This window comes from Thalassophryne amazonica, chromosome 19 (assembly GCF_902500255.1).
Source record: "Thalassophryne amazonica chromosome 19, fThaAma1.1, whole genome shotgun sequence".
Taxonomy (NCBI): domain Eukaryota; kingdom Metazoa; phylum Chordata; class Actinopteri; order Batrachoidiformes; family Batrachoididae; genus Thalassophryne; species Thalassophryne amazonica.
The window spans coordinates 60,049,318-60,180,041 of record NC_047121.1 but is presented as its reverse complement, the minus strand read 5'-3'; the positions used below and the strand labels follow the sequence as shown (position 1 = coordinate 60,180,041).

The window sequence follows — 130,724 nt, the reverse complement described above, 5'->3', positions numbered from 1 at the left end:
CACTGTCAACTTAAAGTTTCAGATTTACCTAGCCTGTATGTCTTTGGATGTGGGAGGAACCTGGAACACCCGGAGGGAACCCACGCAGTCTACACACAGAAAGTGTGGGAGGCGACTCCATGACCTTCTTGTTGTGAGGCATCAGTGCTAACCACTAAGCCACCATGCCGTCCAATAAACCTCAACAATTCCACTTATTGCAACTCTGTGGTAGCAAAACTGGGACTCTATTGTATGCAAAAACATCTTTAAATGAAGACCTTTACTCCCAGTGTGTGTTTGTGTGTGTGTGTGGGGGGGGGGGGGGCGCTTGTAATCTCTTGCCCCTCTGGCTACGTGCCTGTACAGTGGCTGTGAGCAAGAGGAAAACAGCCACAAATATGAGAAAAAAAATGTTTTGTGTGTGTGTGTGTGTGTGTGTGTGTGTGTGTGTGTGTGTGTGTGTGTGTGTGTGTGTGTGTGTGTGTGTGTATGTTGCTACCCGATTGGCTGAGAAAAGGGTATATTACATGCACCGTCCATCAGAAACAGCATTGACCGAGTGCTGCTTCTGCCTGGTATAGACCACTGAGAATCTAGGGATCAGGTCATGGTATTATCGACACACCACTATAAGATGTTTGGTTCACGTACTGGTATTCCCGTGCCCATATTTTCAGTACATCAACACTGGATGTAGTGAACCATTAGTCCACTGTTTTTGGCAGCACCTCTGTGTTGAAAAAAGTTTTTGTCATGTCATTGTGTCTCCCAGCGTGGTGGCGAGGCAACAACAAGTGAGTTTTAAAAATGTATTTACACTTGGTTTTCTTCCAAAGTCTGAGCACGTTCTCTGGCTGTGTTAACGCAAAGCCGACGGCACCACACCTGTGGTGAATTTAAAAAGAACCAACACTTTCTGCTTTTTTCTCTTTCTGAGGATGGCACAAGATAACATCACAGCTAAAACCTTCTTTGGGTATTGCTTTTCACATAAATACATGAGTTATTTGTTCTTCCTGCTCACTGTGCAGGGCAGGGACGTATCCAGAGGTGAAGAGAACTGGATGCCACCCCCGCCCCCAACCAACACAAGTAAAAATCCACTTTTGAAGATTTTTTTTCACCTACTACTAAGAATAATAATAATAATATTTTTGACAACTAAAACATTTAATTGGTATTACTACAATTCTGTACTAAGTGGAACTGATGAGCCATATAAAAACATGTTTGCTTAATTTAACTATTCTGAATAACAAAAGTGAGATGAGAAGGGTTTTTTTTGTTTGTTTGTTTGTTTGTTTTTTAAGCAATCTCTAGGTTTGACCATAACTGGGTCTGCTTTGGGGTTCAAGCTTTAAAATCAGGTCAGTTAAGGTTCATGAAACCATGAATAAGAAAATGATAAAGTCTCTTGGGGTGAGTAATCTTATCAAAAAAACATGTAGGTTGTGATACCAATTTGGGGTAAAGGCAAAGAAAAGGTGAAAAAAAGGTGCAAAAGAAAATAATTGAATAAGTATTGAAAAGCTGGGTTACACACCAACACCACTCATTACACTTTGTGAATGCATCTAAGTAAACATCAAGCACATAAATATATTGATATCATGATACGTTTCAAGTAGCGGCCATCCAGTGATACGTATTTTATTGAGTTTTGAGAAACAATGCAGAGCCCTACAGAAAACGGGGCCAGACTGACGTGAACTGTTGAAGTTTAATGTTTTATCAACTTCCAATTCCAAAAATGTTGACTCGTTTTACTCAGGGTCCATTTGTCTCCGGGGGCGTGAGGGTCCATTTCAGAATGTATTAACACACATCAGACGAACGACGAGCACGATCGAAGCGGCGCTTTGCCTACTTTGTGACCCATGTGGATTACATTCAAAGCCAGGACACAAAGCGATGTGGTACACAAAGTACACAACCATGCAGTGTAGCAAACGGCGTCATCATCATCAAACACTGTGGGTTTCCAGTATCGACTGTAAGTGTCCGTCTTCGCCGGTACATGAAGCTGGTCTCCTGACAGAGGAAACAGCATTTTATTCCCGTGTGAGCTTCACTGCGCTCGCTTTCAAGATTGATTGCAACACTTTATTGATCACCATTAAGACACATTCTGGACTAGTCCCAACTTATTTTTCTTCTTAGACTTCTGGAAAATCCTGCAGCTGGGACAACTTTCAGGGTTTTACAGTAACTTTTCACCATCTCCTCTATGGGATTAGAGATTGTCCCGTGAATTAAAATGTGTCCTGTATTGAGTAACAAAGTATATTGTTTGGTAAAAGCTCCTCGTTAGATTGCAGCATGCGTTAACTTTTTCCGATCTGTTTTTCTTTGCTTTAAGTTCTTTTATTTGGAGTACTGGTTCTTTTGCATTTTTTTTTTGTTTGTTTGGTTTTTTTTTTTGTGAATCAGGACTCAGGTAGGTTTTCCTTGTTTTGCAACCATACTGATCAATAAGTTTTGATTAACTATATTTAAGTGATATTACTCATCTTAGTCTCCTGTTGTTGTTGTTGTTGTCCATTCAGCTTCTCCTGTTTGTTCGGGGTCACCATAGCGGACTCACCCAGATCCGTATTGGTATTTGGCACAAGTTTTACGCCGGAGGCCCTTTCTGACACAATTCCAGTTTTACCCGGAAAAACACACACAGCCGCTGGGGTTCCAAAGAGGTCTCCCATCCAAGTACTAACTAGGCCCCACACTGCTTAGCTTCTGAGACCTGAGGGGATCCGGCTGACACAGAACAGACCGGCTGCAACTTAGTTTCCTTAAGTACACTCAAAAAAACTGATGCATTGGATGAACTCAATTGAATTATGACCAAAATTTCAATCTAATAAATATATATAGCCCCAACTCAAATAACGTGCATCCATGCAAGATAATTTAATTGAATTTAGTTGGGACTACACAATAAATTTTGCAGAGTAAATTTTACTCTGCTGGGATAACATTTGGTACCAGTCCAAATAGAGTTAAATATACTCTGTCACAGTGGTAAATCAACTCTATCACAGTGTAAAACCAACTCTTATTAGAGTAGAAACACTTGATTTGACAAGACTGGAGAGCTGATTTCACTCTATAATAGTGTATTTTACTCTATTTAGACTGGGACCAAATGTTTTCCAGGCAGAGGGTTGCCCCTTTGAGTCTGGTCTGCTTGAGGTTTCTTCCTGAAATCATCAAAGGGAGTTTTTCCTTACCACTGTCGCCCGTGTTCTTGCTCTTGAGGTTGATAGGTTTGGAGCTTACTTGTGTGAAACACCTTGAGGCAACTTTGTTGTGATTTGGCGTTATATAAATGAAAATAAATTGAAATTGAACTGGTAGAGTATATTTTACTCAGCAAAATTTACTGTGTACATATATTTATTAGATGGAAATCCTGCACATAATTCAATTGAGTTCATCCAAGGAGTCATTTGTTTGAGTGATCCACTCAGAAAAACTGACTCACTGGATTGGATTCCACCTAATAAATATATGTAGTCCCAACTAAATTAAATTATATTATCTTGCATGGATGTGTTTTATTTGAGTTGGAGCTACACATTTTATTAGATGGAAATCCTGCACATAATTGAATTGAGTTCATCCAATGAGTCATTTGTTTGAGTGATCCACTCAGAAAACTGACTCACTGGATTGGATTCCACCTAATAAATAAATGTAGTCCCAACTAAATTAAATTACATAATCTTGCATGGATGTGTTTTATTTGAGGTGAAGCTACATATATTTATTATATGGAAATCCTGCACATAACTGAATTGAGTTCATCCAATGAGTCATTTGTTTGAGTGATCCACTCAGAAAAACTGACTCACTGGATTGGATTCCACCTAATAAATATAGGTAGTCCCAACTAAATTAAATTACATTATCTTGCATGGATGTGTTTTATTTGAGTTGGAGCTACACATTTTTATTAGATGGAAATCCTGCACATAATTGAATTGAGTTCATCCAATGAGTCATTTGTTTGAGTGATCCACTCAGAAAACTGACTCACTGGATTGGATTCCACCTAATAAATAAATGTAGTCCCAACTAAATTAAATTACATAATCTTGCATGGATGTGTTTTATTTGAGTTGAAGCTACATATATTTATTAGATGGAAATCCTGCACATAATTGAATTGAGTTCATCCAATGAGTCATTTGTTTGAGTGATCCACTCAGAAAACTGACTCACTGGATCGGATTCCACCTAATAAATAAATGTAGTCCCAACTAAATTAAATTACATAATCTTGCATGGATGTGTTTTATTTGAGTTGAAGCTACATATATTTATTATATGGAAATCCTGCACATAATTGAATTGAGTTCATCCAATGAGTCATTTGTTTGAGTGATCCACTCAGAAAAACTGACTCACTGGATTGGATTCCACCTAATAAATATATGTAGTCCTAACTAAATTAAATTACAGTATCTTGCATGGATGTGTTTTATTTGAGTTGGAGCTACATATTAGATTGTTATTATTAGATGGAAATCCTGCACATAATTGAATTGAGTTCATCCAAAGAGCCATTTTTGGAGTGAAACCCTTCTGTTTAGAGTAATTGCTTAAACTTGAGGCTTTTTTAATGACAAATGAGTTTTTTATAATCTTGGTGATAATGTAATCCCATAGTCATGGTTCAACAGATTAACTAATCTGAGCTGTGTAAGTAGCACACACAGTCAATTATGAAAGCACCTGTGAAGCTGTTGTTAAATTCTTCCTTATTTCTTTAATGTGTGATCGGTTTGTGATAAGAAACTTTAAGAATGACGTTTTGGTCAATTTAATCTTTACTACAAGCCACGTTGCCCTTTTCTTCACTCCTTTACTAATTAGCAAATTGACATTTTAGTACGCTTTGTGTTAATTGAGTGAGTGGTTTCTTTCTCAAGTACTGCGACTCTCAATATCGCCGCAATCAGAGCGTTGCTGGTTATCGATCATACCAGCTGTTTAATCGCAGTTAATGAGTGGCTTTAACAATCGAGCAGGGCTGTGAAAGCTTGTGTTTAAACGGTTATTTCCCCTAAAATCATTCAATGAGTGGCTCCGTCAGAGACTTTGATGTAGAAACCTGGTGTGCGGGTAATGAATCTGTCATATTTACCGTTAGGCTGAGCTGCTCGTTTGTGGGCGGACATAAAGTGCAGGTAATTAGAGTGTCTTTTTGTGAAGTTTACTTCTTCTTTAGTGCTAAATTGGCTGGTTGGCTGGTAATAATATTTCCCGCCAGATTACTTCAAAGCCGCCTACAATCTCTTTTTTTTTTTTTTTGGTTTTCATAACGGGTGACTTAGGTGCAGGTATGAAAAACTATGAAAAACTTATGATAAATTATGACAATCTCACCAAACTCTTATATATATATATATATATATATATATATATATATATATATATGTATATATATATATATATATATATATATATATATATATATATATATATATATATATATATATATATATATATATATATATATATATATATATATATATATATATATATCGTGATGAAATTCAATTCAGGGGAAATACTGGTGCACTGACGTCTTCGATGGTCTGTTATTTTTCTTACATATTTGTAATAACTAAGGACAACTAGCACTAGAAAACAATGAAAATCAATGGTTTTGTTGTATTTGATCAAAAAGGTTCACCCATGACCAACTCTGAAGTGTTTACACTCGGTTGCATTTGAGTGGATTTCAAAAAAATAAACAATAAAGGGGAAAAGATCCTAAATGTTTGGGATCTTTTTTGTTTATTATTCAACCAGGATTCTAGTTTTTTGGAAATCTAACGAAATACAATTAAAAATGTTGTTAGTCATTGGTGAACTTTTTGGACTTAAAACAAAATAAAAAATCATTGTTTTCTGGCTAAAGCTCATCAGCATATCACACAGGACTATGGGGTTACAAAAAATTGTATCCCTAGTGGACACAATTTTAGTGATTCATAACTTTATGGATCAAAATAGCTTAAACTGTTGAGTTATTTAAAAAAAAAAAATCTCCCTTGTACACTTGTCACGAATGGGGAAACTAAGTATAGATACCAAAACTGTTTTTTGTTTTGTACCAGGCTGTAAACATATTTATTTATGCTGTAAAGTTGGGGATTTTCGCAACCCTTAATTGGAGTAAAAGGTTGAAGATGAGTGAGTGAGTGAGTTGAGAATTTTAACATGGGTGTCTATAGAAAATGACTTGCTTTTGTAGCCAGCCTCAAGTGGCCATTCAAGGAACTGCAAAATTTGGGGATTTGGCACTTCCACTTTGGCTTCATTTCTAAGCACCACAGATTGTAACTTGACTAGTTTTGTCTCTGAACGTCACCACAACGGAACTGAAATGAAACAAGATAGCTTTCTGTTTTCGCTTTAATTCAAGGGGTTTAACAATTATCTTACCTCTGTGACACATCAAACATTATATAACATTATAAACCTGAGCAGGTTGTCAGAAGTCAAAAGGAAAATAAATAAATAAATAAATAAATAAAAACCTACTAAGTTATTACAATTTAAATATTTGACATCAGTGCAATCATTTATTTTGATTTCTACCAGCTTGTTTAGACTTAATATTTCTTCCATTTTTCTGTTGAGGTCTAAATCTTTGACTTGTGCATATTCATTGTGGTAAAATAATTTTATTTACATTCCAATAAGAAGTGGGGTTTTTTTTGGGAATCTTTCGGATGCTCCTTCAAATTTGATGGCATTTGTCTAAGAAGATGTGTGAGTCCATCACGTTTTATTACCATTACTTGTAATCCTTCTCCCTGTAGTACTTTGCGGTCTTCGTGCACTTGGCTTGCGTTTGCCACCTGGTGCAGCCTCCTGGTTTCTCACAGCCGCTTTTCACTATTTCATGGGTGTTTGTTCTCACTAAAAACCAAACCAATGCCAGATTGTGAAAGGAATGGGATGTGGGAGGTTTATGTGCTCAATATATATATATATATATATTTTTTTTTAACTGCGGAATTGCCCCTGAGATGCAGAGCAGAATTTTTATTTGAACTTTTAGTATTATTGCCACCAGAATTATTCAGTGAAGATAACGCCGACAATAATTAACACTGTTAATAAATGCTGCAGTAGAAGTTGGTGCCAAATTATTTTACATTTATGATCATTTTAATACCTTATTTTTCTGTGAAGTCATTCACTCAGTGGGAGTTGGACACCAGGGGGCGATGTGGCACTACCCTTCCTGGGAAGAGGCAAGTGGCAACCACCGGTGCTGAAAAATGAAGTCAAAGCAGAAGTGCCAAAGCCTGTATTTCCCTGAATGGCCACTTGAGGCTGAGCAAGTCTCAGTCTGTTTTGGGGATTGAGCAGGTCAATCCCCAAAATGTCCAGCTTTACATGAGAAATAAATATGTTTGCAGCCTGGTACAAAAAAAAAAAAAACAGCTGTGGTCCCTATCATTAGTTTCCCTATTCAAGACAATTGTATTTTTGTAGAACTCAGTTATATTTATATTTGATGGCATTTTTATTATTATTTTGGGGCTTGGACACTTTGAGTGACAACTAGAGCTGGATCTGGGGCTCGCTAGCAGTGGTCGCTAGCTACGGTGGACTTGACTGATCTTGTTATTTCTGAGCATTATATTGCAAATATCTGAGATAATATGGCATACTGTCATTAATTATACCTAAGAACCATCTATGAAGTTCAGTATTTCCACTGAGTGAAAGTTTTGTATTTAATTTGAATGTTAGCACCATTAGCACTACTTAGCAGGTCTCGATATAATGGTGGAATTAGCTACACTGATAGTGCCATGGTTGTAAAGCAATATGCTGATTAAAGTTTTTAATACCTGCACCCAAGCTACCCGTTAGAAGAACCACCACCTTGTCAGTAACAATATGTGTTAAACTCCCATACCCAGGCTATTTAGCCTTAGCTAGCTTGGTAACACTGAGCTGGTTGGGCATTTTTTGTGCATCATTCGTACCACCCAGGTCAAGCTGATCTTGCCCACATGCCACCTTTTTACCCATTTATTTATGTAATGCTCCCACAAAAAAACTGAGAAGAGGTGGAGCATGCACATAGAATTTATGCACTGTACACAAAGACAGAAGAAGACATCACCATTTCACAAAAATTGCATATTGGCATCATTTTGAGATTTATCCACTCCACCGTTTTCAAAAAGTAGCATTTTCAAGTTCCAAATACAGCGGTTTTGTGTGGATGAAATGCCGATATGATACAAAACTTTTGCAGATACGCCTTAACTCATCTCCATGTGGGCGGGGCCTTAACGTTTGAGCATCCAGGGTTGTCATGTATCCCATAATCCCTTGCGCGCCAGAGAGTCGCTGGAGTCAAAACAACATAGAGAATCCACATGATGACAATTGTAAATGAATATTATCCTACAAAAATGTAATTTTTTTATACTATTCGCCACGTTAATAAGAGACTGCTGCATCATACCCTGAAAACTTGCTAAAACAATTATAACAAATAATCCGTGTCTGCTACGTTTAATCTGCATGGAATTTAATAAATGCAAACCAAATTTCAGACATATTATATATATTAGTCTGGAACAAAGAGGACAAACAGTGTTGTAAAGAACAATAATCAAGACGTTAAAGAGCAAACTTCACTTTCCCCCAGAACAACATGATCAGGAAGTGAGTGTAGCTCACAGCAGCTCCCACTGAAAATAAATGCAATAACAACGTCTATGAACCCAGAGAATATATTCATGAGTTTTAGGCACAATATAAAAATACACAACAAAAATATAAACGCAACACTTTTGGTTTTGCTCCCATTTTGTATGAGATGAACTCAAAGATCTAAAACTTTTTCCACATACACAATATCACCATTTCCCTCAAATATTGTTCACAAACCAGTCGAAATCTGTGATAGTGAGCACTTCTCCTTTGCTGAGATAATCCATCCCACCTCACAGGTGTGCCATATCAAGATGCTGATTAGACACCATGATTAGTGCACAGGTGTGCCTTAGACTGCCCACAATAAAAGGCCACTCTGAAAGGTGCAGTTTTATCACACAGCACAATGCCACAGATATCACAAGATTTGAGGGAGCGTGCAATTGGCATGCTGACAGTAGGAATGTCAACCAGAGCTGTTGCTCGTGTATTGAATGTTCATTTCTCTACCATAAGCCGTCTCCAAAGGTGTTTCAGAGAATTTGGCAGTACATCCAACCAGCCTCACAACCGCAGACCACGTGTAACCACACCAGCCCAGGACCTCCACATCCAGCATGTTCACCTCCAACATCGTCTGAGACCAGCCACTCGGACAGCTGCTGAAACAGTCGGTTTGCATAACCAAAGAATTTCTGCACAAACTGTCAGAAACCGTCTCAGGGAAGCTCATCTGCATGCTTGTCGTCCTCATCGGGGTCTCGACCTGACTCGTTTGTCGTCGTAACCGACTTGAGTGGGCAAATACTCACATTCGCTGGCGTTTGGCACGTTGGAGAGGTGTTCTCTTCACGGATGAATCACGGTTCACACTGTTCAGGGCAGATGGCAGACAGTGTGTGTGGCGTCGTGTGGGTGAGCGGTTTTCTGATGTCAATGTTGTGGATTGGGTGGCCCATGGTGGCGGTGGGGTTATGGTATGGGCAGGCATCTGTTCTGGACAAAGAACACAGGTGCATTTTATTGATGGCATTTTGAATGCACAGAGATACCGTGACGAGATCCTGAGGCCCATTGTTGTGCCATACATCCAAGAACATCACCTCATGTTGCAGCAGGATAATGCACGACCCCATGTTGCAAGGATCTGTACACAATTCTTGGAAGCTGAAAATGTCCCAGTTCTTGCATGGCCGGCATACTCACCTTACATGTCACCCATTGAGCATGTTTGGGATGCTCTGGACCGGCGTATACGACAGCGTGTACCAGTTCCTGCCAATATCCAGCAACTTCGCACAGCCATTGAAGAGGAGTGGACCAACATTCCACAGGCCACAATTGACAACCTGATCAACTCTATGCAAAGGAGATGTGTTGCACTGCATGAGGCAAATGGTGGTCACACCAGATACTGACTGATATCCCCCCCAATAAAACAAAACTGCACCTTTCAGAGTGGCCTTTTATTGTGGGCAGTCTAAGGCACACCTGTGCACTAATCATGGTGTCTAATCAGCATCTTGATATGGCACACCTGTGAGGTGGGATGGATTATCTCAGCAAAGGAGAAGTGCTCACTATCACAGATTTAGACTGGTTTGTGAACAATATTTGAGGGAAATGGTGATATTGTGTATGTGGAAAAAGTTTTAGATCTTTGAGTTCATCTCATACAAAATGGGAGCAAAACCAAAAGGGTTGCGTTTATATGTAGTTTTATGGTGCGATGTTAATGCTGTTGTCCGTGTGCAGCGGTTAAAGTGCAGCCTGATCAGAGTGTCTCAATGCAGTTCTCAATGTTACTGAGATCTCGCAGCGCAGTGACCTCTCCGAAGTTTTGCGGGATTTGAAACCTGAAAAGGGCAGATGGGTTCCTGGGAGAGGAATTTCAAATCAAATCAAATCAATTTTATTTATATAGCGCCAAATCACAACAAACAGTTGCCCCAAGGCACTTTTTGGCGAATTTCTTGAAAGCAGTGACTCTCTCGCGTCTTGAATGCTCCGTGGGCGGTCATGACTGTCCGTTTGAGTGTGAGGAGGTGCAATGGTGCAGCTGGTCCAGCTGTGCAACCTTAGTTTACAACACGCACATAGGGAGTGTTTATATACAGCGAAAACAGCTGCTGGCTGCTGTGTTAATGATTAAAATGTCATTCATAGGCTCTATAATTTACTGAGGTGTGATTGTTGTGTAAAACCTCAGTGGTGATTTGATGGATTATAAAATCTCACGCTCTGGTCCCAGTTCTGTTAAATTTGATAACAAATGTACTGTTCCCTCAGCGCAAATTAAAAGATGTCACAGAAGGTTTCATGGCCACAGAAAGCTGCTGCTGGTGTGTGTGTGTGTGTGTGTGTGTGTGTTTTCTTTAAATAACAATCCTGCTGAGGGCAAAGCCGGTGAAGCAAACAGATCGGTATTAATTCAGGGCAAATTAGACGATTGTAAAAGTGACTTTTACTTCATAAGTTCCAATTACTGTCACACAGATCCGCCGGCATGCATTTGATTTATGAAAGCGGCGATCACTCTCAAATTAGGTTAGCTGTCGCCACATGTGACCTTTTGAGTAATGTGTAAAAATAAAAGGACAATTAATGTGTCATGGTTTCAGGTGGTGATGGTTGGTGTTCCTGTCAATCCAAAATGTCAAAGAACTCACAAAGCATCCACCTTTGTTTTCTCCGTTCCTTTATAAATAATTTGGCTGTAGTGTTAGTAGGTGAAGATAAAAACAATAAAGATGCCACAGTCCACCAAAACATTTAAACGTGCATTTCTCAACCTCTAATTAGCATTGCGGTGAATATTTCCTCTGCAATTCCGTCGCTGCAGAACATCTGCTCTGTCCTTGTTGGGGATTAATGCTTATTTGTGCAGGTGTTGCTTTTTACACCACACCCTCATCAGAAAATTAACATTCCCAATACAAAATCCTTTATTTTCAGTGCTTCAAAACACTTCTTTTTATCTTGCCAAAACAAACTTTTGCAAGATATGTATTTTTTGTTTGTTTTTTGTAATCATTGTAATTTTTCACCTTTAACTCACTGTGCAGCACACAGTTTAAATCACAGACTCTTGCAACTTCACACATAGCAGCCCTGGCAAGACACCTTACAGAACCCAAAAGGATCAAGGTCAAAGGTCAAGATCACAGCAAGGTCAAACACAAAATTCAATCAAACAACTTTCCTGGTCGCAATTTTTGAAATTTTGCCTCCAAATTTGGCATGGACATAGTGATAGGCCTTGCCCATAAGCCATTACCTGGGATAAGTGACTGACCTTGAACTTCAGGATTTTGCTTAAGGTCAAAGGTCACCTAAATAAGGTCAAAGTTCAGATTACAGCAAAACGTGTCATGTAATACATCAAATTAAAGGGTTTGATGAGGAGATCCAGAAGATAATGTTGTAAGTTATATCATTTGATGATGTCATCACAAAAATTTGCAATTCAGTACATGACCAGCTGTTCCAAATCAGATGTTTCCAACTATTCCGTTTGACTTGCCCCCAGTTGCTTTTAGGTTTCATATTATTTATTTATTTATTTTTGGGGGTCTCATATTTAAGAGTCAGTGTACAGCCTGTACTTGCACTGGCCACATATGTTGCTTGTAATTTAAAATGCATTTTTTGCTGCGCTTTGGTGCTGCATTCATCACACCACAGAGCCGCCTTGGGTCCTCAATTGCAACCACCCAGGAAGACAGCCATCCATTCCCACCACCTGAAACTAAACATTTTTGGTGCCACCATGTGAAACATGGGGTGTTTTCTTGGCCACCTCCTGCTTGGGGTTCTCTGGATTCTCCCCGATGGGGCACCTATGTGCTGGATCATGCATGAAGAAACGCACCATGTGGCCAAAATGTCACAGCTGAGATACTCCTCTTCTTAGCCTCTTGAAGTAAGTGTTCATTTTACAGAAAATCCTTCCTGTAGTACCCAAAGATCGTCAGAAGAATCCTTGTACCAAAAATGAGTAGTCATCGCCTTAGGACGGACACAGTTTAACTTCCAAGTCTCACATACACACAGTAAGACAGGAAGCACCAGGACACTAAACACCTGGACATTCCTTCTGCTGCAAAGATCACCAAACACCTCTGTGCAGCGACCTCCAAGGTGTTTGATGATGCTGAGCAAGGATCTTTGATCTTCCACTGCTGTTGAGGGAGCTTGGGGAGAAAAAGAAGAAGAAGAAAAAAACCCTCTTGAACCAGTACCAAAGACTTTAAGAATGAACTGGACCTACACCGACACACACTGTGCATGTTTTCTGTCATTTCACTTTCAAAATACGTGTATATAAAATCAAAATGTACTTTTCATAAACCTTAAAACAGCTGACAGCGGGGGTCCATCTAATGGGAAGTGAATAAAATCAAATCTTCAGACAGAATGTAGCTATTCATCGAAGAGGAAACTTAAAATAAGGAATCGTCGGCGTATGAACTGTACTTCAGGTCAGAACTTTTGCTTGGTGGAGTTGTTATGGATGCCGGAGGTGTGTGCCTGGTTCTCTTTGGTCCTGGGTTCTGTCTTCATGGTTTCTATTTTTGGTCTCACCCTCAGTCTAAAGTGTCAGTCGGCACAGGAGGGGAGCGGCAGCTAGTCCTTCACCACGGGAGACGCCGAGCATTCGCTCATCTCGCCTAAACCCTGTAGAGACAATCGCCCCACAGGTACATGTTAATACAGACAGCCCCATCAATATTCCTGACATCCTCTGAATGCCCACCCGGCACGTGTGCACACACACACACACACAATTACTTTTCTTCCAACGACGCAGATCAGTCATTAGAGTGCATACTTCTTTCCTGTCTTATTACTGCCTCTATTTACATACTGTAGTCCTACTGATGTATATATATATATATATATATATATATATATATATATATATATATATATATATATATATATATATATATATATATATATATATATATATATATATATATATAAAGAGCAAAGTGGCCTCTGTGTACATGTGTGCATGCATGTGTTTACTTCAATCACGGAGAAACTGGGGACAGCTGCCATTTGCCGTTTGGTATGTTTATGTATTTTGGGTGAAGGATGAATGTTGCGAAAACAGAAAGTTGATAAGACAAACATTTTTGGAGACATTAGGGATACTAGCTAACAACAGTGAACAATGGATGTTGATATCACCATTAATAGGTCCCTGGTAACCAGTAAACTTTGCAGAGTAAAATATATCTGCCAGGACTACATTTCAAATAGAGTTAAATACACTCTATCAAAGTGTAAAATCACTTCTATCATGCTGAGAATGACTGTGATTGAAGTTGGAAAACTTGATTTGACAACATGGTAGATGTTGGGAAGGTGTCGTAGCACGGACCCACAACAGGGGGCGCAAATGAACGGACAATGAGTAAGCCAAAAGGTAACAATTTAATGTTGTGATATTACACAACGAAACGTGTCTTAATGTTCACAGTCAATAAACACCAGGTGACGTGTGGGCAGGCTCGAAGATAGAAGACGCCCGACGAGAGAGAAGCCGCGTCCCACACGGCCTCCACCACCAACGGCCTGAAGAACACCGGAGCCGCCAAGTCCCGAGTCCCCAGGTGGCCTCTGTCTTCGGCTGTCGACCCTGGTACTGCTGGCAGAAAACAGAAAGATGATGTGTGAGTGTGAGTCCGCACACTCAGTAATTAACAGTCCAGACACCGTTAGGAGGGAGCACCTCCACCTCCAAATCACACACACTCGTGCAGCTCCTGATCAACCACTTATCTGGGACGGGGTGCGAGGTGAAGCCGTCACTGTCACACCGAACGCCAATCCTCCAGACAAGGAAAACGGCTGCAACAGAAGTTCAGATTACTATTCAACGTATAAGTCAGCAGAGAAAATTACCTTAGTACTGGTAGTCGATTTCTCGGCGGGGAGGTGGAGTTGCAGTCCGGCTTATATGGTGGTGTAGATGAGTGACAGCTGGAGTAATGAGTGACAGCTGTCACCTCCTCTGGGTCTGGCGCCCTCTCGTGCTTGGAGCCCGCACTCCAAGCAGGGCGCCCTCTGGTGGTAGTGGGCCAGCAGTACCTCCTCTTCAGCGGCCCACACAACAGGACCCCCCCCCTCAACGGGCGCCTCCTGGCGCCCGACCAGGCTTGTCCGGGTGTCGTCTGTAGAAATCGGCCAGGAGGGCCGGGTCCAGGATGAAGCTCCTCTTCACCCAGGAGCGTTCCTCAGGTCCATACCCCTCCCAGTCCACCAGATATTGGAACCCCCGGCCCTTACGACGGACGTCCAGGAGCCTGCGGACCGTCCAAGCAGGCTCCCCGTCGATGAGCCGGGCAGGAGGCGGCGTAGGGCCAGGTGCACAGAGGGACGAGGTGTGGTGTGGCTTGATACGGGACACATGGAAAACAGGGTGGACCCGCAGTGAAGCTCCGACTCCCAGCTTCACTGCGGGTCCACCCTGTTTTCCACGTGGGGTTGATGATCTTGAGGATGGGGAATGGGCCGATGTATCTGTCCTTTAATTTGGGTGAGTCCACACAGAGGGGGATGTCCTTTGTTGACAGCCACACCTCCTGCCCGGGCTGGTATGTGGGGGCCGGGGAACGTCGGCGGTCCGCAAGGGTTTTGGCCCTCGTCCGGGCCTTTAATAGGGCAGAGCGGGCGGTCCGCCACACCCGGCGGCACCTCCTGAGGTGGGCCTGGACCGAGGGCACACCGACCTCTCCCTCCACCAGCGGGAACAATGGGGGCTGGAACCCCAAACATGCCTCAAAAGGGGAGAGGCCGGTAGCAGACGAGATTTGGCTGTTATGGGCATACTCGATCCAGGCCAGATGGTGACTCCAGGCCGCCGGGTGCGCGGAGGTGACGCAGCGAAGGGCCTGTTCCAACTCCTGGTTAGCCCGCTCTGCCTGGCCGTTGGTCTGGGGGTGGTACCCGGACGAGAGACTCACAGTGGCCCCCAGCTCCTTACAGAAACTCTTCCACACCTGTGAAGAGAACTGGGGACCACGATCTGAAACGATGTCCGATGGTATCCCATGCAGCCGCATGACGTGGTGGACCAGGAGGTCTGCCGTCTCCTGGGCCGTCGGGAGCTTCGGGAGGGCCACGAAGTGGGCCGCCTTGGAGAACCGGTCCACTATCGTGAGAATAATGGTGTTGCCCTGGGACGGCGGGAGGCCCGTGATGAAGTCCAGGCCGATGTGAGACCAGGGGCGATGAGGCACTGGCAGGGGTTGGAGGAGTCCCGTCGTCCTCCGATGGTCTGCCTTGCCCCTGGCGCAGATGGTACAGGCCTGGACGTAGTCCCGGACGTCGGTTTCCAGGGACGCCCACCAGAAGCGCTGCTGGACTACTGCCACGGTCCTACGCACTCCGGGATGACAGGAGAGCTTGGACCCGTGACAGAAGTCCAATACGGCAGCTCTTGCCTCTGGTGGGACGTACAGTCTGTTCTTGGGGCCAGTCCCCGGGTCCGGGCTCCTTGTCAGGGCCTCCCGGACGGTCTTCTCCACGTCCCAGGTGAGGGTGGCCACGACAGTGGACTCGGGGATGATGGTCTCGGTGGGGTTCGACAGCCCCGCTTTGGCTTCTTCTTTGTGCACCCGGGACAATGCATCTGGTTTTTGGTTCTTGGTCCCGGGGCGATACGTGATCTGGAAGTCAAAGCGCCCGAAGAACAGAGACCAGCGGGCTTGCCTGGGGTTCAGCCGCTTGGCGGTCCGGATGTACTCCAGGTTCCGATGGTCTGTGAAAACCGTGAAGGGCAACGATGCCCCCTCCAGCAGGTGTCTCCACTCTTCAAGAGCCTCCTTCACCGCAAGAAGTTCCCGATTGCCGACGTCATAGTTCCGTTCAGCTGGGGTCAACCTGCGGGAATAAAAGGCACAAGGATGGAGGACTTTATCAGCCTCCACGCTCTGGGACAGCACGGCTCCTATCCCTGAGTCAGAGGCGTCCACTTCTACTATGTACTGGCGATCAGGATCAGGCTGCACCAGAACTGGTGCAGTCGAGAACCGGCGTTTCAACTCCTGGAACGCGGCTTCGCACCGATCCGACCAGGCGAAGGGGACCTTGGTGGAGGTCAGGGCAGTCAGGGGGCTAACTACCTGACTGTAACCTTTAATGAACCTCCTGTAGAAATTTGCAAAGCCTAGGAACTGCTGTAGTTTCCTGCGGCTTATCGGTTGGGGCCAATCTCTCACCGCCGCAACCTTAGCCGGATCAGGGGCGACGGAGTTGGAGGAGATGATGAACCCCAGGAAGGACAAAGAAGTGCGGTGGAACTCGCACTTCTCGCCCTTCACAAACAGCCGGTTCTCCAACAACCGCTGTAGGACCTGACGTACATGCTGGACATGGGTCTCAGGGTCCGGGGAAAAGATGAGTATATCGTCCAGATATACGAAGACAAACCGATGCAGGAAGTCCCGCAAGACGTCATTTACCAAAGCTTGGAACGTCGCGGGGGCGTTAGTGAGGCCGAACGGCATGACCAGGTACTCAAAATGACCTAACGGGGTGTTGAATGCCGTCTTCCATTCGTCTCCCTTCCGGACCCAAACCAGGTGGTACGCGTTTCTAAGATCCAATTTTGTGAAAATTTGGGCTCCATGCAGGGGCGTGAACACTGAATCCAACAGAGGTAACGGGTATCGGTTGCGAACCGTGATCTCGTTCAGCCCTCTGTAATCACTGCATGGACGGAGTCCGCCGTCTTTCTTGCCCACAAAAAAGAAACCAGCACCCATCGGGGAGGTGGAGTTCCGGATCAGCCCGGCAGCTAAGGAGTCCCGGATGTAGGACTCCATTGATTCGCGTTCCGGACGTGAGAGGTTGTACAACCTACTGGACGGGTACTCAGCGCCCGGGACCAAATCGATGGCACAATCATACGGTCGGTGCGGGGGAAGCTTGGCCGTTCAAGCTGGAGTTGACGCCCCTCGGAGTCCATGACGATGGCCGAGAAATCCTGTTGGGAAGGTGTCGTAGAACGGACCCACAACAGGGGGCGCAAATGAACGGACAATGAGTAAGCCAAAAGGTAACAATTTAATGTTGTGATATTACACAACGAAACGTGTCTTAATGTTCACAGTCAATAAACACCAGGTGACGTGTGGGCAGGCTCGAAGATAGAAGACGCCCGACGAGAGAGAAGCCGCGTCCCACACGGCCTCCACCACCAACGGCCTGAAGAACACCGGAGCCGCCAAGTCCCGAGTCCCCAGGTGGCCTCTGTCTTCGGCTGTCGACCCTGGTACTACTGGCAGAAAACAGAAAGATGATGTGTGAGTGTGAGTCCGCACACTCAGTAATTAACAGTCCAGACACCGTTAGGAGGGAGCACCTCCACCTCCAAATCACACACACTCGTGCAGCTCCTGATCAACCACTTATCTGGGACGGGGTGCGAGGTGAAGCCGTCACTGTCACACCGAACGCCAATCCTCCAGACAAGGAAAGCACCAGGAAAACGGCTGCAACAGAAGTTCAGATTACTATTCAATGTATAAGTCAGCAGAGAAAATTACCTTAGTACTGGTAGTCGATTTCTCGGCGGGGAGGTGGAGTTGCAGTCCGGCTTATATGGTGGTGTAGATGAGTGACAGCTGGAGTAATGAGTGACAGCTGTCACCTCCTCTGGGTCTGGCGCCCTCTCGTGCTTGGAGCCCGCACTCCAAGCAGGGCGCCCTCTGGTGGTAGTGGGCCAGCAGTACCTCCTCTTCAGCGGCCCACACAACAGTAGAGCTCATTTTACTCTATAAATGGGTGTATTTATACCCAGGTTGGTACCCATTTCAAGCTGGGTGGACTGGATAAATGCAGATGAAGAGTCTTGTCCAGTAACACAGGTCAATTGACCAGGACTCGATCCCACAAGTTATCATTGTTTTCTGTGAAAGATGAAAGAATGTTCTATCAATGACATTTTCTGGCTTTGCCTGTTTTTAAAGATTTAAGATCTTAGTTTCAAGTTTTGGAATTGACCCGAAACAGACTAATCTTAAACCGGAAAACCTGACAGGAACCTGATTATCTAAGATGACAGAGGGGTCGCGGGAGTCGTCTTGGGTATTGGACATCGAGTCACACAGAACAAACACGGAAACCAAAGGAACGGAACAGTACTCAAATCCGGCACGACCAGACTAAATCAAGACTGAACCCAGATCAGCTGTCAGTCTACAAGACTAAAATCAACCAGTGAAGACTTCGAATCCAGAGTCTCTGCAAGCTTTAACTATTCCTCAAGGAATTGCTCAACGGGTTTTCAGAAAATAATTTCATGAGATTAGAACTACAAGCCATGTGTGTATTTTAGGTCAGTGTTTGTCCTGAAATGTGATTTTGAAAAATAGAACCAATATCCATCATTGCCAGTTTTCTTTTTCTTTTATAATTGGATGAAAATGTCATTTCAGGTTTTTCAGCCCAGTCTGAATGTACGGATGTCAAAACCAGAGTCTTGTCTCACCTGAGCAGCTTTTTCTCAGTCCTGACTGTAATTATAAGGACACTCAGTCCTCATATGTATAGAAATGTACGAGCACACTGACACCTCATATCTTCGTTACGCCACATGAGAGACCGGTGTCCTCTGGGATTTAGCTGCAGGAAGAGAACATGTCACTGAAGATTAGAAAAAGAGAATGATAAGAGGAGGTGGCAGGTGTCAGTAAGAAAGATAAAGGGCAAAAATGGATAAAAATGATCTCGGATGAAAAGATAGAAGGACTACAATAAGAAGGGAGAGAAAGAAACAAAACATTTCCCATGGCACTCCTCTCTGGCTGCACCATGCTGCAAACAGACTGATTAACTTGGGAGACTGGATCCTCATCAAGACCGCCAGAATGTGAGCATGAGTTCCTGTGAAAACATTCAAAATAAGAGCTGCAAGTTGCAGAATTATTATGATCGCCCTTTGACAAATTTGAACTTTTGATGCTGTATGCATCGAACCCATGGCTCAGAATTCTTCTGCAAGTCTCACTGTGCACTGCATCCGATCGTGGAGGAGATGTAGGAAAATGTGCTTTCATGTGATAATGGATGCACAGTTTTATAAGAAACAGGTTTGTTGTCACATCCTCACAGCAGCCTGCTCTCAAGGTTCTTCAAATGGAGCAATATCTCCACCTGGTGGACCCTTACAATTAATATGGGTACAATAGAATTTCAGCAAGACCTCTAATACCTTATACCCTGCCATCACGTGCACCTAACTGGAGATGTTGTGCGTCAAACAAGAAAAACCGCTGCTTCAAGCAGTGGATTCACAATACAGTGGTTGTACAGATGGTACGTGTGACGAATCGGGATTAATATGGAGGTGATTCACGAAATGCAAACCATCACAGAATTTGTCAAAAATGTATGAAAAAATGTTGAAATTTGCCAGAATTGTAGCTGTGAGATTTCTCCCTCTACTGTAAATATCAACATGGTGGGACACCCAGTTTTCCATATCTACAATTTCCCATGAGGTTTTGTGTATTTTTATTTATTTGTCTAGTAACAGAAAGGTGGTGCATTGTATTGTGAAACCGGTCGATTGTTCCTGCAATCTGCTTCATGCAGTCATTAGTTTATTAGTTAACAAATTCCTCATAAAGTAAAAAGCTGAAGCTAAAAGTTTCAGTCATGAATATCCCATGAGAGAAAGAAAATATGTCAAAGAAGTTGCAGTGTCGGAAGTTGCAGGTCCCCAGGTACCACTGGATTGGACAGATGATTACTTTTAAGAGGTGGGGATGGCCCAGTTGTCTGCCTGAGTGGTTTCCATCCAGGACCCACGGCAGGTCTGTTGATCATCTCAGTGCAAAATTCCAACATCTGTCATCTTTGGCTCAGGCTTGCACGTGTGATGCAGGCCAGCAGGAGTCGCTGTGCATGTGGTAGTCTGTAAACCTCACTCCTCAATAGCTAATAGGAATCTCTGGCTACGGGAGCAGTGATACAGGTTTTTGGCCTTCTGGTTGAAGTGTCCGTCTCACATGTTGGAGATTGTGAGTTCGCATCCCAATGGGGAGCAAGAGGAAGGAGTCAACGCAAGGCTCTTTTTTTCCATGCTTTTACTCTGAAAGGAAACCTGCTTGTATCAATATAGCTGTGGCTGGGTATGTTGACACACCTCTCTCTCTTTCTCTCTCTCTCTGCCACCATCCACAGCTTTGCCTGTTAAACCTGCTGCCTCAGTGAGGGAGGATGAGCCGCCTGGTAACCGGAGAGAGAAGAAGACAAAAAAACAAACCAAAACACTTAAACCAAAGAGAAATAAGGATTTATTTTTTATTATTATTTTTTTAAATGAATAATGTAGTTTTTTTGCCCCCTCGTGGAAAGCATGAGCTGGTAGAGAGGACTGAAGTGAGCGTGCAGGTGTGTGTATGTGTGTGTGTGTGTGTGTGTGTCAGAGTGCTCAGACTCCCACTCAGTGATGTAAAGCGTGAAGGTGGATTTTGGAGGGGGGGCATGTGGATGATCAGGTGAAAGGTAAGACTCACCACACTTCATCCTATAAGCACTGAAGAGCTTTAACATTGCAATTTTTTGAAGAAATTATTTCTGTAGTTCACATCTGAACCCCTGTTGGTTACCATGGCGATCATCAGGCTCACATTTCTTTTAACTGGCAGGGGGAAAAAAGTGATTGACACTTGGTTTCATCAGCAGACTATAGGAGTAGCCTCCTGTCACGGTGAGGATTTTGGGAGGAAGCATGTAATTAAATAAATAAAGAAATAATAATCAGCTGTGATGAGGTCCGCGTGACGTCTGCGGTGCTGAATGGAGATGATCGGCGTCGCCTCAGTTTGGGAGTGATGCTTCAACAAAAGCTGGTGTGTTCACTGTATGAATGGATGAACGACGGTTTTAAGCACAGCCACGGAGACGTCGGGATTAAAAAAAATCAGTGAAACCGTCTGAAATGGCCAAAAATACAAGATTTTCAAGAAATCAGCTTCACCTTTGGAGCACGTCAGTTGTAGTTGCATGGGTGCATTTTATGATTTTGGGAGTTAAGTTTATTCTGATCTGTTGAGTTTGTTGCATTTTGAGTTACAGGTGAAAATATTTTTAAAAAGTAACTTATTCTTATTTTGCAGCAACTTCATTCCTATATTGGGTTATGCAAGGTTGGGTAGGATTACTTTGAAATGTAATCCAAAAGTAATCAGATTACAAGTAATCCAAATGTATGTACATACATACATGTAATCCACATGTATTCTTTCAAAGTAATCCTACCCATCCTTGGGGTTACGTATGTAAAAAAAAACAATGGGTGGCTGTAATAAATCACGTTGCAGAAAAGCAGTTGGGAATTTACAATGAGCCAAAATGTTGCTTTTAATTATGCGACAGTGATGCACCTGCACAATGTTCTTTGTGCAGGTGACAGCTACAAGCTGCACTACCTGTGCCAACCACAGGGGGAGCATAACTGTTGGAGCAGTGCAGAGAAGAAAAATAAATGAATCTACGAGCACGTAAAGGTTGGGTGAGGAGCTGTGTGGGTTTGACCACATAAATATTAACACACGCCTTTGCAAAGGTGCTTTATTCCTTTTTTTATATTAAAAAAATATATCTTCATGTCCCATTGTATAAAACCCAACTGTTTGCTATTTTGTCAGTCGTAGTGGTTCATGGAAGAAGCAGCGGGATTGTGTTTGTTTTACTTCTGTTTCGTAATTTAAAACGTTTTGGTTTGATCACGCTGAGATGAATGAATTCTGATACAGACGCCAACGCGAGTCCACGGGTTGGAACGGAGATGTTTGCAGAATGCTGTACTTTCTAAACCACACCCACTTCCAATTTGAATAGACGGCATGATGGAAAATCAGACACGCACCGATTCTTGTTTCAAACCCTCTTGCTTAAAAATTGTTTGTGGCCCCGCCCCTCTACAAAAGGGAGGAGCAATGTCTTCCACACACCATGTGGGCATGTCACACACAGCTCAGACCCTCTCAGTGGGTGTGTCTCACACAGACAAGGGTTCAAATATGGTCATTATACACAAAAAAAAATTACTCATTGGATGAATTCAGTTCAGTTATGTGCAGGATTTCTATCTAATGTAGCCCCAACTCATAAAAGCACATCCATGCAAGATAATTTAATTTAGTTAGGACTACATATATTTATAAGATGGAAATCCAATCCATTGAGTTAGTTTTTTGAGTGATGTGCCCTTTTATCTTCTTCAATTATAACATGACAATTACTGTTTTCGAGTTCCCATCATGCACTGCACTTTACAAGGCATACGCCTAGGCCTTTCCAAAGCCTGGGAATAACCCATTTTGTACATGAGCCCTTTTTAAAAAGTGATAATTAACATCTGAATTGTAACCAGAATGATCGTGTTGTAAGAAACAGCATCAACCTTTGTAAAGCTGACGTGAGTCCGACTGTGCAGTAGTTCCGCCCGATGACGGATAAGAGACGATGCGCCGGCTGAGACGGTGACACGTACAGGCTGGGATGAAATCCTCGCCGAGCCGCACAGCAGGATGACACATGGGCGCTATGAAGTTGGCGGCTGGTGTTCTGCTGTGAGTCAAAGTGTCCCTGCAGCAGAGGAACACAGCCGGCTTTTGTACCTCCAGTTGGAACAGCATCTCTAAAAGTCTGAGGGAGTGAGATATCATGTGGATATCTCCTTTCATGCAAATGACTGCCCCCCCCCCCCACCCCCCTGTGCCAAAAAGGCTTTCTTTCTCTCTGCACTTCTGTTGTAACCGTATGGGATGTAGGAGTGAGTTGTGGGATTCAGCTGCTGTCTCGCTCTGTGTTCTGTGGTCATGGAAGAAAATGGCTTTGTGGTGTGGTTGCTGTAATCATGTCCACATTAAATCTGGTCTGCATATTTATGATGGAGACTGTTTGTTGAAAATTGCTCGAAAACCATTTGCAAGACATATTTAAAAGCTAAAGCAGCCATCAGTCCGAGTGCAAACCTCCACTATCACCCACCAAACCTGGATCTCTACATGGATCTGGATCAACATGCATTTGTGTAGCCATGAAATGTTGGAGAAAGTGACATTTTGCTCTTTCAGAGAGGTAGTATGAGAGGTAATAGAGGGAGTTCAACTATTTTGTGTCGACAAGTGGCTCTTGGGTTGGGAATGAGTTGATGAGAGCAATAATCCTGGAGATTTTCTGTGAAAATAGAAGGGCAAGTATAGGCATAATGGAGTCAGTCAGTCAGGGGGTCCACAAAATTTCCACCAGTAACTGTTAAAAAAAAAAAAAAAAAAAACATCAAGATGAAGTTTTGGATTCTGATGGATAAAGGTGAGGATCAATTAATCTCCTATTTTGCACCATGATGGCGTCTTTTAACACACTGTATTGTTAGGAATCCTCGATGGTGTGTTTTCTTGAAAATGTATCTGGAAAACATGGGATTGTCTTACATTCAGCATCTAGACTTTTCCATTGTCAGTATATCTGCAACAGTAAGTGGCACCAAACACCTGTTAATTGAGTGTGCCCACAGGACGGAAGCCCCCACCACCACCACACCACACCGCGAACTGTCTGGAGAAGAAACTGTATGGATTGTCAGCGTTCCTTGGGAGCAGGGTTCTTAAATCGTCGCCTGCACACATGATCTTACAGTGCTTTGTTACTCAAAGGATGGAATCAAATGCTCCAGTGCCATAATGGATTTCCATATTGCAGATTGTTACAGTGCAATCTTTAAGCTTATGGCAACAAATGCAACAGAGTCATCAAACTACTCTCAAGTAGCTCAGAAATAGTGTGCGACAGAGAGTAATGTTAGAAGATGGTGAGCAAAAAAAAAAAAAAGAAAAAGAAAAAAAAAGACAACTGTTAAAATGCTCACAGTCAGAAAAGCTAACCATGGTCTTAAAAGAGGCCACTTCAAACAGTAAAGGACATTTGGTCTTCAGAAAGTCTTTCTTTTTTGTTTTAAAATATGTCTTGAAGGCGGGGGTGGGGCTTTTAAGTTTATATCATATTTCGAACAATATGGTAATAATTTGCATTCATTCGTTCATTTTCCATACCGCTTACTCCAAACAAGGGTCACGGGGGGAAGGGGTAGGGGGCTGGAGTCAACCCCAGTAGTCATAGGGTGTGAGGTGGGGTACACCCTGGACAGGACACCAGTCTGTTGTCGATAATAATTTGCAATTATTCTCATATATTTGCCCTGCATATCTGTTTCAAATGTTCTTGCAGCATGCGATCACCATGAACTGCAATACCTGTGCTGTCCACAGGGGGAGTATAACCACAGAGGCAGTTGAAAGAAGAACTATGCCATTTGGGGAGTAATTTTTGGTAAAGGACCAAAGGACAGTCTTGTGATGTCGTAAGGAAAGAATATTAAATTCATTTTTGAGCTCACTAGAATGCATTCAATTCATCCCTGATCCAAAGACCATCTCTCAAAAATGGAATGTGATTCATGGACGGAATGAAAAGTAGTTTTAACTTCATTGTTCCTATTATATAGTTTGGAAAATGAATGTCATTAATATAACAAGCAGGCTAATTGCATTTACTGGACTCCAGCATCAAAATCCAATTTATTTTTTGAGTTATTGACAGAAAATAATTAAAAAAAACTTCCATCACGTTCAAAAAAAAAAAAAAAAAAAAATCCATTCAGTAGTCTTTCAGTAGCCGAACAGCTGGATGCAAAATCTAAACCTGGTTGGCAGAGCTAGAATTAAAGTCTTATCTTTCATCTCAGCTTTCAGGACCAGTATTTCATTTAAGATGGTCATTCAGAGGCCAGAGTCTGACATCCTGCAGAAAGAAATCCAGTGCTTTAAAGCAGATTTAACAAAAAATAAAATAATAAGATTACTTTGAAAATAATCAAATCGGTTGCAGGGATTTTACCTCCAAGCAAGAGGGATGCTAATGGAGGAGAGGGAGGATAAGAGCCACAAAGACAGAGAGCAAGCGAGCGTGTCTGACACAGTGTGTGAGGCGTTTCCATGGCAACCTGTCAGGGGTGTGTTTGGTCCCCGGAGACGGGGAGGAGGGAGATGAGAAGCGAGGAGAAAACTATCCCTCGTTAAGGGTGAGAGGGGGATGGGAATGAAATAATGGAGGGAAGACACGAAGGTGGGAATGTTTTTCCCTCCCACTCTTTGTTTTCTCCGTTCCGATACAGCGTTCTCCTCTCCGGCGTTCTCCTCTCCGGCATTCTCCTCTCCGGCATTCTCCTCCCCGGTGTCCTTCTTGTTCTCCTGCACGCAGCCTCCTGTCTTCAAGTAACTCACGGGCGTTCTGACATCTTAATGTGTGTCACACAGAAGGATTTCGCAATTAACATTCAAGAGTTCACATTTGTGGAATTGTTTGGGGATATTACGGAGCGATATGTGGTCGATCACAGTTTTCCTTTGGCTTTACATTGTTTGAGCAGCAACCAATGTGTGTCACGTTGCCTTTCGACGGATTGGTGGTCTCCATGTTTTGTCACTCAGTATTTGTTTAAATTAGACTTCCTGTCTGTTTTGGCCACGCCTAGCTGTGTGTTGGCTCTGTGGAACGCCCACTCTGATTGAACATGAATGACAGCTCGTCACTTTGCCTCTGTCTCTTGAAGCTAATACGACCAAGGAAAACTGAAATAAATCTGCAGTCAGGTCCATATTTGCAAAATGATTTACCAGAATGAAGATGAATGAAAATCGTTCTGGTATTTTTTTTTCTGCCATGAAGCTGTGACTGCATTTCTACTAAACATTGTGAACACATGAAATTAATCAAGAATCATATAAACTGGTGCTGCATGTTTGCTTTAACTTTTGTGTCCTGTCATTTCCAAAATATTGGTCTCATCACAGAATGTTTGATTTTCATTGATTTCTTACGTCATAACGTAAACGTCATAGACTCAAAAAACAAAAAAAAACAAAACTGATGCATTGGATAAACTTAATTGAATTATGAGCAGGATTACCATCTAATAAATATATGTAACCCCAACTCAAAAAAGTGCATCCATGCAAGATCATTTAATTTAATTTAGTTGGGGCTGCATATATTTATTAGATGGAAATCCTGTGCATAATTAATTTGAGTTCATCCAAAGAGCCATTTTTGAGTGTATAGAACTGAATCATAATGTGGAGGACCAGAAGAAAACTCATCCTGTCAATCAAGTTGTTCAGTTCCCCCAAATTTTTGGCCGCCTCATGCTTCAGGGACACGCCCAGTTCTCAGTGAACCAGAAGTTTGCGCTTCTCTTGCGTCTGTCTTTGTGTCGTCGAGCAGCATTTTCCTGTGAGGTGTAACGGTCGACAGTGATTTGATCACTTCGAAAGTGGGTGTAAATTAACGAGCAGAGTTTGTGCAGAACCGGAGCTGAACTACATGTTCAGCTCTGGAGGATTTGGCCTGGTTTGCGTTTTGCATGGAGGAGGATAGAACGAGATCACAGGCTCGATTGGCCAAACAAAAAAGGAGGCGGTGAAAGTGGGTGTCAGGGTTGACTTGCCAGAGCCAAAAACGTCTTTTGTGTTTATGTTTGAGGGCGAGCTGCTCCGAGAGACGCAAGTGAAGAACTTTCAAACTGTGTGGCACTTTGATTAACAACTGAGCAAAAGTAGCAGGCGCTATGGAAGTTACAACGGCTTTCATTTCGCCACCAACTATTGCAACAATGATGAGCATTCTGGCATATGGACAAGTGGGGAAGGGGGCTTGTGACTTGGGATGTGCCCCCTACGTGGGGGATCTGGGGACATGCCTCCCCACAGAAAACTGTTAAAAAAATAAAATTCTATAGCATTTTTCCTGCAATCTGGGAAGCTAAATCGAGATTTTTTGGTCATCGTTTTTAATGCACAGTTTTTTATTTTAAACACATGAAATCTTTTAATTCCGCATGCGGCAAGGTTTATCAATCGACCTTTGTTTATGCAAGACCTATCCTGTATTTTATCGCACCTTTGGTCAGTGGCTTGGGGTGGGGGTGGTGGGTGCAAACCCCTTAATCTGTCCTCTAGATCCACCACTGCACACGACTTTGATGTTGGATCGATTTTCTTAACAAGAGTAATCCGAGATTTCTGACGTCCGTCAATCCAGATCTGGATCACCTCCAAAATTCCATGCAGTCTTCCATGGACTAACATCTATCTGTGGTGCAAATTTGGTGAGAATCTATGATGTAGTTTTGACATAACCCTTCAAAGCCTATATAAAGTGAAATCTTGATCCAGAATCCAGATCCAGATCACCTCCAAAATTCCATACAGTCTTCCATGGCCTAACATCTATCTGTGGTGCAAATTTGGTGAAAATCCATGATGTAGTTTTGACATAATCCTTCAAAGCCTATGTAAAGTGAAATCTTGATCCAGAATCTGGATCCAGATCACCTACAGAATTCAGTGAACTCTTCCATGGCCTAATAGCTATCTGTGGAGAAAATTTAAACAAAATCAGTGCATCAGTTTTAACATAATCCTCCTAACAGCAAACAAGAGCAATCAGAGATTTCTGACGTCCACCAATGCAGATCACCTCCAAAGTTCAGTGGAGTCCTCTCTGCCCTCATAACTATCTGTGGTGCAAATTTCGTCAAAATCCATGCAGTAGTTTTAACGTAATCCTGCTAAAAGTCAGACAGACAAATAAATAAATGCAGATGATTTTATTATGTCCTTGGCAGATGTAAAAATTTCAGAGGTGGGACAAAGTCACTGTCAAGTCATCAATCTGCAAGTCTCAAGTCATCTTGTAAACAATTGGTGGTCATTATGACTTGAGACTTGACTTGGGACTTGCTGATTCATGACTTGAGAGTGACTTGATGATGACTTTGTCCCACCTCTGTTAAATTCCATGCAATTATGACCAGTACTGCTACAAAGAAGTATTACACGCATATGACAATTATGTAAAACTGACAAAACAATGTTCGTTTGGGTTTTTAGGAAATTTGTTGTTTGTTCTCAAACTGATGATGCAAAGTTGTTCTGTTTTTTTTTCTCACTGATCCATCATTGAGTTGTTTTTGCGCTGTATACCATGAGGCATTTCATCACAGTGGTTTATTACGGTGCTTTCTGAATTATTCACATGGTATGAGACTTTTTACCACCTGAAAGCTGACAGAAATAATATCTCCTAGATGCATTCAGCGGCTGAGACACAAACAGTGTTGTTGTCAAATAGGGAGTTTGTATATGCTCTCTTTCCATGTGATGGGAATGCCGAATACATTCACAAAAAGCTAAAGTAGTTTTAAAAAAAAAAGGCGAAACACTGCAATGGTGCTGTGCTGAGGATTTGTTGAAAAACTCGACTGAGTTCACGTACTGTTGCTGTACAACAACCACAGTAATAGTTCAAGTTCAACTCTTAATCATCCTGTTAATTCAGCATCATCCAGTAAATCGAGTAAGGGACCCGTTTCTGCGATCTAGCGCGCACTGTCTAAAGTGCATAGCGCACGTGCATTTGGGGTGTGTCCAACTCCATGTGCTATAAACAGAGTGCGTAATTTGAGCACAAAGTAGCGTGCAGAGTGCAAAGAAGTTGTATTTAGGCAATTAGTCAACGGGTGTGTTTTGGTCGTAGCCTGATCAATCAGATTATAATCTGTCCTTCCCTCAACCGCACCCGCATCTGCCGCACTGCTGTTTAGGTGGCACACTGAGAAGCGAGAGGTTTTCTGGCAAGGACACAATGTGAGTTATTAGCATGACATCACAACAATAACAGACATTAACATATAAAACAAGTATTCAACAAATTTGACAAATGGCTGCCAAAACATTGGCGAAAGTTAGGAATGTGCCATGGTTTTGTTGTGCATAAAAGTAGCATAGTGACACCATATCTACCATCAAACATTCAGGCAACCACCAAAAATCAGTTCAGATGTCTAAGAAACAAGTATTTTGCCCGTTTAATGAATTATTAGCAACAGCTGTAATAAAATACTTTCAACACCTGTGTAGTTTGGAAGATGTTCTGCTGGTGATTTGTACCACAGATTTCAACTGGATTAGTCTTAATTGCATGATAAATTAGGGCATATTCACTGAAGCATGTCTTTTGCCTCCTGATACTGTATTTGGAAGTTTAAAAAAACAGCTGTGTTGACTGAACCACGCTGTCACATTGGGACTCAGGCTAATAGAATATTAGCAGTCATTTAAAAAATTAAAGATGGAAGGTTTGTGATTATGGAAGCCAATTTATTTTTATTTGCTTGTTTATTTCTGTGGATGATTGGTTAGGGTGGGGATATGAAAAAGACCCAGGAGATACTGACCAAAAAAACAACAAAAACCCAACTCAACAGAGAACAATAAACCAACAGCTGCCAGATAACAAATTCCAGTACAAAACAAAGTATGCGGTCTACAACTACCTCATCGGAGATACTCTAATTTGGGATATTCCATATAAATTTGGTGAAAGGTAAATAAATTTTGTTGAAGTTATCATGTGCACAAGAAAACATGACTTTACTACACATATACACAATGTACAATCCTACACCCTATTTCATCTTAATAAAGCTGATCTTGTTTGGAAAGCGCTATTTGAATACAGTGCGTTATTTGCTGGTGGATTGTATTCAGCTTCATAAACATTCTTTGGCACCGGGTCTCATTAATCTCAGACCAGCACGGCTGGATTCTACACCACTAACTGAAACTCGAAGAGGATAAGGAGCAAATGTGTAAAAATACATCAATTCTGCATTGGTTTGGCCACCTTGCATGACAGATTATGCAAAAAACTATGAAATTGTTCTCATGAAAATAATGGAATATTGATGTTTACAATGCATGTAAGAGTTTGCACATATTAAATTTCTGATGCTTTAATAACAAAGGTGAAACAACAGAAAGGATCCTAATCGGGGCTCTGTAACCACCCATTTGTTACTGATGCTGTTTCTCATGCCGAAGTGTCAGTGGGTGGTGCCAGTGGGTGCACCGATTCAAACTACAAATAACTTGGAGCCAAATTGGAGTTATTTATATCATCATCCTATATTTACTGTGCACAAAAGATCACAAATCTAAAAATCTCTATCTCAAATCCCACATCTAATCTGCTGTTCCCACAACCAAAGTCGAGCTTTGCAGTAAATTTTTCCAAAATCCATTTGTTTGTTTTATTTATTTATTATGTTGTCTGCAGACAGGACACAGATGAAGAAGTCAGATTGAACACACTACCGTTATAGTGTTGTCAACTATATAGTTAATGACAGGCAACCCCATGCCCCTATACTGTCACTTTTTAGGAGGGGTGCACCAATCTGAAATTTTAGATCGGTATCTGTCTAATATTGGCCACTCATTCATTCATTCATTCATTCATACATCATTCATTTACTATACCTGCTTACTCCAATTAGTGGGGTAGCATAGCAAAACAGTTGTGCATTCTTGGATAAAAGCATCAAATTTGGCACACATATTCTAAATTAACTAATGTTTATTTTCAGATATAGGGCCATTCTGAAGTTGACCTCTAATGAGCTGCAGAGGTTAATAAAGAATTACACAGGGGTCAAAATCTTAAAATGCTCCAATCATGTTGAAAACTATACCACATTATTTGTCTGATCATAATGATTCCAAAAAGGTGTAGTTTGGACTATCTATGACTGAATGTTCTGGAGTTATGGGGTAAAAACAGCAAAAATTGTGACAAAGGTCAGTTTCAGTTTGTACAGGGGTCAAAAGTTAAAATTGCTCAAATTGTGGTAAAAAAAAACATGATGCAAATTATTGGTTGAAATAGAAGGATTAATAAATGGACTAGTTTTGACTGTGTTGAATGCTTTGTCTTCAAAGTAAAGGTCAAACAAGTTCGACGTCCATTAGATTCTATGACATGTGACATATGTTACCCCGTAACATGATATCTAAGCATGACAGATTCTTCTCTTCATTCTTCTCTACAAGAGTCAAGACAGAAGTCAGACCACCAGAGCAAGAATTTTAGCTGAGGAAGCTTCTGCGATTTGAAGCGAAACGTCCTCGCGTCAAGCAAGCCAGTCCAGTCGAAGATTCAAGCTTCTCTACTATGGAAACCACCTGGACAACTGAGAGCCTACACAGAAATATTCCTTTTTAAAACCGGATTAACTCAACAAATAATATGCATCATATTTTTTTTTTGATCAAAATTGGAGCAACTTTAAGTTTTGACCCCTGTACAAACTAAAACTGACCTTTGGCACCATTTTTGCTTTTTTTTTACCTCATAAATCCAGAACATTCAGTCATAGATAGTCCAAACTATACCTTTTTGGAATCATTATGATCAGACAAATAATGTAGTATAGTTTTCAACCTGATTGGTGCTTTTTAAAATTTTGACCCCTGTTTAAATCTTTATTGACCCCTGTAGCTCATTAGAGGTCAGCTCCAGGATGGCCCCATATCTGACACTAAACATTCATTAATTTAGAATATGTGTGCCAAATTGGATGCTTTTATCACAAAATGCACAATTGTTATGGAAATTTTAGTTTAGCTGCTCCACTAAATCAAGTGTCACAGGGGCTGAAGCTTACGCCAGTAGTCATAGGGTGAGAGGTGGAGTACTCCCTGGACAAGACGGCAGTGTATTGCAGGGCACAATATCGGCCAAAATTACTTAACTGGATATCGGAAATAAATAAATACATCATCCAGTCCAATCAGTCTTTTATCACATATCCGAGTCATGCTGTGGGTGAGCCAGATTAATGGATTTAGATTTAGATTAGTTGTTTTAAGGTTGGGGGAGGGGTTGGAGGTATCAGATTGGTATCGGTACTACCAGAGGGTTTTAGTATCGATATCATATCAGTCATGAAAATGTGGTATTGTGCCATGCCTACTGTTTAGCATTTATTTGATCATCAATGCTACAGTTTTTGACACCAATGGTAAAATTAATATTAACCTATGCAAGGATAAAAGTGAAGCCGTACAGCCCCCCGCCCCCCACCACAGTGGATTTCTTCTGAATATGACTTTGTCGACAGGAAGCGCACAGTGAAGGCCCAGGAAGCCCTGCTTCACATCAGTGACACAGCGAGCTACGGAGCGCTCGGCTGTTATTGGAGATGGATTTTTATTTTGACAGGGACGACGAGGCGAGTCTGTGGGGTCCTTTAGCGAGTGCGATTAGCATTGCAGATGCTGGTTTCAGTAGGCGTCAGATCCAACAAACTCAAGGTTCCCCCTGCATCCAGTGCATGATTAAAATGTAACAGTGGTGCATGAGAAACTCACCAGAGCTGCGTTACGCATCAGCATTCAAAGAGTTTTGGTTTTTTCAGGTGTGCCGCACGCCTTCTGCACAAATGATTTCTCGTGCTCATAAATCTGCCACGAGAGCTCGGTCAATGTGCTCCAGCTGTCAGAATCCATTATTTTCCACAGATATTCAAGATGAAAAATTGATGTGTGAATGTGGAGGATGACACTGATGGAAGTGAACGTCGCTCCAAAAAAAAGGATCAAGCTGAAGCTTAGTGTGTTGGTTTTGAATGTCGCCATTTTGGCGATGCCTGATTCTGCCCGACTCCCGGCCAACCAATAAATGGGTAAAGGGGTGGACCCTGGGAAAGACCAGCATGACCTGAGCAGACAAGAAGGCCAAATACGGTTATGTAGCTCAAAGTTCACAAGCTAGTTTCTGTGAAGGCTCTCAGTTGAAAAGATTCTTCTCTACAAGAGTCAAGACAGAAGTCAGACTATCAGACCAAGAATTTTATCTGAGGAAGCTTCTGCGATTAGAAGCGAAACGTCCTCGTGTCAAGCAACCCAGTCTAGTCGAAGATTCAAGCTTCTCTGCTTCCCAAGCTAGCTAAGTCCAACACGCCTTAAACTGGGATGGAACCGTCACTGTAGCTCACATTACCCAGCTATCGATACCTGCTAACCAGAGTTAACGGTGATCCGCTTATTCCAGTTAAGGGTGCGAATGGCGTTAACACACAAATTAAATACTAACACTTAAATTAAATACTAATGTCAAGTGGCACAGTATTGAGCTTGGCAGCAGAATCATATCACGAATAAACTAGCTTAGGATGTTGAAGGCACCATCTAGAAATGCCTCAAGTACAAATGTCACTTTAGCAAAAAAAAAAAAAGAAAGAAAAAAAGGTGGTGTGTTGTAGCACCCCCTATAGGCAGCGCCCTCAACTGCCGACTGACATTTTGCAGTCTTCTGGAACTCTTTCCATCACAGATTGACATCAATCAAAATGAAACTAGACAGCCATTGTTGCACTGAGATATTTCAACTTTAAAAGCTACTTTTATAAGACATCAAATTTTGGCCCTTGAGACACTGACCCTTCTCAAGGCTCCAGGGAAAAGAAGAGAAGAATAAAACCCAGTTTGGTTTAGGGACCTTGAATTTTAGGATTTTTCTATCTGCCCATAGACCTTCCAATTCTTAAAAGGTCTCATATCACACACCACCTGATTCTTAATAAATAAATAAACAAACAAACAAAAAATCCAATTGCGCCTGAAAGGTGTAGTCGCACTGTGATGGACTGAAAAGTGATCAGTAACAGAATAATTTGTCCGTTGGCAAAAATCACCTAATATGTCTGTCTCCGGGAGATTTGGGGCTCTGATGGAATGAATGGACAACCACTGAATACAGGCGCACGCCGCTTCCGAGAGTTAATAGAAAATGAACACATAACGATGAGCCAAAACTAACATCTACTGGACATCCACTGGCAAGCTAACAAACAAGTCCAGGACAAAATGCCAAACCACCGGGGAAGCTCTCCACCTGTTGTCCACTCAAAGTTTTGAGCATGCACAAAACTTCCCAACAGACTCACTGAACATTGCTTGCTGGAAATGACAGACTCACTGGATTTGTACAGAACAAAAACAGCCATGAACAGATATCAAACTTTCATAGCCATTACCCATGTATTTCAGCAATCCATCACAATGTGACTTAGACGTAATCATTCACATTTTGGTTGATTGTTGTCAATCTCAAACAAGCAACTTGTGATTTGCAAGAAAGCTTCACGTGCAACTTAACAGACCTGTGCTAAGTCCATGTTATAGTCATCATGCATGATAAAAGATGCCAAATGACCCAACATTGGAGGATCAGGAGGTTCACTGGTCCTTACTGGTACATATCAGAACCCAAAATGTTCAAGCTTACTTGTAGAAATCCTTCAAGGGGAACTTCCGGTCTAAAGGAGTGATCCTTGCATCCCAAATGGAAAGATTGCTTGTAACATCAGGAGACCAGCATCTTCTCCAGCCTGAAGAAGTTCAGCTCCGATATCATAGATCCCTGTAGCTCCAGCAGAGTCACCAGGTGGTTCAGGTACCAGCCAGGTGGCACCAGTGATGTCCAGCTTCCTGACAGGGAACAGCTTTATAAACAGCTCGACAGAACAGTACAGCGGAGGCAGCTGTCAGGGCCGCACCATCACATTCCATGACTGTGGCGGAATGAGGTGTAGGTGACTCGTAAAGTTATTTGCTGCCTGAAAGTAAAGATCAGACTCTTTTGTTGTGCTGCAGCGCCCAACAGACACAAGTGGAAAGTGCTCGCGTTTGATCTGACAGCTGAAAACACCTTTGAGTTGTTCAAATCCAACATGTCTACATGTAGCTGTCACTCCGGCTGCCTTATGTAAGCGGTTTCTGCAATGTCAAGCACACATAATAGTACACCCTTCCTTCCCAATGAGTAATGAGGAAGCAAAGCAACAGGCAGCTCTCTCGAGGATGCCCCCCTGCCCCACTCCCACCGCCGCCGCCTGTAAGAAGCAACCGGTAAAACACATGAAGCTTTTCTACCCGAGTGTTGGCTTTTCTTTCTCTGACATCATGCATCCGGTGGGGGGGGGGGGCTGACACTTGGTGCTCTTTTTTTTCTCCCCCATTTTTAAAGCACCTGTAAAAGAAACAAGACTTCTGCATTTCATTTTCATCGCCTTCATGACGGTGTCAGTTTGCTAATTGGGAGTTACCGCGGGTTTATTCAAAATTTCACCTTTTCACAATGTAACAGCAGGAACACGGCATCTTCATCGCTCTGAAGTGAGACACTGCTGAGGGCATTTCGCACTACAGCGTGGCCTCCCCATATCTGACTCCGGCGCCAAAAGTAGATTCTCATCCATCTGCATCTTTGTCAGAGGTCGATCAAACCCCATCTGTGGACTTGTAAACACCTCATCTTAGCTTCCATGTATGACAAAAAGAACTTCACTCAGCTAACTCGTGTAGGAGCAACAGCAGCATGTCATTTAGCGGCTGGTTTCTGATCATCGTCGCTCCCCTCCCAATGTTTGCTTGAGTTATTAGACCCCACCCCCCACTGGAGCCATCAGGTGGATGCTGGGCTGGAGGTGGGACTTAGCAGGAGGAAGCTAATATATGATTACTTTGCTAGCTAACTAGCCAACTGAGTAGCTATTTAGTCTCAGGGGTAGTGAATGGTTGTGTGTGTTTGGTGTTTTATCATTACCAACAATGCAACGTTTCACTGCGCAGTAGTACCTGCTTGCAAATTTCACATATTCCGAGTTCCAGTTTGGTGCCGTTCTCTTTACTCCAAGTTATTTGTTCTTTACTTGGGTACACAAGCAAAAATTCACTGAACAAAACTTATTGACAGTTGCAATTTGTGTTACTGACAATCACCTAAACTTTTGCGATTATAGGATCACCATATTCAAGAATGATCTCGCCTGTGGTGTGATGCTATTCTTGTTTTTCAATTTCCTGTTTCTTCAGCTTGGTAAAAACTTTGTAAGAACCTTGCAACTATTAGAATGGCCTAAGCATTGGGTCACCCATCTGAGTCTGGTCTGCTTGAGGTTTCTTCCTCATCATCAGAGGGAGTTTTTCCTTACCAGTAAGGGGAGGTGATGGTCTAGTGGTTAAGCAGTGGGCTTCAGACCAGCGGATCCTCGGTTCAAACCCCAGTCTGGCCGGACAGTCACTATGGACCCTTGGGGCAAGGTCCTAAATGAAGTAGATTGAAATTGAATTCAAATTGTGAACTCTTTCAATCACTCTTCCATGCATTATGCAAAGTACTGTGCCCCATTGCATTATTGGTAAATGAGGAGAAACGCATAATCGAGGGAAAGAATTCACAAATGTAAATCTATTTGTGTACAACTGCACATTCAAATGATCAAAGCATCCCGAAATCGGTAATATTGCGCTTTTCCAGGAAATTAGTCCCTTCACAAAACCTAAAAGTGCTGTAACTTCTGTTTGCTGCTGCCTTTATGACATCATAAAAGTACCAGACCTACCAAGGTTTGCAGACTTGCATTTGTAAATTCATTTCCTTTAATTAGCCTCTTAATAATGCCAGAATAAAAATGTGAAAGTGTTCTTTATGATATTTAAGCCTCCCTGGCATCAATAAAACACACAGGAGGGAGGAAAGAAATCAAATGTGGTCTCAGCCCAGAGCCACACGTTAAATCTGGATGTCAGAGTACCTGCTCGCCCTCCTACCTTCAGCCTCATCTCTTTCCATTTTTCTATTTACTTCATCAGTGGGTCCTGTTTCCTCGCTCTCCGGGAGTTCTGCTGGCATCTGGCCCATATTCTATCATTAGCGCCTTCAGCCGCTCTCCCACTGCCGCACTCCCCCTCAGTGCGCTGCGGCAAATACATTTTAGTCACACATACAATATAATGATAGAAACGCATAAGAGAAAAATGGATTACAGATCACGTGTGTGATGAAAATGAAAGCCCCACTGGCTTTAGGAAATGAAAATGAAGCCGGACAGAGCAGAGCCGCAAAGGTTATAAAGACCTTTCCCAAATGGAATAACTGTGTGGAAATTATGCCAAAAGTCAACAGGGAGGCCGTTTGGAATGTCATTTAAATGGCACAAATGGCAATACATAGAACAAAATAAACTCAGTGCAGCTAATAAAAGAGAGCTGTGGAAGGTGGGAGATTTTCAAGCCCCCTGTCAGTCATCCAGCAGTTCCTGGCCTGTTGGATCACTTTATGTTGATAAATCAGTCACATGTTACAGAGCGGACGGGGATCAATTCGGGCGTCATTACACATTTTCAGGGTCTTATCTCCACACCCTCTGATGAACAAATTCTCAGATTTACACTGTTAGCCAAGTCAGAGTTTGACTGGTAGGGACCCTTGCCAAAGACCAGATCCACATTAGGCTAACTTTAGCTACAAGAGATGGAGTCAAAGCGATGTCTTCCCATTTATTTTCAATGACAGCAGGCTTTTTCCAGCGACAAGAGACAACGGTCGCTATGCCACCAGCTCTAGAGGCCAAAACAGTCTGTTTTATGGGAATGTTGAGCGACGTGACACATCGACTGCCAACGACAGGATGACATCATCTTGAAGAAAATAATCCAAGATGGCGGAAAACTCTCGTAAACAACACATTTCTCTATAAAGTTAATATTTTGCTTTTTTTTTTCGTTATATAAGTTAATGAGCAATATCAGTTGTTTCCACCAGAGCAAAATGATTTGGTCGTATACCGGACGCGGAGCTTTTGTATGGGAGTGGCCATATTGCTGACTTACCACTTCCAGCCTGCCGCCATCTTGGATTAACATCATTTCCACCAATTGGCAAATATTTCTCGCGTTTAACACAGTAAAATTGCCAGTGTTAAATTAACGCCGACAGCGAACATATGGTCCCAGCCTGACCAGAGTAGGACCATATGTACACTGGCAGTGTTAATTTAACACTGTCAGTGTTAGTTTTGCACTGGTGAGTTTACTGTGTATGTCACCAGTAGAGGTACCTCACTTCTCTGCACTGAATGCTAAGAAATCCATCAACATCCTTCACACAATAAGGCCATTCATACTCCACTCGTCATTTTCCTTGTCAACCTGATAAGCCAGTTTAGGTATTTTAAGTATTGTCACATCAGACTGGAGTCAACGATTAATGATCGTGATAGTATAATATCGGCGATTATGGCAAAGATCTAATTCCTTGTATGAATGACTTTCTTTTGCCATGTGAATGATAAAACATCCTTTGAACATGTGACAACACGAGGTGCCGTCTTGTATATGAACATATGGAGAAGATCGGACTACATCATGCTCATTTTATTTTGTAACCATGTACACTGCAAAAAAGAGGTAAAAAAAGATAAAACACAATCTGACGGAAATTATCTAGCTGCGTGGACAGATCAATTCACTTGACAAAATGTCTTGAATTAAAATTGTAAATCTAGAAATAAGCACGTCGAAACAAGAAATTAACCCTTAAAATAAGATAAATTATCTAACACTTCTAAATCTAAAGTTTTGTTTTATCTTGGTACAAATTATTTAAAAAAAAAAAATAGATTGGTGGTACAACAAAAGCACTTCTAATTCTAAAGTTTTTTTTATCTTGGTACACTGCAAATTATAAAAAAAAAACCTTTAGATTGGTTGTACGACAAAAGCACTTCTAATTCTAAAGTTTTTAAAAATCTTTATACACTGCAAATTATTAAAAACCTTTCGATTGGTTGTACAACAAATGCACTTCTAAATCTAAAAAGGCCGTTTTTAAACACAAAACACCTCTGACGTGATTTACAATACATCTTATGGCGATGTTAGCGTGCTAGCTAGTGATACATGAATATCACTGTGTAAGACGTTGGATGGAACCAAATCAAGCGAACTTTGCTTCTGTTAAGCAGTCAAGCATGGAGGAAAAATTCATTTTTTTCCATCCTTTATAACCTATCATTAAACACGGTGCCCATTAACACCAAGTAACCGTGAGTTGACCACGCCCGAGGAATGTCCATCAAGCGACAAATGCCAACTGCTTGTCACCCTCATTTGTAGCTAATGTAACTGTTGGATCAGAGTTAAGAGTTGTTCTTGCATTCTTTGCGTTCATTGTTCGTAATTTACTCCAAAAAGACTTTTGGTGGCACAATACTTAGCTGATGAGCTACTACCTCTATAGTGCATAAACGGACTACACTATGGTATTCCATGAGGTATAACTGGAGCCTAATAGCAGAAGAACTTCCCAGGACAGTTGGATAGAGGATATACATGCAAACAGCAACTGGATCCAAGAGGCTGTGACATTGTACAAATATACATCAGAAACCACCTTTTTAAAAAAGAACAGTCTGCTGTTGCAGAATAGACATTTTTGCGACCTACATGGGTATGCATATATATGCATCATCTCTGTTAAAGAACAGATAAAATGGTTGTAGAGTAGTGTGTCTGAATTGTGTCCCAACCACTCGCTTACTTCTAGTGTGTACTACAATCGCAGTTGGGTTGAAGGTTCTTAACTACCATTGGTATATAGTGAGTACTGGGTTGCAGGGAGAGACTTTAATCTATGGTATCCAGGGATACCTTGGTTCAGAATCAGTATCTCATTGTTGAACAGTTATTTTTCACTGCTTCTCCATGCATGTTTGAAATAACCTACCGGGCTCCAGCCTTGTAGATGTGAAGCTGCTGAATAATAACTTCTGATGTCTTGAATTATAAATATCACCGTCATTCAGCGCAAGCTGAAAATTATTAACGGTGTAAAACTGTTTCTGATGTGTGAGGTTCATAATGTTTTTCCCTGTAACGTATGCCTTTATTTGTTATGGTGCATTCTCGTGGGTCTGCAGATGCTATAAAAATAAATTAAACATCAGTAGGCATGTACTTTTAGCGTTTTATTGCTTTGTGACTGGAGAATAAGGTAACACCAGCATGACGGCTGGCGGAATACAACCCTGAATTTTTATTAGTGAGAATATAAATATGAGTGTGCACGGGCACGACATGTGCTCTGCCCAGGCCCGACTAAAGTGGAGCCTGATGAATGACACTGACTGATAGACCACACATTAGTCAGCGGCTGATTTGCTGATATGAAATGTGTGGTAATAAAAAAGAGCTTCTGATTGCTTGCTGTGCACAACAGAAGGTTTTAGTCTCATGACTTTAAATGAATTTGTTCTCTGTGCTGTTTGGTGTATTGTAAGCAGGATACTTTCTGGCATTGGCATAGTAATGGCTTTCTTCTGGCGACTTGACCATGCAACCCATTTTTCTTCAAGTGCCTCCTTATTGTGCATCTTGAAACAACCACACCACTGTTTTCAGAGAGTCCTGTATTTCAGCTGAAGTTATTTGTGGGTTTTTCTTTGCATCCCAACTATTTTTCTGGCAGTTGTTGCTGAAATTTTTGGTCTACCTGACCATGGTTTGGTTCCAACAGAATGCCTCATTTTCCACTTCTTAATTAGAGTTTGAACACTGCTGATTGGCATTCTCAGTCCCTTGGGTATCTTTTTATATCGCTTTCCTGTTTTATACAGTTCAATTAACTTTTCTTTGACAATTCATTTGCTTTCCCTATGACTCAGAAACCAGAAACATCAGTGCAGCACTGGATGAAAGCTGCAAGGGTCTGTCAGGAGCCCAGAAACTCACTGACCTTTTGTACACACACACTGATTACAAGAAAACAGATCACAGGTGAGGTTGGCTACCTTTTCTCGCCATTCAAACCCATTTGTGTCAACTTGTGTGCATGTAATCAGACCAAAATCATCAGGGTATGTAAACGTTTGCTCATGATCATTTGGGTAGTTTCTGTTGTCATTATCATTTAAAAAGAGTAAACACAGTTGTTATTTAAAAATCATACAATGTGTTTTTCTGAAGAAAAAAAAATCAGAAAAATCAACAGTGGATCAAATACTTATTTTCTTCACTGTGTGGTACTGTCAACATGACCCAACCAAACTATTTAAAAAAAATTGCATATTCAGATGGAGGCGTGAACAGGGAGGAGTTTGGTCTGTCTGCACTTGCACTCATTTCCATGTTGGCTGGGATGTACAAACAGAATGTGCTTGGATCCATGCTTACGCACACTTTGATACCTTTCTCCTCTCTATAATGTCAGCCAGCTCTCTCCATTTACCAGTCATTCTGCCAACATTCAAAGTCCTGACTCTCACTTCCACCCTTCTAGTTTTCCTCTTTTCCCGCTGTCTGTGGACACGTTCTCCTCCTCTTCTTCTTCAGGTTGAGTCTAGCCTAGAAAGGTGGAGATATGCTCTGGAGAGCAGGGGAATGAAGGACAGTAGGAGCAAGGCTGAGCACATGTGTGCGAATGAGAGAGAGCCCAGTAGAACAGCGGAGTTCAAGGAGTGCAAATAGTGGAAGTGGTGAAAGACTTTAAATACTTGTGATCAACTGTCCAAAGTAATGGAGAGTGTGGTAGAGAGGTGAAGAAGAGAGTGCAGGCAGGGTGGAGTGGGTGGAGAAAGGTGGCAGGAGTGATTTGTGACCGAAGAATATCTGCCAGAGTGAAGGGGAAAGTCTAGAAGACAGTAGTGAGACCAGGGTTGTACGGCTTAGAGACGGTGGCACTAACAAAAAGACAGGAGGCAGAGCTGAAGATGTTGTGATTCTCTTTGGGAGTGATGAGAATGGACAGGATTAGGAATGAACATATCAGAGGGACAGCTCAGGTGGAACTGTTTGGAGATAATGTCAGAGAGGTGAGATTGAGATGTTTTTGACATGTGCCGAGGAGGGACTCAAGGTATATAAGGGAGAAGGATGGAGCCACCAGGCAGGAGGAGAAGAGGGAGGCCAAAGAGAAGGTTTATGGATGTGGTCAGGGAGGACATATAGATGGTTGGTGGGAGGGAGTTACAGAAGACAGGGTGAGATGGAAAAGATTGATCTGCTGTGGTGACCCCTAGTGAAAGCATCCGAAAGAAGAAGAACTGATACACTGCCACTTTTAGGGCCATAGTAAGTTTCTTGACTGTTTCTATTTGAGCTTACCATCTTTTAACATTACAGTCTCACTCAATATTTCTAGGCTGCTTGAGAGTTTTTTGATGGCTCTACTCCATTTATCACCATGAACGTAAATTCTGTCACAACTTCTCCTCAGACAGATCTACAACGTTTGAGGTTATACTTTGTAACAACATGGCAGATAATGCCATTGTGGTAGTTTTACATCTGTGCAGGTGCTGTGGATGCCAGTGCAAGAAGAAGTAGTGTAATCACTGGAGCACATGCCTCCCAGATTAGTGCTCCTGCATTTGAGTAATTTTGCTAATAAACCAGCATGCAGGTTAGAGCAGCACCTGAATGGTAGAGGCAATAATCTAGGGAGGGCAGATTGCTGGTTCATGGAGGGAACAGCTCCATACTGTAGTAACTATGTCAACATGATTGGTGGAACAGCTGCTGTCTTAACGTGCTCACCTCCTCGTCATCATTAAGAAGCACTTGGCAGAACACAAAGGCCATTAAATTGACAGCGGAGCATCGTGGCTGCGTGCTTCCAGTTTTGGAGCCCGTGGCCTCTCAGCTGTACCGCTGCGCCGATGCCAGCGCTTGGGATGAGCTTCTGTTTGAGAGCACACTCCTTGCCGTGGGGTCATGTGGCTGCCTGACAACCAAAGCCAAAGCTTCAAAGGCACCGCCGCCGCACGCATGCTGTTTACAGCATTTCAGCATCTTATGCTTGGCAGTATGCCCAATCCTGGAAAAAATAAAAATAAAGACAAGGCCATTTTCAAGACTTTGAGCTGGAGAACTGACATACAAGCCGACGTAGACGGCATAGTCTAATATGATTTGAGCCTTTGTGATTTTCTAAATCTCAGAGCTGCAAGACTTTGTGAAGAGGGGTGAAACTAAATAACACATCTCAATGAAAACATGCAATAATTTACATGCACTGTACCGTGAGCTGTGTGCCGTTTAAAAAAAAAATAAAGTGAGGGCGACTGTCATATTCAGATCTTTGTTTTTGATGTGATTATGCATAATTTAACCTTAAAAACATCAGGTATTTGACCTGAACTGTGACCTTGAAACTGTGATTCCTACTGAACCACGGGGGGTACCATCAAACCCCAACCAGATCCAGCAGATCTGGCAGGTTAGGTTGAAGGTTTGGGAATGTGTTAGATAGTATTCAACACATTAATGGTATTTTTCTAAGTATTCAATCATATGAAGTAGTTACACCATTGCATCAAAGTTTAGACCTTTGGCAGAACTATGTCCATTAATTAGTGCTGATTAATTGATTGGTTCATCAGCACTGTTTGGTTCTTTTATTACGGTGAGTGATCTCCAAAAGAAACGGACTTCCAAGTTTAGATGTATTGTAAAAGTTCAAACACTGATCCAGAAAGTCATCTCAGCGCTGGGATCTTTTGAACAGATCACATGCAACCACCTGGACAAAGAGCCCAGATTTCCTCTCTATGCTACCCTTTGTTCCTCCAGCCTAAGCCACCCCCATATGGGTGCTCCTCAGCCTGTCTTGAATCAGTGGCTATTTGATTGGCTGCAAAGTAAAGTAAAGTAGGCAGGTGTCTGCCCGTGTTGCGTTCAAGGTTGTTATGTAAAAATCTTATACTGTGTGTGTGTACGAGGTCTGTTAGAAAAGTATCGGACCTTTTTATTTTTTGCAAAAACCTGATGGATTTGAATCACATGTGCTTGTATGAGCAAACCTTGAACCTTCGTGCCCATGCGTGAACTTTTTCACGTCTGTCGATTGCATCATTTTCTGGTAAGCAGCCTTTGTGTGAGGATATGTGTTGTGCACTTGGTGGATTTTCATTTCAAGGAAAAAGATGGAACTACTGGAGCAGCGCTGCATCAAATTTTGCCAGAAACTGGGCGACAGCCAGGTAGAAACCATTCGGAAGATTCAGACGGCTTTTGGTGACGATCCTATGGGCATCACACAGATTAAGGAGCGGTACAACCGGTTTAAAGACATCCACACAACAGTGGAGAGCGAGCCGCGCTCCGGTCGGCCATCAACATGCTGAAATGACCAGATCATTCCAAAGTGAACGCTGTGGTGATGTGGGACCGTCGTGTGACTGTCCGAGAAATTGCGGAAGAGGTGGACATCAGCACTTTTTCGGTACATTCCACTGTGACAGAAGATTTGGCCATGAAAAGAGTGGCGGTGAAATTCATGCTGCTGCTGACGGCGCAGCAAAAGCGCCTCCATGTTGAAGTCTCACAGGACATGTTGTGACATGCCCACCTCTTCCACCATTTCTCGGATAGTCACACGACTGAAAAGTCACCGAAAGCCATCTGAATCATCCGAATGGTTTCCACCTGGCTGTCGCCCAGTTTCTGGCAAAATTTGATGCGGTGCTGCTCCAGTCGTTCCGTCTTTTCCTTGAAATGAAAATCCGCCAAGCGCACAGCACACGTCCCACACAAAGGCTGCTTACCAGAAAATGATGCAATCGACAGACGTGAAAAAGTTCACGCATGCGCACGAAGGTTCAAGGTTTGTTCATGCAAGCACATGTGATTCAAATCCATCAGGTTTTTGCAAAAAATAAAAAGGTCTGATACTTTTCTAACAGACCTCGTATGTCTGTAATATCGTGTAGTGTCATGCAATGAAACAGTGTTCCATCACGCTCATTGGTTTTGATCAATTAAACATCTATAAAAAGGTCAGATGGTTTTAACAATTACACAGCTGTAAAAAGATCAGATAGTTTTACCAATACAACGAAATTTTGGATGTGCGTCAGCCATTATGTGTTATGCATCATGGAACACTCTTACAAGCACCAACTAATATTAATTATTGCCAAATTAACTGGCATTTCCATTTGCATTAGTGTTGGGATGACTAGTCGTAATAGTCAGCTTTGACTAGCACGTTGCCATTAGCACTATCCGTTAGGCAGTTTAATGTAATCCTCAAAATCTGACAAAGTGAAGCATTCAAATTGAAATCCTGATCCAGACTCCATATCCGGATCACCTCCAAAATTCAGTGGAGTCTTCCATGACCTAATATGTATCTGTGGTGCAAATTTGGTGAGAATCCGTGAAGTAATTTTGAAGTAATCCTTCAAAGCCTATATAATGTGAAATCTTGATCCAGATCTGGATCACCTCCAGAATTTAATCAAGTCTTCCATGTCCTAATATCTATCTGAGGTGAAAATTTCTTAGAAATCCAAGCAGTACTTTTGAGGGAATCCTGCAAAAAGACAGACAAATAAATAAATAAACGCTGATGATTTTATCGATTTAATGATTTTCATGAAACTGTTTGTCTCCATGAACTTACTTTATGAGAGGAGATGACATAAAAGGGTTTTGTTTTGTTTTTTCACTATGAGTTTCTCCAAACATTTTCATTTGATCATATATGAAAGATTTCAGAACAATCAACAATGAATAAGAACCCATTTGATTTGGTGATTCTCTGCATCTGAATGAGTTGATTTTCCAACATTTACGTCGGCTTCTCCAAATCTATCTAATCTGGTCATGCATCACGTCAGATTTTTTTTTAATCTTTGTAATTTAGCCTAATAATAATGTTATTAATCCTGATGGACACGTCCAGGATTCTCCGGCTTTGGCGGATGCATGAATGTAAAAGTGTTCCACAGAGAAATGTGAGCGGGAGCGCTTTGAGATGTGCACGTGAGGATGGAATTTTCACTCAGTGTTCCGCAAATACTTTTGTTTAGCATTCCGTGAGGTTCTCCCAATCCAGCTGGTAAAACCCCAGAAGAAAACAAACATGTTTTGAATGCAGAGTTGTGGAATAAGAATTCAGACACCCTCGTGAGATACAGTGCAGCCTGATGAGAAGAAAACTTTAAAAAGCTCACTGGAGCTGCTGGGATGCTGACGGAGTGATGAGGGAACATCTTAAATCTGTTGCATTTCCCTAATATTGCGAGATGAGCAGGCATTAGCTGATCGCCATGCTGGAAACGAATTAGCGCAGCAGAGGCGGATGTGGTTGAACAGCGGATGTTTCATTTTAAACAATTAGAGTGTGAGAAGCTTCAACACAATATAGATTTTCGATCTAAAGGGTCTGAAATGTAAAACCTGCCACAGGGAATCAGTACGAATGCACAAGCGAATGCATTAAATCTTGCGTTTGAGACTTACTTTTCAAAGCAGGTCTCAGCTCATGAATACTGATACCAACAGCTTCATAAATAGAGATTATTTTGGATTTTCTTTCCTTACTTTCTGGATCACAGAGTTCATTCTTTACCGTTTGGAGATTCAGCGTCCTCAGCAGATCGTCTAAGGAATCATGAGAGGAAAAATTACTCCTTGACGTATTTTAGATACTTAAGTGGAATCGTACGGCTAATTCAAATTTTCCCAGAGTAAACCTTTGCAGAACAGAACTGCTCATCGTTCCACCTTCCAACACCCGTGCTCCTGAGCATGTCATCAATCTGGTTTTTATTGTATTAAGGGATTTCTAATGAGTTTATTTTCATCTACAATATCTGAGTAAAACCTGTTGACTCTGTGATTCATAGGGATGTATAATCTGTCTTTTCCCAGAATACCTTTTGGGCATAATTTGGGCTCATCAGGTTGTGTGCTATCACCTGTTTTAATTTATGTGCTACAGGTGGGTGATATGACCTCTAATTAATATCACAGTATTCTTCACTTTGTGGAGGGTGATGCTCATCTTATTTAAGCAAGAGTTATCCTGAATTATGTTCATATCTACACCTTCAAAAATTTTTACAATTTTATGTTTACATCTGTGGTTGTGTTTATTTAACAACTGTTTGGGCCATGGGTCCCAATTTTCTGTCTTCAATGCAGGCCAACGTAGCCCAGCAGAGGGCGACATTTGGTGACAGTCCACTGACTGGATGTAGTTCAACTTTCAGCATCGGACGGCGGACGCATCGGTAGCACACTCTGCGGAGCAGTAGCGTAGCTTGGCAGAGCTGATTGTTGCCACAACGTTTGCGACGTCATGTGCCGTAGCTTATATAAATTCGACGTAACTGCTATTTCCTCACTTGCAACTTGCGCATCATCAAGAGAGGTTCTACATATTCCTTTGCATTTGTTCACATTTCTTCTTGCCCAAGGGATCTAAAGGAGGTGGTACATCCAGCCTAAGACGTTGACCGGCGAAGGCGAACAGCGCAGTAACGGGGTACTAGCAGAGATGAAGTAGTAGCGGTAGTGGAGCTCAACACTTGCTGTCATTTTAGCATGATGGTTGAAGATTTTAAGCATGCTGACAATATTTCTGGGACCATGACGAACTTCAGAGTTTCCCGACTGACATCCACTTACCGCTTGCAAAGTCTGGCAGACCTCGGCGCTCATGCACGGTAATCAAATCTTCAATCTCCGTCAGCAAACACCAGGCTAACCATCACAGTGTGAATAGGCCATTAAACCCTCAATGAGCCTGCAGCGCAAAAGTTCACTGTTTCACACAACAGAATCACAGTTTAACTATTTCCATGAGTGTTATGTCTTTGTGTGAAAATGACTTTATAGCCAGTTACATCTACAAGAAAAGTATTTAATAGGTGCTGAGACTCATGTGGAGCTCAGCATGTTCCAGAAATCGTCCTGTGCACCGGCAACATTTCCTGTATGTTCGTTTTGTGAATTGTTTTGTAATTTATGTCTGTAGCATGGCCCAAGCAGAGTGTCACCCCTTTGAGTCTGGTCTGCTTGAGGTTTCTTCCTCAGAGGGAGTTTTTCCTTACCACTGTTGCTCTGGGGGTTGGTAAGATTAGAACTTACTTGTGTGAAGGGGCTTGAGGCAACTCTGTTGTGATTTGGCACTATATAAATAAATGGAAATGAAAATGAAATGAAATGAAATAAAAGGAAAAAATGGAACTTTGATCATTGCAGCCTCGTGTGTAAGCAGTATTTTTCAGTCCATGATGTGGTACACTATCAAACAGGTGATAACTGTGACACCGCCGTACTGCCCATCCCAATTATGTACGTACTTCTTAAGTTGTGTTGTTTCTGCTTGTTCAGCTGTCTTCCTTATAATTTAAAGAGTTTATATCTGTAATTTGTGATGTTAAAACACTTTGAAATGTATAATTTTGTACTAGAAAGTGCTATTTTGCCCTGCGGTAGACTGGCAGCCTGTCCAGGGTGTACCACGCCTCTTTCCCAATGACTGCTGGGATAGGCTCCAGCTCCCCGTGGAATAAGCAGGTATAGAAAACGGATGGATGCAGTGGTGTAGTCTACTCACCTAAAATGACCGGGAATTTCCGTCTACCCACTTCAAATTGCCCCGGGGAACGTGACGGTGTAAATATAAATAAGCGCTTATTGACTGTAATTTTATTTTCTCCCTTTAAAAGACAGCCATCAGGCGTCCATCACTGCAGAGTGCACCGTATGTCCCACCCCCGCTCGCTCTGCTAGATAAGAGTTTTAATTGGCTCATAGAGAGATGGGGCGGGCTATCAGCTAATCAGCGCGAAAGCCGCACACAAACAGAAGAATGCTGGAAGTATCGATGGTGATTATTACCCAAAAAAAATGAAAAGAAAACAGGCCTCGGTTTTAGATTTTTTTTTTCCTAAAACGTCCACCTGCTGCTTCAGGGCCGTTGATGAAGTATGCACCCTGAGTGGAGGAAATAAACCTGGCGCTGTCTGCATTTCTGGTAAGTGGCTAGCGTACGACAGCTAGTTTTTTATTTGGTTCACTAGCAATGGGCCTTTCACACTGAATACGTCAGACGCGTCAAAAAAAAACGGTCTAAAAAGCATTATTTTCAATGAGACGCGATGCTTTTTAGATGATGACGGGAGCGCGCATTGCCGCTTGTCGGCAGGCTGACGTAGACAAAGTTCAAGCCAATCCAACTTTCTGAGCTGTGTCGTACCTTTGCGTTGTCCAATAGGAACGACGCGTCGGGCCAAAACACGGAAGACTAGTGGCAGAAACAGAAACCACTGATCTGTACAAAATGGATCGGTGTAGAAATAAACCACTGATCTGTACAAAACAAACGTGTCACAGGACTGCTCATTTATGGAGCAGTTTATGAAGAAAAATCCTTGGAAATGTTTTTTGTTGTTGTGTTGTTACCTCAGAATTTCTGATTACTGTTAAAAAAAAGTTTAAAACACTTGTAATTAAAATAGCTAAATAAATCAATAAATGGTTCTTTAGAAATCTGTAAATTAAAACCACCTGTTATTTCAGATTAGATAATTTCTTGTTTAACATAAGGAACCTCGGACATTTATTTTTAGACAAAATAACATGGAAATTTGTCCATTTTTTTAAAGTCTGGTAGATTATTTATATCTCATTTCAACCAGAAAAATAGACACTGTAAATAAATACAAATGTTTATTATAAATGCAACAGGAAATAATTTAACAATGACTGCAGTGATTGTAAAGTAGGATTTCTGTGACATAAACCTTGATGAATTTTTTTTTAATGCTCATTTCAACTTGTAATTTTGACAAAATATGTAATTGCCTTTAATGTTGTTATCAGGACAGTCATTTCTAAAATATGAATTTGAGCACAATAAGGGGAGAGCTTCTACTTGTGCAAATGTCTTTTGACTTTGATTCGTGGACATTTTTAATGATCCGTTCATTTATTGTTAAAATATAAAATGAAACAGCTTTTTAAAAAATAATAGAGTTTTGCCGGTAATCTACATATGTCTCTTGAGCTTGAGTCCCGTTGGCTGTTGGATAGTGTAGTTTTAAAATGACTGGAATTGGTAAGTGGCAGTAGTTGCATGGTTGTCTTAGTTAGTTAGTTGGTTGTCTTCATACTATACTTTTGTGCCACTGATTTGGCCTACAATGTTTTTGTCATGGGTTGAAAAGGTTTCTGCAAAGTAAAGCATCTACCATATTTTCATTGTATGTGAATTTTCTGGGAGCTAGCTTCTGTCCTTCAGCCTAGTTGCTGTTTTTAATGGAACTTAACATATACTAATACTAGCTTGTTTATACTGGGTAGGTTTCCTTATGGACCACAAAGCCTACAGGTTCCAGTCCCCCATCTGGACCTGATGATGGACTGTCAATTTCAACAGAGATTGTGGTAGGAGGCGTGAGGCTCTGCAGCCAGTGCATGCTCATGTAGACCGGTGTGTTCTGTTTTGTTTTTGTTTATGCGTCTAAACTGTCCACAGACAACATGGGGCCATGCGGATTATATGAAGGGTGAATCTTGCTGCTGCTGAATTTGACAGTACAGGCTCATATCCGATACTAAATAGAGGGAGGAAAGTGAACTCTTGCAATATGCAACCCCTGGCAATAATTATGGAATCACCAGCCTCGGAGGATGTTCATTCAGTTGTTTAATTTTGGAGAAAAAAAGCAGATCACAGACATGACACAAAACTAAAGTCATTCAAATGGCAACTTTCTGGCTTTAAGAAACACTATAAGAAATCAGGAAAAAAATAATTGTGGCAGTCAGTAACGGTTACTTTTTTAGACCAAGCAGAGGGAAAAAAATATGGACTCACTCAATTCTGAGGAATAAATTATGGAATCACCCTGTAAATTTTCATCCCCAAAACTAACACCTGCATCAAATCAGATCTGCTCATTAGTCTGCATCTAAAAAGGAGTGATCACACCTTGGAGAGCTGTTGCACCAAGTGGACTGACATGAATCATGGCTCCAACACGAGAGATGTCAATTGAAACAAGGGAGAGGATTATCAAACTCTTAAAAGAGGGTAAATCATCACGCAATGTTGCAAAAGATGTTGGTTGTTCACAGTCAGCTGTGTCTAAACTCTGGACCAAATACAAACAACATGGGAAGGTTGTTAAAGGCAAACATACTGGTAGACCAAGGAAGACATCAAAGCGTCAAGACAGAAAACTTAAAGCAATATGTCTCAAAAATCGAAAATGCACAACAAAACAAATGAGGAATGAATGGGAGGAAACTGGAGTCAACGTCTGTGACCGAACTGTAAGAAACCGCCTAAAGGAAATGGGATTTACATACAGAAAAGCTAAACGAAAGCCATCATTAACACCTAAACAGAAAAAAAAACAAGGTTACAATGGGCTAAGGAAAAGCAATCGTGGACTGTGGATGACTGGATGAAAGTCATATTCAGTGATGAATCTCAAATCTGCATTGGGCAAGGTGATGATGCTGGAACTTTTGTTTGGTGCCGTTCCAATGAGATTTATAAAGATGACTGCCTGAAGAGAACATGTAAATTTCCACAGTCATTGATGATATGGGGCTGCATGTCAGGTAAAGGCACTGGGGAGATGGCTGTCATTACATCATCAATAAATGCACAAGTTTACGTTGATATTTTGGACACTTTTCTTATCCCATCAATTGAAAGGATGTTTGGGGATGATGAAATAATTTTTCAAGATGATAATGCATCTTGCTATAGAGCAAAAACTGTGAAAACATTCCTTGCAAAAAGACACATAGGGTCAATGTCATGGCCTGCAAATTGTCCGGATCTTAATCCAATTGAAAGTCTTTGGTGGAAGTTGAAGAAAAAGGTCCATGACAAGGCTCCAACCTGCAAAGCTGATCTGGCAACAGCAATCAGAGAAAGTTGGAGCCAGATTGATGAAGAGTACTGTTTGTCACTCATTAAGTCCATGCCTCAGAGACTGCAAGCTGTTATAAAAGCCAGAGGTGGTGCAACAAAATACTAGTGATGTGTTGGAGCGTTCTTTTGTTTTTCATGGTTCCATAATTTTTTCCTCAGAATTGAGTGATTCCATATTTTTTTCCCTCTGCTTGGTCTAAAAAAGTAACTGTTACTGACTGCTACAATTTTTTTTTCCTGATTTCTTATAGTGTTTCTTAAAGCCAGAAAGTTGCCATTTGAAATGACTTTAGTTTTGTGTCATGTCTGTAATCTGCTTTGTTTCTACAAAATTAAACAACTGAATGAACATCCTCCGAGGCCAGTGATTCCATAATTTTTGCCAGGGGTTGTACTTATTTGGGAGGCAATAATCTGCTCCTTATTATTGTTAAGAGAACTTTTCTTTCTTAATAACAAGGAGCCACAGTCACTTTTTTTTTTTGAGTGACTGTGACTTAAAGTTGTCTTATTTACTGTTAAACAATGCACAGTAGCTTGCATATGATACTTTTGGCTGGATTTAAACATTGTTTATACCTGGTTTATGACCTGATTAAATTTCTTTGTTAAATTAGGTTTTCAGATGCCAAAAAATAAATGTATTTGATCTTTGTATTTTTTTTAATCACTCTTTTAGATTTACTGTTGTATACTGTATTTTGCAATTGGTGCAAATTACTTACTTACATTCTGACACACTTCTCACATTTATAGTGGCAAATATAGAATATAAATGATCAGATGGAAGGTATAGATCTATTTGTTGTTATGGTGTTAAAAATGTTAATAACCGGGGCACAATGCACGGGTTTGATGACGGGCAAACAGTCTACCCACTTCAAAAATGTAGACTACACCACTGGATGGATGGATAGATGGATGGAATTGATGCAGTAGTAGTAGTAGTAGTAGTAATACAACCCAGTCTCGCAAGTTTTTCTCATGCTTCTATCACGAAATGAGTCAAATTTTCATGACGAGGATTTTTTTATTTTTATCTTACTATTACTAACCCTATCCCTTCCCCTAACCCTAACCCCCGGCCCCCTACATCAATTTTAATTTTGTGTACCCGTCATGGTATGTATTAGAATAAGTTTGTGCTCCCATTCCGAAAATTTTCCACTTTTCATGATAATATCATGAACCAGCAGATTAGTGTATATTTCGTGATGCTGAATCCCGACATGCCGTGAGATAAGGTAGCAGTAACAACAGCGGTTCAGAGGAAGCTGTGCTTCTTTCTCCTGATGTTTATATGATTACAGAGCCTACTTGTGTCTTTTGTTACACAAAAACATTAGATGATGGTCAAGAAGGTAAAGCGGTGGGCTTGTGAACAGAAGATCCTCCATTCAAATCCCAGTCAGACTGGAAAGTCATAAGGGTTGGGCCAGGGCTTTAATCCCCAAGGTGCTCCGGGTGTCCAGTGGAGCACTTTGTAAAGCAGCACTCCTGACATAGGTGTGTGTGCATGTGAGGCATCTCAAAGCACTTTGAGCATGAAAGTGCTACATAGGTCCATTTATCATAATTCTAACAGTTCACTTGAACAGTCCCATTTTGCACATCACAGTATTGTCTAATATTACATACATTCAAGGATATATTTTACAATTCTCACATCTCCAGTGTCAGAGAACATCATCCAAACCGATCCGACTCACTTTTCCTCCTCATATCACCATGTTTACGTGCAACTGTAATGTTATGAGATGAAACGAAATGTGGGATCATGTGGGCCAAATATGTCAGGAAGTCATCCAAAACAAGAAGGAAAGAAAATCACCCTATATATGAAAATCAGAATGTTGGCAGGCGACCCTATATGGGCATGGCGTCCTTTTTGCATTCTTTAAGTAAAGGTCTGATGCTGTTGTCTTTACTTTTCTTCATGACTGATTTAACTGAACGCCATAGTATAATCAGTGACTTGGAAACGTTCTTGCCACCATCCTCTGTCTTAGCTGAAGCCAGCTGGATGTAAAAGTTTTATTTGTGTACTATTCATCTCAGTCTATCCACTCTAGCCTGTTTATCTACTGAGTCGTAAACAAAATAATGAGGGGAAACCACACACAGCTGACCATCACACAGCTCAGCAGCTTTTTGTCCCTTTAAAATGTAAATGTGCAGTAATTCACCTAATTACGATGAAACCACCGTAATATTTAAAGTGACTGGACTATGAGATGATTCAAACCTGATGTGTGACGGCTAAAGAAACAAATACTTCGCCAATGTCCAAATATTTATGGACGTATCAAACTGCAGTTGATAGTTTGTGTGGTTGAATTTGTTAGTATGAAGGAGGCTAGTCCAATGACGGGAGTGATGGTGGTGCAGGTGGAGGAGAGTGAAACGAATCCTTCATGTGGTGGTTCGTGTCCACTTTTGAATCCACTCATTTTCAATAAGCCCCTCCCACTTTCATGTGGTAGATATATAACTCCACTATATAAGCCACAAAGGGCGGTGAACACAACACCTTACGTTTTTAATGTCTAACAAGCAACAGATTTGCTTGTGTATGTGCGGCCCATAATTTTATATGGATGCACATTCCTGGAGAATCCAACAGGTGGCAGCACTGTACCCGATGTTTTCCTTTTCATGTGGGTGCTGGGACAAGGTTCAAAACATGAGTGTTTTGAAAGTTTTGTAATGTTCCAGAGCAGTGTTTTGAGTTTGCCATCAGTAATTTGCAGACAAAAAAAGTGTTGGTGTCATTCTAGCCACTGTTATAGGTTTCATCCCATATTGTTTCACGCTGCAGTTTCTAGCTAGCACTAAAGGACGGAGTGCACTAACAAGCACTTAGCGTGTGCAGTGTTTTAGCGTGTAGCAGAAAAGCTGCATTTAAATTGGTGTTTGTAATTTGTGATAATCCAACCAGCAGGGGGCAGATGTGCGGGCTATTAGAACATACGCAAAACAAAGTTGATGTTTCACTCAATCTGGTGCATCAAAGTTCACCACCATCTAATCGGTTCATCCTCATTTTGTGCTTCTTTTGATTTGGTGAGTGACAAGATGACAGCTTGAGGGATTAAACTGCGCACTCACTCATCTACGTTTGCTATCCAAATCTTACGCCGTTTACCCAGCAGCAGGAAAAAAAAAGCCAAGATAAAAAGACAAAGATAAAACATTCATTCTGTTGACATAAACAGCACCAAATATCTACAAGCAAATTTGACAAATTTGCCACAGCTTTTTGTTTGGTCCTCCCTTTGCTCATGCTAATGTTAGCCTGCTAGTAACATTTTGCACCGTAGCACCAGTAGAAATTATTGTGCCTTCCTGAAAGTTCAACTTTGACAAAGTTCTCTTTTGGGACTGCAAACAAAGAACTCCAGAAGAGGCTGAAGTATGTACTTCTTTAGAAAGCTTGTGGTAGTTCCAACAGCTTGTGGTGTTTGTTGTCCGCGGGCCTTGCTGATAGAAAATAGATGAGTTGCTAATGGATTTGTGCCACACACGGTTCTCCATCCTCTGTGAGTTATGAGCTTTGTCGCACAGCCCATTTCTCCACAGTTTCTCTGTATTGATTTTCTAGTATACACTTTGATTTCTTGGATGGTACAATTTGTAGGATTCATAATGTCGACATGGTTTAGCTACTTCATGTGCAGACAGAATGAAAGTGCACAGCTTCAGTGCGTTAAACGGCAAGCTAAATGGTCCATCAACATCATTAAAAAAAGACACTTTACAGCGACTTTCTATGAAGCTGATTCCACAAACTGCAGCCAAACAGAAACCCAAGTAAGTCCAACACAAAATCACATTGTTATAGACGCCTTTACGGTGTCAAATCTCACGCATAATCACGTTCTCGCTGGGGAGGCCGAGATTTCGTTGTCAGTGTAAACAAGCGTTTGCGGCAACTTGTTTGCAACATTGCGTCGTTATGGAGGTGAGTTCAACCAAAATATGTATTTAGGTGTTTAACTAAGATAATCATGTCTTTAATGTGAGTTTTATGTTAGGGTTGCATGTCGGGAACCGGTTCTTTTCGGATATCCTTAAGAAATGATTCGATCCATCGACATCAGTAGCCTTTTTTCTTAACGATTCCCTTATCGGTCCTTCAGAGTGGCTGTTGTTTTGGGGGTGTTTGTCAGGAAAATGATAATTTCTCTACATTGATTATACAGACCCTGCAGCGGCTCTGTACGATCAACCGCTTCTGCAGCACTGCTTTGCTTTGAACCTTGAACCAATGAAGCAGTGCTTCAAACTTCAATCTGCTGCTTCATTGGTTCTTTGTTTTATTTCACTTTATCTTAATTTTTCCCAGCAAAAACCCCAAAGAGCATATGTCTGTGAGTAATAGTTACCTTTTTTTGTTAAACCGACCTGTTATGGTCTTCTGAAACAGTTGATAGATGTATTTTATAACTTAAAAATGGGACTGATGCTAACGTGTTAGCATGTCTATGGTATTTTCAATGTTAAAGTTAGCATTAAGCTGAGCCATTATCAAGCCGCCCTCCCCAGCACGCAAAGGATTCTGGGATACTCTAAAACTGTGAATACTTCAAATAGTTAAGAGCTTAATTGCATTCATTAGAGTGCATGCCTTTGCCAAGATCTAAAGAAAAGAGGAGGATTTTCTTTCACCAAAATATCAAATCTAGGCTTGCATCTCAGATGTACCTTCTGGCAAATTGTAGCTGAACTTTCAGGTCTTCTTTTTAAGAAACTCCTCCTCTGTACCACTTCATCATGAAGCTCTATAACTGGTTATGCAAAATACAAAAAAGCACTATGCACAATTTCTCCAGTCACAGCCACAGAAGCCTGGAACTTCTTCTGGGTTGTCTGGGTGTCTTGGTGGCTTTCCTCACTCTTCTCCTTCTTGCACAGTCACTCAGTTTTTGAGAACTATCTACTCCACACAGATTTACCATAGAGTGTCATACTGTTTGAATGTAAATCCAAGACATATTCAGTGACATGGAAATGTTCATGTATCCATCCCCTGACTAATCTGAAGAAAACTGGCAATAAAACCGATTATTTACAAGTATTATACCAAAGTGGCCCATTACTTATGCAACATTATATTTTTATTTCATTTATATCACAGTGTAGCGATTTGCTTTTCGATTTGCGATTTCCCCGGGCGCCTAATGGCGACTTCTGCTCCTAACTGGCAATTAGGATGGGTTAAATGCAGTAGACACATTTCATTGTGCAGGGAACATGTTCTTTTGTGCATATGACAATAAAATTCTTTTGAATCCTTGAATCCTTTGAGTTTGAGTTTAAGGAAGATAATTTCAGATTTTTTTATTTTAAGAATACTGATTTACTTTTTGTATTTGAAATGGCATAAACAAATTAAAATGTGTGAAATATGAAGCAGTGGAATACTTTTGGTGGCCACTGTATATTAAAATTAGCCTGTTTTAAGCCTTAGATATGCACTGTTGGATATTTGCCGGGTTATCTTTCACATTGAAATAACGTCGTGGTGAACATAAGGCACACGGTTATTCACAGAGTGTCTGAGCTGTTTTGTGGTAAATTGCCAAATGCTGCAGGTAATGGAGACGATTCCAGCTGTGTCTTTGAAATGTTGGGAAGGACACTGGCTGTGGTCTGTCCTGGTGCGTTTCAGATAATCCCAAAACATATGGACCACAGCAGCTGAAGCCAGTTTGGAACAGGTTATGTTTACTCCAGTGGAATCTATTCAAATTGCATAATGGCGTGTTGCATACGTGTAGACAATATATTACTTATATCAAGTGGCTTTGGCAAACGTTTCATTCACGTTGTTTTACATAAATTTGTGGTGCTTTGATCCTGTACCTTTTTAGCAAGTGGGACAGAAAATGCGTAATGCATGGTGGAGGTAGATTTGAGCCGTGTCCAGGTGCTTTTTGCAATCAAGAGGGCACATAAGATGAATGTAAAGCTGTCTGCTCAATGCAAAAGGCTGTTTTAGTAGCCACTTAATTAGTGGCAGGCACATGCAATATATATATATATATATATATATATATATATATAATATAAAACATATATAGATTTGTGCCTCGAGAAAATCCTGAGTGCTCTGACATGCTCTGTCAACTGTGGGACCTTATATGTAGACAGGTGTGTGTCTTTCCAAATCATGTCCAGTCAACTGAATTTACCTCAGGTGGACTCCAATTAAGCTGTAAAAACATCTCAAGTGTTCAGTGGAAACAGGATGCACCTGAGCTCAATTTTGACCTTCATGGCAAAGGCTGTTAATACTTATGTACATGTGAGTCCTTATTTTATTTTTAATAAATTAGCAAAAATCAAACGTTTTTGCAAAAAAAAAAAAGCCTTTTCACATTGTCATTATGGGGTACTGTGTGTATAATCTCGAGTAAAAAAATAATTTCATCCATGTGTGAATAAGGCTGTAACATATCAAAACGTGGAAAAAGTGAAGCGCTGTGAATACTTTCAGGATGCACAGTGAGTGTGTGTGTGTTTATATTTTTGTTGAGTATATATATATATATATTGTGTTTATGTTGATGGAGGGAAAAAATGCAATTTTATTGAAACTGTAGGGTGTGTAACCCTTTTGAAGTTTCTTAACATAATGCACGCCCTGGGAAATGCTTTGCATATATAACTCCAGATTGAATTTATATATCTCCACCAAATCATCTGAAAACACTGAAGTATGTTAAAGTTTTGCTGCAAACTCAAAAAGAAAATGTGATTTTAACCATGTGGTAATATAAAGACATGTGATGAATACATCAATCGTATAAATACATCAATGAATACATAAATCATTAAACATGCAATTCTTCAGTGTGTATGCCACTTTAAGGGTGAAACTGTTATGAGAGTTAAGTGTAGTCTGATACAATCTTTTAAATTGTGCATCAGTCTTTAAGGAGATGATTAATTATTGGATTAGTGTTTTAAAGTGCAGCCTGAGTGTCACGCTTCTGTCCAAGCTGCACAATCCCTTCCTTCAAGAAATCTGGAAATATTTATGCCTGCATGTGAGTGCGGGTCAACCAGGGATTTCAGTGCATTTAGTGAACGTTTAACTTCCTCCATCCCTAAAGAGCTCATGTGTGCCATCCTCTGGCTTTCCCTGCCAATTATGCAGCGGGTCTAAAAGTAAATTGTAAAATCTTCTGGAAGCATCCAGTTAAGCTCATACTAATTTGATGCAGCTACACCAAGTCTGCAATTGTTTTTTAGGGGGTGGTTTTCGGGAATAAATAGACCCTGTTCGAAACACATCTGTCGGGGAGCCTCGGGCTCGTGTTTGCAGCTCAGAATGTACTTATAGTGCAGCCAGTTGATTTTATTGTTGAATAGCGTCACGTAAAGCGGAGATAAATTAGCAGATTAAATAATCTGACCTTTGCTGTTGCCTACTATGAGGCACACAAGCAATTAAAGAACAGAAACCTAGTTCCCAAAAGTGTCCTCAGGCCAAGATAATTGTAAAATTAAACTTACTTTACAAACATTGCAAGGTTGCTCTACTGGGTTTGAACGTTATTTGATTTAATGAATCTGCTCTTGTTGCTAAAATTTGGTTTGGGTTTGGCCATGTGGCCCGTTTGTGCGTGATCCACCGTGCAGGTACCTGAGAGTTAAGGATGCCAGAAGCTGGAGATTAAACAACAGGACGCCAACGTTTGACCTGGCTGTGGTAGTGGGAATGAGCAAGTTGTTTGCAAGGATGGCAAAACGCAGCACCATCACATGCTCCCAGACCTGACCTGACTTAGTGTTGTTGCGCTGTTCGGTTTGATTAAACCGGCCTTGTTGCTCTGCTCTGTTCGGGTTGATTAAACCGGCCTTGTTGCTCTGCTCTGTTCGAGTTGATTAAACCGGCCTTGTTGCGTTCTTCGGCCTTGTTGCTCTGTTCGGTTTGATTAAACCGGCCTTGTTGCTCTGCTCTGTTCGGGTTGATTAAACCGGCCTTGTTGCGCTCTTCGGCCTTGTTGCTCTGTTCGGTTTGATTAAACCGGCCTTGTTGCTTGGTTCAGTATTTTCTATGGGTTTGAGACAGCTGAGTGCTACATTTGGTGTATCTGGTGTGAAAACGAGCACCGGTTCATCTGAACTGCTTGAACTAACTTGAATGTTAGCAGTTACGGTCTGCATGGTTTGGAACTTGAATTACTGTTTGTATTTTTGGGGAAGTTGTTCTCCATGTCTGTTCACTCACTTAACTCTAAATCTGTTGATCCTTTTGCACAGATCCCATGAAGAGTTTTTACTCATTGGTTTATCGGCCTGTTGTGTACATCTATGGACATGTGGTGTGTATTCCCAAGTCCTGAGGACCCCAATGAGACATCCAGCTGACATCATTGTGTAGCACATAGGTGGTTACTTGTAGGAGACTAGGATGGACCACTGGTTTTTGTGAGGGTGGTTATAGACGTTTTCTTGCATTGATATAAATAGTGGTTGGCACTTGTGATGTAGGGCCTGCATTTCTGTTTTTTTTTTTTTTATTATTATTCATGATCTTTACCTCCATTAATATGCCTAATCCTCATATTTGAATGAAGTGTGGCCATCTCCTCTTTGATGCCTGCCAGGCTGGATGGGATGATCCGGATCAAAAGATTTGAGTCGCTCATGTGCACGAAAACATGGTTCCACAGGTTTCATCTCAACTGACATCTTCTGACTGTCCAAATTCAACTACATAAAAGCCGTCTTCTGACGGCGACAGTACTGGTGGCCTTTTTTATTACGATAGATTTGTGCATACATATGGTTTGCAGTCAACGCTTGGATTTGCTTTCCATGAAAGGATTGCTAATGCATTTCCTGGTTATTATAAATTCCCAGAGCTCCCCAACTGAATTATGCAGGTTCATTCGAAAATTGCAAACAATCAAACCAATTTGTGTTTGATGAATCCGACACCGTGTTTTCTAATGTGTCCTGTTCTGTTTTATGGGCACATTTAGAAAAAATAAAACCAAGCATGTGTGAACGAGGCCCGACGTGCACGCCGAGTGTCATGCCAGACTCTGTAAGGGAGGTTGACAAAAATGACTTATGGTCTTTGGCGCCAATGTCACCTTGTCTGTCACACTAACTGGAATTCTTTTAGAGGCCGAGTGAATTCCCCAGAGTGACAGCAGAGACTGTTAATCCAACAGAATGATTTGGCGACAGGGAGAAGTGCTAATCCTCCTGTGTTATTCAGTGCCAGTGAGGACTGCCTAATCCCTCGCCAAGGGTCTGATAGAAAGAGAGGTGATGCTAACTAACCAGCTCTGTGGGAAAATGGCAGGAGAGTAGTACGTGAGGTTACAACATCCACTCTGGTCAGCTGTGCACAGCTATGTACAAGGATTTATTTCATTTCGATTCTCATGAAAAATGTATTGTTATAAAATGGTTTTTGTGCTGATTGATAGATGATCAAAGAAACGTTTTGACCCTGAAGCAGGTGTAGCTCATGGCTGCTTTAGGATATCTTGGGCTTCTGTGGGATTTAAGAAGAGATTTTCAAAGTCACATTAATCTATAAAATATATAGACACTGAGAGAATGTGCACTTCCACCAATCCTAGGGTATAACTTTGGAATTAACAGCAATATTGAAAACATTTTTGCAAGATCTCCATCCATAGGCTGAAATCCATCAAAGGTAAATTCTTTTTCTGTCACAATCTGTTTATTTTTACCATTTGTCAAGTGAGGGCACAAACTAGAGACTACGGGATTATGGGCAGTCATCAGGCTATCGCGGAGTGTACAGTATATATGGTGTTGCATCGTGATTTTGCTGTTGCGTCTCAGTCCGTCTTAGTTGTCTCCCTGTTCCAACACACCTGAATCCAATGAAAGGCTCATTAAAAGTCTGCTAAAGAGGCTTTCATTGGATTCAGGTGTGTTGGAACAGGGTGACAACTAAGACTGTCAGGAAGGTAGATCTCAAGGACCGAACTTGGGCACCCCTGGTCTAAACTCCTAGTTTACATATACAAAAAGCAGGTCAGGTCTAGGAGCATGAGGTAATCCTGTGTATCCCCTTATCCATCACACCATGGAACTGCCCCAGGTCCTGCATAGCAGACACCCAGGCAGACAGCCGTAATTCCATTTATCTGCTGCAGCCTGGTGAAAAATGGGAGATCCTCGGCATTTTCCAGTTGCTGTGGTCCTTGACACTGAGACACATGATCATGTAGTCATCTATATGGCCAAAAGGTCATCACTGGAAAGCCCTCACAACAGACATGATAGTCCTCATCTTGGTCTCCCTAAGTCACCATTCGTTTCTCATAAAGTCATTCCAGCTGTACTCAAATCCGAGTACCAGAGACATCCAGTTGCTACTTTAGGTCACTGCTAAGTATCCAAGTCTCACATCCATACAGAAAGACAGGAAATACCAGGACTCAAAAACGTGGATCTTCGTTTTCCCGCAAAAGTAGTGTTATCGCCCAACACCTCTATCCATTGAGCTTAGCGTCTTCGCAGGCATCTCTTTACATCAAAAGCTGAGGACCCACAGATGGCCATCATCACAAAAAGGCCTCCACTGAAAATAACTTGTACTGATACTGCGACTACTTGTACATGGTGTTAGAAGTGGTACAACTTGGTCATGAGTCACGGAAAAGTGTGGCCCTCCAGGAAACCTTACCTTTACCTGACTGGAGTGGAAATGGTGGTTTAAGGGGTACCATACACAAAACTCAACACATTTTTGTGTTTGGGGATGAAGAAGATGAAGATTACCAAGACCATGTTGGGAAATTTAAAGAACTTTGTACCGAAAGTGAACGTTGTTCACCAAAGAGCTTGTTTTTCAAACCAGCAAAGGAATACACTTAATTATTTTAGAAAACACCATTTTCCACCATAAAATTTTGGAAAACCATGAAAGAATATGTATTTTCCAATGTAATATTTTTGAATGATGCAGAGTGTGAAGTGTGAGTGTATGAATGATAATCAGTGTGCAGGCAGTCTTACACCCACGTTTAATAGGTTCATATCGAAGTCATGATATTTTAAATATGTATTTGCAATAGATTATACAGCTTCTCTTTGAATTTGTCATAAAAATATTACTACAGTTGTTTTACTTTTCATTAGCAGGGACAGTATTGCATTCGCTCTGCTGTACCATTGTGACGAGAAGGGAGTTGAGCCCAAAGGAGAAGCTCTCAATCTACTGGTCAATCTTCATTCCTCCTCTCACCTATGGACATGAGTGTTGGGTCATGACCGAAAGAAGTAGATTGAGGGTACAAGTGGCTGAAATGGGCTTCCTTAGGAGGGTGGCTGGTGTCTCCCATAGAGATAGGATGAGAAGTTCGGTCATTCATGGGGGGCCGCTGCTCCTTCGCGTTGAAAGGAGCCAGCTGAGGTGGTTCGGGCATCTGGTAAGGATGCCTCCTGGGCATGCCTAGGGAGGTCTTCCAGGTTTGTCCAGGTGGGACAAGACCACAGGGAAGACTCAGGACTAGGTGCAGAGATTATATCTCCACACTGGCCTGGAAACACCTCGGGATCCCCAGTCAGAGGTGGTCAATGTGTCCTGGGAAAGGGAAGTTTGGGGTCCCCTACTGGAGCTGCTACCCCTGCAACCTGATCCTGGATAAGTTGAAGATGAGTGAGAGTGAGTGAAATAGTGGATAATATTCCGTAAAAGTCGTGCATCAGTTTTATTAAATGCCCCAAGAGCCAGGTTTCCTTTCATCTGGAATTTTTCAGTGTAAATGGTCCAATTCACACTTTTCATTGATACGTTGGTGCCTGTCTTCAGTACGACGGCATTTTAGGGCCACATTGATTTCTTTTCCTTTTTTTTAGACTTCGAGAATAAAGTCTTAATAAAGTCATAATTTTAAAGCTTCAAGAATATAGTTGTAATTTTACGAGAATAAAGTCTTAATTTTATTAGAAAAAAATCGTAATATTACGAGAATTAAGTCATAATTTTAGGAGAATAAAGACATAATTTTATGAGAGGAAAAACTCTGCAGAGAGGAGAATTGTCACGGACTCTGTTTTGTGTGCTGTCAATGTTTCATTTCCTGAATCAAGCTTTTTTTATTTTTTTCTCGTAAAATTACGACTTTATTCTCGAAGTCTTAAAATTACGACTTTATTCTTGTAATATTATGACTTTATTCCCAAAGTCTTAAAACAAACAAACAAACAAAAAAACTCAATGTGGCCTTAAAATGCCATCATACTTCAGGTATAAAAACTGACAAAGATGAACAGAATTTTCTGTTGGAGCACAGACGATATTTCCAACATTAAAACATTTTCAATAAAAAAAAAAATCTTTCACTGTAACAGATGTAGATACAGAACTTGCATAACATACTGTCCCAAAATGTCAGATCTTTCCATTTAAAGTAAACAACAGTTTTTAGTATGACAAATACTTTTTTAAACATTTTAGATACATTTAACTGATCCAAGATCAGTTTCAGGCTATCCTGGGGTCTGATTTCACAGACTTTAGGTACACTGTAATACAACTGATTACCTTCAAATTGTCTGGGGACTTTGATCTGGCTCAGGCGCATGCCTCACGTACAAGTTCTAAAATTAAAAGGGCATCTAAATTAGTCTGGCACAACCACTGAAGATGAGGGTTTTCTTAAAAAGAAGACCTGTAAGTTCAGCTACAATTTGCCAGAAGGTACATCTGAGAAGCAAGCCTAGATTTAATGTTTTGGTGAAAGAAAATCCTCCTCTGTACCACTTCATCATGAAGCTGTATAACTGGTGATACAAAATGCAAAATGTGCACTGTGCACAATTTCTTCAATCAGAGCCAGGGAAGCCTGTAACTTCTTCTGGGTGTCTTGGTGGCTTTCCTCACTCTTCTCCTTCTTGCACAGTCATTCAGTTTTTGAGAACTGTCTACTCCACACAGATTTACCATAGAGTGCCTGTTTGTATTTCTTCATAACTGATGTAAATAAAGTCCAAGACATATTCAGTGACTTGGAAATGTTTATGTATCCATCCCCTGACTTATCTGAAGAAAACTGGCAATTAAACTGATTTACAGTTATTATACCAAAGGGGCTGATTACTTATGCAACCCATCATCTTGGCTTTTATATTTTTAATTAATTTTTATTTATTTATTTTTATTTTTTATCCTTTGGCTTGGTATGACATGTTTTTAGACTTTTTAATCTATTGATGTTTGAACTCATCTTGCTTTTTATTTTATCTTGGGGTCATCGTTGTTGTTCATCACTTTGTCTTGTTCTGTGTTTCTGTGTCTTCACTGTAAACCAAATTTACTCAAGCATATAATCAGAAATTGAATCTGAATCTAATTTGTATCAAACTGTAGAGATTTACTTTGAGTTTGACTTTAAGAAAGATAATTTTAGAATGTTTTATACATTTTGTATTTGAAATGGCCTAAATTAAAATGTGTGAAATACCAATGGACCGAATACTTTTGCAAGGTACTGTACATGGACAAAGAATAAACTTGGGGATGACCTCAATGATTTACAAATCAAACAGATGTCAAAAATAGTGCAATTTTTTTTTCCCTTCTGTACTCGCAAAATGTTTAGTTTATGTTGTTTAGAAATTTCATTTGAGAAGCCTGCTGCAGCTTTTTTTTTTTTTTTAGTCCAAACCAATCTGCTGGAAACAAGAACAACTTTGGCACAAAACGTCCATATGCGTTCAAACATCTGTCTGCAAAATCAGCAGCTCCAGAGACGCAGCAAAGCTCAAGCTTTCATCAAATGCTTGTTATTAATAAATGCTATCAGGCAAAACTACTTCCTCGAAATGTGGCGCTGAACAGAAAGAAAACATGAGGTGTCACGCTGACACAGTTTGTAAGTGCAGAAGACTTTCCGGGGAGCGAGTAGAGTGTAAGCTTTGAGGCAAAATACTCAAAATGAGAGCGGACCATTTAAAAAAAAAAAAAAAAAAAAAACTTTTCCAGCCATTATGATTATTTGAAAGAAGCGGTTGAATCTTATTTCCAGTACCTAAGGATGGCATTAGATAGGCTGATTCAACGAGGAAATGATGGGATCCAGACAACTTGGATGGTTTAGTAACATTCCAAAGGATTGACCTCAAACGCTAACTAGAAGTGTACTCAGAGAGAACATGATACTGTTAACCGATAGAGGAGAACTCTGACTTTTACCTCATTGTAAGCTCCATTCATTCAATGTATTGCTGTGAAAGGTACCAAGATAGTAATGTATCTCGGTACCCATTTAAAAACCACATGGGACCCACATAGGTATACCCCTGGAACCCACATATGTGGTTTCTTTAATGGATTGGTGCGTGGACCATATATCAATTATTTCATCACATTAAAAACTTCTAACTGACTTGTTTGTTAGAACTTCCTTCCATTATGTATACTTGTGCAATGCTACAGCCCCTCAGATGCCATGACTGTTTTAATGTATGTCTGCTATCGTCTATGAGTTTTCCTGGGAACTACTTCTTCTTCAGTTACCAGGCTCCAGCTGCGTCAGGGATACCGTAGCGTTGTTGGTTTGCACATTATGGCGGTAGTAGTTGGATACCCTACGGATCGTGCACACTGCTTTTGTCCTAGTATAGTAAACTGGGATAAAGCCAAAATGTTTTCTAAAAAGTTAAAAGGCTACACAACTGTCTTGCAAGATAGTTAACTGTCTATCTACCCTATCTGTTCTATGTTAGCCAGCTAGTTGTCTGTCTATCTACAGTATCTGTTGTATGTTAGCCAGCTAGTTGTCTGTCTATTTACAGTATCTGTTGTATGTTAGCCAGCTAGTTGTCTGTCTATTTACAGTATCTGTTGTATGTTAGCCAGCTAGTTGTCTGTCTATCTACAGTATCTGTTGTATGTTAGCCAGCTAGTTGTCTGTCTATTTACAGTATCTGTTGTATGTTAGCCAGCTAGTTGTCTGTCTATCTACAGTATCTGTTGTATGTTAGCCAGCTAGTTGTCTGTCTATCTACAGTATCTGTTGTATGTTAGCCAGCTAGTTGTCTGTCTATTTACAGTATCTGTTGTATGTTAGCCAGCTAGCTAACATACAACAGGATGAATGACGAGCCTGGATCTGAGAGTATTAGTTGAAGAAAAAAATGAAAGCCTGAATCCACTGATTTTCATTGCTGTGATTTATTTATGTACATTCTTCTTCTTTTGTCATTGCCATGAATTCTGAAACTTCATGCACAGAAAGCAGGCTGTGTTACTTTCTGTATTAATGCACAATGGCTTAAACATAGTTGTTTCAATATATCATTACTCTATTAAAGCAATATTCCTGTGGCCTCAGGGTTATTTTTCTGTATTGTTAAATAGAGCTGTAACTCTTCTGAACGCAACATAAAGACAAGAAGCAGTCAGTCATTTTTGTTTAGCTTCCAAAAGTAAATTAAAAATGACTGATTTATGAGGTGTTTGAACTCATTTCCATTGTTTGTTCGTTCCCCCCTCGAACTCCAAAGAAGTGCCTGCCAAATCTAAAAATCAAGGGCCGGTGTTAATCAATAATTCGGATCAATATAGACACCATAATATTCCAACGGACCCCTCGTACGACAGTACAAGTGGTTCCCAAGAGCGTTGTGACCAATGTAGCAATTTGGCAACAAGAGCCCATTGAAGATCGAGGGGCTCTATTTTCCATTTATTTTTAGAGGTAAAGAGTAGATGTAAGTTAACACTTGACCTTTAAAAGTGGCCATGCGCCTTTGCCATGTTGAGTCATCTGAAATTGAAACAGGAACAATGTTTCGAAGGCAAACGTGGCAGCGCCTTCACTTTTAGAAAGAAGAAACTCGTGTATTACATTGTGCAAACCAAGACACAGAAAGGTCACGGTGAGACTTTTTCCTTTCTTTCTGTCTTTCTTTCTTTGTTCCTGGGCTGTGGTGTGGCGGGGGGCTTGTTGATACCCACAGTGCTTTTCATTCATATCTTCTGATTGCACTTTCAGGATCCCTTAACAACAGTGATTCTCACGATGGAGATGAGGACCAAGATGTTTTCTTTGATGGCTTCTTGAATTCCATTTTCTTCCAAAAGCCCACTTTCCCTCTGATCTTCTGTTTGTTGCATAATTCTTGTTCTTGTGTGCTTCTCATTTGGTTTCTGTGTCTGATTTTTTGTTTAGTCTGAAATTTATTCATTGTTGGCAAATCCTTTGTTGGTCCATTCACTTGAAGATGTTTCCCAGTTGGATGGTTTCATGTCAGATTTCTGGAGAGTAGCACTGAATGGATCCTTGTACCATTTTTTTTTTTAATCCCAAACTGTCCTCTTGTTGCTTCTCTGCATTTAGAATACAGAATTTGCTTTGGTAGTCTTTCTTTCTTCATCCAAAGAACATGGACTATCTGTTGAGGTTGGTGATGCTTGATTTTAGCTACTGGATTTGATTGGTGGTGAGTCTGTCTTTCCATTTGATATCTGGGCTTTATAACAACTTTGACAAAGAGCAACTTCACGCACACACACACACACCGCCCCAAAGCGCGACCTCTCCCTTAAAGCTGCCTCACCATTGGATGCAGTTTAATGTCATACCTGAAACCAGGACCTACAGTTCTGTAGAAAAAGAAGGGTCTTTTTTGTCATACAGCAAAATTTGTCATTTGCGTCCGACCCGTCCTAATTACAGTTAGACACAATCTAGCCACTAGGGGCTGTGGGCAACCACACTCCGGCAACCAGGGGCCAACTGTCCATCTCGAGACACTGCCTTTGTCAAGCATAGAGAACGGCGCGTGACCCTAATCTGACATGTAACGTCAGTCACTCGGTTCAGAAAATGGTGAAAAATGTCAATCGGTGTTTTCCAAAACCCAATAATATGTCTTGTTTTGTCCACAAACTATGGGACACCGCAATCTTGTTGAAACCCTGCATGATATTGTGGGATTTGACCATTTCCAGGGACAGCCTGCCAGTGCGCAGCACAAACACAGCATCGCTTCACATGGAAAAATGTTTTGTTTTCAGCTGCAGTCACCGAAGCAGTCGCGAAAAGTGCAATTTTTTTTCGGTTCCCAGTGGAAAAACAAAGACGAGGCAAATAGGAGAGGTTGTGTCAGTACGTTTTAACAAGATTTAATGGGAATAATGAATATGGGGTTGTCCCCGTAAGAACACTTTTTGTGTCACATGCTCTTTGATTTAACCCCTTTATCGCCCACCCTCAAACAAGACCACGGTGCCCAGTTCAGTTTATTTTCAGAGAACAGGAATGAAACTAGTCAGTAAAACAAAAAAATATTCACATTTATGATGACAAAGCTATGATCAAAATTTGGGCTTTTCAAAAATAAAAATAACTCAATGTGCAGCTGATTATGAAAATAGCTGTGATCAATTTTACTAATTGATTATTCACTGCAGGTCTAATTCGTTGTAAATGATCTGAAACTATTCCAAACTACTGCAAAAAGTATTCTAGGAAAAACAACATTCATCATTTGTATCATGCCCTTCAGTTTGGTTTTGTTTTTTAATGAAAACCAAGTAGGCCTACGATATATATTTTTTTGTCTTTACCTAATTTTAATATATATATTTTCTTCCCTTCCTGAGAACCAACAATTTCTTAATTTGCCATAAAAAGGTAGTCAGTTATTTTTGGCATAATAGTACTGACAGTCACTAAATCAAGCAAAATTATCACATTAATGTTATGAACAAAGACTATAACTCCAACAATTTTCACAATACGTTTTTCATTGGTGAAGTAAAATGCTGTAGATTTCTTGTTTGGAAAACCAATGTAATATATGACTATTCTCATTTTGGTGGATGAGAAGGAGGCTTGTAAATCAGCGGCTGTACACGTGAAATCCATGAAAAATGGATGAGTTCTACCTCCCGAAACTAAAATTAGAGAGAAACCTAATATGGTGAGTGTCCTTCAAGTAACACTGATTTATAAGCAACAACAAGAGAGAGGGTGAGAATAATGTGTTACACTATGAGACACTCGTCGAGATAAGCAGCGAAACACAATGCCGCTCGACACTCCACGAAAAATCTGATTTTTCTTTTTGCTGCCATTGAAAGGAAGCAATAACATCTTTGCAAGCAATCATTTCACACAGTGTGATTAGTGTATGAGTGCCCTTCAGCAGCAGTAACAGTGCTGAGACAGAATGTCGCATGAAAAGAATGACATGGGATAAAGCGCGATATCCACGGAACCCAATCTGGATACACTTTTGGACAGGGCTGCCTAGGAAATAACTAAATTAGTTTTGCCTACCTAGTTTTAGATTTTATCAAAATTTTCTACAAGGTCAGTAAATATAGTTAACTATACACATAAACACACACACATATATACATTTTACATATAAACCAGTCAAAGGTTTAGATGCACTTTCCCAAATGGGAACTCAGTGTATTTAGGCAACTTTCTGAAGCTCAAAACTAGCATTAGAATGGGTAAGAAAGGGGGATTTAAGTGACTTTGGACGTTACCTGGTTGTTGGTGCCAGGTGGTCTGGTCTGAGTATGTCAGAAATTGCTGATCTATTGGGATTTTCATGCACAACCATCTCTAGGGCTTACAGAGAGTGGTCTGAAAAAGAGACGATATCCAGTGGGGGCAGTTGTGTGGACAAAAATGCCCCGTTGATGTCAGCGGTCAGAGGAGAATGGACAGACTGGTTGAATGGGTGACTGCATGATGCCATCATGTCAATAAGGACCTGTTGTGTGGGCCGCTGAAGAGGAGGTACTGCTGGCCCACCACCACCAGAGGGCGCCCTGTCTGGAGTGCGGGCTCCAGGCACCAGAGGGTGCTGCCGCCTCACAGGAGCAGCCGGGGTGACAGCTGTCACTTATCGCCTACAACAGCTGTCACCAATCATCTGATCAACAGTGGTATATCAGCAGGACGACATCTCCACCTCTTTGCCGAGATATCGCTCTACCTAGAAGGTACCGTACTCAGCTGACTGTGTTGTCTTTTTTGACAGTAACCCTTTATTACTTCTGTGCGTTAAATAGCAGACATTCTTCCAACGAGAGGTGGAGGTGGTTTTCCCACCATACGGGTTGCTGGGTGCAAACGCACCCACATTTAACTGTTTTTGTTCCTCGCCAGCAGTACCAGATCCGACAAGCGGAGGCAGTGGCCACCTGGGAGTTCGGGACTTGGCGGCTCCAGTATTCCCGGGGTTCGGTGGCGGAGGAAATCGTGTGGTTCCGGTTCTGCTTTGGACAGACGTCTCTTATCTTCGAGCCTGCCCACGTGACACATTTTTGTGAATTGACTTCTTTGTCTATTGTTGTAATCCGTTGTGTTTGTTGTGCTTATTCACAACAGTAAAGTGTTGTTATTTGACTTCCTCCATTGTCCGTTCATTTGTGCCCCCTGTTGTGGGTCCGTGTTCCTACACTTTCACAACAGGACCAACATCTCTGAGGACTGTTTCCAACACCTTGTTGAATCTATGCCATGAAAAATTAAGGCAGGTCTGAAGGCAAAAGGGGGTCCAACCCAGTAAAACAAAGGTGTACCTCAGCGGCTGAGGAGTGTGTGTGTGTGTGTGTGTGTGTGTGTGTGTGTGTGTGTGTGTGTGTGTGTGTGTGTGTGTGTGTGTGTGTGTGTGTGTGTGTGTGTGTGTGTGTGTGTGTGTATATGTATATAGTCTTCTTCCATATCTCCTGTCAGGTTTGCAGCTATATTAACTACTTTTTCTGTGTTGTGCGAAACACAGTGGGCCATCTCCTATAAAACATGCTGCTTCTTGTTCTTCTTGATTCATAGAGAAACATAATCAACTGCTTCTCGTCTCATGGAGTCCACATACAGTCAGATACATAAGTAGTACTGACCCAGTTTTTTGTAATTTTGTCTCTGAGCATGATTCCAGTGAGTTAAAGTGAAACTATAAGGATGTGCTTGTAGTGCCGACTTTCAGCTTTAATTTAAGGAGTTGAACATAAATATCTCATGAACTGCGTAGGAAATTCAGCCACTTTTATACACAGTCCTTCAATTTTTAGGGGGAGTACCTAATTAGACAAGCTAAATACAAGGATTTTTTTATATAGAAATCATCACATTTACAACCAATTACCCTCAGACAAGTTGAGATGGATATATGAACATTATCAAGTCATCTTGGGCTTCATTTACATGTCTGGAGGATACATACACACATACACCTGCTATAACCAACAGGTTCATCATGTCCCATAGCAGCCTGTACTCATAGTTTTAGAAATGGAGCAATATCGCTACCTGATGGACATTTTTCATTGATGCACATTCAGTCAGATTTTACCAAGAGCTTGTCAAGGGCATGTTGACACGAAATCAGTTCCATCAAAAGTGAGTATGTGAGCTATATATATTTTTTTAATTCTGAAATAATAACAATAATGACAGTAGTAGTAATAATAATAATATTTTAAGTATACTGGCCAGTAGAATACCACACAAACACAGTTGCAAGTGATCATGCAATATTAAAATGATTACAAAACACAATTACTCATACTTTAAGTTGCATTATCCTTCAAATAGTTTTGAGGTCCTGTGACCTATACTGGTGAGATTTATATACCAAACAATCACACATAAATCAAACTGAGTTGTCATGTCAATTATTGTCAAAGTTGAAATTCATCACATGTCATTTATTTGAGTATCAGTTTTTCAAACTTTTTAATGCTTTTATGATGCATGACATGTGCCTAAAACTTTCACAGTACTGTATGTACACGACTATAAGCAACAGGTTTGTCATCATGTCCTACAGCAGCCTGTACTCAAGGTTCTTGAAATGGAGCAATATCTCCTCCTGGTGGACATTTATAATAATAATAATAATAACCTTTATTTAACCAGATAAAAGCCGATTGAGATCAAAACCTTTTTTGCAAGGGTAACCTGACCAAGAAAGGCAGTAGCACACATCACAATAGACAGGTTGACATCATCATAAGAATGTTAATAACAAATAAAATACAAGAAATATACAGAAAAAACAATCAGCTTGGTCATTGTATCAATGGGTAGGATAAAAAATTTGAATTTAGAAACATGGCCACTATGCAACACTATTTACCATTACTGCAGATGCATTTGAATTTTGTCAAGTGATCCATTAACGACTTACAGTGCATCCAGAAAGTATTCGCAGCGCTTCACTTTTTCCACATTTTGTTATGTTACAGTTTTATTTCAAAATGGAATGAATTTATATTCCCCCCTCAATATTCTCTCTACTCACAACACCCCATAATGACAACATGAAAAATGTTTTTTGTGGGGTGTTTTTTTTTGTTTTGTTTCGTTTTTTTGTTTTTGTTTTTTTGCAAATTTATTAAAAATAAAAAACTAAGAAATCACGTGTACATAAGTATTCACACCCTTTGCTCAATACTTTGTTGATGCACCTTTGGCAGCAATTACAGACTGAAGTATTGTTGACTATGATGCCACAAGCTTGGTGCACCTATCTTTGGACAGTTTGGTCCATTCCTCTTTGCAGCACCTCTCAAGCTCCATCAGGTTGGATGGGGAGCGTCAGTGCACAGTCATTTTCAGATCTCTCCAGAGATGTTCAATCAGATTCAGGTCTGGGCTCTGGCTGGGTCACTCAAGGACATTCACAGAGTTGTCCTGAAGCCACTCCTTTGATATTTTGGCTGTGTGCTTAAGGTCATTATCCTGCTGAAAGATGAACCGTCGCCCCAGTCTGAGGTCAAGAGCGCTGTGGAGCAGGTTTTCATCCTGTATGTCTCTGTACATTGCTGCATTCATCTTTCCCTCAATCCTGACTAGTCTCCCAGTTCCTGCTGCTGAGAAACATCCTCACAGCACGATGCTGCCACCACCATGCTTCACTGTAGGGATGGTGCCTGGGTTCTTCCAAACATGACACCTGGCATTCACACCAAAGAGTTCAATCTTTGTCTCATCAGTCAATAGACTTTTGTTTCTCATGGACTGAGAGTCCTTCAGGTGCCTTTTGTCAAACTCCAGGTGGGCTGCCATGTGCCTTTTACTAAGGCATGCCCTCTATATGGAATGCTGGAGCTCTGACAGAGTGACCATCAGGTTCTTGCTCACCTCCCTGACTAAGGCCCTTCTCCCCCAGTGGCTCAGTTTAGACCGGCGGCCAGCTCTGGGAAGAGTCCTGGTATATCTGAACCTCTTCCATTTGTGGATGATGGAGACCACTGTGCTCATTGGGACCTTCAAAGCAGCAGAAATATTTCTGTACCCTTCCTCAGATTTGGGCCTCAAGACGATCCTGTCTCAGAGGTCTACAGACAATTCCTTTGACTTCAGGCTTGGTTTGTGCTCTGACATGCACTGTCAACTGTGGGACCTTATATGTTGACAGGTATATGTCTTTCCAAATCATGTCCAATCAACTGAATTTGCACCAGGTGAACTCCAAGTGAGCTGTGGAAACATCTCACAGATGATCAGTGGAAACAGGATGCACCTGAGCTCAAATTTGAGCTTCATGGCAAAGGCTGTGAATACGAGGTTGATTAGAAAAGTATCCGACCTTATTATTTTTTTTCAAAAACCATATGGATTTGAATCACATGTGATTGCGTCAGACAAGCTTGAACCCTCGTGCGCATGCGTGAGTTTTTCCACGCCTGTCAGTTGCGTCATTCGCCTGTGAGCAGGCTTTGAGTGAGGAGTGGTCCACCCCCTCGGCGGATTTTCATTGTCAGGAAATGGCGGAATGATTTGGGCTTTTTTTCCATCAGAATTTTTTTCAGAAACTGTTAGAGACTGGCAGCTGGAAACCATTAGAAAAATGTATCTGGCTTTCGGTGAAAATTTTACGGGCTTCAGAAAATGAGTGTTACTACAGCTTTAAGGATGGCTTTAAGGACATTCGGCGCGCTGTGCTCCGTGCTGTCATCAAGAGCCACAAACCACCGGATCATTTCTGAACGGATGGCACTGTGGATCCGAGACCATCGTGTGCACTTTCTCTGGTTATCACAAGAGCTGGACATCAGCCATTTTCCGGCAGATTTCACTTTTAACAAGAGATTTTGTCATGGAAAGCCGAGCGGAGGCTTCGCGCGTCACGACCGATTTGCTGATGGAGCGAGACAAAGGAACACCTCCGTTTTGGTCTCACAGGACGGCTTTGAGATGGCGTTCAGTTCCTCCGCACGTCTGTCTCAATGTGCCGAAAAAGTGCTGATGTCCACGTCTTTTCACAATTCCTGTGCTAGTCAGACGACGTCCCGGATAAAACACAGCGTCCAGTTTGGAAATGAACGGCACATTCCACTGTTACAGGAGTTTTTGTCATGGAAAGAGGAGCGGAGGCTTCGCGCGTCGCGGCGGTGCCGCATGGCACACAGCAACGCCGTGATGAAGCCTCACGGGATATGTTCTGGCATGGTCAGGCATATCCACAATTTCTCGGATAATCACTCGATGGAAAAACCACCGACAGCTGTCTGAACGCCATCTCAAAGCCGTTCTGTGAGACCAAAATGGAGGTGTTCCTTTGTCTCGCTCTATCAGCAAATCGGTCGTGATGCGCGAAGCCTCCGCTCGGCTTTCCATGACAAAATCTCTTGTTAAAAGTGAAATCTGCCGGAAAATCATTGATGTCCAGCTCTTGTGATAACCAGAGAAAGTGCACACGACGGTCTTGGATCCACAGAGCCATCCGTTTAGAAATGATGCGGTGGTTTGTGGCTCTCGATGGCGGCACGGAGCGCGGCGCGCCGAGCGTCTTTAAAGCCGTCCTTAAAGCTGTAGTAACAGTCCTTATTCTCTGTGAAGCCCGTAAAATTTTCACCGAAAGCCAGATAAATTTTTCTAATGTTTTCCAGCTGCCAGTCTGTAACAGTTTCTGAAAAAATTCTGATGGAAAAAAAGCCCAAATCGTTCCGCCATTTCCTGACAATTAAAATCCGCTAAGGGGGTGGACCACTCACTCCTCCCTCAAAGCCTACTCACAGGCGAATGACACAACCGACAGGCATGGAAAAACTCACGCATGCGCACGAGGGTTCAAGCTTGTCTGACGCAATCACACATGATTCAAATCCATATAGTTTTTGAAAAAATAAAAAGGTCGGTTTCTTTTCTAATTGACCTCGTACTTATATGCATGTGATTTCTTAGGGGGGTTTTTTAATATAAATTTGCAACAACCTTAAATAAACTTTTTTCATGTTGTCATTATAGGGTATTGTGTGTGAGAGAGAGAGAGAGAGATTGGTATTGCATTTTAGACGTGAAATGTAGCTGAATGAGCCAAAATATTGAATAATTCATGTGATTACTTTGCTCCTCCTGCAGACTCTGGAGCCTCTTCAGAAGCTCTTCAGGTCTGTGTCATTGGGAGGCAGTCATTAATGTGTTATTGTTTTTGCGTCATCAGTTGACACTTTTGTCTTTAACTCGTTTGTAAGAGTGATTTTTACAGCCTTCTCGGCTCGGATACAGCGAGCCGGAGAACATCTCCCTGCAGTTGTCACAGGAGGTGACCGAACGTCATGTTTCCAAGGGTCTGCAGTCTCTCATTGTTCTTGTTCATTCACATAAACTGTGCTGCAAACCACATCACAGGCTGAGCTCTGTGTTTCAGCACTGGAGGCTGGAGCAGGCAGCAGCATCATGCCGCCTCCCCTCCTGTCTGTCAGTGGCAGCAAACAATAAGTAACTTGTCTAAATTGCAAGGCTGCAGGGTAAAATAACCTCACTTGTGAGCAGGCAGTTGGCAGATGCACCACGAGCCACAAGATGGGACATTGATGGCTCACCAAGGCACCGCTGGAGAGCGGCGGTGCAGAAAGGAGCTGTTTAATTGGCAGAGTCTGAATGCACGGGCACTAATTAGCCAAAAAAGAACATGGTTCAGCCTGAGAATCCCGAGAGCATCCCATGATCACCGCTGACATTTTTGCACTCATTTTTGCAGAGCGCCACAAACACCCCAAACACAAAATACCTTTGTCTTCTTAGCATTATTTTGAATATTTTGCACATTATTATTATTAATGTTATTGTTGTGTCTGCAGAGGAAGTCTTAGAAGGACTTTTAAAGCCGCTGCATCACTTTGTCTGCATCGTCTTTGTGGCTTCTGTGGACGCTGAGAACAACTAATTTTCTTGATTGATTAGTGCCCAGAATGTTCTGAAATCAGGCGAGCTCAGCCTGAGGTGACAATCTTGAGTTTGTTAGTTTTGTCTGGCCAGCCGCTCTTTCTCAACACAAAGAAAAGACACAGATCTCTGTATGAAATGCTGGATAAATCGATTCTTCTTCTTCTTCTTCGATTGGGTTTATCGGCAGCTGGCCAACCTGTCGATGCATTACTGTCACAACATTGATTGTTCTTGCCATTTATCGGGCAAATATTGATTATAAGCAGTTGTTTTCAGCACTAATATCTTCATTAAAATGTCATTTACAAAGCAAGGTTTAACTGTAATTCACTTCTTCAAATGATTTGAAAATATCCATCTTGTTTTGTAAATGCTTAAAAATCGTTTCAGCCCAAATTGTGGCCCCCAAGATGAGGCTCTTTGAACAAATGACATCAGAAAATGACTCAAAGATTCATTGTTTTGAAAGAATAAATTAAAGAATTGCTTACAAAAAAAGATTAACTACCTCGAAAAAAAGATACATTCCTTCAAAACACTAAATAAAACAGTTGCATTTGAAAGTGGTTTACTGTTTTGAAACAAGTGCTTCAGAAAACAATATATTACTTTGAAATGCTGGAAATGCTTATAATAATAATAATAATAATACATTTTATTTGTATTGCACCTTACATTTCAAAGAAATCTCAAAGTGCTACAGCAAGGATTTAAAAACAGATTTTATGCAACCATTTCAAAAGATAAAATATCTAAAAGGCCTTTTGAAATAAAAATGTCTTTAGGCCTTTTTTAAAAACCTCCACACTTTGTGGGGCTTTATAAAATATATTTGCTTAAAATTTCTTTACTTTTTTGAAGCTTCAAAACCCTAAATGAAACACTTACTTTTTTGAAAACATTTTTAAAATCTAAATTCTACAACAAAGAAAAAATTGCTACAAATAAAATTTTCACTGTCTTGAAACCACAAAACACTAAATGAAAGAATTGCTTCATGAGTTTTTCAGAAAATGGTCCACTGTTTTTAAGTACTTAAAACATTAGATGAAACATTTTATTGGGGAACAAAAGATTCACTATCTTGAAACCCTGAAAACATTATACAAATAAATTTCTCCAAGAAAATATCAGAAAATTAGCTTTTATTTTTTGATGCTTCAAGTCCTCAATGAAACATTTGCTTTAAAAAAATATTCAGTTTTGAAACACTCAAAACATGAAATGAATAAAATGCTTCAGTAATTGTTCCAAAAAATGGCTCCTTTGTCTTAAAGTACTTGAAACATTAGATGAAACATTTTCTTGAAACCCTGAAAACATTATATAAAGAAACTACTCCCAGAATATATCAAAAAATTATCTTTTGTGTATGTATGTGTGTGTGTGTGTATATATATATATATATATATATATATATATATATATATATATATATATATATATATATATATATATATATATTGTTTTGTTTTTTTCCACGGCCCTGAAACCCTCAAAACACTGAATGAGATGTTTTAAAACGCGTGAAACAAATGAAATATTTGCTTCAAAAATACTTCTCTTGAAACCGTCATAACTGAAATGAAACAATTTGTTCAGAAATTTATCAGAAAGTTAGGTTTTAAAATGTGTGAAACACTAAAGGAAATATTTTGCTTCAGAAATACTTTGGTCTTGAAACCCTCCAAACAGTGACTAAACAGCTGCTTCAGAAATTCAGTTTCAGAATGGTTAAAAAAAAACAACCTTTTTTTTGTCTTTGATCCGTTGGTGCCCATGTGAGACGTTTCTCAGTGATCATCCAGTAATTTGAGTTTTAGATGACAGACGGTGTCCTTCTTTGAATAGAAATGAAGACATCATGGTTAATTAGTTTCTAATTCTGTGCAAGCCACTTCGAGCACATTTAAAGGCAATCTGTGTGCACGTTTGTTTGTGCATCATTGCATAAATGCTGGAATGATGCCCAGTTTAATGACGTGTCATTTGGGGTCAGTTATCATGCACGGGGGTGTTCTGTGGTCACACTGTGGCAATAAAATCTGTCATGTGAATAATTCCATTATTCCACATCTGGAAAAGAGCAAAGCACAACATTTGTGTCTAAATTTAATATTTCAAGAGAAAACAAATAAATCCTGTGGCCTCTTTATGGCTCCAGTGATCAAAAGTGAAAAATGGGACTTTGAAGGAAAGAGACGCCTTAAAACTGAGCTCAACACTGCACATCACATTTCTTTGCACATTTGGTTGCGGTAAGGGTCAACCCCAAAAACATTTATGTAGAGGAGAAAAAAAATAATGGCTTGTTTGGAAAGAGCTCAGTGTAAAAATAATTGGATCCATGTAAATGTGTTCCAAACATAATGTCAAAAGGCTGCAGGAAACAGCAGGACGACTAACACCGTCTAGGATTATAATGCACAGTAACAACAACAACAAAAGACCCTCTCCCAGACGGGAGCAGGTGTCTTTGTCCTTCCTGCAAATTATTTACTGCATCGCAAATTTGAACAGGCCAATCACAGACCAATATGCAAATGAACTTGCTAAAGAACATTGCATCACGTCGGCATTACAACCCCGGACAAGAATCATTTGGATCCGGCAAAACAATTCTTAATGCCCATGTGTGATGTCACTGTCTGCAGAGAATTCACAGGGGAAAATAAAATGAAAGACAAGAAAACATACACACAGAGATATCAAGAAAAATGTCTAGAGAGACGGTAAGATTCAGGAATTTTTCTCAGTATGGTAGAACTTTTAAAAAAGTATGTGCAAAAATCCACAAGTATACAGCTGATAAAAATCAACTGGACTCATGTTTTTATTGTAGTTTTTCTAAAGCTGGAGGTTAGCGAGCCATGTCCATGTCCATCCGACTATTTATTTTGTCCAAACTGCAGCAAATAACATCCAATATGTTGTCCAGTGCACATTTATTTGTCCATCTTGCTAATTTTTGGAATTTAAAAGTCCTTATGTTAAGTAACGGCACAGGACATGTGCTATATATAAGGTGTTTGTTTTATTTTGTTTTGTTTTTTGTTTTTGTTTTTTGCACTTCAAGAGGCATTTTGACAGGTGCAATGTAGAGTAATTAGAAAATGTAAATCGAAATTTAGGGTCTCTAAGTAATTAAACACCAAGACTTTCTGGTCTTGATTGTTACTAATGTCCTAATGTCTGCAGTGGATGGATTTATTTATTTATTTATTTATTTATTTTGGAAGTACTTCAGCTTCTGCTCTTTTTTTCTGATTGCTCAATTTTGATGATTTGGTGAATTGGTCTGGTCCTTTTGTGGGTTAGGAGGCTAATAATAATAATAATAATAAGTGGAGCTGAATACTCCAGGCACCCTGTGCATGTTTTTTTTTTCCTCTGCACTTTTGACATGTGTGACTTATATTCTGCTCCGATTTATACTCTGGAAGATACTACATCTTTCAAATGTTGAAAAGGAAAAAAACTTTGTTGAATCACCGTAGATCGTTATGATGTCTTAAACCAAAAATGTTTAGCTTTTAGTTTATGGTTTCAAAAGGCAAGAATTGTAGCGATCAACAGAAAATCATCAAATTAAAAAAGAAATAAATGAAAACAAGAATTATAAATCCATGCCACATTACCACCAACATTTAAACATTTGCATATTAGGCAGGCTGATTCTCTCTCTGCTTTTAAATCGTCTCTTAAAGCACATTTTTTCTCTTTGGCTTTTAACACAGCTTGACACTGTTTTTTTGTGTGTGTGTGTGTGTGTGTGTGTGTGTGTGTGTGTGTGTGTGTGTGTGTGTGTGTGTGTGTGTGTGTGTGTGTGTGTGTGTGTGTGTGGTGTGTGTGTGTGTGTGTGTGTGTGTGTGTGTGTGTGTGTGTGTGTTTTTGCTTTTAACTGTAACTTTTTATTTATTAAATTATTTTAACTTGCCTGTTTTTGTTGTGTACAGCGCTTTGGTTGTTGGTGCATTTTAAAGTGCTTTATAAATAAATTGAGATTGAGATTAATCAACTCTTCCAAAGACCGTCTCTACACAAAACTCTGTCAAAATCTGTAGCTACACTGACATTCGCATCATCATCTACGTAATAAAACAGGTCCACATACAGGAGTGATTTTCGAAGCTCCACCCTTCCTCTGGCATCTGGAACAGGTGAAATTTACAAATACTAGAGATAATTGGCACATACATACAATTACAGTATCACCGGCTCACCAGGACTCCCCCAGTGAAGAAACTGTCAAAGTCGCTACAATGAAAATACAATGACATTTGTTTTTCATTGCCACATCACACATTTCCATAACAGTTCATTAGTAAAATGTCTCACATCAAGAATTGTACATGAAAATGACCATTTTTACCCGAGGCCAAAATATGGTGATCTGGTATTGCGTCTTTCCGTCCATCTGTGTTTAGCATAACTCCAGTCCGATTACTGCCAGGGTCTTCAAATTCACAGGGAGCATTCTTGGGACACAGACCTTGGACAGGTTCAAAGATGGCTAACCTTAACCTGTTTTAAGAGGTCAAAAGGTCACATTCTGTGTCCTATGTTTATGCTCATATGCCCGAGGGTATTTCAGCATTGCGTTATGCATCCAAATCCATTGTTACTGAGTACCTTACCCCTCCTCTGTCTTGTAAATTTGTCATTCTCCTTCCGTAGGGTAACCTACCCTAACCCGAGTTGTAAAGTGGTGCGATAACGAGCAGCATTTTACCGGTTTGTGTTTTGACAGATCAGACCGCAGATTGAAGTCAATATGTGCACCAAGTCTTGCTCCAGTATTACGGAGATTTCCTGCAAGAGCTATAATCACGCTCTCAAGCTTCACTCATTTAAAGTCCGAAATCACAGGGACTCAACAAGCAAACAAGGCTTTTATCTAATCTTACCAGCACGGTGGTTCACATTTCTTCCTCTATTTGTGATTTATCTTTTACTCTGCACTCCTCATCTTTCTTTTCCTCCCTCGGTGACTCATGCGTCACCCTACAGTTCCTTTTCATCTGTCACATTTTCTACGCTTTTACTGTGCATCTAATCCAATTCAGAGCCAAATCCCAAAAAGTTGAACCCTGTAGGCTGTTGCCCTTCTCAGTGACCCCATTGTCATCACCATTTACCCAGAATTCTGTGGGCTTCTGTGTGTTTTCCACCTTGCCCATGACACAAGTTTCTACAAGTGTCCTTTGAAAAACAGGTCATCATGTTGTAGATCAGATGTCCTGAATCTTTTCCATCTCGATCAGCTTGATTAATAAACAGACAGTGCATCACTCAGGAAAGAACAAGAAAACTATTTTTGTTAGCAACCATGCAAGGCGAGACCAGGTGATCTTCAGTTCTCCGAGCTCTTTTCCATTTATTTACATGGTGCCAAATCTTGGCAGCCTCTAGGTGCTCTGCCTTTGGGATCGAGTGGTGCCTGGGCAGCGCTTACGGAGTCCTGAGGTAATGTTTGGTGACGTTGTTGCAGGTGAACAAAGGTCCAAGTCTTTAGGGTCCTGGTGCTGCCTGTCTTGCTGTATGGTTATGACCCTTGAACGCTAACCAGTGACCTAAGATCATGACTGGATGTCTTTGGTACTAGGCATCTTCAAAAGATCCTTGGGTATCACTGGAATAACTTTGGATCAAACAAGCAGTTACTAAGAGAGATTAAGATGAGGAGGATCACTTGCATTGTGACGGAGCGTCAGCTACAACATTTTGTCCCTGTGACCTGCTTCTCTGTGTACAATCCAACGCGCAGGTTCCTGAATGTTGAGGACCCCAGTAGCTGGAGAACACCAAGGGGATGCCCAGGTTTCACCTAACTGGGGCAGATTAATGGTTATTTGATAGATGTGGGAATGGACCAGTTGTCTGCCTGGCGGTTCTGTGGTGTTGTCGAAGTGGCAAAGTGCTAACCAAGCACATGCTCGCAGACTTGACTTGCGGCAAATCACAAGCTAAATTACCTCAAAGTACCATACTTGCGCCTTGGACAGAGAAATAGAACAGAGATAATAACGAGGAAGGCAATAACATTTTAACACCAGCTTAATGTGCAATGTCCTGATCAGCAGGAGAGTCCTACACCCGGATAACGCACCCAAAATTAGAGTCTGACGAGTCCGAGTCCTTCCCTGTGGCTGACGTGACTAATAAAGTGAGAGACAAGCCAGCGATGCACTTCTTCCCATCGTTCTGCTGTGCGCTGGTTTTAGTCTGAGCTGTCCGGGTGTTTGTTGGTGTTGTTGAGGACGAGGTGGGAAAACTAATCTGTTCTTTCTTATGGGGGGGGACTCTTCTCTCCATCGGTGGTTTTGACGTAGATGTCGCACATTCCGATGACTATAAATCATTGTCACGTTACAAGAGATGCTTCCATGTGATTACTGCAAACCAATTAATCCACAGAGAAGAAAACTGGTGCCAACGGAGGTCATTTTGTGTACGACACCAGTTTGATTCCACAACATGCACAGTCTCCTATCTCTCTCTCTTTCTCTCCGTCTTTCTCTTTCTTCTCGCCAGCCTTTCACTGGTGATGATAACACGCTGGAAGTGATCCCCCCCACCCCCCTTCTGCTGTTCCATCCTTCCACCATCTGCCCCATTACCAGAAAATCTGAAAAGCTGTGGTTCCAGTGTGTTGCAAAAGTAAATCTCTAGTTAATTCTGTGCAGGTGCAATGCAGTTAAATAAACAAATAAATGAATAAACAAACACATTTTGTGTAGTAATGGATTCGGTATTCTCCCTGTTTATTGTTAACACAGTGGCGCGACCATGTTGTACATTTTCACGCTGCTGTTTTCCATCCATTTTTACTTGCTGACTAATTAAACTCAGAGGACACGAGCACAGCGGAGTGAAGCGAGAACAGAAACGCAGACAGCACGTAGAACCACGTGGAAATGGGAGCTGGTACATTTGCAGTTTGTTTGTCTGTTTGTGGGAAGGATTTTGATAAAACCTGCTCGGGTTTGTTTGTCCATTAATTGATGGGGTCGTTGGTTTGAGACCCGACTGCTTTTTATAAGAGGATAAATTTATCTGGGTTTTTTTCATAAAGATCTTGGTGGTGATGTTGATAAATAATGTCTTTTAAAAAGACAAGACTCAAACTGATTTTGACTGGTGACGGTTTTCATCTTTTGTATTCTTTCCTTCATTATTGAAACCTGGCTGTAGCTGGAGTCCATCAGGCCTGATGGACAAACTCAGTCACTCTCACTCGCACCTGCAGTCAATTTAGAGTTTCCAGTTCACCAAATCTGCACGTCTCTGGAAGTAAAAGGAATCCAGAGTACCTGGAAGCAACCCACATTTCTGTGTGTATTGTGATAAAATGTTGGAAATCATGTGTTACTGTTCAAGAAACAGATCTGATTGGTTTTGCTGTTGGTTACTCAACAAAATTATAAATGCACCACTTTTGATTTTGTTCCTGTTTTTCATGCATTGATGTAAAATATTTGTATCTTATTTTGCCCTGAGCAACTTGGGGATTAGTAACCTTGAAAAAGAAAAATCACATGTTTTTGTTATTTCCACAGAGTAGTATTCAGATATATCTTCCATAGGCATGTTCACAACGTGCGAATGCTGTCCTATTACACCGCCATACATCTGGAGTGATTTACACGACTTTTCACGGACGTCAGCGCTACACATCGCATCAAAGTAACTTCCGGTCCTTTTAAAAGCTCATGCATGCACACACACACACACACACAAACACACACACACTCCTGCAGATGGCGTTAAAAATCAAATAAAATATTTGTTATGGAATTCTCCCCAGATAAATATGTTGTCATCATTAAAGTGAGCTGTAATTTTGCAAGATGTTTCAAAAATGACAAACATTATAATGCTTGGATTGCAGGAGAAACCAAATTTTGTCACTGTAGTGAAATTTGGGTGGCTATCGAGCTTTAACAGCCATTTTTTTTTTTGTATGTTAAAATATTTGGGTGGCTATCAAGCTTTAACAGCCATTTTTTTTTTGTATGTTAAAATATCGCCCCCTAGTGCACAAAACAAATGGCTAAATGTGTCTACGTGTGATTACGGTAATAATTTTGATAATTTAATTTTATGAGGCATGTTGTGTCCACGGTGGCTTACCAGGTAGCACGGTTGCCTCACAGCAAGAAGGTCATGAGATCAATTCCCACCTGTGGCCTTTCTGTGTGGAGTTTGTATGTTCTCCCCGTGTTTGTGTGCACTCAAAAAACGGATGCATTGGATGAACTCAATTCAATTATGAGCAGGATTTCCATCTAATAAATATATGTAGCCCCAACTCAAATTAAGTGCATCGTGCAAGATAATTTAATTCATATTTATTAGATGGAAATCCTGCTCGTAACTGAACTGAGTTCATCCAGTGAGTCATTTGTTTGAGTGATACACTCAAAAAAAAAAAAACTGACTCACTGGATTGGATTCCATCTAATAAATATATGTAGCCCCAACTCAAATTAATTGCATCCATGCAAGATAATTTAATTTATTTTTATTAGATGGAAATCCTGCTCATAATTGAATTGAGTTCATCCAGTGAGTCAGTTGTTTAAGTGAGTCACTCAAAAAACTGACTCACTGGATTTGATTCCATCTAATAAATATGTAGTCCAAACTTAATTAAATTACATAATCTTGTATAGATGTGTTTTATTTGAGTTGGGGCTACATATGTTTATTAGATGGAAATCCTGCACATAATGGAATTGAGTTCATTTAGTGAGTCATTTGAGTCACTCAAAAACTGATTCACTGGTTTGGATTCCATCTAATAAATATGTAGTTCCAACTAAATTAAATTACAGAATTTTGCATAGATGTGTTTTATTTGAGTTGGGGCTACATGTATTTATTACGCAGAAATCCTGCACATAATTGAATTGAGTTCATTCAGTGAGTCATTTGTTTGAGTCACTCAAAAAACTGATTCACTGGTTTGGATTCCATCTAATAAATATGTAGTCCCAACTAAATTCAATTGCATAATCTTCCATTCATCCAAGGAGCCTATTTTGTTTGTTTTTTTTTGTTTTGTTTTTTTTGAGTGTGGGTTCCTTCCGGGAGACCGGTCTATATGTGGCCCTGCGACAGACTGGCATCCTGTCCAAGGTGTACCCCGCCTCACGCCCTATGACTGCTGGAATAGACTCCGCCCCCCACGACCTTTAATTGGAGTAAGAGGTTGAAGATGAGTGAATGAGTGATGTCTCACCTTAATTCCGTACAGTAACATTCAATATAAGCATATTACGTCTGTGCCTGAGCACAGCTGTGGGAAGGCTGTTTGCATGACGCACAACTCACACAGATCACAGACTTCCACACTGCAGCACATGCACAACTGCACTGTAATTATTAAACAGGGAGGCAGAGAGTCTGAGGGGGAAAAGTGGGCTGATGAATGCACGTCGACAGGAGCGGGTTTGTGGATGGATAATAAGGCAGACGGACAGAGACAGTTACCACGGCACCAGATGGATGAGCACCAAGACAGGTCGGCATATAGCAAGGCAATCCGTCCACATGAGAGCCGGAGAAGACCTTAAACTCTTCTCGCCACAACACAACTGAAGCTGGATTTCCACCACTGTCTTCCATTTGTTGTTTCTCACCATGTCCTGAAGTGATATCAAAGAAATGTCCGTTTTGACTCAGTTCCTCCTCCTTCTTCTTCTTGTCATTAATTTGATTGGCAGAGTACACAGAGTGGATGGGAGTCAGGGTTTGTAGTTGCTGTGGCAACGGCCTGCTCTTTGTTAAAGGCTGCATTCCTGGTATGTGATGTGTCTGCGCCGCGATCGATAGAAAGCCAACCTATGAGCGAACCGGCGCTTTTGCCAGGCCAGCGAGCACCGGGCGGAGAAAAGGAGTTTGGTGGCAGATGTGCAAAGGCGATGACGGACAGATGAAGCGGCGATGGGGAGATGCTCAGATAGAGGGAGATGAGGAGATCACGGAGTCTGGTGGAGGGGTGAGTGAAAGAAAGAGAAGTGTGCAGGTGAATGTGGCTCACTTCTTTATCAAAGTGTCTCATCAGCCACTTACCTTTGCAGGGTTTAGCTCAGCGGTAACTGACAGCACGCTGCACCCAATCAAAAGCTTTTTCAGAACAGCCTTTCATGATACACCAATTCCTCCTTGCCTTTATGCCATTGCATTAAAAATTCCGCTGCTCACAGATGTGCCTTACGTTTTGCACACCTGACTAGCAAAGATAGCCCCGAGGAGAATGCGGATAGCAGCGGTAATGAGACAATTACAGCCAGCCTCTCTGTCCACACAGCCATCTGTCAGTTCAACAACCTGTGGCTGCTGCAAAGCATCTTCTTTTTCTGTCAGGATCTCTGCCTTTCCAAGCTGTGCAGAGGTTTGCTTCCCAGAGAACTCCTTCCCATCATTACCCCGTCATTATTGTCGCTTCCCGTCAGCCCACCATATGCTGACAGGAATTTGTAAACACAATTAAGTAAATTAAGAGGAAAACCATCTTCACACTTGAGTGTGTTCAGAGTAAAGTGTCCTCCGACAGTCATCGGAAGGCAGTGGACAGCGTCAGACATCCCTGACAATATAGTGGGACAGACATCTTACAGAATACAGATCTCTCCTTTTATCACGTCTCTGTGAGCACAGCAACAACTGTGTGCAGAGAATTGTCAAATATAACAATGTAACGTTTTCCTTTATGATGTCACCAGGCTCGGGTGTAATGTTTTTCTTTATGATTTAATGAAGCAGGAAAGTAATTTTTTCCCTTATGATGTTGTGGGTAAAATGGTTAGGTTTTTATGATGTCATGAGGGAAGAATGTTAAGCTTTCCTTTATGATGTAATAAGTCAAGAATATTAGGTTTTCCTTTATGATGTCATGGGGCAAGAATGTAAGGCTTTTCCTTGATAATGTAATGAGGCAGGAAAGTTAATTTTTCCCTTATAGCGTAAGAAAAATGGTAGGGATTTGGGCTTTTGTTTTTATTATTATTAAATGATGCCATGAGGGAAGAATGTTAAGCTTTCCTTTATGATGTAATAAGTCAAGAATATTAGGTTTGTCTTTATGATGTCATGGGGCAAGAATGTAAGGTTTTTCTTTGATAATGTAATGAGGCAGGAAAGTTAATTTTTCTGTTATAGTGTAAGAAAAATGGTAGGGATTTGGGTTTTTATTATTATTATTATTAAATGATGCCATGAGGGAAAAATGTTAAGCTTTCCTTTATGATGTAATAAGTCAAGAATATTAAGTTTTCCTTTATGATGTCATGGGGCAAGAATGTAAGGTTTTTCTTTGATAATGTAATGAGGCAGGAAAGTTAATTTTTCCCTTATAATGTTGTGGGGGAAAATGGTAGGGATTTGTTTTTTGGGGGGGAGGGGGGGTAATTAAATGATGTCGTGAAGGAATAATGTTAAGTTTTCCTTTATGATGTAATAAGTCAAGAATATTAGGTTTTCCTTTATGATGTCATTGGGCAAAAATGTAAAATTTTCCTTGATAATGGAATGAGGCAGGAAAGTTCATTTTTCCTTTATAATGTTGTGGGGAAAATGGTTGGGATTTTTTTTTTGGGGCGGGGGGGGGGGGAATTAAATTATGTCATGAAGGAAGAATGTTAAGATTTCCTTTATGATGTAATAAGTCAAGAATATTAGATTTTCCAAGAATGTAAGGTTTTCCTTGATAATGTAATGAGACAGGAAAGTAATTTTTTTTCTTATAGCATTGTGGGAAAAATGGTAGGAGTTTGGGTTTTTTTGGGGGGGGGGGCGGGGGGGGTAATTAAATGTCATGATTAAAGAATGTTAAGATTTCCTTTAATGTAAATCATCAAGAATATTAGATTTTCCTTTATGATATCATGAGGCAAGAATGTCAAGGCTTTTTTAGGATATGGTGGAAAAAAGAATGAATATTAGGTTTTCCTTGATAACGTAATGAAGCAGGAAAGTTAGTTTTTGCTTTACGATGTAAAGGAGCAGGAATGTTTCGTTTTATGATTTGCAAGTTTTCCATCTGTCCCTGAGCTGATCAGCTTGTGGCAGAACAGGGAGAGATGGAAAACTTGTAGGTTAGCTGGTATTTGAGGACTAGGTTTGTGAACCACTGACTTAAACCACTCAGTTACTTTATAAAGTTATTTTATTTCTGCACTTATTTTATTCTTTTGGTTTCTATTATATTTCATTTATTTGCCTTTTAGCAATGACTGACAGCAAGATCTGCTACTTAATTCAATTTAGCACAAAATATATGATAATTCTAAGGTCATGTTGCAGGTTTTGCTTTATGATGTCATGAGGCAGAAATGTCAGGGTGTTTTGATGACGTCCTGCAGCAAGAACGCTAGACTTTGCTTTATAATGTAAAAATGCAAGAATGTTAGGGATTTTATTTTTTAATGGTGCCTCTGAGGCTTTTTTAATGTTCATGTCATGAGGCCAAACCAAGAAACAGATGTTTCCTTGATGGCAGCAGTACTAATGAATAGATTTAAAAAGGACACCAGAGAATCACTAAAATTAGTTTTTATTTGGTTGCATATCGCAGCTCAGGCAAAGGACTGGAGCCTCACAAGGGCCTGAGACAATGACATAGTTAAAGAGTCAAGAAATCAAATCAGTTAATCATTTAAAAAAAAAAAAAAACTTTGCCAAGGCACCATATACAGCCTGATCAATGTTAGATGCAGAATACATCTGTACAGAGGAGAGGGTGATCACAAAATGACCCCTACTGTAAGAAACATAATAGATGCAGCCCTTTGCAACCCCGTTTCTGAAAGATAATCATTTACTGTGTGTTAGTAGGGTGGCTGAGAAAGGTCCCCAAGCCCATAATGACATCACTGTGGTGTCATCAAGCGTGAGCCCTGACCTCCTTACTGAAACAATTACATACACTCAACAAAAATATAAACGCAACACTTGGTTTTGCTCCCATTTTGTATGAGATGAACTCAAAGATCTAAGACTTTCCACATACACAATATCACCATTTCCCTCAAATATTGTTCACAAACCAGTCTAAATCTGTGATAGTGAGCACTTCTCCTTTGCTGAGATAATCCATCCCACCTCACAGGTGTGCCATATCAAGATGCTGATTAGACACCATGATTAGTGCACAGGTGTGCCTTAGACTGCCCACAATAAAAGGCCACTCTGAAAGGTGCAGTTTTGTTTTATTGGGGGGGAATACCAGTCAGTATCTGGTGTGACCACCATTTGCCTCATGCAGTGCAACACATCTCCTTCGCATAGAGTTGATCAGGTTGTCAATTGTGGCCTGTGGAATGTTGGTCCACTCCTCTTCAATGGCTGTGCGAAGTTGCTGGATATTGGCAGGAACTGGTACACGCTGTCGTATACGCCGGTCCAGAGCATCCCAAACATGCTCAATGGGTGACATGTCCAGTGAGTATGCCGGCCATGCAAGAACTGGGACATTTTCAGCTTCCAAGAATTGTGTACAGATCCTTGCAACATGGGGCCGTGCATTATCCTGCTGCAACATGAGGTGATGTTCTTGAATGTATGGCACAACAATGGGCCTCAGGATCCCGTCACGGTATCTCTGTGCATTCAAAATGCCATCAATAAAATGCACCTGTGTTCTTCGTTCATAACAGATGCCTGCCCATACCATAACCCCACCGCCACCATGGGCCACTCGATCCACAACATTGACATCAGAAAACCGCTCACCCACACAACGCCACACACGCTGTCTGCTATCTGCCCTGAACAGTGTGAACCAGGATTCATCCGTGAAGAGAACACCTCTCCAACGTGCCAAACGCCAGCGAATGTGAGCATTTGCCCACTCAAGTCGGTTACGATGACGAACTGGAGTCAGGTCGAGACCCCGATGAGGACGACGAGCATGCAGATGAGCTTCCCTGAGACGGTTTCTGACAGTTTGTGCAGAAATTCTTTGGTATGCAAACCGATTGTTTCAGCAGCTGTCCGAGTGGCTGGTCTCAGACGATCTTGGAGGTGAACATGCTGGATGTGGAGGTCCTGGGCTGGTGTGGTTACACGTGGTCTGCGGTTGTGAGGCTGGTTGGATGTACTGCCAAATTCTCTGAAACGCCTTTGGAGACGGCTTATGGTAGAGAAATGAACATTCAACACACAAGCAACAGCTCTGGTTGACATTCCTGCTGTCAGCATGCCAATTGCACGCTCCCTCAAATCTTGCGTCATATGTGGCATTGTGCTGTGTCAATCAATCAATCAATTTTTTTTATATAGCGCCAAATCACAACAAACAGTTGCCCCAAGGCGCTTTATATTGTAAGGCAAGGCCATACAATAATTATGTAAAACCCCAACGGTCAAAACGACCCCCTGTGAGCAAGCACTTGGCTACAGTGGGAAGGAAAAACTCCCTTTTAACAGGAAGAAACCTCCAGCAGAACCAGGCTCAGGGAGGGGCAGTCTTCTGCTGGGACTGGTTGGGGCTGAGGGAGAGAACCAGGAAAAAGACATGCTGTGGAGGGGAGCAGAGATCGATCACTAATGATTAAATGCAGAGTGGTGCATACAGAGCAAAAAGAGAAAAACAGTGCATCATGGGAACCCCCCAGCAGTCTACGTCTATAGCAGCATAACTAAGGGATGGTTCAGGGTCACCTGATCCAGCCCTAACTATAAGCTTTAGCAAAAAGGAAAGTTTTAAGCCTAATCTTAAAAGTAGAGAGGGTGTCTGTCTCCCTGATCTGAATTGGGAGCTGGTTCCACAGGAGAGGAGCCTGAAAGCTGAAGGCTCTGCCTCCCATTCTACTCTTACAAACCCTAGGAACTACAAGTAAGCCTGCAGTCTGAGAGCGAAGCGCTCTATTGGGGTGATATGGTACTACGAGGTCCCTAAGATAAGATGGGACCTGATTATTCAAAACCTTATAAGTAAGAAGAAGAATTTTAAATTCTATTCTAGAATTAACAGGAAGCCAATGAAGAGAGGCCAATATGGGTGAGATATGCTCTCTCCTTCCAGTCCCCGTCAGTACTCTAGCTGCAGCATTTGAATTAACTGAAGGCTTTTTAGGGAACTTTTAGGACAACCTGATAATAATGAATTACAATAGTCCAGCCTAGAGGAAATAAATGCATGAATTAGTTTTCAGCATCACTCTGAGACAAGACCTTTCTAATTTTAGAGATATTGTGTAAATGCAAAAAAGCAGTCCTACATATTTGTTTAATATGCGCTTTGAATGACATATCCTGATCAAAAATGACTCCAAGATTTCTCACAGTATTACTAGAGGTCAGGGTAATGCCATCCAGAGTAAGGATCTGGTTAGACACCATGTTTCTAAGATTTGTGGGGCCAAGTACAATAACTTCAGTTTTATCTGAGTTTAAAAGCAGGAAATTAGAGGTCATCCATGTCTTTATGTCTGTAAGACAATCCTGCAGTTTAGCTAATTGGTGTGTGTCCTCTGGCTTCATGGATAGATAAAGCTGGGTATCATCTGCGTAACAATGAAAATTTAAGCAATACCGTCTAATACTGCCTAAGGGAAGCATATATAAAGTGAATAAAATTGGTCCTAGCACAGAACCTTGTGGAACTCCATATAACTTTAGTCTGTGAAGAAGATTCCCCATTTACATGAACAAATTGTAATCTATTAGACAAATATGATTCAAACCACCGCAGCGCAGTGCCTTTAATACCTATGGCATGCTCTAATCTCTGTAATAAAATTTTATGGTCACCAGTATCAAAAGCAGCACTGAGGTCTAACAGAACAAGCACAGAGATGAGTCCACTGTCCGAGGCCATAAGAAGATCATTTGTAACCTTCACTAATGCTGTTTCTGTACTATGATGAATTCTAAAACCTGACTGAAACTCTTCAAATAGACCATTCCTCTGCAGATGATCAGTTAGCTGTTTTACAACTACCCTTTCAAGAATTTTTGAGAGAAAAGGAAGGTTGGAGATTGGCCTATAATTAGCTAAGATAGCTGGGTCAAGTGATGGCTTTTTAAGTAATGGTTTAATTACTGCCACCTTAAAAGCCTGTGGTACATAGCCAACTAACAAAGATAGATTGATCATATTTAAGATCGAAGCATTAAATAATGGTAGGGCTTCCTTGAGCAGCCTGGTAGGAATGGGGTCTAATAAACATGTTGATGGTTTGGATGAAGTAACTAATGAAAATAACTCAGACAGAACAATCGGAGAGAAAGAGTCTAACCAAATACCGGCATCACTGAAAGCAGCCAAAGATAACGATACGTCTTTGGGATGGTTATGAGTAATTTTTCTCTAATAGTTAAAATTTTGTTAGCAAAGAAAGTCATGAAGTCATTACTAGTTAAAGTTAATGGAATACTCAGCTCAATAGAGCTCTGACTCTGTCAGCCTGGCTACAGTGCTGAAAAGAAACCTGGGGTTGTTCTTATTTTCTTCAATTAGTGATGAGTAGAAAGATGTCCTAGCTTTACGGAGGGCTTTTTTATAGAGCAACAGACTCTTTTTCCAGGCTAAGTGAAGATCTTCTAAATTAGTGAGACGCCATTTCCTCTCCAACTTACGGGTTATCTGCTTTAAGCTATGAGTTTGTGAGTTATACCACGGAGTCAGACACTTCTGATTTAAAGCTCTCTTTTTCAGAGGAGCTACAGCATCCAAAGTTGTCTTCAATGAGGATGTAAAACTATTGACGAGATACTCTATCTCCCTTACAGAGTTTAGGTAGCTACTCTGCACTGTGTTGTTATATGGCATTAGAGAACATAAAGAAGGAATCATATCCTTAAACCTAGTTACAGCGCTTTCTGAAAGACTTCTAGTGTAATGAAACTTATTCCCTACTGCTGGGTAGTCCATCAGAGTAATGTAAATGTTATTAAGAAATGATCAGACAGAAGGGAGTTTTCAGGGAATACTGTTAAGTCTTCTATTTCCATACCATAAGTCAGAACAAGATCTAAGATATGATTAAAGTGGTGGGTGGACTCATTTACTTTTTGAGCAAAGCCAATAGAGTCTAATAATAGATTAAATGCAGTGTTGAGGCTGTCATTCTCAGCATCTGTGTGGATGTTAAAATCGCCCACTATAATTATCTTATCTGAGCTAAGCACTAAGTCAGACAAAAGGTCTGAAAATTCACAGAGAAACTCACAGTAACGACCAGGTGGACGATAGATAATAACAAATAAAACTGTTTTTTGGGACTTCCAATTTGGATGGACAAGACTAAGAGACAAGCTTTCAATGAATTAAAGCTCTGTCTGGGTTTTTGATTAATTAATAAGCTGGAATGGAAGATTGCTGCTAATCCTCCGCCCCGGCCCGTGCTACGAGCATTCTGACAGTTAGTGTGACTCGGGGGTGTTGACTCATTTAAACTAACAAATTCATCCTGCTGTAACCAGGTTTCTGTTAGGCAGAATAAATCAATATGTTGATCAATTATTATATCATTTACCAACAGGGACTTAGAAGAGAGAGACCTAATGTTTAATAGACCACATTTAACTGTTTTAGTCTGTGGTGCAGTTGAAGGTGCTATATTATTTTTTCTTTTTGAATTTTTATGCTTAAATAGATTTTGCTGGTTATTGGTAGTCTGGGAGCAGGCACCGTCTCTACGGGATGGGGTAATGAGGGGATGGCAGGGGGAGAGAAGCTGCAGAGAGGTGTGTAAGACTACAACTCTGCTTCCTGGTCCCAACCCTGGATAGTCACGGTTTGGAGGATTTAAGAAAATTGGCCAGATTTCTAGAAATGAGAGCTGCTCCATCCAAAGTGGGATGGATGCCGTCTCTCCTAACAAGACCAGGTTTTCCCCAGAAGCTTTGCCAATTATCTATGAAGCCCACCTCCTTTTTTGGACACCACTCAGACAGCCAGCAATTCAAGGAGAACATGCGGCTAAACATGTCACTCCCGGTCCGATTGGGGAGGGGCCCAGAGAAAACTACAGAGTCCGACATTGTTTTTGCAAAGTTACACACCGATTTAATGTTAATTTTAGTGACCTCCGATTGGCGTAACCGGGTGTCATTACTGCCGACGTGAATTACAATCTTACCAAATTTACGCTTAGCCTTAGCCAGCAGTTTCAAATTTCCTTCAACGTCGCCTGCTCTGGCCCCCGGAAGACAATTGACTATGGTTGCTGGTGTCGCTAACTTCACATTTCTCAAAACAGAGTCGCCAATAACCAGAGTTTGATCCTCGGCGGGTGTGTCGTCGAGTGGGGAAAAACGGTTAGAGATGTGAACGGGTTGGCGGTGTACACGGGGCTTCTGTTTAGGGCTACGCTTCCTCCTCACAGTCACCCAGTCAGCCTGCTTTCCCGGCTGCTCGGGATCTGCCAGGGGGGAACTAACGGCGGCTAAGCTACCTTGGTCCGCACCAACTACAGGGGCCTGGCTAACTGTAGAATTTTCCACGGTGCGGAGCCGAGTCTCCAATTCGCCCAGCCTGGCCTCCAAAGCTACGAATAAGCTACACTTATTACAAGTACCGTTACTGCTAAAGGAGGCAGAGGAATAACTAAACATTTCACACCCAGAGCAGAAAAGTGCGGGAGAGACAGGAGAAGCCGCCATGCTAAATCGGCTAAGAGCTAGTAGCTACGCTAAGCTAGCGGATTCCTAAAAACACGCAAAGTGAATAATGTGTAAATAATTTAGAGGTGATTCAGCAGAAGGAGTGCTTTAGTTAAGGCACGTAAAGATTACACTGGGAAACAAATCGTAATCTAGATAACTAGATCAATCTAACTGCGCAGATTAAACAGCTAACAGATACAGAAAAACACCGCTGTGCTCCGGAACAGGAAGTGATACCGCATTGAGAGCCAACCACCAGTAGAGGCAAGCCTGTGTGATAAAACTGCAGCTTTCAGAGTGGCCTTTTATTGTGGACAGTCTAAGGCACACCTGTGCACTAATCAGCATCTTGATATGGCACACCTGTGAGGTGGGATGGATTATCTCAGCAAAGGAGAAGTGCTCACTGTTACAGATTTAGACTGGTTTGTGAACAATAGTTGAGGGAAATGGTGATATTGTGTATGTGGAAAAAGTTTTAGATCTTTGAGTTCATCTCATACAAAATGGGAGCAAAACCAAAAGTGTTGCATTTATATTTTTGTTGAGTGTAGTTCAAACAATCAAGAAATCAGTTCAGTTAATCAGTTCAAAAAACTTCACGGCGGTTAAGTGCTGTATTAGTATCACTATTAGGTGATGTCAAGTGGATATTGACTTCAGTCTTTTTAGAGTTCTTATCAAATTTTATAGTCCGTTTCAATTTATTAAATGTATTGCACCAAATCATAACAACGCTGCCTCAAGGTGCTTCACATAAATAAGGTCTAACCTCACCAACCCCCCCCCCCCCCCCCTGAGCAAGCATACAGATGACAGTGGTGAAGGAAAAACTCCCTCTGGTGATGATGAGGAAGAAACCTCAAGCAGACCAGACCCAGAGAGGTGACCCACTCCTTAGGCCAGTCTAACAAAGACTTTGCAAATTTTACAAGAATGTATTAACAAATGGAAGAAATGGAAAACAACAACAGAAGAGAAACAAAAACAGAGTCCTTAATTGAAATTTTGTAAAACCAAAAGGGGTTCAGCTTTACAGCCCTTGTGTACATGTAAAAGATGTCAGATGTGCATCAGGTTGCATTTTGGAGCTTTAGCTCTTTTAGTTAATGGCAAAAATAGAGGGACAACATATTAAGAAGCCTTTAATCAATCTGTGGTTTTAATTTCTGTTGACCTATTTGCTGATTTTATTTGTCAGTCACATGACTTTTTGACACTACAAAAGCTCCACCCACTTAACGATCATGAGTACCTATTTAAATCATGCTTTACTTCCTGGTTTTTATGACCTCATGAAGGTCAATATGGCCGTAACACGTAGGCCAGGGCGATTTGAATTTTTTTGCCATGTTTGATTAAAGGTTTCTTAATATTTTTTCCAGAACAGAGTGCCATTGTCCCCTTTTTGTGTTGGTTTTCTGTTTACACCTGCTACAAAAGAGCACCTATGGGAAGTTTTATAGGATTGAAGTCTCCCAGTAGCACTCTCAGCATATATATTTTTTGCACCCCATCTCATATTTTTCATTGAAATAATAATCTCATATCTATATGATTACCAAAACAAGCAGTGTTTCACGTTAATGGGTTTAAAGGGTTTCAGGTATTCTGGTGACAAACAGAAGCTGACGAACAATAACAACATGAGAAACGTTTAAAGTGTTAATCTGATCTGTTCTTTGCCTTATAGTAAGATATTCATAAAGGTTGGACAAAGACACTGCAGACACAGAGTCTTGAAATTATTCTAAGATTGCATGAGGTTACAGTATCCACCAGAGAGGTTTGAAGAAAGAGCCACACTCACTGTGAAGGTCCCGCAAAGATACAACAAAGTCAAAAACAAAGTGATCGTTGGGGGTAATTGGATCGCAGGATATCATACACTCGAAAAGGAGCCAACCCACAACACACACATTTCCATTAAGAACCAGAAGGCCACTTGGAGGATGCCGACTTCTCCCATTTTCTATAATCAGCAAAAACATGTTTTGTTTCACTGAATATGAACTTTTAACTGGATTTGCAGTAAATGCAACATAATTACAAATGTTGTCTCTATAAATATCTTGGATATTTTTCCATAAAGATCCATGCAAGATTCACTAAGAAAGTAATGAAACCTCAACCCCCCCCCCCAAAAAAACCCTATCTTGTAACGGTAAAGTGAAGAAAACTAAATTTCTGTATTAGCTGGAGATCCACTCTAAATTTTATGGGCTCCAACTCACCAGTGAGTTTCATAATAATTCGCCTCTTTGGTTTTTTGTATATATTCCTGTGATGCACAGTGGTAGAAGGTCTCGGTTAAAAGCCACAATGCCCCAATCTCTATGCATGTCTGCTGTGCCCCCCCTCCCCACCCCAAACCAAAAAAGAACCAGGAGCATCCACGAACATAGACAAATGCACAAACATGACCTTCATGCTGGCAGAAAATAATAAAATTGAACTCGCGAATTGTGGAAGTCGACCCAAACTTGACCTGAGAATCACTGAGCCTCATCATGACATCAACACCAGCAGAACAGCCGCGAGACAGAAAGAATGAAATGTAGAGCGAGATTGCAGGAGGGCTGCTCCTGCCATATTCTGTGCTCTCTTAATACCCGTTGCGTGTTTCCGGTTCCCCGCTGTGCTGTTGATGTACCGTACCATGATGCTACTCGTGAAAATACTCTCAATACTGCATCTGTAGAGTTTGCAGATGAAAGCATGTGGTAGGTTGAATTTCCTCTCTACAGGAAGCTGAGTGGAATAGGAGTTGGACAACTGGGTGTCAAGGCCAATATAGGTACTACTATGACTTCTCTTCTTCATTTTCTTTTTTATTTTTTTTTTTATCTGTGTTTGCAATGGTGCTGCATCAAGACTGAGTTCCTTTCATGGAGCTTTCAGTGGCTTCCTGGACTCGGCCATCAGAAGTGTGTCTGCCTGCGTACGGTGGAAGCGTTAAACTCATAGAGATATTCACTTATCTTTGGTAGTGATGTTCATGTCTCTAGGTCCCCAGCCTTTAAGACTGAAGGAAGCCTAGGAAGAGCTTAAGAACTAATGAGGTTACTGGACAGAGATGTTTGACGGCGGTGATGTCTTTGAAGGAGAACGATGGTCCAAGTCTTTAGAGTCCTGGTGCTTTCCCTCTTACTGTGTGGTTGTGAGATTGGGATGTGTACAAGTGAGCTGAAGAGACAATCAGATGTCTTTGGTACTCTGTGTCTTTGGAAAATCAGTTCTTCTCTGTGCATAGATCCACCACACAGGTTCCACAGTGATGAGGACCCCGGTATCTGGCCGTCGTGACGCCTACATTTTTTCTGTCTCGGGCAAGTAGATGGCTACTTTTGAGAGGTGTGGATGGACCAGTTGTCTGCCTGTCAGCTACAACATTTTGGTCATGTGCACGAAGCTGCCTCAATATTGACAACCCCAACAATTGGATGGCAACAACCTACAACCCAACAGTGGTGGGCACAGCTAACCAAAGAGTTAGCTTCGATAACCACCCAATAACTGAAAAGTTATGTTTTATGACGCTAAACTGATAAACTGCTAAACAATTTATCTTTATTACAAATAAACGATAACTTTAAGTATTGATTTGGATGCAGTCACATCAGATTACACTGTCGGCTTCTGATAAACCAGTTTCACTTTAAGCGCCGCAAGGGCTGCTGGGTAAATTCAAGGATCACAAACACAAAAAGAATGCACGAATAATGAATGAATAAAAAAATAAAACCCCAAACACTGTCATCATCTTTCAAAAGCAGTAAAACACAGTATTAGAAGAGAGAGTTTATCTTGGTATTATATACGCCGTCATTTACAAACTAAAAGCTGCCGCTTTTTTCACACGCTTTGAACCCTGTGGCTTAAACAACCGAAATATGTCCATTAATGCATTGATTGGCAGAGTAAAAGACACGTAGTAAATATAAATTCTTACCTGTTAGTTTCAGTGGGATTCATTAAATTCTGAAGAAAATATTCCACATAAAGTGTCCTGATTATCCAAAATGGTGAAGAAAAGTCCCTCACACCTGAGCTGTGAGATCTTCTCTCCCCCACCGAGCCATGGCAATTAAATTATCCAGTCAGCCACAAAGAAGTAACATAAAATAATGTTAAAATTAGTCCGTATTGTTTGTGTCGAGCGGACAGTAACAGTGTATGTCCAAAGTGAAGCCAAACTACACTACCCACAATGCTCGCTGCATTGACCGACCAATCACCTCTTGCACTTAATGATGATGTCATCAGCAAGCGGCAGCCAGTCTGCCACAAACCACGACAGGGATCGAAATGTTTGATTTTAGGGTTTACAAACGTGTTTGACTGTTAAACTTTGCTCACTTTACCAGCAAAAAAAATGTTTGCGGACTGAAAGTTATCGGAACTAAATTTTTGTGTTTTCTGCCTTCCTTGTTTGCAGGCCTTGATCGTGATGGTGGTCTATATGGGTGACAAGCTGTGCCGTGACAGAGGGCAACAAGGGTAAAAGAGAAATGCTACACCCGGCCCAGAATCACTGCCACCTCTTCCTGGGCGGGGCCTTGATGCTTCTCCTGGCCAGCCCAGTTCTGAGCTGCCCCGCCCGATGTGAGTGCTCCGCTCAGAGCAAGTCAGTTAGTTGCCACCGAAAGCGCCTGCCCATCATACCTGAAGGCATCCCCATTGAGACGCGTGTCCTGGACCTCAGTAAGAACAAGCTCCGTCTCATCACACCTGACAACTTCTCTTCATTCCAGCAGCTAGAGGACCTGGACCTCAGCGACAACCTCATCAGCGTGGTAGAGCCTGGCTCCTTTCGCTCTCAGCTCGCTCTGCGTTCGCTCACCTTCCGCAGCAATGTGCTCCAGCTGGTCCCTGCCGGGGTGCTGTCAGGGTTAACCAACCTCACCCGGCTGGACCTCAGCAGCAACAGACTGGTGGTTCTCCTGGATCATGCCTTTCAAGATTTGCGGAGGTTGACATCACTTGAGGTGGGTTATAATGAACTGGTTTTCATCTCACAGCGGGCCTTCACGGGGTTGCTCTCACTCCAGAGTCTTACTTTGGAACGTTCTAATTTGACTGTCGTCCCCACTGAGGCTCTGGCACATCTGCACAGCCTGGTTGAACTGCGCATGCGCCACTTGAGCATTAGTTTTCTGAAGCCTTTCTCCTTTAAGAGGCTCTTGTGTCTCCGTCAACTGGAGATCGATTCTTGGCCCTGGCTGGACTCACTGCCACCCCTGTCACTGCACGGTGTCAACCTTACGACATTGTTCATAACCAACACTAACCTGTCTGCCTTCCCTGGCGCAGCATTGCATAATGTGCCCTACCTCACACATCTCAACCTGTCCTACTGTCGCATCAAACACATACAGCAGGGTGACCTGGGCCAACTTCTGCATCTTGTGGAGCTCCGACTCCAAGGAGCTCATTTGGTTTCCATCGAATCCTTTGCATTTGTGGGCCTCAAAGCTTTGCAGCTACTGGATGTGTCACAGAACCACCTTGACTCTCTAGAAAAGGGTGTGTTTGCCTCACCAGACAACCTCCACAGGCTTTGTCTGGGTGGAAACCCATTAGTGTGTGACTGCCGTTTGCTTTGGCTGCTGAACAGCCACAAGCCTCCCGCTCTGCAGCTTCTGGATGTCCAGCCTGAGTGCAGTGCCCCTGAGCACCTACTAGGGAAAACTCTCCGCGACCTCAAGGAACCTCTAGTTTCCAGGTACATGACCTGCACCAAGCCACGGATCGGACCAAACGCGACGCAACTGCTGATGACCGATGAGGGCCAGCCGGCCCGGTTGAGCTGCGTGGCAGAAGGAACACCTCGGCCTTCCGTGGTCTGGATTACACCTCACAGACGTTACATCACAGCCAAAAGCAGTGGGAGGGTGGAAGTCCAACCAGATGGTACCCTGGAGATCAAGGCAGCAGAGCTGCATGACAGTGGAGTATATTTATGCATTGCCACTAACCCCGCTGGTAACGCCAGTCTGTCAGCTTCTTTAGCTGTGAAGAGTCTGGGCACTGGAGACAGATCTCACTATAGCAACAAAAGCTCAAACTATCAGACAGACTCAAACAACACTTGGGGGAATGGGACAGTACTGTACAACATGACAATCCCCATAGACCTAAAGACTATCATTATATCTACCACCATGGGCTGCCTGTCCTTCCTAGGTGTGGTCATCTTCTGCTTCCTGGTCCTGTTTGCCTGGAGCCGAGGGAAAGGACGCCATAAGAGCAGCTTCGACATTGAGTATGTCCCACGCAAATCCAACGGGGCGTCGTCTGAGCTGACAGAAACAAGCGGGCCACGCCGGGTCAACATGAAAATGATTTAAACTACACGGACAAATCATACAACCACAACATCAACAACACGGTGTACACATATCAGCTGAAATACATTTTTTTTAATGTCTACTGAAGAGATGTATAACAGCATTAGGGCCACTACTGGGAAAAAAGACCTGCATTTTAGAGGTTTAAGTTGAAATATTTAAAAAAAAAAAATGTATATCACAAGATTAAAGCTACAATACTTTGAGAAATACTGTTAGAATTTGATGAGGGTGTTGTCATGCACAGCGGTTGAACTTCCCATTTCAGAAGAGATAGAATCTTGTACCGTCTACTTAATAGCATGACGCCTGCTTCTACAACACCATTTTTCTGAGCAGTTGTCCCCCAACAGATAATTGGGAAATGGTATCCAATTCAGCCTGAGGGGAAAGAGGTTGGGCTAAGAAAGACAGCAGGACGTCCACAAAGTTTCACTATTCCCTCCAAAAATGTATGTAAGAAACGTCAAAAAAAATTACTTATTTCACATTTTGCCAATGTAACCATGCTACAGAGTCATTTTCTGCCATAAAATAGGGACAATTTGTAGTTTTCTAGAAACACAAGAGTTATCAAAGAGCAGCGATATTCATTTTGTTGTTGGGAATCCCCCAAGATGTAATTGAGAATTCGCCTATTGTTTCCTTTATATTTGAATAAATACAGTATCATCATACCATGTTAATTACAATCAAGTTGCAATTTTCCATCAACATCCTCATTGCTTGTAACTGTCCCACCGTTGTTATTCCAAAGAGGCAATTTGTTTAGTAGCAAGTATAACGTGCAAACAAACAATATAATATCAGAAGGAACCACAAATCCTGTATGTCAACATTAATTAGTACTTAAAAGTACTGAGTAAGTATTGAGCAATTTTTTTGTCTGCCAGTGTAAAATAGTGTTTTGCTCTGTTGGTTTGACGTTCCATCATTCTTTCTTTGTTTTAATGGGGAGAAGTTCATCTCTATGGAATAATGTATGGAGGAAATCAAACAGGAGCAACAACTTCCGCCTGATTTCATTCCGGTAAACCCGGTCGGGAGACAGCTATAACTTTGCGGTTTTTGCAATGCAGAACATTTTGTTTTGACGCATTATGGAAACATTACCAAACATTTCAAATTTAATGTTTGATATTTAAATTCAGTGAATTCAAATTCAGCAATTTGCAAAGCCAGTTAAGATTTACTCATTTGTCTCTTCATTTGTCTACATTTACGGGTAATATAGTTCGTTTCCTCTGGCTTCGATCCAGCTCGTTCACTGACAATTCCTGAAGGAACAAGCTGCTATTTAAGTCATTTGCCTCGTTTTCCATTCATTTTGTTTTTGTTCAATGTGATTTCCTGCTCCTCGGGTCAGTTTTCCTTTAATATTCTCACTTGTGTCCCTAAAGAGTCACCATGACTCCACCGCATGGCAGTGGATGAATGTGTAACTCTTATTTAGCACAAAGAGCCCAACAAGCCAGACGTCTGTGAGGAAACTCACAAAATAATATCCTCCACTGAGCCATACTAGTGGCTGGTATGCGTTATATATCAGTGGTAGTAAATCTTTTGTTATAAGGTCCCTGAATTAATAAACTGGTAGACTTCTATTGAACAGCCCAAGAAATTCATAGACTATTATAAGCAACAGGTTTGTCATCCTGTCTCAAGGTTATTGAAATGGAGCGATATCTCCACCTGGTGGACATTTACCAGTAATGCAGGTACAATAGAATTTTGCCAAATTTTCATATTTGTAACTGACAAACATCATGTAGGAAAACAAACAATTTAAAGTCCAGCTGTTTCCTCTGGAAGGTTTTTAGAGGTGAAATATTTTCCTTCATGCACATCTTCATATAGTGTGCTATCACTGGATAACATTTAATAAAAATCTACTAACCAGTGGCATCCATCGATGATGTTGCACCATGATTGGTCTATGTCAGTCCTGTTGCAACCAACGTATGACGTGGCTCAGCAATCCAATCCTTGCATGACAGTCTCTTTGACAGGTACTGGCAAGTTTGACCACCCCAACACTTACTAAACTGTAAGTATTGAGGTAGGTTAGCTAGCCATACTCTAAATACCAGGTAATCTCTCAATATCTACAATATGCTCAGTATCGGGAGAGTACCTCCAATTTTTTTTTTTTTTAATGGATCCACATGTTGATTTGGCACGTTTTATGCCAGATGCCCTTCAGACGGTCCAACAGGGTCATTCCTATATTTCCCCCCAACCTTTGTTAGCAGGGGTTATAACAAATGTTTGATAGAGAAGAATCACGTTATTGTTTGCTAAGGCGGAAACAGTAGTAGTCAGAGGTGTGTGTGGATCGGGAGGTCTGGGCGGCTTTGCTTGAGCTGCTGCCCCCGCGACCCGACTCCAGATAAAGCGGAAGAAAATGGATGAGTGGATGGACGATTCATGTATATAACGTTAAATCACAACGTCACCCTAAGGTGCTTCACATGGGTAAGGTCTAAACAAACCAAGCACACACGCAACAGTGGTAAGGAAAAACTGCTTTTGGGATTTTTTTTGAGGAAGAAACCTTAAGCAGACTCAGAGGGGTGACCCATTGCTTTGGCCATTCTAACAACAACAGAGAGCATAAAACAAAGTACAAATAAACAAAATACAGACAAAGCAGCATGCAAAACAAACAACAACAAACCTGACTCTTAAAAAGTCAATGTGAAGCGTTGCACCTTTCAGACCCACCGTCTCAGGTGAGTGAGCGGTTATCCAATGGTCCAGCAGGTGGTGACAAAAACCCAGGTCCCAGGTCCAATTTTGGCAACAGCACCTCAGACACAGAGAAAGAGAGCAGAATCAGTCAGCCGGAGCTAACACTAGTTTCCACTTAACTTACTCAGGAAATAAAACAGTTTAACTTTTTGCAGATGACATCAGTTTCTACCATGCAGGATGCTTTCTCCTCTTTGTTCAACCTTAATGTCTGACTTTCTGGTAATCTTTTCCCGTTGATGGCCCCGATGCTCCATTGTACATTTGTGACAAACGACTGCGATGTACTAACCCGGTGGGTGTGGCAGGTGATCCAGTGATAAACGTGTGAATATAAAAATGACATATGAAACTGTGGACGTGTTTATATGAAATAATGTTCTCATACAGTACACTGAATATAATACTATAACCGACATATCAATATGGGAGTGATATCGTGCTGCACTAGCATGTGTTTCAGTAATGTGTTGAATAACGATGTTGTCAACTCGCCGTGACAGAGGACACCTCCAGGTGGCGGTAGAGCAATCATCGCTGCAACACGCCAGGACTAAACTGTCTGATCCCCATCAAAGCTGCAGTGTGAAAGGTGCGCATGTGTGTGTGGGTGTGTGTGCGCGGGTGCGTACATCAGTGTGCGCATGTTGCATTTGTGTGTTTCTTTGTGCATGTGCACGCATTGCCTTTCTTGTTGCAATTACACTGAATGATGGGGTCCAAAAGTATTTGGTCGACTGTGTTTTTTTTTTTTTTTTAAAGGCTAAACAGAAAAGTATTGCAATTGTTGAGGTAAACAGAAGATTTCTGTATCTAAGTTTGTATGCAAATTCATTATTAGAAAATTCCAGAGAAATGCTGCAAAAACTTGGAAACTGTTTCTCCTCGGAAGGACTCCAGCAGAAGCGGTGTGGATTTTGGACGCACAATATGTGAAGTCTTAGCTTTGTCTTCACCACAGAGTTGATTTTAGAGGCGTCTTACCCGCTGGTGTTATCCCAGTAAAGCTGCCGCTGCCTATAGAAACGGCGCGTTAAACCTATTTTATAATATAATAAATCACAGGCAGATTTTCCTGCCCCAGAAATCCCCTGATATGATATAAAAGAGTTGGTGGCAAAGATTTACTGACCTGTGCCGTCTTCGGGATGAGACAAAGTTGAGCTTTACAGATTTATGGGTTGAATTTTCCCATTCTCATCTTTCTTTGATTGCACCACTTCCAGCTTATGCGTCTGGTTTCCTCCCCTGGGGCACCAACAGGTTCTGGATATTTAATAGGTGGCATTTGATTTGATGCCATTTGTAGTGGAATCTTGTATTGCTTGTTTGTTTGTTTTTTTGAGGATTTTTTAACAGTGTTTTAAATGTTGAGAAAAAAATGCTAAAAAAATTTAAAAAACATTAAGGGCAATTCTTTGTAACGCAGGGATGTGGGTGTTAATTTGTGTGATAATGTTGTGATAAAATGTTCAAGGTTGTATAAATGTTTTCATATGACAAATTTATGGGTATATTTTCAAACGGAAATAAATCTCAATCATACCCCCGACAGCTGGAGTGTCAGTCAATTAATTAATTTTTTTATTTTTTACTTTATGTGTAGTAATTTGTGCAGAGAGTTATAAATGTCAAAAGAAGTATTACTCCTATTGCTAACAGTAATAACTAGTCTGTTATCTGTTGATTCATCTTCACCAACAAAGCTATCACCTCCCACCTACCCCGGATTCAAGAGAACTATTAGGGCGCAACTAAAGCTACCGCAAGAAGAGACAGCTGCTATTACTACTACTACTACTACTACTACTACTACTACGGTGCTGCTACTGTTACTTGCAAAAATGAAGTGGTAAAAATTTCAAAGGAAATCAAGAAAATGGAAAAGTATAATGTCAACTTTTCCACACATGAAACTCCCCGCGTGTCAAAGTATAGGTGTGGCAAGTTTAGCTGAGTTTCGAAGTGCTGACTGATGAGGAGAGGGACATATATATACACATACATGTGTCTCTTAGTATAGAGATAAGTAGAACAGGCAACATCCATACTGCCCATGTTTTACACCGAGTCATGAAAATACATAAAATTGTACTATATTGCATGATTTTGATTGTCATTTATGTTTAATATGCTCGTACCCCATCAAATAGTACCCATAGGTATGAAAACAGGAAGGGTGATGGCAATCTGACATTTGACCCAAGGGATCACACAGATGACTGATCTCTGGTTTACCTTGCCAGAGCAGTTCTATTTGCCACATTTATTCCAAATTTGGTTGAAAATCAAATTCTTTGATCTTTGCCCAATTGAATTCTTTAAGGGTAATTTCAGGATCAATCTTCATTGACATACTGAGTTTAAAAAAAATAATAAAAAAAATCAGGAAAAGACTCTGGGACGAGTCAGCCAATGTACAGGCAAGGGACCTTGACTCCAATGATTGACCTCTGGCATGTTTCACCTTGCTGGTCCCCACCTTCATATGTGCACAAGGTTTGGCGCAATTTTTTGTGAAAACAGAAATTAGACTTTGGCCCCAATGATTGACCTATATGGTAGATTTGATCTGACCTGAGTAGTACCAGAATCCACCTACGTATGTATGCCAGGTTTGGTCAACATCGGACTGAAAATCTAAATTTTGACCTAGAATTCAATTTACCTTAGGCCAGGGGTGATGGCCAAGTGGCTTAGTGCACTTGCTTTCAGTACGGAAGGTTCCTGGTTCAAAACTACCCCAACCCATTCTCTATGAAAGTTCAATAAGGTATATCTTCTATTATACATTCCAAATCTAAGGTGGAACTCTACTAATGTATACTAAGGTACACCTAAATATCTTTTTAAAAAGGGGAGGGGGGGGGCACTTAGGTGCCTGATCTTGAGAACCATGGATGGTAGGTTTAAAAGCTTCTTTTTTTTTTTCCCCCCCCCATGGGAACTCTCCACTCCGGATACAGCGTATACGGAAAGTAGTCACATTTTTTCACTATTTCCACATTTTATATTACAGCCTTATTCCAGAATGCAGTAAATTAATTTTTCCTCAAAATTCTACTCACAACACCCCATAATGACAATGTGAAAATAGGTTTTTGTTTGTTTTTTTGTTTGTTGTTGGTTTTTTGTTTGTTTTTTTTGCAACTTAATTAAAAAAATAAAAAAAAAAACTTAAGAAATCACGTGTACATAAGTATTTGCTCAGTACTTTGTTGACGCACATTTGGCAGCAATTCCAGCCTCAAGTCTTCTTGAATATGATGTTCAAGCTTGGTGCACCTATCTTTGGGCAGTTTGACCCATTCCTCTTTGCAGCACCTCTCAAGCTCCATCAGGTTGAATGGGGAGCGTCAGTGCACGGCCATTTTCAGATCTCTCCAGATATGTTCAATCAGATTCAGGTCTGGGCTCTGGCTGGACCACTCAAGGACATTCACTGCGTTGTCCTGAAGCCACTCCTTCGATATCTTGGCTCCGTGCTTAGGGTCATTGTCCTGCTGAAAGATGAACCATCGCCCCAGTCTGAGGTCCAGAGCACTCTGGAGCATGTTTTCATCTCTGTACATTGCTGCATTCATCTTTCCCTCAATCCTGACTAGTCTCCCAGTTCCTGCTGCTGAAAAACATCCCCACAGCATGATGCTGCCACCACTGTGCTTCACTGTAGGGATGGTGCCTGGTTTCTTCCAAAAATTACACCTGGCATTCACACCAAAGAGTTCAATCTTTGTCTCAGCAGACCAGAGAATTTTGGTTCTCATGGTCTTAGAGTCCTTCAGGTTCCTTTTAGTAGACTCCAGGTGGGCTGCCATGTGCCTTTTACTAAGGAGTGGCTTCCGTCTTACCATACAGGCCTGATTGGTGGATTGCTGCAGAGATGCTTGTCCTTCTGGAAGGTTCTCCTCTCTCCACAGAGGAATGCTGGAGTTCTGACAGAGTGAACATCAGGTTCTTGGTCACTTCCCTGACTAAGGTCCTTCTCCTGCGATCGCTCAGTTTAAATGGGTCGCCAGCTCTGGGAAGAAACAAATTATAGTGTGATTCTGTCTAAAATTAAGTCCCTTTATCTCTGAATGATTTATCTCTTGATGTGCGAGTGTCTGTCTGTGTTATTGGAAAAACTGGAAGTTATCACTGTGGTGTTATTGCATCACCCCACGGGTCGGTAGACTTTAGCCCTTTTGGTTTAATCATGTTTAATCCACATTGGCTCCAAACTATTGGAGTAACTATTGGTGGCTTCATGTTAGCATTCCAGAGTAACCACAGGAGTATCTTTAATTAATTCCTTGAAGTAGTTGTTCTAATAATGCTTTGTATATAAAACTGTTAAGCCAAAAATTTAACCTTGGCCTTAAGCTTCTGTTTTTAAAGATTGAGACATTTATGTTGTACTTCACAGTGTAAATGTGTAGTAATTCATAATATAATTGGGGCACTGGCCAAACCAGGAAGCTTCAGTGTGGGAGTTTAAAATACATGTGTGCCGCCTTGCTTTAATTAATTAGAACATCACGCTGTTCATTCAAGCACGGTGAAGATTAAATTAAACAGTGAATAATTAACACCTTAAGCGCACTAATTCTGTTTTATAATCCTTTGAGGCTTGATTCTGTAACTTTCTGATATGTTGACAGTTTTTTCTTAAATACTTTGACTTTGTTAGTCTTCAAGAAGTAGCTCAGCAAAGCCACCGCCACAAAACCGCATGATGACGTACAGTCTCGAACAGCTCGTGCAAATAGCATTAAATGTCAAAGGATTGTAAATTGTATCACATCTCAGTGATTGCATTCAACAAATGGGGTGTGTCCAGTTATGAACAATCAAAAACAAATATTTTAGCAAGACGATATTGAAAATACAGACCACAAAGTGGTAGAAAAGTCAGTTGAAGTATGCGAACCATTTAGTACTAGAGCTCTTGGCGAAATTTTGTTGGTACCCGCATTAATGGGAAATGTCCACCAGGTGGAGATAATGCTCTATTTCAAGAACCTTGATTACAGGCTGCTGTGAGACATGATGACAACCAACCTGCTGCCTATTTTAGAAGATAACACAGCTAATTAATCACTTTTACAGGAGACTGATACAGGAACATTTCCACATCCCTGGATATCTCAGTTCAGATCTTAGTTTTGATCCATGAGTAATAAATAGAAACAGTATGGTAACATTGTGACAGACTGGTGTCCTGTCCTGGGTGGACCCCGCCTTGCGCTCTATGACTGCTGGGATAGGCTCCAGCCCCCCGCGACCCTTAATTGGACTAAGCAGTTGAAGATGAGTGTGTATGAGAATATGGTAACATTTTGTGATGGAAAGCTCGATCACCACAATATGGAAGTTAGTCCACACCCCTTGAGGTTGTTACTGTAAATCCTCTGGACAGAGAACAGAGACTACCTTCGATGTCAACTATAGCAATGATGTGTTTAATAAAAAAAAAGTTTTTTGATGCCCTAGGAGGTGCATTTGTTGGCTGAGCTCAACCGCATCGTTGGGTAGTGGCGGATTTCCAGTCATGCTGATGAGGTTTTGTAAGTCAAACAGATGAGCATCAGAACTCAAAGAATTGGGTCCAGGAAATTGGGTCACAGCAGCACACAAACCCTTCAAATTAAGGTCACAGTTTTGAGAGATGTTCAGAGGAGAATTATTGCTCTTTACGGGAGAGAGCTGTTGTGTTTTGGTGTTCTCATGAGGTTGCCCCTTGGTCATTGTACCGTTGGAGGTTTCCCAGCTTCTCCAGTTGTAAGGAGATCCATATCATATTTGGGGAATACTTTATGATACGACAAGAATGGGAGAGTGAGACTGCAATGTCTTTGGAATTTTCAAACCACAGATGATTTGTCAACCAATGATCCAACAAGTAAAGGTAGCGTCAGGAAGCATTCAAAAGCAATGACATATCATGAGAACAGAATGAATGAATGGTGGGCAAAGTCACATATACAAATCACATATGCACCACTAGAGTCCTTGGAAAGGTGAATTTAGCCACTGGAATTAAAATCTGAGGTCATCTAGAAACTAAGATATTGGAAAAACTCCCATTTTTACAAATCCAAGATGGCCACTATGGTGGCATCCACGAAAATGGAATCATCCATTTTCTGACTGGCTCTTGCAAGCACTTTCCAATAATGTATAGTTTTGCTCATTTATACAAAATTTCAATGAAATTACATAACAAACCACACAATGTAGTCTGGTCTCCTGGACAGTGATCAGAAAACAGGAGAACTGGGACATATGAAGGGAAAACATTAGAATTAAGACACTTTAAGATGCAGTGAGTTTGTAGTATATATAAATATAAACATAATAGTTGACCTGGCAACTGTTGAAGATGATTACCAACATCATGCATCCTTCTTCTAGGATAGCTTCTTTATTGAAAACCACTCTTACCAGTTTTGGACAAACAGAAACATGAACTGGCTGTCCTGTTCTCAAGAAAGCTTCTTTTTTTACCATGTTAATCACAATGAAGAAGTACTATACAGGCACCGAGGCCCACTGGTGCCGGTATCTATCCCTGGATTCTCCAGCAAAAAAAGCAGATGAGAATCTATGACTTGATCAGTGGAGAAGGTGTTAGGTTACAGGACAGTGGTCCTGTCAGGAGAAGCCATAGACTTCTCCAGACAGGGCTGGTACCATTTACAAATGGATGACACCAATGAAGTATCTCATCCAAGAACACACCCCAGTATCCTGCTTGGGGCTCAAACCCAAGTCTATGTATTGGTAACCCAACACCTTCTCCACTGATCCACCTGCTCTGTGCTCATCTTAATGGGAAAGGGTGAATTTTATTCTTTCTGTTTGAGGATTTTAATGGAATACTCAGGCTGCTGCCCAGAATACAAATCTGTCTCTCCCGTGGGTTTTAGTTATTTTCTTTGCACTTTCCTGTTTGCTGAAAACGGAGCGTGGTGTAAACAATGAAGCAAAATGTAGTGAAGCCCTAATAATCTAATTTCCTGATGTCATAGCTCTGACAGATTGATTTCTGAATTGGCTGAGTTAATGAGCGCGGTTGATACGAGTGGTAAACAATTTGAAATTAGCATTAGAATGTCAAAGATTTGCCTGCTCGCTGAGCTAGTGAGGAAACATCGTGTTATTAGCTTCACTGAGGCCTCTGATTAGAATCGGAATTACTGATTGCAGTAAACATTCAACTTAAAGTCAATTAAAAATACTAAAACGCTGGAGTGAGCTGATGACATATTAATGGAGCTTCTTTAAAACATTAAGTACTGAGACTCTGTACAACACCAACAACGTGATTCTCTGAGAAAATTAAACATACACACATGCAGGCCCTGAGTCAGGCTAAAACCTCCAACACGCGCGAGTTTTAATCTGCAATTACTTTTGTTGAATGCTGAAATAAGGACGAACAGGAGAGGTGGTTTGACCTTTGCTTTGACTGCGGTGTTAATTTCAAGCTTTGGCTTGTAAGCAGGTTTAATTGGCTCAGCTACATGCTAAATGGCTAAGCTAGCATACAGAGACTATAGAGGGTTTTCATATGACGTATCGGTCACGTCATTTTGGGTCCCGCGGCCATTCTGGATTACGACGCGGTGGCCGCTGTGATACGCTACGTGCATTTGATGAACAATTGCAGAAGCTTCAACGTCGGTGTGAAGAAGCCTCACAGCACCGCGGCGCTGAGAGAGATCCGCTGCTACCAGAAATCCACTGCTCCCAGAATTTTATTTTATTTTATTCGGCAATAAAATTATATAAGAATACATCAAAATACTACCGAGGATAACACAAGAACGCTTCCAATACAGATGCTTATTTACATTGTGGTCCTCGAGCACCAAGCTGCTGATCCACAAGCTGCCCTTCTAGCGCCTGGTGAGAGAAATCGCTCAGGACTTCAAGACGACCTCCGCTTTCAGAGCTCCGCTGTGATGTTCTGCAGGAGGCCGACGAGGCTGTCCTGGTCAGCAGCTTCCTAGTTCACAATATCGCAGTGTGACACTGTCGGCCAGTTCGTTACATCACCACTAAATTCACTATCTGGTATAAGATGCGGATCCACTGAACCAACTGCTACACATCTATCACGATAAATAGCTTTACCTCGAGGATTTAAAGCATCGTAATAACTATACATTCTCTCCATTTTTCTATCACGCACCAGCCTCCTTGTAATCCAGAATGGAGACGACACCTGTCTTGCAGCAAATCGGTCACGTGATTGAAAACCCTCTATAGGTGGGTTTCCATTATAATCCAAACTGCGCAGTTTGGATTGAAACTGATTGATTTGACTGACTGATTGATTTGAAAACATATTTAATAGAAATGCAGTGTATTTAAAAAAACAAAATACTAAACCTTTTTCCAGGTCATTTGAAAAAGTCTTATTTCAAAAAAACAGCAATGGAAACACTTTTTCCTACTATTACAGGTCACATGACATATAGAAAAAGTCACATGGCTTTCTAAAATACACCATATGGTACATGAAGTCAGAAGAAAACACAGCGGGCTTGTTAAACCTTATAAAAGATCACACAATGGTAATATTAGATTTTAAAAATAATGCAGTGCTAAAATACCCTGTATGAGCATTGTCTACTTTATAATTTGCAGTTGTTTAAATGGTATCTATATATTTGTCTGTGAATTGTTCTGTAATTTATGTTTGTAGCATGGCCCAAGCAGAGGGTCACCCCTTTGAGTCTGGTCTGCTTGAGGTTTCTTCCTCTGAGGGAGTTTTTCCTTACCACTGTTGCTCCGGGGGTTGGTAAGGTTAGACCTTACCTGTGTGAAGTGCTTTGAGGCAACTCTGTTGTGATTTGGCGCTATAAATGAAAATAAATTGAAAATTAATTGAAATTGAAAATATCCCAGTGCAAAGTATATTTATTGTTATTTACATTAATTATTAAAATCTTATTGTCTTACATGCAATTTGTACATGTTCAATCAATCATAAACAATATTTATGTCCTAACGCCGTCTGTAGGAGTATGTGCATGTGCACATGCATGAGTTTTTGAGAAAAAAAAAAAAACATAAGCTATTGACAAGAGCGGAAGTTAGCTTTGAGTTAGTGGAACTTAGTGTACACGCTGATGTCCGAAAAATGTCTTGTAAATCACTCCAGAGGTGTTATCGGGTTACAAAAACAGCTAATGAAGTAACTGTATAAAGTAACTTTTCAAAGTAACTTTTCAAAGTAACTGTGGCAACACTGCATTACCTTGCATGAGTCACCTCTGACCATAACAATACATGAGCTGTCACTCAAAACAGCCACATCCCTGATTATGCATAACTTTATATCTTAAAACATCTTAAACAAAGGAGTTAGAAAAAAACAAGAGCGATCAGAGATTTCTGACGTCCGCCAATCCGGATCCGGATCACCTCCAAAATTCCGTGGAGTCTTCCATGTCCTAATATCTATCTGTGGTGTGAATTTGGTGAGAATCCGTGAAGTAGTTTTGAGGTAATCCTTCAAAACCTATATAAAGTGAAATCTTGATCCAGAATCAAATAGATGTTATTCGGCCATGGAAGACTCCATCTGTGGTAAAAATTTTGTCAAAATCCGTGCTGTAGTTTTGACGTAATCCTGCTAAAGGACAGACAAATAAATAAATAAATGCTGATGATTTGGACGTAATAAAATCACCCCTCATACAGTTGTAAACTATCGACTAATAGGAGTAAACTATCGATGACGACCAAAATCATTTTTGTAGGAGGCTGAAAACGTGGTTGATTTATGGTATAACGTTGGACATTTTAAGACAGATAGAGGACCCTCCTCCTCTCTGAAGCCAACCTCAAGTGGCCAGTCAAAGAACTGCAACTCTTTCCCTCTTCTGGGTAAGCCTCATTTGGGACCATTCCATTTGGGAATAATATGCCCCTCAATTATAAAAAAAAAAAAAAATCTATTAGCCACAGTAGGGCATTTTTTTCTTGAGCTCAGTTGACTGGCAGGTTGACTTCAGCCTCCCGTGAAGGCCGACATGCGGCGCATGTTGTGCCTGCAGGGAAACACCGCATCAAAGCCCACAAATCAAAGCCAACGAAGCCGTTTACTGCGGCGCTCGGAGAATATCTCAGCTTTGCCAGGGATGGCATCCAGGGATGGTCCGGGTGACTTAATGCTGGTTTTACTTGTGGGAACTTTAATGGGCTGGCCAGCGTTGATTCAAGCAATTAGTGGTTTCCTCAAGGATTTTTCAAAGTTTGTTCCGTGATGTTACTTCAAGGTGTTAGATCGATTCCAAAACGTGTCCATTCTCAGGAGGTCCTCTTTGCTCCCCATCGAACTCCATTTAAGGATTTTTTTTAAATGGTGTTTTTGATGAAAACAGCACACACGGGAACTGTAAGATGAAATTTTAAAAAGTCCTAACTCTAAGTGCATGGATCTGTGAGGGAAGTGACACTTAGAGGCACCATTCTGTTTTGTACGCGGCGATACAGAAGAATGTGATTTAAACTTAACTGTGCATCATCTGTGCTAACTCACAAGTGAAGTGGATTTTTGACATTTTGGGACCGTGGCTAAAAACTACGAATCTGTACTGTAGCTCACAAAATGATAGCACCTGCTAGATGCTTGCTGTGGTGGGAACAGTTCAGCTAATCAGCTAACAGCTAATTAGCAAAGCTAACCTTTTCATTAGGAGATTAGCTTTTAGGTAACTCTAAAAATGATTAATGAACCAATTAGCTTTCAAATTCAATTGTGCTTTATCTATGCTCACTCACACGTGAAGTAGATTTATGACATTTTGGGGCTGTGGCTAAAAACTACGGCTCTTGATCGAGCTCACAAAATGATACCACCCGCTAGTGGGAATTTTCCACTCGTCCTAGGGTCCACTAGTTCTAGTCCTAACATTAAATACAGCATGTTGAAATTGTTTTTAGATTTATGATAGCTGATATGGTAGGTTAAGTAATGTTACAAAAGTGTGACAATTACAAAAACCCATTTATGGTGAATTACCATTACTGATTTTCAGTTCAACAGATTCATAGACAACAGTACAATTAAAGGTTATTAATGGTGCATGTCAAAAGAATCATGTCTTATTTTTGTAAACTGAGCAAAGCTGGATCTGGTTTTTTAGCTATTTGAATGTTTTACATTTATTTAAGAACTTTAAAATCAGTTTGGGGCTGTAATTGGGCGTCGCAGTCTCGTTTGAACCCCTGCATGATATAGTGGGATTTGACCACTTCTGGGGACAGCCTGCATAAACACAGCATGACTTGTAAAGGAAAGATGGTACTGTTTTGTTTTTGGCTGCAATCACCAAAGCGCTTGCGAAAAGTGCAGGTTTTTTCCGGTTCCTAGTGGAGACGAGAAGTCAAGGCAAATGGAGAGGTTGTGTCAGTACGTTTGAGCAAGATTTCATGTGAATAATGACATTGGGGCCGTCCCCGGAAGTATGGCATATGCATCACATTTCAACTTCCAATTTTAATTTATTTAGTTTATATAGCGTAAATCACAACAAAGTTGCCTCAAGGTGCTTCACATGAGTAAGGTCTAACCTTACCAACCCCTAGAGCAAGCACACATGCGGTAGTGGTAAGGAAAAACTCTCCCTGATGATATTAAGGAAGAAACCTCAAGCAGACCAGACTCAAAGGGGTGACCCCCCTGCTTAGGCCATTCTAACAGTTGCAAGATTTTGCAAAGTTTTTCAAAACAGAACATAACACAACAAAAGAAGATGCATTTGATGAGAAGTCCATGCAGGCATCCAGTCCACAGGCAGGGCTCATCCACCAGGGCTCGTGCCATTCAGTGAGCCTGCTCCCACGGCAGAGTTTATTCCATGTTCTATGTGTGTTTCAGAAATTTTGCAGTGGTCAAATCCAGCACGACGTTAGCCGCACCTCAGACCAAGTAGTCATGTGGCACATTTTCAAGAGCACGATCCAGCACACAGATACGTCATTGCTGATGACTGGACCAGAACAACTTGTCCAGTAGTTTTTGCCATCTAGGACCTGGGGTGGTTCTGTGTTGTGTTTAATGCGGAAACATGTGGTGCCAGACCAGGAATGCCCTTGTACCATCTTGCTGAGGTGAAGAAATATTTACTTTCAAAAGAAAAAATGGACCACAGTCCTGCTTGGTTAATAGTTGAAACCAAAAGCAATCCAACAAGATGGACAACCAGTGAATGAGTGAAAACTGCAAAACCTACCCCGTCCAAATTGTTTTCTAGAATCTCAAATTTCACACATTTGTACCTGATATGTGTCTTGAGAATATTTGAGTCTTGAGAAGCAGCATCTTTAAGTATAATAATGGTCAGGATACTGGCATCTGAACCATTAGGGGGCGAAATGAAAATGGTTTACTTGTAAGAAAAGTTTCAGCAGCATTATTATTAAAATCGAAACTGCTACTAAAATAAAGACTTCAATCGGTTTCTCATTGTTTAAAAGAATATTTTTGAAGTGACCTTTGCATTAAATTTGAAAATACATTTAAAAGTCCATCTTTTTTTATACTTTTCCAACCTTTCGTTTGTGCAAAACCTCTTTTTTCCCTCAGAATCTTTCCACGCTTTATCGACACCTACTCATTTTGTGCAGTCACAGGGGACTAGAACTCATTGGGCAGAAAATGGGGTCCACCTCGGACAGGTCAACAGTCCATCACACGTGAGCAGATGGTGTCTGCAGTTTGTCTGTATGTCTGCTGACTGACAGGACAAAAATTAAATAAATCAATGATTTGTGCAAATTAACAAAGTAAAATAAAGTAAATAACAAGTACATTTTTTGTTAGTTCCAGTATGGCCTTTTCTGAAGTACAACTTTGAAACCATGATCATGACTACATTTCACTGTCTGCTTTGCTCAACGCAGTTGTGATGTTTTGAAGCGTTCAAGGTCACTCCAAATGATAAAATATATTGGAGTTCAGGCAGTGGCGCTCTGGTCCCAGAGGTCACAGGTGCGCTGATGTACAGGCGCTAATGAAAGGTCAGCCGCTAATCGAGCTGGCCTGCAGTGATGGCGGGCTCACGGGGTGCAGGAACCCCGGGGGTCCGCAGAGCGAGGTTGTAAATGTGCAGTGTTACAGCGTGTTATAGTGTCGAAGCTGCTGCACTATGGTCGTGTACTCGCACTGATTCTCTCGGGACCATCCTTCATCTCATGAGTCCAGCCGTCTCCTTACTTTATATTACAGGTATATTTCTGCAGCTACACGCTGGATGTTTTAGCCTCGCATGTCTCTTTCTTTGCACGATTACTCAAACGGTTATGAACCAATGAAACATGGTGGAAATGCTGGAAGAACCCTGTAAATTTTGATGCAAAGAATATGTGTTACTGGGTATGGTGAATATACTGCACAACACAGTACAGAAGCACATGAAAAGGTTTGAAGTACCTACTGTTTTTGAGTAAATATTAATAACGTTGCTGCATTTCACCATTAATAACCCGGTCTAGGTCTTTATTTTATCAAGGGCAACAGTAACCTTATCCTGTGTTGTAGAGCCCAACCTCTACAACAAGAATGTCATCATGATCCATAAAGTCCTGGTGGCATTACTGTTTGGACTATAGGTTTTGGGGATTTGGATCCCTGGTGGCCACAGTAAGAATCAGAATGTGCCCCACATTAAACCTGTCCTAGGTTTTAGTCAGCTGAGATTACGTACCAAGTTTCACCTCAAAACACAAAGTCTTTGTCAAGATATTGCATTCACTAGGTTTATGTTTAGCACTAAAATGTTTGAATGGCCTTGTTGGTCTGTCCGCAACGATATTTTTAAAATGCAAAGAGAAATTTCAATCAAACTTGGTGGATAGACTCAATGGATCATCCATTTGCAACATAGGTCATGTTGAGGTCATAGGGCTAAGGTGAAGGTCAAATCAGAGGTCATTGTTGATGTTTCCATACAAGCTTACTCCAGTTAAGGGTCACAGGGGATGGAGGGAGCCTATCCCAGCAGCCACAGGACGAGAGGCAGGGTACACCCTGGACAGGATGCCAGTCTGTTGCAGGATGCAGGGGTGCTGAAAAGGGGAGAATAAGGAGAAGGATTCTAAGGGCCCATGATTGACAGGGGCCCAGAGGCCCTAATACAGTTATAATACTGACAAAATAATATGAGGGGTGGCCCATTAAGATTTCTTTTATTGGGGCCCAAAATCCCTGGTGGCACCCCTCTATGAATGAAATATTTAAATGCCGTTTTCTGCACAGATGCTAACAAATATGTCAGACTTCTAACATCAGTGATGTCACATGATGATGTCAAGCGAAGTTGAAAAATTAGCGGATGCTTGCACAGCAACTGTGTTTTTTCCTTGTATTACTCTTGCTTTCATTTGTGAGCAGTCATGACTGATTTATTACTCTTTACATTTTTCCTTCCTTCCTTCCTTCCTTCGTTCATTCCTTCCAGCTATATGGCCAGCTTTCCACTACATGGTCAGGATTGACACAGCAATCCACAGTGACTAGCCGTTGCTAATAGATTAGCATAGCCCAACACTGTGAAACATAAATAGCTTGGAGTGTAAATGTGCAGCTGCAAAAAACTTGATCCTGCTGCTGTGAATTCCCACAGACCTGGTTAAACACTGATGTCGGGGGCTGTCTCACACACGTTGACAGTGACATTATCTTTGTTCCTTAGCAAACCACAGGTGACCTTGCTGTAATTGCTCCCTTGCTCTGCAGGAAAATATCACAGCGGGACGTGTGTCTTTCAAGCTTTGTGCTCGCCGCCTCCTTCAAAATGTTTCAAACAGTATGTGCGCAAAGTACGAGCTCGTGATGATTAAGTCAGCTGCCTACACGTTGTGCTACTCATTAATTATAACGCATTGCTGTGACTATTAGCATTAGCAGCACAGTAACCACAGATAAATCCCGTGGAAGTGATCTCAGTGTATCTGGTTACACATTTGTTGCCTTTTCCAACACACTACAAATGATGTGCAATAAATCCAAAGACACAGTGATCCATTCTGCTAACACCAACTAGTACAATGTTGGACTATGCAACGTAGCAAAGTAGGCCGTCCTTGTCCTTGTTAGTTTTATGTCAAGCAGTTGACCTGTCCCACAACAGTCTTGATGGAATCGTGTGAAGTCATGATTCGATCTTCATGATGAATTTTCTTCTAAGTTGTAATAAGGTCTTGGTTTTGCTGTGAGTTGACAATCACAGTCAAGATTCACTACGACTGTGGTATGGTTGTAATTGTGGACAACTGTCTTTGCAGAATTAATGGAAACCCTGATTGAGTGTTGGTGTTTGTGACTGGACTAGATAAAGACAAAGATACATGCTTTCAAGGACTTCCTGGACTTGGCCATCAGCCGTGTTTGTGTATGTGATGAAAGTACTTGTAGGGGCATTCACTTAACTTGTTTTTGTCTCTGGGTCCTCGGCCAATGAGATTGAGAGATGCCTGAGGATAACTTAGAGAGGCATGAGGTCACTGGACAGATGTGTTTAGTGATGCAGTACCTTTATATGAGAACCAAGGTCCAAGTCTTACCTTATAGCCATGAGACTCGTAAGGCAATAACTAGATGTCTTTGGTACTAGGTCTCTTTGGAGGATCCTTGGGTACTTAGTGTTAAACAAGCAGTTACTTAGGAAGTCTCACTTATGTACACTGGGAGGAAGTGTCAGTTATGACATTTTGGATATGTGCGCCGTTTCTTGGTGCCTGATACAGCACGTGTGCCTCAGTGTTGAAGACCAAAGTTGCTGAAGAAGGTCAAGGGGACGCCCATATTTCCTCTGGCTGTAGCAGAAAGATGGTTACTTTGGTGAGGTGGGAATGGACTAGTTGCTGCGGCAATAGCTCAGTTGGTAGAGTAAGCCATCTTAAGCGTCAGCGGTTTGAATCTGGCTCCCAACCAGTAAAAAAGGAGACACATCTTGCTATTGTGTCCTAATGTGTATAAATGAGGTGGTGGTCGAAGGGGCTGTAGGCGCAGAATGGCAGCCACAGGGCAGCCATGGCTACGCTAGTAGCTTACCGCCACTAATGTGTGTGAATGTGCAAGTGAATAATTTGTAAAGTGCTAGCGCTCTATAAATACAAGTCATTATTATTAGTTGTTGTCATTAATGATCATTAATGTGATGGTTGCATGGCACCAATGCATGCTTCCAGACCTAGCCTGACCTATTTGTGACCGTGGGGCCTTCGGGGCCGGGACGGCGGTGGGATCGAACCCGGACGACTCGCATGAAAGACCATTCTTCTACCAGGTCAGCCAAAGGGGAATTCCCCATTAGCCAAGCGAGCGGGAACGTCTTTTCAATCAGGACCCGGGACCTTCATCCCGCTACATATTCTAGGCTGGGCTCCGCCCTTCCACTTGTGAACAAACCAGCAATCAAACAGACCACTAATAAAAAGCTTGTTGAGTTACGTTTCATTTTCATTGACGTGTGTAGCTTGGGGTTTTTAGCATCAGTAGACTGTTGGCCCTTCGTTACAATTCGAACTCTGAGTGCTACTTTGGTTCCTCTGGCAATCAGCGTGATGGTGCTTGCATGGATTTTTGCCACACTAATCTGTGGCACTAATGCATCAAATTTAATGATGCGTTATGCTACAATTACTCTGTGGGTCAACCATCAGCTCACTTTTAACCAGGCTCTTGTCAAAGCTCATGGCGATGGAGCCACCCCCCATTAAAACGCAGCTTATGGCAAGTGTCAGCAAGGTGCAATGTGAAAGATGAGAGCAATAAGAGACAAGAAGCTCATCGCATTGCATCAGCAGTCAACCCTCAGGGCGTGCTTTGAATTGATAGGCAGCCAGCATTCTGCAGGGTGGGAAAGATTCAACGTGACGACATTTTTTTCCCAATTCCTCTGACAGGAATTAGCCAGGATGCCTGCTTCCTGCAGAGCATCGCATGTATACAAAAACAGCACTCGGAGACGTTCAGTGTGATTTGTGCTGAAACCACAGAGAATTACAGTCCAAGAAGAAATGTGCCTCTGGGCTTCTCTCGAACATCAGCGTTGCAGGCAGATAAAAAATCACAGTTGCACCGCGGTTGGTCAGCACTCACTCACTCACTCACTCATCTTAAACCGCTTACTCCAATTAAGGGTGACAAGGGAGCTGGAGCCTATCCCAACAGTCATAGGGCATGAGGCGGGGTTCACCCTCAGCGGGACGCCAGTCTGTCACAGGGCCACATACAGACAAACAAACACATTCACACCTACGGGCAATTTAAAGTTTCCAGTCCACCTAACCTGTATGTCTTTGGATGTGGGAGGAAACCGGAGCACCCGGAGGGACCCACGCAAACACGGGGAGAACATGCAAACTCCACACAGAAAGGCCACAGGTGGGAATCGATCTCATGACCTTCTTGCTGTGAGAAAACAATGCTAACCACTAAGCCACCATGCTGCCTGGTTGACCAGCAGTGATTATAAAATGATTCCTTTGTGAGTTATAACTCCCTGCTCCGCTTCCTTCTGCACATATTAAATCAGAGAGAAAGGAAAGCAAAGTCCGGCGCCGATTAATTCAAACATTCATTTTCCGTACAACAAGCCTCCCAGTCAGCTTTAAATAGACCCATTGTTCACCTGCCCGTTTCTCTCAAAAGACACTCGTCTTTTCCTGGTCGCGTTCTCGTCAGCGAGATGCCTCTTAATTTATGTCCGATGGCGTTCACACGCGTCGCAAATCTCGTACATCTGTTCCAAGAAGCACACGTGAGCTACGGGATTAGACTTGCGTCAAAAGTTTTAAACGAGCCGAGGTAACAAACAAATAAACAAAACTGAGAGAATGTACAGAGAAAGTAATAATTTAAAAAAAATAAATAACATACGGTGTCATGCAAAGGTTTTAACCATCATAAAATGATTTAATCATTGTGAAAATGTGATTAAATATAAGCAAATTTGCTTACAAAGTCCAGAAGTCAGAAAGGAAATGATGTGGATTTATCACCAAATGTAATTAATTTAGTGATTGTTAAATTCTATTGGTTCTTTGTATTTCTCATTATGATGTTTTTGTTATAATACAATAATAATAACAATAAATAAATAATATTAAATCCTTCCAGTTTTAATTAAATTTGGACCAACCTTGGTAGAATGATTAACTAGCATTTTAACTTTGACAAAAAATGTATTAAAAATCAAGGTCACAGTCAAAGGTCAAACTTTTGGCCCAATGCAGGGGACATATGGATTGGCCATTTTGATGAATTGCTTAAAGATACACACATATGCAGTCATATGCTGCCTTTCTATCAGTCACATAACCTTTGACCTTGGGTGACCTTGAAAGAGCAAACCTATTTACTAGAGCCTGACCAATATGGATTTTTTGAGGCCGATGCCGATAATGATATTTGGATGAAAAAAAATGCCAATATTCGATAAATCGGCTGATTTGCCGATAGCTGATAAATCAGCCGATATTTTTTTTTTAAATGAATAAAATGTTCTTTTTTGGACCCTTAACAAAAAAGGTATGAGCTAAAAGCTGAAATACAATTTACAAGTTATTTGCAGTTTAGTAAAGCTTTGTCCCAGCCGTCGTATACGACAGCATTGGCCCCAGAGGGTTATTGGCGAACGGCAGTAATTCCCAGAACCCTTCCGGATGACCAGTGAATCTGAATGATTCAACCTCTTAGCAGTAAATGAAGGTTTTTCATGCTAGAAATAAGGTCTACACAACGTGGGCTTAATAAAAAGCGTGACCGACGCAATGAAGCACATTTGACACATTACTACATAAACTGAGTTAATCAAACTGAGTTGAACTGAAATGGGAGAAATGTGGGATGAATGTAATTGCAAAGTTATTACAAACAACATCCTTATAAACTTACTTGTATGCTTTTGTCAGCCAATCAGTGCAGTGTGACGGCGAACTACGGGGGCTGGTGATGAACACATTTAACGGATGTAAGCGGCTCTCAGTTGAATGGAGTCAGAGCTCCATCTACTGGACAAACAGTGCAAGAACATTTTACATTGCTGACAAAAACATTTCAGTAACTGTTCTGTTTATGAAAAATTATCGGCGTTCTATCTGCAAAATTTTGGCTGATAGTGAGTACTTTGAAAAGAGCTTATATCGGCTGATAATATCGGCCGGCCGATATATCGGTCGGGCTCTACTATTGACAGTGTCTATTTTATGGATTTGGTTAAAATTACATCTGCAATTACAATGAAACAATAATATTTATAGAATATTGGTATTAAAATCACACATTCTGTTTGTCACATGATGTTTGACGCTGGGTACCACTGAAATGTCATGAGATCTTGCGGCACGCAGCTTTAATTGATTTCACAAAACTGATCCCAATTTGTACCTTATTATACAGATGTAATTAAAATAGTCATAAAATGGAATACAGTACAGATATACAGAAATTTATAAAGCTGCTCTGTTCTTGGAATAAACAAATGAATCACAAAGAGCTCATTTGCATGAATCAGGGTCGGACATTCAAGCTCTGGGAGTTTCACTCGGATTTCACTTTCCAGCTGCTTATGATTAACAAACGCAAGTACAAACATGAAATCCTTTGAAATGCACCAAAAATATTGTAGAATCTGAACACACTGGTGCGAGCAGGATACCTCCTGTACTATGGAGTGATGTTCAGTCCAGGTCTTAGCAGATAAAGAGGTCACAGTGACGCGTAGAGGGTCAGAAGAGCTAATTAGGCCGAATGAATGACTGGGCCTTAAAACCCATGAGATATGAGCTCATGAAAGTTTAACATTTTTAACTTGTACCTATAACGCCTGAAGTTAAAGCTGAATGTGTGCAGAGCTATTAGGTTGGTCGCAGCTCATTAGCAGCAAATGTTCACTTTGATTTAATCACAAGTGAGTCGACGGGGTGCTTAAGAACAACAGCATGCAGGATGCCTTCAGTCAAACCACTGAGTCAAAATATATAATATGCACATTGCACAAGTGAAAAGAGGCATAAACCTAACGACCATCTACGAGGGGTGACGGTTTGAGCCTGAGCCACAAAAAGTACGACGTGGTTCTCCATCTCTTCCATTCAGAGAAACCAACATTTATCAACATTGTACCCAATGAGTCAAAACTTCACATATTCTCGAGAAATGGTGGAAAATGTTCTTAGAATGCAATATATCTGTATAAAAGTGAAGTGGTCTCTGTGTACATGTGTGTAACTTCAATCACAAAGAAACTGGGGAAAGCTGACATTTGCCGTTTGGTATGTTCATGTATTTTTGGACAAGGATGAATGCCATGAAAACATAAAGTTGATAGGACTAATATTTTTGGACAAATAAGGGACATTAGGTACCAAAAGTGAACAATGGATGTTGATATAACCATTAATCAGCCCCTGGTAACCACATGAGCTCTAAACAAGATATATCTAAACATTGCCAGTTGTAAAACATGACATCAGCTAAATGTGCCAACCAGTAAATACAATTATTCACAAAACTTTGCCATTTTAATTTCCTGCACTTTCAGTTAAAATCGTTGTAGAAACTTTGTATAATTTATTACCGCCCTTGAAAAATATCAGCTACTTATTTTATAAATGCTATGAAATGCACGGGCTCTAGATTGGGTAGCGTTTATAAAATAAGTAGCTGATATTTTTCAAGGGTGGTAATAAATTATACAAAGTTATATAGGTATATATAAAATAGCTACAAATATTAGCTAACATTGCTAATTACATTTTTGGCTCACACACCTTTCCAGTGGAGGCAGTAAATCATCTTTATTAAGTGTGAGTGTAAGTCCATATAATTGTAAATATGTTAAAAAAAATACATAGATGACACAAGAAAGTGAAAACACTTATTTCCATTGTGGCCCATTTAAAAATCAAATGACAAAATAGAAGTAAAAATAAAATGAAAAAATAATAATGATCATAATAATAATGGTAATAATAGTGGGTATATGATAACAGCAACCAAAACCATTTATACGAGTAAATACATAAAGATAGTAAATTAACATTAAAAATTACATAATTAACAGGAAATAAAAGGGTTGAGTTCCTCTTCTAAAAGCTGTTGAGGTCTGATGTTCTAAATACAATGAATGTTTCAAATACATTCATAAAACAGACCCATGAACTCTGTGGCTACACATACCAGTACGTGTTATTACAATTTTGCTTTCTTCCAAAGCTTTAGGTTTCAAAGCTGTAATGTCAGACTGACAGTATTTTAAAATGTTTTTGCAACAGATTATTTCATGTATCTGTTCTCAGTCCTTCTTGCTGTTCCCCGGTTACCTCAGGCCATAAAATAATTTACAGCTAAGAGTAGCTCTGAGTACATGGATTTAGAAGAAATTGGTAAAATCCATAAAGAAATTTTGTACTCTTGAAAAACAAAATTAGCTCCTATATGTGTCAGAGGTTAGTGTCTGTCCAGAGGACTCATACATCACTAAAGCCTACTCATAGTTGGTGTCGGCTGCGGCTGGTAATGAGCTGTAATGTGTCTGCATTGGCTAAAATACAACGATAACGAGCTTCTAAATGAGAGTCAACTCATTTGTGAGGGTATTTTGAAAGCAGCAGCGTTAAAGAAGCCAAAACAACATTTTAATGAAACAAACTCAGCATCTCGTTAATGTTGATGTGACGCTGGTGTAAACGGCGCTCTTGTTGTCCTCAGACCCAGCAGCAATTTAATTTTGCTCCAGCTCAAACAGCATTGTGGACACGTTAAATAAACTAACTGGACCAGTGCATCAGTTTCATCTCAAACAAGTAAAACATGAGATTTTGGGGAATATTTAACCCTGATTTTGTTGACTTATGTTGGAATTCAAACACCAAACATCTTGCTCTTGAGACCTATTCTCTTTAGGTATGTAACATATTTCATTCTGGATGTCGCCATGATACATACTTTGTTTCTCAACCACATTTTGATCTCTTCTCAAGGCCTGTAACTGATGGTCACCTGCCACATCCTGTCACAAATAACACAGTAATATATCTTTGCTGCTTATATTGGGATTCAAACATTACTTCCCACTCACAAGACCAATACTCTATCGGGTGAACCAAAGGCCGTGTTGGCAGCAGTGGCAGCACTGATTTTGGCTACATCACAATGAACTCATTAATGCATAAAGAGGTGGAGTGTGGGTGGCTCAGTGTGTAACGAAAGAAGCCCCTCCCTTCAAGTCCGAACCAGCTAAGCTAACAGGCTAACTTTGATTTGGGTGTTTAACAAATAACATTTTTGTGCACTGAGCGGTGGATGTCGTAACAATTGGGTTTGGTTTGGACATTCAACGTTATGAGACACTTATTTTCTCAGTACTTGCATGTTAAATGGACCTAAAGGGTTCAGGCTACTGATAGCTGCTAAAAATGCTAACACTGTTAGCATATAACATTACATCAGATGTTAACAGTGTGAATATTGCAACAGGGATGTATTAGATGGTCTGTTAAGACATTTCACCACACAGCAACCCAAATTATTCCAGGAATTTGTCATAAAATGCTCAAAATGCCAACCCACAGTGCTCCACAAGAGCTAGTAGTTGCTCCAGCCATAGGCATAGGAGGTGGGGGGGCAGGGGGGGCAACCGCCCACCCCAGGCTCGGCAAAATGCTCAAATTCAGGCAGACGGGCTGGGAAATTCGGGCATGGGCCATGTTAAGGAAAATATGTTTATGTCTAAAAAATATTCCAAAGGCCATGAAAAACATTGATGATGAAATTTTACTCGAAAGTGTGATGACCATCATCAGTGTAGAACTAAACGCAACACTTTTGGTTTTGCTCCCATTTTGTATGAGATGAACTCAAAGATCTAAAACTTTTTCCACATACACAATATCACCATTTCCCTCAAATATTGTTCACAAACCAGTCTAAATCTGTGATAGTGAGCACTTCTCCTTTGCTGAGATAATCCATCCCACCTTACAGGTGTGCCATATCAAGATGCTGATTAGACACCATGATTAGTGCACAGGTGTGCCTTAGACTGCCCACAATAAAAGGCCACTCTGAAAGGTGCAGTTTTATCACACAGCACAATGCCACAGATGTCGCAAGATTTGAGGGAGCGTGCAATTGGCATGCTGACAGCAGGAATGTCAACCAGAGCTGTTGCTCGTGTATTGAATGTTCATTTCTCTACCATAAGCCATCTCCAAAGGCGTTTTAGAGAATTTGGCAGTACATCCAACCAGCCTCACAACCGCAGACCACATGTAACCACACCAGCCCAGGACCTCCACATCCAGCATGTTCACCTCCAAGATCGTCTGAGACCAGCCACTCTGACAGCTGCTGAAACAATCAGTTTGCATAACCAAAGAATTTCTGCACAAACTGTCAGAAACCGTCTCAGGGAAGCTCATCTGCATGCTAGTCGTCCTCATCGGGGTCTCGACCTGACTCCAGTTCGTCGTCGTAAATGACTTGAGTGGGCAAATGCTCACATTCGCTGGCGTTTGGCACATTGGAGAGGTGTTCTCTTCACGGATGAATCCCGGTTCACACTGTCCAGGGCAGATGGCAGACAGTGTGTGTGGCGTTGTGTGGGTGAGCGGTTTTCTGATGTCAGTGTTGTGGATCGAGTGGCCCATGGTGGCGGTGGGGTTATGGTATGGGCAGGCGTCTGTTATGGATGAAGAACACAGGTGCATTTTATTGATGGCATTTTGAATGCACAGAGATACCGTGACGAGATTCTGAGGCCCATTGTTGTGCCATCCAAGAACATCACCTCATGTTGCAGCAGGATAATGCACGGCCCCATGTTGAAAGGATCTGTACACAATTCTTGGAAGCTGAAAATGTCCCAGTTCTTGCATGGCCGGCATACTCACCGGACATGTCACCATTGAGCATGTTTGGGATGCTCTGGACCGGCGTATACGACAGTGTGTACCAGTTCCTGCCAATATCCAGCAACTTCGCACAGCCATTGAAGAGGAGTGGACCAACATTCCACAGGCCACAATTGACAACCTGATCAACTCTATGCGAAGGAGATGTGTTGCACTGCATGAGGCAAATGGCGGTCACTTCCAGATACTGACTGGTATCCCCCCAATAAAACAAAACTGCAACTTTCAGAGTGGCCTTTTATTGTGGACAGTCTAAGGCACACCTGTGCACTAATCATGGTGTCTAATCAGCATCTTGATATGGCACACCTGTGAGGTGGGATGGATTATCTCAGCAAAGGAGAAGTGCTCACTATCACAGATTTAGACTGGTTTGTGAACAATATTTGACGGAAATGGTGATATTGTGTATGTGGAAAAAGTTTTAGATCTTTGAGTTCATCTCATACAAAATGGGAGCAAAACCAAAAGTGTTGCGTTTATATTTTTGTTGAGTGTAGAACAGATGTCTTCAACTCTATAGAGTCTAGTGCCAGGGTCTAGGGTTGTAAATGCCAGCATGAAGCCCACTCCTTCCAGTCCAAAGCCCAAGCAGTGCTGCCTCCTGGTGTAGAGTAAGAGAACGAAAGGCCACCTGTGGACCAACCAAAGAGGTTATATAGTAAAGTCAGTCCCTTCGGCTACTCCCTTGTTTGCACTCAGAGTGGCCACAGCAAATCCAAGGTGGATCTGCATGTTGCACTGGCATAGGTTTTACGCCGGATGCCCTTCCTGATGCAACTCCGCATTACATGGAGAAATGTGGCAGGGGTGAGATTTGAACCTGGAACCTTCTGGACTGAAACCAAGCGCTTTAACCACGAGGTTATATACAGTGGGGAAAATAAGTATTTGACCCCCTGTCAGTTTTGCAGGTTTTCCCACCAACAAAGAATGGAAAGGTCTGTAATTTTTATCGTAGGTACACTTCAACCGTGAGAGACAGAACCTAAAAAAAATCCAGAAAATCACATTGTATGATTTTTAAATAATTAATTTGCATTTTTTTATTGCATAAAATAAGTATTTGACCCCTACCAACCAGCACGAATTCTGGCTCACACAGACCTGTTAATTTTTCTTTAAGAAGCCCTCTTATTCTGCACTCTTTACCTGTATTAATTGCACCTGTTTGAACTTGTTACCTGTATAAAAGACACCTGTTCACACACTCATTCAATCACATTCCAACCTGTCCACCATAGCCAAGACCAAAGAGCTGTCTAAGGACACCAGGGACAAAACTGTAGACCTGCACAAGGCTGGGATGGACTACAGGACAACAGGCAAGCAGCTTGGTAGAAGACAACAACTGTTATGATTATTTATTAGAAAGTGGAAGAAACACAAGATGACTGTCAATCTCCCTCGGTCTGGGATTCCATGCAAGATCTCACTTTGTGGGGTAAGGATGATTCTGAGAAAGCTCAGAACTACACAGGAGGACCTGGTCAATGACCTGAAGAGAGCTGGGACCACAGTCACAAAGATTACCTTAGTAACACATGATGCTGTCATGGTTTAAAATCCTGCAGGGCAGCAAGGTCCCCCTGCTCAAGCCAGCACATGTCCAGGCCCGTTTGAAGTTCACCATTGACCATCTGGATGATCCAGAGGAGGCATGGGAGAAGGTCATGTGGTCAGATGAGACCAAAATACAGCTTTTTGGAATCAACTCCACTTACCATGTTTAGAGGATGAGAACAACCCCAAGAAAACCATTAAAACCATGAAGCATGGGGGTGGAAACATC

The 130,724-nt window shown here is 41.2% G+C and overlaps 1 protein-coding gene and 1 long non-coding RNA gene across 4 annotated transcripts; both read left to right on the top strand.

The window, feature by feature from the left end:
• Positions 1-20,979: 20,979 nt before the first annotated feature.
• Positions 20,980-102,574, top strand: lingo2b (leucine rich repeat and Ig domain containing 2b). 3 transcript variants are annotated; one of them, XM_034195334.1, is made up of 3 exons: positions 83,366-83,378; positions 87,312-87,315; positions 100,348-102,574. In XM_034195334.1, the coding sequence occupies exon 3, from the start codon at positions 100,421-100,423 to the stop codon at positions 102,257-102,259; it is 1,839 nt and encodes a 612-aa protein (XP_034051225.1). In that variant the 5' UTR covers positions 83,366-83,378; positions 87,312-87,315; positions 100,348-100,420; the 3' UTR covers positions 102,260-102,574. The 3 variants fall into 3 exon arrangements, with proteins under 3 accessions (XP_034051224.1, XP_034051225.1, XP_034051226.1); XM_034195335.1 differs by lacking the exons at positions 83,366-83,378; positions 87,312-87,315 and adding exons at positions 86,898-87,265; positions 92,188-92,192 and having other exon boundaries at positions 100,350-102,574; XM_034195333.1 differs by lacking the exons at positions 83,366-83,378; positions 87,312-87,315 and adding an exon at positions 20,980-21,204.
• Positions 88,515-106,564, top strand: LOC117532091. Its single transcript, XR_004566782.1, has 3 exons — positions 88,515-88,526; positions 103,809-103,813; positions 106,386-106,564. It is a non-coding gene; the product is annotated as an uncharacterized LOC117532091 (long non-coding RNA).
• The last annotated feature ends 24,160 nt before the right edge of the window (positions 106,565-130,724 follow it).

Bases quoted from the DNA above. Each gene is read 5' to 3' on its own strand.
- lingo2b (XM_034195333.1), top strand. From the start codon at position 100,421: ATGCTACACCCGGCCCAGAATCACTGCCACCTCTTCCTGGGCGGGGCC.